Source organism: Chelonia mydas, chromosome 24 (genome assembly GCF_015237465.2).
Source record: "Chelonia mydas isolate rCheMyd1 chromosome 24, rCheMyd1.pri.v2, whole genome shotgun sequence".
NCBI lineage: Eukaryota > Metazoa > Chordata > Testudines > Cheloniidae > Chelonia > Chelonia mydas.
The window spans coordinates 13,610,062-13,753,032 of record NC_051264.2 but is presented as its reverse complement, the minus strand read 5'-3'; the positions used below and the strand labels follow the sequence as shown (position 1 = coordinate 13,753,032).

At 49.2% G+C, this 142,971-nt stretch overlaps 4 protein-coding genes across 4 annotated transcripts; all 4 read right to left on the bottom strand.

Annotated features, from left to right (window-relative positions):
• Window positions 1–230: 230 nt before the first annotated feature.
• Window positions 231–35,981, bottom strand: LOC114018944 (IgGFc-binding protein). Its single transcript, XM_037883481.2, has 17 exons — window positions 35,390–35,981; window positions 34,961–35,154; window positions 33,618–33,759; window positions 31,462–31,790; window positions 30,449–31,022; window positions 28,524–28,852; window positions 27,383–27,968; window positions 25,782–26,110; window positions 16,347–16,920; window positions 14,615–15,213; window positions 11,980–12,544; window positions 10,301–10,896; window positions 9,603–10,173; window positions 9,211–9,410; window positions 7,090–7,464; window positions 4,692–4,978; window positions 231–1,017 (listed from the first exon to the last, which is right to left on the bottom strand). The coding sequence occupies exons 1-17, from the start codon at window positions 35,979–35,981 to the stop codon at window positions 1,008–1,010; spliced, it is 6,852 nt and encodes a 2,283-aa protein (XP_037739409.2). The 3' UTR covers window positions 231–1,007.
• Window positions 35,982–42,034: 6,053 nt separating this feature from the next.
• On the bottom strand, window positions 42,035–53,503 carry LOC122463787 (IgGFc-binding protein-like). The gene is made up of 6 exons (XM_043535584.1): window positions 53,485–53,503; window positions 52,330–52,670; window positions 50,065–50,638; window positions 44,468–45,045; window positions 43,405–43,975; window positions 42,035–42,678 (listed from the first exon to the last, which is right to left on the bottom strand). Exons 1-6 carry the CDS (start codon window positions 53,501–53,503, stop codon window positions 42,035–42,037), a joined length of 2,727 nt encoding a protein of 908 aa, XP_043391519.1.
• A 516-nt stretch (window positions 53,504–54,019) lies between these two features.
• On the bottom strand, window positions 54,020–106,077 carry LOC114020790 (IgGFc-binding protein-like). The gene is made up of 26 exons (XM_043535583.1): window positions 105,654–106,077; window positions 101,340–102,611; window positions 99,540–99,880; window positions 92,294–92,867; window positions 90,084–90,661; window positions 89,026–89,593; window positions 87,751–88,343; window positions 83,605–84,178; window positions 83,154–83,347; window positions 82,160–82,301; window positions 79,420–79,760; window positions 77,361–77,934; window positions 74,142–74,719; window positions 73,084–73,651; window positions 71,822–72,417; window positions 69,481–70,054; window positions 69,038–69,231; window positions 68,328–68,469; window positions 66,312–66,652; window positions 63,086–63,659; window positions 62,034–62,611; window positions 58,340–58,910; window positions 57,014–57,609; window positions 54,599–55,172; window positions 54,155–54,348; window positions 54,020–54,088 (listed from the first exon to the last, which is right to left on the bottom strand). The coding sequence occupies exons 1-26, from the start codon at window positions 105,946–105,948 to the stop codon at window positions 54,020–54,022; spliced, it is 12,195 nt and encodes a 4,064-aa protein (XP_043391518.1). The 5' UTR covers window positions 105,949–106,077.
• Window positions 106,078–106,159: 82 nt separating this feature from the next.
• LOC122463786 (IgGFc-binding protein-like) lies at window positions 106,160–117,857 on the bottom strand. The gene is made up of 3 exons (XM_043535582.1): window positions 117,803–117,857; window positions 106,236–106,919; window positions 106,160–106,170 (listed from the first exon to the last, which is right to left on the bottom strand). Exons 1-3 carry the CDS (start codon window positions 117,855–117,857, stop codon window positions 106,160–106,162), a joined length of 750 nt encoding a protein of 249 aa, XP_043391517.1.
• Window positions 117,858–142,971: the final 25,114 nt, after the last annotated feature.

Genomic DNA, 142,971 nt, shown 5'->3' with positions numbered 1-142,971 from the left:
GTGTAACACTGTTGCAAAAAAAGAAATCATTCCAGGATGTATTAGCAGGAATGTTATAAGCAAGGCACGAGATGTAATTCTTCCGCACTACTCCACGTTGATTAGGCTTCAACTGAAGTATTGTGTTCAGTTCTGGGTGCCACATTTCAGGAAAGATGAGGACAAATTGGAGAAAGTCCAGAGAAGAGCAACAAAAATGATTAAAGGTCTAGAAAACAAGACCTATGAGGGAAGATTGGAAAAAATTGAGTTTGTTTAGTCTGGAAAATGGGTCTGATTCTTCTCCTCCTCACCGCTGTGTAAATCAGGAGTGACCCTGGAATTATGCCAGTGTAATGGAGCACCCAGTTGGCCTCCTGGTCAGCGATCAGAAGGCATGAGCTGACCTTTCTGTGACGGTGCTGTTAATTCCCTGGTGAGGAAAGCCAGAGGTGATGGAGATGATTTGTGGGCATGACCCACATGTGGATCTCGGGGGAAGAGCAGATTAGGAAAGGCATCGCCTATCACACAGTGCTGACGTAGAGGGAGATTACGGTTAGGCACCTTTGCCCATAGTCCCTGCAGTGTATCAGCACTAGGCCTAGGCCTGAATTCCCAATTACCCAGCCCTCTTTATACCACTCTAGTGCTGAGAAGAGAGACAAACAGCCTAAGTCGCATTATGCTGCGGCTCCTTTATTCCACTTTGGCAGCATAAAGAGGCCTTAAAGGGTGTTGTGAAGGGACCTTAGCAGTCAGATCCAAGTGGAATGCGAAAGCCATTTCCCGAGGCATGCCAGAGCCTGCTGCTTCAGACACTCCTTTGAAAACTTCTCTATTGACAAGTCCAGAGGAGATTTTCCATCACGCACCCAGCACCACTGAACTCATCCATGCTGCAGGGAGCGCCCTACGTGAAGGAACACACGTTTGTATGCTAAGCTATGACCTGTTACTGAGTAACCAGCCCAGTCCAATGCAGGGAAGGGAAAGGGGGCAGGGGTCCATTGCAGCTCAGGTGGCTTTTAAACATCGCTAGGAGAGAAAGAGAAAGACAAAAATTAGTCCCTCCTGCTGGGTCACAGAGCAGATCAAGATTGACAGTACTTTTCATCCAACCACCTCAAAATATTTTATGAGGCTCCCTCCAGCAAACTGGAATGAAATCCAGTGAACTCCATGTGACGTTGCACCCCATAATGCTTCATGGAAATATGCTTATGAATGTAAATATGACATAACTGGAATATGTTTTATGCTACATATGCCATGTAACATATCTCTGCAAAGGGTATAATCTACTGAATATATTCATCCTATTTGTATGCACGTATCATTTTTGTATTCGAAGTTATGAATATTGGCTGTGTACTTGTTTGAGTTTAAGTAGCCTTAGTAAAGCATTTAGTCAGCTTCCTGAGAAAGGAATGTGCAAATTAAGTGCCCAGTCAAAAAACACTTAAGTGACAATGGATCTTGGAAGACTCCAATCCACATAAGAAGTCTTCTTGGAGAAATTCAAATAGCGTGTGGGCAATGGCCGCTTCCTGTAAAAACTGTGTCATGCATGGACATGTGACTTGCCCATGTGACTCCAAAACTCCATCTTGGAGCTGGATTCTGCATAGGAGAGAGGAGGGGGTCTCCACCCACAACAGGAAGTCTATTTAAGCCCTTGGAAACCCTTCCATTTTGTCTTTAGCTGGCTCAAGAGAGAGCCTCTCCACCCTCAAAGGATACCTGAAAGAAACTGGAACAAAGGACAGTAACCACGGTGGTGTGAGTGATTGCTGGACCCAGACTAGAAGGAGCCTAGTCTGTAAATGAAGCTTACTGGAACATCTCTGAGGGTGAGATTTCATCTGTAATCACTTTCTTACTGTATTAGGTTTAGACTTCTGTCATAAATATAAAGGGAAGGGTAAACCCCTTTAAAATCCCTCCTGGCCAGAGGAAAAATCCTCTCACCTGTAAAGGGTTAAGAAGCTAAAGGTAACCTCGCTGGCACCTGACCAAAATGACCAATGAGGAGACAAGATACTTTCAAAAGCTGGGAGGAGGGAGAAAAACAAAGGGTCTATGTCCGTCTGTGTGATGCTTTTGCCGGAGACAGAACAGGAATGGAGTCTTAGAACTTAGTAAGTAATCTAGCTAGGTATGTGTTAGATTATGATTTCTTTAAATGGCTGAGAAAATAGCTGTGCTGAATAGAATGAATATTCCTGTCTGTGTGTCTTTTTTGTAACTTAAGGTTTTGCCTAGAGGGATTCTCTATGTTTTGAATCTAATTACCCTGTAAGGTATTCACCATCCTGATTTTACAGAGATGATTCTTTTTTTTACTTCTGTTAAAAGTCTTCTTGTAAGGAAGCTGAATGCTTTTTCATTGTTCTAAGATCCAAGGGTTTGGGTCTGTGGTCACCTAAGCAAATTGGTGAGGATTTTTACCAAACCTTCCCCAGGAAGTGGGGTGCAAGGGGTGGGAGGATTTTGGGGGGAAAGACGTGTCCAAACTCCGTTTTTTCAGGAACCCAGATAAAGTTTGGTGGTGGCAATGGAAATCCAAGGGCAAAGGGTAAAATAATTTGTACCTTGGGGAAGTTTTAACCTAAGCTGGTAAAAGTAAGCTTAGGAGGTTTTCATGCAGGTCCCCACATCTGTACCCAAGAGTTCAGAGTGGGGAAGGAACCTTGACAGCTTCCATGTTTTATTTTATTTTGTTTGGTAATTTACTTTCGTCTGTCTGTTATTACTTGGAACCACTTAAATTCTACTTTTGTAGTCAATAAAATCACTTTTTACTAATTAATTAACCCAGAGTATGTATTAATACCTGGGGCGGGGGCGGCAAACAGCGGTGCATATCTGTCTATCAGTGTTATAGAGGGCGAACAATCCGTAAAACAGATTTATTTGGGGTTTGGACCCCATTGGAAGCTGAGCATCTGAGTGTTAGAGACAGGAACACTTCTTCACCTATTTTCAGTTAAGCCTGCAGCTGTTGGGGGACATGGTTCGGACCTGGGTCTGGGTTTGTAACAGGCTAGCGTGTCTGGCTCAATCTGGCAAGGTTCTGGAAGTTCCAAGCTGGCAGGGAAAATGAGTTAGAAGTAGTTTCAGCACATCAGTTGGCAGTTCCCAAGGGGTTTTCTGTGATCCAGCCCATCACACTCCACTGACACTGGGGTCATCAAGAACCCCAGAGTCCTCACAATGACTGAGAGCGTCTGCCCCAGCCCCGCACCTCGCTCTGGGGCCATAAAAGTTACACAAGAAGAATCGCCCCAGGGAAGGAGCAGTGTAGGGCTGGCAGGGGCAGACCTGTGCTGGCAGAGGCAGACCTGTGCTGTCCACCTCATAAGCCCCAGTGTATGGGTCATGGAGCAAGAGGGGTAGTCTTCACAGTCTGCAGACCTGCAGCAATTCTGGGTGGATCTAGGCTGTGAAGCAGCCTTGTTATAAACTAAAGCAGCCCATGGCTTCTCTAATATATGCCAGGAGCTGAAGCAGAAGCAGAGCAAAGGTGGCAGAGAACAGAAGCAGAGCCATTGTCTTTACTCCAACAAATGTGGTACTGCAGGTAGCCATGGCCAGTGGTTTCCATATCACAAATTCTGGGTGGGGGCGGGGGGTTCCTAGCTGCCAGCCCTGAAAGTTCCTTCTGGGATCCAAGGGTACATCTACACTGCAATCGGGAGAGGTGACTCCAGCATGGCTAGGGCTATCTGAGCTAGCTTTGATCGGGGTGGTGGCACCGGCTAGCTGCCTGACCATTAGCCTGTCTCTGACCCTAGATAGGTGCTCGAGCAGATAGTCCAGGCTACTTTTACAGTCACTGCTCTTTTTAGCAAGCTAGGTCGATCCAAGCCAGCTCAGGTACACATAAACGAGCTGCAATCACGCCTGACTGCAGTGTAGACATACCCTGAGAGTCAAGCTGGGGTCTTTCCTTCTTGGGCACCAATGCCAGTGTAACACTGACAGACCCCTGTCATCACTGGGCAGTATTGAACCTAGGATCTCTGGAGCTTAGTGCATGAGCTTCTACTGCATGAGCTAAAAGCCATATGGCCCTTAGCTAAGGCTGTAGAGCAGACTCATTAATCTCTCCCTAAGTGGTCTCGGTGCCACTAGATGGGACAGAACACCACACCGAGGAAGTGTGTGGGTTACACCAGCAGTTCAGGTTCATCAAGGCTGGCTTCATCTTTGGGGAACCTGTTCAACCCTATTGGGTACAGGGGGGTTGCACAGGCATAAGTGGTTGGAACAAGAACAGGACCATCTCACTCTTCCACTGCCGCATTGGATCTACAGGACCAACAGAAGGAACTGCAATTTTGTAGGGCTGGTTGAAATATTGCCATCAAAGCTGTCGTGCCAACAGACAACCAACCGGGTTTTCACTTTAAATGACCATTTTCAAGGAGAGTATCAGCTTTCCTTGAACTTTTTTGATTTTTTTTCATCAGACAACCAAAAATCCAAAAACCAGTGGTGGATCCTCCAGCACTCAGCATTCTGTAATCAAACCTGATGCCTTTCTAACAGATCTGCTCTAACAGGAATTCTTTTGAGGCAGGTCGCAATGGCCCTTCTTGGCTTGGAACGTATGGAATCTATGAACCAGGCCAACCACAGGATCACACCTGTGGAGAGTGAATGGCCATGCTGTCTTAGAAAGAGCAGCCCTTTGAAGAGCCCCTTACCTTCTTGAGAGGTCTCGTGCCCTCCAAGCTTCAAACACGTCCGTGATGTTCCCCACGACCTGCCCGCTGGGCAGCCGCAGCTCATCGGAGATGTCGCCGTTGAAGTTCCCGCAAGGTGCACACAGATTGTTAGCCAGGCTCTCGCTGACTGTCACCGTCACCTCCCCACTCAGGCTGAACAGAATCTTTATTCTAGAGCCCTGGACAATCATGATGGTGCCCTGAGACTCACTTACAGACAAGGTTTTGGACACCTTCACTGGGAGCCGCCTTTGGTACCCTCTCACCTGGAAGGCACAGACAAGGAGGTCAGAGAAAAGCTGGGCACCTTGGGCGGGAGTGAGACAGAGCTAGTCTATGGACCCCAGTACAAGGCAATGGGGTCTGGAGTCGCTAGGTCAGATCTTGCTCTCAAACAAGTGTAAAACCCGAGTAAATCCATTGCAGTCAGGGGTGTAACTCTGGATTGAGACTGATGTAACTGAGAGCAGGATCTGCCCCTCCACTCTGGGAGATGAGCCTATCACTTTCCAGTTCTTCTTCTCCTCATTGCATGGGGTGACTAAGGGAGTCAGTTCTCCTTTTTTTCTGACGCTAACATGGTCTTCGTTAGCTCACGTTTCCGTAATTAGTGGCATTAGTTTGATTGCAACAGCCCCCAGGAATCCCAGGGGTGGTTCGGGACCTCTTTGTGCCAAGTGCTGTACAAACACAGACCAAGAGCACAGTCTTTGCCCCAACGAGCTTACAGCCTAATGCTTCATTTTCAGCCAGAAGAAATGTGGTCAGATCTAATCATATTGACTGTGAAGGGCAATAAATGGGGGTCACCAGTCAACTGAGGCAGGGAGATCCAGCCCAGAACAAGTATTCAACTGGTACTCAGGAAACCTGGGTTCTGTCCATGGCTCTGCTACTGACTTACTGTGTGACGTTGGTCCATGTATCTTCTATCTCCCTTTGTGTCTCTTTAATTGTATGTTCTGTGTGATAGAGACCCTGATCTCAGGTGGGCAGGGACTGTCTCTTGCTGTGTGTCTGCGCAGCGCCCAGAACAATAGGGCCCTGATCTCAGCTGGGGCAGGGACTGTTTCTCACTGTGTGTCTGTGCAAGGCCTGGCATAATGGGGCCCTGATCACAGTTGGGGCCCATTGTGCTGCCACACTTGGGTGTCCTGAGTCCTAGTTTCCCACCCCCGTACTTTAATAGAAATAATAATAATAACTGTTACCGAGAATATAAAGCTCCCCCGGAACATATTTCTTCAGTCATTAGAACCAAACTCAAACCATGTTTGTTTTAAGGTCTGTAAATACACAGATTAGAGCTGGAGGGGGGTGGAATGGTTTTCCAGTATTGCCACAAGTTTTTGAGAGTTTGAAATTTTTTCTCATCCTGAATCAGTACGGAAAGTCTTCAAAAGCTTCGCAAACCAAAAATCTGAATTTTTGTTTGTTTGTTTTGGGTCAATTGAAATGTTTGGTTTCAGTACAGTTGGGTCATTTCTATTTTGACCTTTTTCCTTTTAACTTCATTTTTAGACTAATTCATTTAAAATTTGAAACACAAAGTTATTCTGAAATGGAAAACCAGAATTTTTCATTTTGAAAATATGGAAATGTTTCATTTTGAACATTTTGGAACTCCTTTTTCAGAGTTTTTTTCCACTTGGGAGCTTCGTCAAACCCAAGCCTGTATCACAAAAAGTTTTGGGTTCAACGAACAGGCATTTTTTGTCCAAAAAACAATTTGTCAAAAATCCTGCCCATAGCACAGATATGCATTTTTCATCCTTGTTTCTGGCTGGGATCAGGACTAGATCTACTCAAATCACCATCGTCCTGATCCACAGATCTCACACATTTTACGAAGGTGAGTGGTCTCCTCTGTCAACATTCTTCCCAGTGGTCGTGTGGTTAAATACCCTGGTGAAGGCCTTTTGCTCACCACAGCTTCCTACAGCTACTGCAGGTGAGACTGCTGGCATGTCAGGAACAGCCTTGCTATTGGTAGCAGCGTAAGCTCACCATTAGAGGAGGAGGTTAGGGACTCCCAGCTCCATGTGGTGCTTAATTCACTGGTTAGATGAGTGGGCTAAGATTCAGAACTCATGGGTTCTAGTCCCACCCCTGGGAGGGGAGTGCGGTCTAGTGGGATTAGAGCAGGAGTGAGATGGGAGCCAGGACTCCTGGGTTCTATCCCTGGGTCTAGTGATTAGAGCAGCGTCCTCACAGGAGTCCTGCACTCTATTCCTAACTCAGACACTAACTCGCCATATGACTTTGGGCAGATCACTTCCCTTCAATAAAGCGGGGATCTTAATAGTGACTCACCCCCTCCCCCAGATTTTTGCCCCTCACCCTTGGTTTAGGGTGTGCTAACCCAGCCTCCTCTTACCCAAATCTCCTTTTTCTTATTGACATGGATAAGACCCTCGTCAAAGAAAACGGAGATGCCTTCAGGAACGGCCAAGCCACCTTCTCTGAACACAATGACCACCATCCGGAACCAGGGGAGGTTGACCCCTTCGCAGAGGGAAGTCACCTCGTAGGCCCCATCAAGGAGGACTTCCCTCGTGACACCATCAAAGGAGGTGAACCATATTCCAGGGGCCAGCGTGCACCGGCCCATCTGCTCCACGCAGCTGCGCACTCCATTCCTGAGCATGCATTTCTCCTCTTCGGTACAGTTTGTTTCCTCACAGATGACCTCGCCTGAAGCGTGGCAGGTGCATTTCTCAGAGCAGTTGCTGGAGACAAAGCTCTCCCTGGCCTGCAGGGAAATACCCAGACAAAGAACTTTGTTAAGTGAATGCAAAGGGACTCACCCCTTGGCAGGAGGGACTGGGAGCAGCAATATATAGAGCTATGGGAAAGCCCCGCCATGAGAGGATCAATAGAGAGAAGGCGTCAAGGACCTTTCAGAAGCAATAGCTTAGCAAGGCTGATGACAGAGAGAAAGAGCAGGTGGATACAGCAGAGAGAAAGAAAGCAAGGTGCGGGATTGACCGGTCTCCACACTGAGGTCTAATAACATCAAGACCCAACACGTACCAACATCCCCTGCCCAAGGTCTGACAACAAGGGGGGCAGCTGCAGTGTTGATTTTCATGTGAAAGGCAGATTTGCCAACCAGAAATTAGGCCGAGTCCCACCAACACTCTTCTTTACACACAATCAATGCTCTTGTTTCCCAGGAGCCAGACTGGAGGGGAAGAGCCTCATATTCCACTCACTGCCCCCCTGAACTAAGGCTGGATCGGAGCTGGTCCCCTGGAGGGGAAAGGCCCCATCTCGCATTGCCCAGCCACCTAAGCCAACCAATCCCCCCACCCTGGGCTGGATCAGAGTCAGAGGCCCCTAGAGGAGAAAGGCCCTGTGTCCCATTTCCCCAACCCACTAAGCCAGGCAGTCCCTCTGACCTGGGGCTGGCTCAGAGCTGGCACCCCTAGAAGAGCGAGGCCCTGTGTCCCATCCCCTGTCCCCCTAAGCCAGCCAGTCCCCCTAGCCTGAGTCTGGAATAGAGTTAGAGCCCCTGGAGGGGAAAGGCCCGTTTTCCATTCCCTAGACACTTCCCTACTTTACACTTGCTCAGTCTCCAACATGCTGGACAGTTTCATTCCCCCATGGTATTTCCTTCCAGCTCTGTTTTACAATCTCCTGCAAACAAGCTTTATCTCAATACCGGGCTATCTGGATACCTGTCTGATTTGAGCCCATGCTCAGAACCTTCTGGGAGTCACATTACATCCCAGGTACTGGTCAGTTCCTTAGATTGAGCCACCGAGGCTGCTTAGTGAGGTCCATAACCTGTGAGCATCATTGATCAAGTCTGCTCTGCATGGGCAATTACGAAGAACCAATGAAACTCCCAAAGACCTGACACCTCCATGGGATGCTCTGAGCTCAGTGTAAAACTGGGAAAGGATCTTCTGGGAGCAGCCTTTGCTTTGGTTATTCCAAAGGCCTGTTCTGGAATATAGAAGACCATCCCTGTTCTCAGTGGTGGCAGATGACAGAATAAGGAGCAATGGTCTCAAATTGCAGTGGGGGAGGTTTAGGTTGGATATTAGGAAAAACTATTTCACTAGGAGGGTGGTGAAGCCCTGGAATGGGTTACCTAGGGAGGTGGTGGAATCTCCATCCTCAGAGGTTTTTAAGGCCTGGCTTGACAAAGCCCTGACTGGGATGATTTAGTTGGGGTTGGTACTGCTTTGAACAGGGGGTTGGACTAGATGACCTCCTGAGGTCTCTTCCAACCCTGATCATCTATGATTCTATGATCCTTGTAATAGAAATGATGGGCCCCACGTTTTGTATGCACAGCTGCCATTGACTGCAGTGGAAGCTGCATGGTTGACTCTGAGGGCAGGATTTGACTCTAGGTTTTAGGTATAGCCACATAGTAGGATACAGAACATGCCACTCTACAGTCACTCTAACCCGCATTTGGAATCCCATTGCCAGAGGAGAATGGCAGAATCGGGGAGAACGGAGGGACCAATAATCCAGCACCCACCTTGATGTAGCGTCCGTTGTGCACACACCCACACCTGTCCATGGAGATGCAGGTCTCTCCTTCAGACACGTATTCTGGATCACACCAGCAGCCTTCAAAGCACTTCCCGGTGCATTGGGCAGGGGCAAACAAGCTGGCACAGGTGAAATCGCAGGATCTGGTACACAGCTCGTAGTGGCTGTTTGCCGGGCAGGCGAGTGCTGGAGGGACAGAAGAAAAATTAGGACCATCACAGACAGAAAGCCACGATAAGCTGAGGTCTCCCACCTAAATAAACAGAGGCTCCTACTTAGCCTAGAAGTCTGAGAGGTATTGTGGAGGTTGGAGAGCACAAAAACTACAGCAGCTATGGGTTAATGAAGTACAGATTGTAGATTGTCCTGTAGACTTACGGCAGAAGGAGGCCGTTCTCCAGGTCTCCATCTTGGCCCCAGCTGCTTGGCATGCAGCCACATAGGCCTGCAGGCTCTGGCAGAGGGTCTCTCCCCTTCCGTTGGTGGCACACAAGTCATAGAGACAGTGGTTGAAGTACTCAGCAGGACTGATTATTGAGTGACAGTGTCTGAAGGGACCCGAGGTTGCTGTGATCAACCCACAGGAGCTCTCAGTCTGGTACGGCGCTGTCTGGGCTGCATCACAGACGGGGCACTTCTCACCACAGCCATCAGAGCATGTGGCAGCATCAACAGGCACCTTCCAGGAGGTGACAAACTCATCCACATCCTGGGTACTCTTCATACCGGGCAGCAGGAGATCATCGTTCTTGTCATCGTTAAAGTTGCCACACAAGCCGCACACATGTCCCTTATAAGTGCTGGGGACGGACACTAGGAGGTAAGAGGCAGTGTCGTAAAAGATTTTGAGGCCAGAGGCTGATTGGACAATGATGCTGTTCCCCTCTTGGTTGATCCAAAGCTTTCCATCGTCCGTAGCCAGTGGGAGGGTGTAGAGCTCACCACCCACCTGTGCCAATGAGAGAGAAATTCACGCGTCACTGGTGGAGACTCAGCAGTGTCCTGGTGTGTTTTTTATACACACACACACACACACACACCATTAGTGCTATGTAAGACTAATCGCAGAGACTTACCGCAATCTTCCACTTCCTCCCCCGCTCCATGGCGATGGTGTAACCATGCAGCGACACCACCACTGTCCTCGTCACAGCCATGTGGCCACCACCAGGGCTCTCATTCTCCACCACCACAGAGAAGTTCCCCAGTCCAGAGTCTCTGCTGCAGACCTTGGCTAAGGTGTAAGTGCAGGAGCCCTGGAAGTCAAAGGCCCGTCCGTCAAAGGAGATGTAGTGAGGTCCACCAGATGCGACGCATGTTCCATATCCCGTGGCGTGGCAGCCCAGGACTCCGTTCTCCACCCTGCACTCCACGTTGGCTCCACAGGAGGCCTCCTGGCACTCGACGACCCCATTGTCTTTGCACAGGCAGCGCTCCTGGCAGGAGGCGCTGGGGTAAAACTCCTCTCCCTTGCTGTAATACACGGCCTTGTGCACACAGCCGCACTGTGCGACAGGGATGCACTTCTCACCACTCAGGGTGAATCCAGCATCACAGAAACACCCTTCAGCACAGGGCTTCTCACACTGATCTAGAGCCCACAGGTCGTTGCAGTTGGAAGGGCAGCTGATTCCACAGAGTTCATAGTGAGAGTTAAGGGGGCAGGTGGGTCCTGAAGAAAAAAGATCAGAGAGAATTTGAATTTGTGTGTGAGGAGAAATGTGGTTGAACTAACAGATCATCTTGGTCAATGTTCTTTTCACATCCGTTCGGATATGGTTATAGCAGGGGACTGGGAATCAGGACTCCTGGTCCTAGCTTCATCTCTGGGAAAAGTATAGTCTAGCGATTAAATTAGGGGAGTGGCCATCAGGACTCTTGGATTCTATTCCCATCTGTGGGATGAAGGGTCACCTCTTGACTAGAATAGCGGGAGTCGGCATTCCTGCATTATGTTGCAAGCAGGGGGGCTCAGAACTCCTGGGTTCTTTTCCTAGCTCTGCTACTTATTTATGGAGGACACCTTTGGCCAAATAATTTGACAGCTCTTTTCCTAATTTTCCCAACCAATCAAATGGGGATAACAATACTTACCTACCATGAAGTGACTTACAAGACTTAATGAATGTTATAAAATGTTTCTACTTCTCTAAATGCCAAAGTATTAATTCAATTTACTCTGGAAAGGCAAAGCGTACGGCTTGGTCTACACTACAGACTTATGTCAGTGTAAGTACATCGCTCAGGGTTGTGGAAAATCCACACCCACACAGTTATACTGATGGAACTCCTGGTGTAGACAGTGCTATGGCGACAGGAGGGCTTCTCCCGTTGCCATAGCTACCATCTATTAAAGAGGTGGACGAACTGCGCCAATGGTAGAAGCTCTCCTATCGGAATAGGTAGCGTCTTCACTAAGTGCTACAGCGGCACAGCTGCATCTGTGAAGCTGCAGCTCTGTAAGTGTAGACAAGCCATGAAAACACCAGGAACAGAAAAGATGAGCTCTGAGAGAAAGTTTACAGGACATCTAGACATTAAGTAACGTGACACAGAATGAAAAAAATATTTCAGGGACCGCAATTTTAATTGCATGGTGGAAATGTCTAGGTCTAGAATCTGTAACAAAGATGTCGCACTGTAAATTAAAACTCAGAACTGGGTGGGTGAACAATTCTGACCCCACCCTGCAGAGGGCGTTGGTGCACATGGGCAGTCGCCAGTCCCTAAAGCAGAGTCCCGCGGCAACACTCACGGCAGAATGAGGCCGATCTCCACTGCCCTATCCGGATGCCCCTGGCCTGGCAGGATGTGACGTAGGCGCTGATGGCGCTGCACAGAGTGTCCTGGTGACCCTTGTACTGGCACGTGTCATAGAGACAATCATCGAAGAAGGGAGCTGGGTCGATGGTCCCGTGGCACTGCCTGAATGGCCCGTCCCCTCGGGTGAGGATCCCGCAGTACTGGTCTCCCTTGTAGGGTTGTTTCTGAGCCTCACTGCAGACTGAGCAGTCCCCGGTGCAGCTAGACGAGCACCCTGGGACCTCCCCCACCTTCCAGCTCTCTGCAAACTGAATCTCATCAGATGTCTGAGTTCCATCCTTCATGGTCAGATCATCGCTGGGGTCCTGGTTGGCATTGCCACAGAGGCCGCAGACGGCGTTGGCGTACGTATTAGGTAGGATGACCCTGGCGTAGCTGTACCAGTCAAAGCTCACTCTCAGGTCGAAGTCAGTCTGGATAAAGCCGTGGACTCCACTGATGTAGGCCTTGAACTTGTGCTGGTGGGAAAAGGGCAGGTCCACAAAGACACCATTGACCTGGAAAACATACAGTAGAGATTGTCAAGGATTTCACGCAGTGCACTCAACATGAAATAATTCCATTTCCACAGAGCTGCCATGGATGGTCTGGCTCCAGAATTTCTATTTCTGAATTGGGTGGAGGGTAACCCAGTGCATTAATATGTCATCCCGTTGCCCCTTACTATTGCCCTTTCCTTTTCTAAAGCTCCTTCTAGCCAAGGAGTGCGATGCAGTTGAAGCATTAAAGACTAGAACTGGGTGAAAAATCTCACACAAATAATGTACTTGCTCATAAATGCAGATTTCGTTGACCAGAAACTATTTCCATATTTAATAAAAATTGGAGGGATAGCTGTGGTGGAAAAACAATTTCAGGCTGGATGCACAAGGCACTGTATGTGCACGAGCAGTTTCCTTTATAACCGTTAGCCCAGTCTTTAGGGCACTCACCCAGGATGTGGTAGACCAGGGTTCAATTCCCCCACTGCCTGATACAGAGCAGGATTGAATTTTGGTCTCACATTTAGCCTACTAGGCCACTCTAGGGAAATGGTATTCTCAGTCTCTCCTGCTGAAGCTGTTCTACTTTGTATAACTAACTAGTCAATGGAGCAGGAATTTGAATGAGAGTCTCCCCCTGCCCCAGCCGAGTGCTTAACAGCCAGGTTTAGAATCATTCTTATTCTTGCTCTCTGGGCCAGGGACTAGTCAAGTATTTTGTACAAAGTGGAACAGCTTCAAGAGGAGAGACTGAGGGCATATCTACACTACGGATGCTATGTGCTGCTGTCGTGTGAAGGTCCAAACACGTCCTATGTTGATGGAAGGGATTTTTCCATTGGAGGTAGGTAATCCACCTCCCTGGGCAGCGGTAGCTACGTTGATGGAAGAATTCTTCTGTCAACCTAGCTGTGTCTACACCAGGGGTTAGGCTGGCTTAACTACAGTGCTCGGGGCGGGGGGCGGGGGGGGTGGTGGTGGATTTTTCACATCCCTGAAAGATATAGCTTAGATTGATCTAAATTTTAAGGGTAGCCCTCCCCCAGAATATCCCATAGTCCAGTAGCTAGGGGACTCTCCAGCAAATTCGAATTCCTTCTCCCCATCAGGCAGAAGGAGGAATGGAATCCAGGTCTTCCACATCCCAGATGAGTGCTCACCCACTGGCCTAAAGGGAGTCATTAGCACTGCTGGCGACTGCATGAACCTAGCCCGTCATTTCCTTGTCTTTTTATTGCCTAGAAACAAAACAAAAAGTTACCTTTCAGGTTAAACAGAATTTTTGTCAATATTTTCGGAACTGGAAGTGCATCAAAGAACCAGTTATTTGCCTAGCTCTACTCACAACAGCCCTGTGAAGTGAAAAGGTCTTATTACCCCTTTAGAGCTGGGAAAATAGGCCAGGTCTACCCTATAATCTTACATCGGTATAACTACGTCGCTCCAGTTGTGAAAAATCCACCCCCTGAGCAACGCAGTTACACTGACCTAACCCCCGGTGTAGACATTGCTCTGGCAATGGGAGGACTTCTCCTGTCAACATAGCCACTGCCTCTTGCGGAGGTAGATTAACTACGCCAACAGGAGAAGCCCTCCCATCAACGTAGTAGCGTCTTCACGAAGCGCTACAGTGGTGCAGCTGCATCGGTGCAGTGTTTTAAGTGTTTTAAGTGTAGACCTGCTCACAGAGGTACAAAGATAGGAAGCGACTTGCCCTAGGTTATTAAGCCAGTCAGGGGCAGAGAGAGGAATAAAATCCTAAATGTCTGAATCCCAGCTCAAACCACTTCCCCTACTTCCCAGGAGCAGAATGCTGGAGCTCTAGTTCTTAGCACCGTCTGCTCTAACCTTCTAGTCCCCACAGCTGTGATAGAACCTCGGAGTCCTGGCTCCCAGCCCCCCGCACCAACCACTGGACCCCACTTCCCTCACAGAGCCAGGGATGGAATCCAGGAGTCCTGGTTCCCACCCCCTACTCCAACCACTAGACCCCACTCCCACCTAGAGCTAAGAAGACAACAAAGAGCCCAGACAAGAGATCATTGAAATGACTTCCTGTGTTCCCCAGTGATCCTGCATCCCTACCTGGATCTTGCGTGGATGCTCCTGGCTCAAGCTGATGGTCACGTTGTAGACCTCTAAGGTCACCCTTTTGGTGAAGGACACGGCCTTACTGCCTCGGTTGTTGTTCTCCACTTTGACATTGAACGGGGTGAGTGTGGGGTCCTCGGAGCAGAGAGCTGCAAACTGGTAGATGCAGGTACCCATGAAATCATACTTTTTCCCATCAAAGGTGGTGTAGTGAGGGTCTCCAGTACCTATGCAGGTGGAGTAGCTGATCGTATGGCAGCCACGGACCCCATTGACCACGGAGCATCTTTCTTTGGCCTTGCAACTGGTCTTTCTGCAAACCACTGTGCCCAGGCTGGAGTCACAACTGCACCGAGAGTGGCAGTTCTCATCGTCCCAGAACTCCTCACTGGGTTTGTAGTAGTGGCCGTTGTAGTCACAGCCGCAGCTCCCCAGGGGGACGCACTTGTCAGCACTGAGGACGTAACCGTCATTACACTGGCAGGTCTCCACGCAGGGCTCCCGGCAGGAGGAGGGGGCAGTTCGGTCAGAGCAGCTGGAGGGACAGGCGTTCCCACAGGCCTCATAGTGGCTGTTCTCAGGGCAGGGCAGGGCTGGGACAAGTTTGGAAAGGGGAGATTTAAAAATACAGGAAATGAATGAAACAACCTGCCTAAACGCAGTGAGAGCTACAGACAAATTCTTACACGCAGTGCATTATCCACCCAGCATGAAACAGCCATAAGGAAAAGGACGGTGGAATTAACTTCTGCATTCAGAAACCAAAAGGCCATATATGTCTGCAGCCAAATCTCACAGGCCATGAGTGAATCATCAGGGTCAGCTCTCGGGTATAAAGAACACTTAGGGTCTGCAGGGCGTGCTCAGTAAGAGTACTCTCCCTTGAGGTAGTGCTGACCTTAATGGCACAGTGTGGAGCGAGGGGGCACTGTTCTGCAAACAAAGGAGCCGGGTCTGATTAGGAGGTGCTCTCCACTTGAGTCCATGCTGACTCCAATGCTCCAGTGTTGCACTAGGGGGCACTGTGCTTCAGGGAGTGGGGTGGAAGGCTCAGTAGGGGGTGCTCACTCCTTGGAATCAGTGCTGACCCCAGTTCCCAAGGGTGACACTAGGGGGTGTTGTACTGCAAGGAGCAGAGTAGGGAGCTCAATAGATGGTGCTCAGAGTCAGTGTTGATCCCTATGCCCAAGAAACCCAGTCATTCACAACTCTGTGCTCAGGTCATTCACCATCCCCTCCACCGACAGAGTGATCAGATGGGCTACTGGAACAGAGCTGAAACCAGATTTGCCATTTCATGGGAAATACCAAGAGTTTGGATTTTCTTCTGTTCCAAAAGGGAACGGAAATGAAATTCCTGTCCCAGACATTATTGGAGGTCGATCAAAGTGTTTTATTTTGATAAAATCAAAACACTAACGTCTGGTTTCAACCTTATAAAACTTTTAAAAAATGTTTTATATATCTAAAAATAATTAATTTTGTTGTCAAAAGTCATTTCAAAATGAATAATCAAAATGCTCCATCCTGAAATGTTGTTGACACGCTTTGTCTCACTTTTTGAAATTACATTTTTTCAAAATATGAACTTTTTTCTAAACATTCGGAATTTGACAAGAATGGCATTTTTCCTCAAAACTCTGGTGGAATGAAAAACATCCAGGCTTCTCTACTGACTAGCCTGATCATGCCCGTGTCAGTAAGGACACTCAGCTGTCAGACTCACCACAGCCAGATGGCATCCTCCAGTCATAAACGGTGACCCCGTGGTCTCTGCAGGTTGCTGCGTAGGCCTCCAGCGCCTGGCACAAGATTTTTGTAGCGCCCCTGTTCAGACACACGTCATAGATGCAGTTATCAAAGAACTCAGTGGAGTTCACTCTGGAGTGACACTCTCTGAAGGGCCCTCCCGGTGCTTTGCTGATCAACCCACAGTGACTGTCGCCCCCGTACAGCTCCCTTGTACTCTCGTCACATGTCAGGCAGTTCTCTTGGCAGGAATCCCAGCAAAAGGGATCCCGGTCTTGGACTTTCCAACTGGCAGCCCAGCCCACGATGGAGGAGACTCTGGTACCGCTGGCTGACGTCATGTCATCTTCAGGGTTCTGGTTGAAGTTCCCACATAGGCCACACGTGGCCCCATAATAACTGCTGGGGAGGGTGATCACCAGATGCCAGTCCCAGTTGTATGCCACCCGGAGACCAAAGTCCGTCTGCAGGACGGCGCGGAAGCCGCTCTGGTACACTCTGATTTTACCATCTGACAGTGTCACTGGGAGATTGGTGATCACGCCGTTTAGCTACAGACAAGGACAGGATGGGGTGTTATTGCTCTTTCATCCTAACTTGTTCCTATTGCATATGTCACCTCACCACTCATTTCGACTGTACCTCATTGTCACTCTAACCAGTGGCATGTACAATACGGGGGGCCACATCCTTCATCATAAGAACATAAGAATGGCCATACTGGGTCAGACCAAAGCTCCATATAGCCCAGTATCCAGTCTTCTGACAGTGGCCAATGCCAGGTGCCCCAGCGGGAATGAACAGAACAGGGAATCATCAAGTGCTTCATCCCCAGTCACTCATTCCCAGCTTCTGGCAAACAGAGGCAAGGACACCTTCCCTGTTCATCCTGACTGATAGCCATACTTTTTACCCATTCCTTACTCAGAAAGAACCAGTGAAATCAATGCGAGTTGGCCTGAATATATAAAGAACAGGTTCGACAAACACCTGTCAAGGATGGTCTCGCTATACTTAATATTGCCTCAGCCCAGGGAGATGGACTTAGATGACCTCTGGAGGTGCCTTCTGGCCCTCCATTTTTAGAATTCTGTATAGAGCACTTATCTATCTACAATATCTACCTACAGTATCTGTCTGTCTGCAGAATTCTCTATGTCTATCTACCCATCCACACTACCTAGCTATATGACTAGTCACCTAAAGAATCTAACCATCCATCCATCCATCCATCAATCAATCGACCCACCCACCGATCTCTCTGTCCACATTATCTAGCTCTATTATTTACCCACCCACAGGATCTACCTACAATATCTGATTATCTAGAGGTGTCTAATATACAACCCATCTAATATATTTGTATGACACATTGGGAATCTCCAGAATCTAAGCTTTCAATTTCATTTTATTTATTTATTTATTTATTGAATTGTTTGTTTGTTTGTTTGTTTGTTTGTTTAAAATAATTTTTTGGCCTTTATGGCTGCAAGGAAAACCTTCCAAATGTGCCCCAAGTGTGACTAGTTCGGCAATATCTGCCTGAGTCTGCAGAGAGCCTGAAACGATGACCCCCAATGGTGTAAACTCCACTGCCCATACTAAGCGGATCAGAGCATGAGCTGTAAACCCCATGGATAACACTTCAGAGACAACACTAGCTATTTAAGTCCTGTGTGGCAAAAGTGCTTCCCCCACATAGAATTATACAATCATAGGACTAGAAGGGACCTCGAAGGTCATCTAATGCGATCCCCTGCACTCATGGCAGGACTAAGTATTATCTAGATCATCCCTGAGAGGTGTTTGTCTAACCTGCTCTTAAAAATCTCTCATGACGAGATTCCACAACCTCCCTAGGCAATTTATTCCGGTTCTTAACCACCCTGACAGTTAGGAAGTTTTTCCTAATGTCCAACCTAAACCGCCCTTGTTTAATATGGATGGGGGGTGTTCAGCTGTTGTGACCTGCACTGGATGTGCTATGTTTGTCTTCCACAGGACAGAAGCGAGTTTGTCTCTACAAAGTGCAAGCTGGTCTCCATATTGGAAGAGAAGGTTCAAGGTCTGGAGCAACAGGTATCGACCCTGCGTTGCATAAGAGAAACTGAAGATTTCCTGGACAGACGTCAGGATATGCTTCTACGGGCACAAGGTTCTGAAGATTCAGAGCAGGCTGCACATGAGGGACAGGAGGATGGTGAAGAAATTTGGTATCATGTGACCTCCGGAAGAAAAAAGAGGAACGTCCATGTACCAGCAACGCGGATACAGGTAAGTAACCGTTTCCATGTTCTCTCCACAGGTACTAATGCGGAGAGTGGACCAGATGATACGTCTGAGGGAAGGAAGCAGAAGGAGACTCCACCAATTGGAAGGCATGAGATGCACTGTCCTAGGGTTGGGGGATCCACGACCACCGCTCCCAAGAGAAGGAGGCGGGTGGTGGTGGTCGGGGACTCTCTCCTCAGGGTCTCTCTCCTCCTCCTCCTCCTCCTCCTCTCCTCCTGAGTCATCTATCTGCCGCCCCAACCAGGAAAACCGAGAAGTCTGCTGCTTGCCAGGAGCTAAGATTCGCGATGTGACGGAGACACTGCTGAGACTCATCAAGCCCTCGGATCGATATCCCTTCCTGCTTCTCCACATGGGCACCAATGATACTGCCAAAAACGACCTTGAGCGGGTCACGGCAGACTATGTGGCTCTGGGAAGAAGGATAAAGGAGTTTGAGGTGCAAGTGGTGTTCTCGTCCATCCTCCCCGTGGAAGGAAAAGGCCTGGGTAGAGACCGTCGAATCGTGGAAGTCAACGAATGGCTATGCAGGTGGTGTCGGAGAGAAGGCTTCGGATTCTTTGACCATGGGATGGTGTTACAAGAAGGAGGAGTGCTAGGCAGAGACGTGCTCCACCTAACGAAGAGAGGGAAGAGCATCTTCGCAAGCAGGCTGGCTAACCTAGTGAGGAGGGCTTTCAACTAGGTTCACCGGGGGAAGGAGACCAAAGCCCTGAGGTAAGTGGGGAAGTGGGATACCGGGAGGAAGCACGAGCAGGAGCGCGTGAGAGGGCAGGGCTCCTGCCTCATACTGAGAAAGAGGGGCGATCAGCGGGTTATCTCAAGTGCCTATACACAAATGCATGAAGCCTGGGAAACAAGCAGGGAGAACTGGAAGTCCTGGCAAAGTCAAGGAATTATGATATTATTGGAATAACAGAGACTTGGTGGGATAACTCACATGACTGGAGTACTCTCATGGATGGATATAAACTGTTCAGGAAGGACAGGCAGGGCAGAAAAGGTGGGGGAGTTGCACTGTATGTAAGAGAGCAGAATGACTGCTCAGAGCTCAAGTATGAAACTGCAGAAAAACCTGAGTCTCTGGATTAAGTTTAGAAGTGTGAGCAACAAGGGTGATGTCGTGGTGGGAGTCTACTATAGACTACCGGACCAGGGGGATGAGGTGGACCAGGCTTTCTTCCGGCAACTCACGGAAGTTACTAGATCGCAGGCCCTGGTTCTCATGGGAGACTTCAATCACCCTGATATCTGCTGGGAGAGCAATACAGCGGTGCACAGACAATCCAGGAAGTTTTTGGAAAGTGTAGGGGACAATTTCCTGGTGCAAGTGCTGGAAGAACCAACTAGGGGCAGAGCTCTTCTTGACCTGCTGCTCACAAACCGGGAAGAATTAGTAGGGGAAGCAAAAGTGGATGGGAACCTGGGAGGCAGTGACCATGAGATGGTCGAGTTCAGGATCCTGACACAAGGAAGAAAGCAAAGCAGCAGAATATGGACCCTGGACTTCAGAAAAGCAGACTTTGACTCCCTCAGGGAACTGATGGGCAAGATCCCCTGGGAGAATAACATTAGGGGGAAAGGAGTCCAAGAGAGGTGGCTGTATTTTAAAGAATCCTTATTGAGGTTACAGGGACAAACCATCCCGATGTGTAGAAAGAATAGTAAATATGGCAGGCGACCAGCTTGGCTTAACAGTGAAATCCTTGCTGATCTTAAATACAAAAAAGAAGCTTACAAGAAGTGGAAGATTGGATAAATGACCAGGGATGAGTATAAAAATATCGCTCGGGCTTGCAGGAGTGAAATCAGGAAGGCCAAATCACACCTGGAGTTGCAGCTAGCAAGAGATGTTAAGAGTAACAAGAAGGGTTTCTTCAGGTATGTTAGCAACAAGAAGAAAGTCAAGGAAAGTGTGGGCCCCTTACTGAATGAGGGAGGCAACCTAGTGACAGAGGATGTGGAAAAAGCTAATGTACTCAATGCTTTTTTTGCCTCTGTCTTCACAAACAAGGTCAGCTCTCAGACTGCTGCACTGGGTAGCACAGCATGGGGAGGAGGGGACCAGTCCTCTGTGGAGAAAGAAGTGGTTCGGCTCTATTTAGAAAAGCTGGACATGCACAAGTCCATGGGGCCGGATGCATTGCATCCGAGAGTGCTAAAGGAGCTGGCGGATGTGATTGCAGAGCCATTGGCCATTATCTTTGAAAACTCATGGCGATCGGGGGAAGTCCCGGACGACTGAAAAAAGGCTAATGTAGTGCCCATCTTTAAAAAAGGGAAGAAGGAGGATCCTGGGAACTACAGGCCAGTCAGCCTCACCTCAGTCCCTGGAAAAATCATGCAGTATGTCCTCAAGGAATCAATTCTGAAGCACTTAGAGGAGAGGAAAGTGATCAGGAACAGTCAGCATGGATTCACCAAGGGCAAGTCATGCTTGACTAATCCAATTGCCTTCTATGACGAGATAACTGGCTCTGTGGATGAAGGGAAAGCAGTGGACGTGTTGTTCCTTGACTTTAGCAAAGCTTTTGACACGGTCTCCCACAGTATTCTTGTCAGCAAGTTAATGAAGTATGGGCTGGATGAATGGACTATAAGGTGGATAGAAAACTGGCTAGATTGTTGGGCTCAATGGGTAGTGATCAATGGCTTGTCTAGTTGGCAGCCGGTATCAAGTGGAGTGCCCCAAGGGTCGGTCCTGGGGCCGGTTTTGTTCAATATCTTCCTAAATGATCTGGAGGATGGTGTGGATTGCACCCTCAGCAAGTTTGCAGATGACACTAAACTGGGAGGAGAGGTAGATACGCTGGAGGGTAGGGATAGCATACAGAGGGACCTAGACAAATTGGAGGACTGGGCCAAAAGAAATCTGAGGAGGTTCAACAAGGACAAGTGCAGAGTCCTGCACTTAGGACGGAAGAATCCGATGCACCACTACAGACTAGGGACCGAATGACTCGGCAGCAGTTCTGCAGAAAAGGACCTAGGGGTTACAGTGGACGAGAAGCTGGATATGAGTCAACAGTGTGCCCTTGTTGCCAAGAAGGCCAATGGCATTTTGGGATGTATAAGTAGGGGCATTGCCAGCAGATCGAGGGACGTGATCGTTCCCCTCTATTCGACACTGGTGAGGCCTCATCTGGAGTACTGTGTCCAGTTTTGGGCCCCACACTACAAGAAGGATGTGGAAAAATTGGAAAGAGTCCAGCGGAGGGCAACAAAAATGATTAGGGGACTGGAACACATGACTTATGAGGAGAGGCTGAGGGAACTGGGGATGTTTATTCTGTGGAAGAGAGGAATGAGGGGGGATTTGATAGCTGCTTTCAACTACCTGAAAGGGGGTTCCAAAGAGGATGGCTCTAGACTGTTCTCAGTGGTAGCAGATGACAGAACAAGGAGTAATGGTCTCAAGTTGCAGTGGGGGAGATTTAGGTTGGATATTAGGAAAACTTTTTCACTAGGAGGGTGGTGAAGCACGGGAATGCGTTACCTAGGGAGGTGGTGGAATCTCCTTCCTTAGAAGTTTTTAAGGTCAGGCTTGACAAAGCCCTGGCTGGGATGATTTAATTGGGGATCAGTCCTGCTTTGAGCAGGGGGTTGGACTAGATGACCTCCTGAGGTCCCTTCCAACCCTGATATTCTCTGATTCTATGATTCTATGAAACCCATTGTTTCTTGTCCTGTCTTCAGATGTTAACGAGAACAATTTATCTGCCTCCTCCTTCTAACAACCGTTTATTATCCTTGAAAACTGTTATGTCCCCTCTCAGTCTTCTCTTCTCCAGACTAAACAGATCCAATTTTTTAAATCTTCCCTCATAGGTAATGTTTTCTAGACCTTTAATCACGTTTGTTGCTCTTCTCTGGGCTTTCTCCAATTTGTCCACATCTTTCCTGAAATTTGGTGCCCAGAACTGGACACAATACTCCAGTTGAGGCCTAATCAGTGTGGAGTAGAGTGTAAGGGAATGTCCACACTGGCAAGTTTCTACGCAACAAGTTATACCACTTTTATTAAAGTGCTGGAATTAAACCGCTGTTGCGTGTCCACACTGTGCTCCTCAGGACAGTGGAGCGCATCCACATTAGCAGCTCTTGCAATGGCAAAGAGAGCAGTGCATTGTGGTAGCTATCCCACTGTGCAACTGGCCAGAGGGTGCTTTGGGAAGGGTTTGCAATGCCTCATGCAGCTGGCACAGCGTCACATGATGCAGGTTTCCCAATCCCATTGTTTCATGGGCATCCTACTACGTTGCCAGCAGCTTTTCAACTGAACTGGGGAAGACGCAGTGTGTGTGTGTGTGTGGAGGGGGGACAGTGTGTTTTGGGGGACAGAGAGTGTGTCAGCATGCTGTCTTGTAAGTTCAGACAGTAGCAGGAAGCAACCAGTCCTGAGGCAGGGGGAGGGGGAAATCCCTGACATCAGCCCCTGCCTCCCTCCCCAGCTCTTTGCATACAATCTGTCTGTCTCTCTCTCTCTCACACACACACACATACATACACCTCTGTCTTCAACAGCAGGAGCATTCCACATTAATGGTTTGCTCAGCACAGCACGCAAGGGCTGTCAGAAATGGAGCTTTGTAAGGGGAGGGGTGCATGTCTCCAGGGCAGCCGAGTTCAAATCAATGAGGAGAGCGGCCCCTTGAGGGATTATGGGACACTTCCAGAGGCCAATCGATTGTTTTCTGTGCTGTAATGTGTTTACACTGCCAATACAGCGCTGGAGCTGCTGTGCTTTAAGGCTTACGACTCTCATCGAGGCGGTTTTTTTGCAATGCTGCAGCTGAGGAGTTTCTGCGCACTAAGTGGCTTGGCCGTGTGTACAGCTTGGGAGTTACATCGCAGAAAGCTGCTTTACTGCGCAGTAACTTGCCACTGTAGACAAGGCCAAATAATTACTTCTTGTGTCTTGCTTATAATGCTTCTGCTAATACATCCTAGAATGTTTGCTTTTTTTGCAACAGTGAATCGTGGCATGTACAAATGCAATTTTGGGTTGCATTAACAGAGGCATAGCATGCAAGTCACAGGCGGGGATAGTATCGCTCTACTTGGCACTGGTTAGGCCTTTAGCTGGAGTACTGCATCCAATTTTGGTCACTGCTGTATAGGAAGGATGTAGAGAAACTGGAAAGGATCCAGAGGCGAGTGACAAAGATAATCAAAGGGATGGAATGCAAGTCATATGAGTAAGGCTACGTTTTGAAGTTTTGAAACAAAACGTCATTTCAAATTAAAAGGAGTACTTGTGGCACCTTAGAGACCAACCAATTTATTTGAGCATGAGCTTTTGTGAGCTACAGCTCACTTCATCGGATGCATACTGTGGAAAATGCAGAAGACATTATATACACAGAAACCATGAAACAATACCTCCTCCCACCCCACTCTCCTGCTGGTAATAGCTTATCTAAAGTGATCATCAAGTTGGGCCATTTCCAGCACAAATCCAGGTTTTCTCACCCTCCGCCCCCCCCCCACACAAACTCACTCTACCAGCAGGAGAGTGAGTTTGTGGGGGGGGAGGGGCGGCGGAAGATGAGAAAACCTGGATTTGTGCTGGAAATGGCCCAACTTGATGATCACTTTAGATAAGCTATTACCAGCAGGAGAGTAGGGTGGGAGGAGGTATTGTTTCATGGTCTCTGTGTATATAATGTCTTCTGCAGTTTCCACAGTATGCATCCGATGAAGTGAGCTGTAGCTCACGAAAGCTCATGCTCAAATAAATTGGTTAGTCTCTAAGGTGCCACAAGTACTCCTTTTCTTTTTGCGAATACAGACTAACAGGGCTGTTACTCTGAAACATTTCAAATTAAAAAACTGAAACGTTTTATTTCAAAAATGTTGAAACAAAACCTTTCAGTTTTTTTAGATTTTTTTTCCTCAGCCAAAATAAGTTGTTGAAACAGATGCAAATTCATGAAAGGTTTCAGTGCACAGAATCTGCATTTTTCGCCAAACAAATATTTTGGATGAAAAGTATTGCCCAGCTCTGGTTAAGAACAGAAGAACGGACATACTGAGTCAATCCAATGGTCCATCTAGCCAGATATCCTCTCTTTCCACAGTGGCCAATGCCACGTGCTTCAGAGTGAATGAAAAGAAAAGGGCAATCACTGAGTGAACCATCCCATCGTTCACTCCCAACTTCTGGTAGTCAGAGACTAGGGATACCCAGAGCATGCGGTTGCATTCCTGATCATCTTGGCTAATAGTCATTGATGGACCTATACACCAGGAACTTTTCTATCTCTTTTTTGAACCCCATTACAGTTTTGGCCATCATCCTCTGGCAATGAGTTCCACAGGTTGACTGTGTGCTGTGTGAAGAAGTATTTCCTTTTGTTTGTTTTAAACCTGCTGCCTATTAATTTCATTGGGTGACCTCTGGTACTTGTGTTATGTGAAGGAATAAATAACACTTCCTTATTCACTTTCTCCACACCAGTCATAATTTTATAGACCTCCATCATATCCCCCCTTAGTCGTCTCTTTTCCACGCTGAAAAGTCCCAGTCTTTTTAATCACTCCTCATTTGGAAGCTGTTCCATATTTCTAATAATTTTTGTTGCCCTTCTCTGTAACTTTTCCAATTCTAATATAACTCTTTGAGATGGGGCATTCAGAACAGCACACAGTATTCCAGGTGTGGACACTATATTCTCCCTTTGATCTCTGTGCAAACTTCTGACAGGCCATTCTGCTGTGCATATTGTGGAGTATATAGTCCTGAATTTACACTGTGACACATGCACCATAACTAAATGTAGAATTCAGTCCTCTACTGAGACGTGTGATCTATGCCACCTACTCCCATTGATTTCAATGGAGTCATGATTTCACCTCCAGTATCTACCTATCGAACACTCCTTTATTTCTCTGTCCCTTATATAAGAGGGAGAGCCTTCTCCCATGCATCTTCTAACACCTGAAACAACAGCCCCACCTTGTCAAGGTTAGAAACGTCACCCGAAAACATTCCCATTTGCCTGTGTCTTTCTCTCTCACATCTCCTGATTCTAGGATACCATTTCTGTGGGATAGACATTATGCCAAATCACTGTGTGTTATAAGTCCAAAAGGTGCAGTCCTGAAACTGGAGACTTACCCGGATTTTGCCAACTTCCCTCTTGTAGACGGAGATGTTGTACCCATAGACATAGATGTTAGTCACTCGCAGAAAGGAGATGGCCTGGCTGCCCCTGTTATCATTCTTCTCATCGATGGTAAAGGGTTCCAGGGAGTGGTCGTGGCCACAGTACTTGGCGATGGTGTAGGTGCAGGTGCCCTGGAAGTCAAACTTCAGGCCATCAAAGGTGTGATAATGTGGGTCCCCCCAGCCCCAGCAAGTTCCCACGTAGTCGGGAACACATGTCACATGGCCATCCTCTGTCTTGCACGTCTCCTTGGTCCGGCATTTCAGGGATTTGCAGGTTTCTGAAAGGAGAAAGCCCAGTCACATCAACAGAGTGGGGGACTCAAGTCAAATGTCTAGGCCGGGGAGCAAGATCTGCCATGAGCACAGCATTCATGCAGAACCAACTGAACCAACCAAGGCATTCTGAAGATACTCAACATCACATAGATAATCACATGGCTAGTTAGCTCACCTGGTTAGAGCGTGGTGCTAATAACGCCAAGGTCATGGGTTCAAGCCCCGTTTGGGCCACAGTTGTTTCGGCGGGAGGGATAGCTCAGTGGTTTGAGCATTCGCCTGCTAAACCCAGGGTTGTGAGTTCAGTCCTTGAGGGGACCATTTAGGGTTCTGGGGCAATATTGGGGATTGGTCCTGCTTTGAGCAGGGGGTTGAAACATAGAATATCAGGGTTGAAAGGGACCTCAGGAGGTCATCTAGTCCAACTCCCTGCTCAAAGCAGGACCTATCCCCAACTAAATCATCCCAGCAAGGGCTTTGTCAAACCTGACCTTAAAAACTTCTAAGGAAGGAGATTCCACCACCTCCCTAGGTAACACATTCCAGTGCTTCACCACCTTCCTAGTGAAAAAGTTTCTCCTAATATCCAACCTAAACCTCCCCCACTGCAACTTAAGACCATTACTCCTCATTCTGTCATCTGCTACCACTGAGAACAGTCTAGAGCCATCCTCTTTGGAACCCCCTTTCAGGTAGTTGAAAGCAGTTATCAAATCCCCCCTCATTCTTCTCTTCTTGCAGACTAAACAATCCCAATTCCCTCAGCCTCTCCTCATAACTCATGTGTTCTAGTCCCCTAACCATTTTTGTTGCTCTCCGCTGGATGTTTTCCAATTTTTTTCACATCTTTCTTGTAGTGTGGGGCCCAAAACTGGACACAGTACTCTAGATGAGGCCTCACCAATGTCAAATAGAGGGGAATGATCACGTCCCTCGATCTGCTGGCAATGCCCCTACTTATACATCCCAAAATGCCATTGGCCTTCTTGGCAAGAAGGGCACACTGTTGACTCATATCCAACTTCTCATCCACTGTTTTCTGCATTCTTTCAGGCTTGTGAGCTCTTCAAGAGGAGACTACTAGGGTACACTTAACCAAACAGAGGAAACCCTGCAGAATAGGGGGAGCTCTACCCTAAGAATCAGTGCAGACCCCAATGCCCCACGAACCTGGATATTCCCATCCCCATGCCCAGGTCATTCACCATCCCCTCCATCAACAGGGTAAAGTGTCGAATTAGTCCCATTGTCACCTGTTTCGACAGAATACCAACCTCCAGATTCATCACAACTGGACGGTGTTCTCCAGTCATAAACAGTGACTCCATGGTGCCTGCAGGTGTCTGCGTAGGCCTCCAGCGCCTCACACAGAATGGTCTTGTTCCCCTCATTCAGACACACGTCATAAATACAGTTGTCAAATGCGTCGTCGGGGCTCACCCTGGAGTGACACTCTCTGAAGGGCCCTCCCGGTGCTTTACTGATCACCCCACAGTGACTGTCATCCCCATACAGATCTCTCTTGTTCTCATCACACATTGGGCAAGTGTCTTGGCAATAATCCCAGCAAAAGGGGTCCCGGTCTTGGACTTTCCAACTGGCAGCCCAGCCCATGATGGAGGAGATTTTGATGCCGTTGGAGGACATCATGTCGTCTTCTGGGTTCTGGTTGAAGTTCCCACAAAGACCGCACATGGCACCATAATAGCTGCTGAGGAGGGTGATTTCCAGATGCCAGTTCTTGTTGTACCCCACTTGGAGACCAACGTCCGTCTGCATAACGGTGCTGAGGCCTTTCTGGTACAGTCTGATTTTACCGTCTTTCAGCATCACCGGGAGACTGGTGATCACACCGTTTAGCTAGTGATAAGACAGGAGGGGAGGAACACGATGGGCATTATTCTTCTTTCATCCTCACTTGCTCTTACTCCAAATGTAGCCTCACCATTCATTTTGGCTTTTATTCATTGTCACTCTAACCAGCAGCAAGTAAAATATTGGTCAAATCCTAAATCACTGTTTACCCATTCCTAACAACTGAAATCAATCCAAAGTCCTGGAATAAACACAGTATTTACCTAGCTTCACTATCTACCTAAGGTATCTGTTTCCAGAAATCCCTATATATCTATATAGATTCTACCTATCTGAAATATCTTTCGATCTAGCCACAAAGTCTTGTTTTTGCTATCTATCTATCTATCTATCTATCTATCTATCTATCTATCTATCTATCTATCTAAGTTTTTCAAACATACAGATCATACAGATCAGATTTATTTATGTACTTGTATTGCCCACATGACATATTCAGCTGACGGCATCTGTCTGGGATTCTGTTTGTGTGAGACACTACACAAAAGTACTGTGCCTTGTAAGTCAAAAAGTGCCAGAGCCCTGAGCTGGGAGACTCACCCGGACTTTGCCAACTTCCCTCTTGTAGATGGAGATGTTGTACCCATAGATGTAGATGTTGGTCACCCGCAGAAAGGAGATATCCTGGCTCCCCCTATTGTCATTCTTCTCATCAATGGTGAAAGGCTCCAGGGTGGCGTCGCTCCCACAGTATTTGGCCAGGGTGTAGGTGCAGGTGCCCTGGAAGTCAAACTTCAGACCATCAAAAGTTTGGTAGTGCATGTCCCCTGAGCCCAAGCAGGTTCCCTTGTAGTCAGGAATACACGCTGTGTGGCCATCCTCAGTCCGGCATGTCTCTTTGGTCCGGCATTTCAGAGCTTCGCAGACATCTGAAAGAAAAACTCTTGGTCATATCAACATGGCAGGGAACTCAAGTCCAGTATCTAAGCTCCTAAGTGCTACAGTAGTATAAATAAAATAATAATAATAATTTATATATAATAAAGCAGTAAGGCATGTAGCTATGCCATGCCAAGACTCCTAGACCATTGTGAGTTAGAGGTATCTCAACCAATCACCACCCTTACGCTATGCCTAGTTTGTATTCAACAATTTCATTGGTTGAAATGAGTCAGCAATATAAGGGAACTGCCCCACAGTTCTTTAAAGATTGATTCACCACCTGTACAACTTAACACAAACTCTCCACCGCAGTCCACATGCCCAAACAAATCAACACAAAATCCCCAAACATGATCCCCCAGACACATACCCCTCATTTGTCACCCACATAATTCAACACAAAATTCTTCAGCCCAGTCCCCCGATACAAATTAACACAACCACCAACACAACAACACAGTCAGAACATGATAACCCCAAACACATAGCTCCTCATCACAGCACACGCTCCTCTTTCACCACCTTCCAAAATTTCTCAACACAACACAAACACTTGCCCACCTATATTTAGACTTGCCTTCAAACAATAAACGTCAGTGGCAAAGCTGTGGGTTATCGATTAATAACAATAATAATAGCATGGGAGAGCCAGACTGGTCATGAGCACAACCTTCACGCAGAACCAGCTTAGACACCCATTGCATGCTGAGTGGGTGGCAAGTCCATGATAGTCAACAGAACCTGGCTTGCTGCAAGTCCCAATCCAGCAAAGAACTTAACCATGTGAGTAGTTCCATTGAAATCAATGAGGCTACTCACACGCTTAAAGTTATTCATGTGCCTAAGTGCATATGTCTCTGATCCAGCAACACATTGAGCACCCTCAATTAGCTGTTTCTGTGGCACTGAATTCATTGGCGAATCCCCATTGACTCCAGTAGGAATAGGATTTCAGTCCATAAGTCAGCAAGGGCTGCAGGTGCTAAGAGTCAAATTCTGAGAGGTTTAAGCACCTACAGATCCCATGCCTTTCACTGGGAGAAGAACATCTCATGGAGCTGCCTCCCTTCTTAACTCCACAGTTGTCTGTAGCTGCTTCACTCTGAAGACCACCAAAAGGTTCCACAGCCCCCTATGCTCCATGGACACTGAGAAACACTGAACTCCACCATTGGCAGCTTGCTAGATACATCACACTGATAGGGTATATATACACAGGAGACTTGGGCAGCTAGCCTACACTGTCACCTGTGACTTTGCATCCACACTGATATTTTTAGATATCTATCTCAAGCCGAGTGAGTTTGTGAATGTCCACCTGAGCTGAGAATTATGCCTCCCAGCTGCTGTGTACATGTACCCTAGCCACCTGAATCAGTGATTGTTTTAGATCTCATTAACTAAGAGGGCCAGGCGGGTGAGCTCTTGGCCCAATGACTGCTAGAGGGAGCTCTACCTTAAGAGTCAGTGCTGACCCCAGTACCCCAGGGATCCTGGATATTTCCATCCCCATGCTCATCAACAAGATAAACAGATTGACTACTGCTACCACGGTCAATAAGAAACCAAGATGCCAGACTCACCACAACTGGATGGCGTCCTCCAGTCATCAACAATGACCCCATGCTTCCTGCAGGCATTTGCATAGGCCTCCAGCTCCTCACACAGAATGCTCTTGTCCCCCTCATTCAGACACATGTCATAGATGCAGCTGTCAAAGAAGTCATCGGCGCTCACCCAGGACTGACACTCTCTGAAGGGCCCTCCCGGTGCTTTACTGATCAACCCACAGTGACTGTCATCCCCATACAGATCTCTCTTGCTCTCATCACACATTGGACAAGAGTCTTGGCAATAATCCCAGCAAAAGGGGTCCCGGTCTTGGACTTTCCAACTGGCAGCCCAGCCCACGATGGAGGAGACTCTGGTGCCATTGGATGATGTCATGTCATCTTCTGGATTCTGGTTGAAGTTCCCACATAGGCCGCACGTGGCCCCATAATAGCTGCTGGGGAGGGTGATCACTACATGCCAATTTTTGTCATATGTGATCTGGAGGCCGAAGTCCGTCTGCAGGACGGTGCTGAGGTCTTTCTGGTACAGTCTGATTTTACCGTCTTTCAGCATCACTGGGAGACTGGTGATCACACTGTTCAGCTAGAGACAGAGAGGACGGGGGAGGTATGATAGGTGTTATTGCTCTTTCATCATCACTTGTTCTTATTCCAGCTGTCACCTTGCCACTCATTTCAGCTGTAAATCATTGTCACTTTAACCAGTGGCATGTAAAAGAATCACTGAAATCAATGTGACTTTCCCTGAATAAACACAGTATCTATCTAGTTATGATATCTACCAGTTTCTATTTGTCTGCATAATTATCTATCTATCTATCTATCTATCTATCTATCTATCTATCTATCACAACCATGTTAAACACACAAGACGAGTTCCATTTATGTACTTGTATTGCCCATATGATACATTCAGCTCATGTCGCCTGTATCTAGGATTCCATTTGTGTGAGAGATACTACACAAAAAATACTGTTTGTTATAAGTAGAAAAGGCACAGAGCCCTGAGCTGGGAAACTCACCCGGACTTTGCCAACTTCCCTCTTGTAGATGGAGATGCTGTACCCATAGACGTAGATATTGGTCACCTGCCAAAAGGAGATATCCTGGTTCCCCCTTTTGTCATTCTTCTCATAAACGGTGAAGGACTCCAGGGTAGGGTCACTGCCACAGTATTTAGTGATGGTGTGCTTACAGGTGCCCTGCAAGTCAAACTTCAGGCCATCAAAAGTTTGATACTGTGCATCCCCTGAGCCCAGGCAGATTCCAGTGTAGGCAGGAACACATGCCTCTTGGCTATCTTCAATTTTGCATCTCTCCTTGATCCGGCATTTCAGGGTTTTGCAGGGATCTGAAAGGAGAAAACCCAGTTCTATCAACAGGGTAGGCAACTCAAGTCCAGTGTCTAGGTTGGGAGATCCAGCCTCGTCATGGGCACAGCATTCACACAGAACCAGCTGAGCTAGCCAGAGGACACTGAGAAGTTGGGAAGTCCGGGATACTCAACAACACTTGGTTTGCTGGAAGCTCTGGTTCCACTCTATCGAAACACTTAATCAAGTGAGTTCAGTTGAAATCAGTGAGGCTACACACATGCTTAAAGTTATGCATATGCACAAATGCCTATGGCTCTGATCCAGCAAAGTGCGGCACACCCTCAATAACGCATTGCTATGGCACGGAAGTCATTAGCCATAGGTGCTGGAACTAGGAGTGCTGGGGGTGCTGCTGCACCTCCTGGCTTGAAGTGGATTCCAGTGTATGTAACGTTTACAGTTTGGTTCAATGGCTCTCAGCATCCCCACTGTAAAAACTGTTCCAGCACCCCTGTCATCGGCTAACTCCCAGTGATTCCATTGGCAGAGGGAATTCAGTCCATAAATCAGTGAGAGATGCAGGTGCTAATGGTCAAATGCTAAGAGGTGCTAAGCGCCTGTGACTCCCGTGGGAGGAAAAGTTCATCTCAGAGATATCCCTCCCCTCCTAACTCCCCACAATTCAGTTCTTGTGCTGCTTCACTCTGAAGTCCACCAGCTCAGTTTATAAAGGCTAGTGTGTGTCCTCTCCACATCAAAGGAGGGACAGACTGGGAAATGAACTTACACTGGTCAGGCTTCTGACCAAGGCAAGATGGTACTGTTCTGGGGCAAAAGTAGGGTAACCAGACAGCAAGTGTGAAAAATCGGAATGGGGGTGGGGAGTAATAGGAGTCTATATAAGAAAAAGCCCCAAATATTGGGACTGTCCCTATAAAATCAGGACATCTGGTCATCCTAGGTGCAAGGCTGGGGAGCTGGGGGGAATTGGCTGAAGCCTCCCTATTGTTGGTTCATGAAAGGCTAGGAGAAGCATTCATGTAACTCAGTTGGGCGTGTCCCTGCCTGTAGATGTCTGTGTAAGTGTAGTACCTGCCAGAGGTTGTAGCTTCCCAACAGCATCACAGTGAGAGGGATACCTCAGGTCATAGGCACCGACTTCCCCACTTTCCCCTGAGTGCTCAATTTTCACCCCCAGCCCCAGCCCCGCCCCCACTCCACCCATTCCATGAGGCCCTGCCCCTGTCCTGCCCCTTTCCACCCCTGCCCGCCCCCATTCCAACCCCTTCCCCAAATTCCCGCCCTGGCCCTGCCTCTTCCCCACCTCCTCCCCTGAGCGTGCCACGTTCCTCCTCCTCCCCCTCCCTCCCGGAGCTTGCTACACAGCCGAACAGCTGTTTGGCGGCAGCTGGGCAGGAAGTGCTGGGAGTTAGGCGGAGGAGCAGGGAGGCGGCGCGCTCAGGGGAGGAGGAGGCTGAGGTGGGGTGGGGAGTGAGGGGAGCTTGGCTGCCAGTGGGTGCAGAGCACCCACTAATTTTTCCCCGTGGGTGCTCCAGCCCCAGAACACCCATGGAGTCAGCGCTTATGCCCCAGGTTGGACAGAGGGCTCAGCAGTCCCACAGTCCAGGTTGCACCCTGGGAACCTCTGTAACAATGAAACTTCTTGCTGAATTGCAAACTGGCTATCTCTGTCTATGATTAGCTAAGCAGGATCAGGCTGGTTAGTTAGCAGAAGGGTATTTCTTGAGGAAAAATAAGCTTAATAAATAATCTGTGGTAAACTGGTTTCTCCCATCCCTACCTCAGTTATTCCTCCCACAGTAACCCCTCGGGGCATATTTCAATCAGTGACTCTCCTTCACCTTTGCTGATGCAGCCCATGATACCGGCTCTCATCTGGCAGGTTTCTTCTCTGGTGCAGTTGTGGGCTTTGCAGGTCACCCCTCGGGCAGGAACGCAGGTGCAGCTCTGCTGGCATTTGTTCGTCAGGATGATCTCTCTGGGCTGAGGGGACGTTTGGAAAAGGGGAAATAACACAATGTAATGAAGAAAAGATTATTTATAATAATTCCTGGCAGTGCTTGTGATGAAGTGGGGTTTTATTCATCTTCTTATGTTGCATGTGATTCTTAGCGTCCTATACTAATACTGTGTGTACCTTAGTTTCCCTGTGTACTGCATGAATACTTAGGTGGTGGGAATTGGGTGTGTGATTTTGCTGAGGCCCTCAGGGCAGGTGAGACTGCCCAGCTATTTGCACCTGTGTTACCTGAGACCCAGGAGTGGGGATGCGATCAGCTGACACCTTTTGCCCAGGGAGCAAGACAAAGAGAAGGAGGAGGAGCATCAAGGGGGGCATAGGAGGTCGGGTAACTGGAGATTGGCAGTCTGCGTGGGGGGACTGGAAGAGGGGGAACCCACGGCGTCTGGCCCAGGATTTCCAAGATGCACTTGGCTGAAAGTCACTGATGTCCGTAATAGCAAGTTCTGTTCTATACTGTATTCCTGTCTACTACTAAACCTTCTGTTTTACCGCCTGGCTGAGAGTCACGTCTGACTGTGGAGTTGGGGTGCAGGGCTCTCTGGCTTCCCCAGGAGCCCTGCCTTGGCAGACTCGCTGCAGGAAGCACACAGTGTGGAAGGGGATGCTGAATGCTCCCAGGTCAGACCCAGGAAGGTCAAAGCTGTGCAAGCTTCTTGCCCTGGAGACAGTGTAGCTCAGAGAGAGGAGTCTCCCCCAGAGTCCTGACTGGCTTTGTATAGAGTAGTTCCAGAGCATCGCCCAATGACTCCGTGACAGTGCTAAACCCAGAAATGTGTGGTGATGTGTGTGAAAATGTCTGTTCTGTTGTCATATTATTTGCTCTTAATGTTAAAGAGAAAGGCTGTCTCATGGGCTCAGCACTGAGCCAAGGGCCAGAAATAGTGCCTAGGTTTCAACCACCCATCTGTTCGTGACTCACTATGTGGCCGTGAGCAAGTCACTGCCTCTCTCTGTGCCTCAGTTTCCCTACAACAGACAAAGGGAATTAAATAATCTTGCCTTTCTTGGTGCTTTGGGCATTGGGTACTAGCAGAGTGGGGTGCCAGGCCGGATAGGCCAAAGCTCTGATCCACTCTAGCTAACCCTATTCCTGGCTAGTGTAGGGATTAAGATGTGGATAGAGCAAAAATTAGATCAGACCCAGACTGCTTGGGGAGGTACCTTGTAGTATCTCCCATGCTCGAAGCACCCACAGCTCTCCAGAGTCACACAGCCCTGGCCATCGAAGAAGAAGCCCTTGTCACACTGGCAGCCTTCAGCACAGGTCTCCGGGCAGTCCATGATGTCTCCACTGCAGGTGGTGGTGCAGAGGTCGGCACAGACCTCATAGTGGCTGTTGGCTGGGCAGGTCAGAGCTTAAATAGAGAGAGAATTAATTTAGGGCAGGAAAGATCTCACACCATGAACCAGAGGTACAGAGACATGAAGGGGAAGAGAGCTGGGCTGGGAGGAGAGGACGAGGACACTTATTTAAGTTTAGTTTCCATCCAGAGGAGTTTCTGAAGAAACCCAGAGGTTTGGAATGAGATGCCTTGAAATTATGACCCTCCCCAGTGTGTCCCAGAGCTCCATCAGCATCACAGCACTTACGGCAGAAGGAGGCGCTCCTCCAGGGCTGGATGGTGACCTTGGCCTCTTGGCAGGCCGTCACGTAGCTGTGGATGCTCTGGCACAGGACCTGGGAGTCCCCGTTTCCCAGGCACACATCATACAGACAGTTGTTCTGATACACGCTGGGGCTGACTGCGCCGTGGCAGGCCGCGAAGGGGCCCTCAGGGTCTGTGAGCAGCCCACAGTAGTTGCGCCCTTTGAAGACGTCCTTCTTCTTCTCTTCGCAAACTGGACAGCTGTTTCCAGCACATCTGTCTGTACAGGATGCTCCTGGGATCTCGACTTCCCAAGCAGAGCCAAATGCTGCCACATCAGGGGCTGTCCTGCCATTGGGGAGCAGGAACTCCTCATCTTCCCGTCCATTGTAGTTCCCGCACAGGCCACAAGTCTGGCCCTGGTAGGTCCCTGGGATGGTGACTCTGGCCTGGTAAACCAGGTCGTAGCTCACAGTGAGGCCAAAGTCAGTCTGCACCAGTACGTTCCCGCCGTGCTGATATGCCCGGAGCCGCCCATTGGCCACGATCACAGGCAGGTTGTGGGACACCCCGTCCACCTGGGAGAGACAGAGCATCCTGTGTGAGCTGTGGGGAGTGGATACTGTAGGGTTTGGGTTATGGGCAGTGAGTTTTGAGATTCTGTTCTCACTGACACTGTAGCGTAAATCCAGTATGACTCCAGATCTCACTTTAGAATAACTCCAGATTTACACCAGTGCCAGATCAGAATCTGGTTCCAGGCCTGCAATAAATTAGGCAGTAAAAGCCCTGATCACTGTATCGCATGATCACGCTGGCCCACATCTCCCTCTGCCCCTCACCTCACTCCTGATCTTTCTCTTTCCCACTCCCTCCATCTCCTTACCCTGCTCTTCGCATGCACCTGTTTGGGAGCTGACTTCACCGCATCTCAGCTGTTCCCCTTGTGCAAGTGTAATGTGATTTTTGTTAGGTCCTCAGAGATCATCAGCACCGCTATTCCCACTCGAATCACTCCCCACTGATATGTTCCCATCCTCCTGCACTGATGAGACCCACAGAGTCAAGGGGAGAGGAGATGGAGGCCTGAGGGAGTGTTTCAGCACAGGCTGAGTACAAACAGTGGCAGAGAAGGATAATGATGCCATTGCCGACAGGCAGATTTGCAGCAAGAGGAGGTTTAGGAGGAGAAGGAGAGTTCAGGTTCAAAGTCAATACCCAGGTTAGAAAAAATGGAGACAAATCTTCAAGGGGAAACTTCTTGTCCATATGTTCCAAGCTCATCACCCTGGCCTACCTCTCTGCTCCCCTTTTGCTAACCACCCACCTCCTCCCTGATCCTCTCTCTTTACCATCCCCATCTCCTCCACCCACATTTGGCCTGCAGCTCTGCTTCATGCCCACACCTACACTCAGAACTATCTCCTACTTCTTGTCCAGGTCCTCCCTCCCCCAAAAACCCATGAGTTATGAACCAGGAATGCAAGCAGAAAAGATGGAGCTGAGCTGGAGGATGCTCCCTGTGCCCACAAGAAGCTCTCACATAGCAGCATCCATGAGTAATGCTCTCCATCATCTCCTGTTGGCTATGAGACTCAGTCCCATCCACCTGGATGATGACCTGTCCTTAGTTACTCATGCTTTTGTCAGCTCTTGACATGATTACAGCAGTAGGCTATAACCAGACATGAAGCCCTTAGCACTTAGAAAACTTCTGCTGGTACACAATTCTGCAACACATCTCCTCAGCAACACCAGCTGCTGTGAAGATATCAAAACTGTCCCTATGCTGGCTTTCCAGAGAGCACTGAAGTTCTCTGTGCTTATCTTCAAGGTACTCAATGGCCTGAGCCCAGGGTATCTAAAAGATCAGCTACACTTTGGGGATGAAAATCATGTGTAAGCAGGGTCTGAATGAGCTTGGGGAAAGGACTCCAGGAACACATGGTATTTGCATAAACATACCTACTCTGCCTACGTATTCAGTAGAGGGCGCTGCTTTGCCAAAGTGCTCAATTTTGGCTGGTGTTGGGTTACAAATCACTTGTACAGACACTCTTTTCTTAAGCTGTGTATTATATAATTTTTTTAACATCTGCTTTAATAATATTTTTAAATTTGAGTGGAGGGGTAATGAAATGTTATCCTGATTGTATGAGCAGAACGGTACTTACCCAGGCTTGACTGATTGAGGAGTTTCCCCTAAACTGAAGCTCACTTGCTAAGCAGGGGGTAGAGAGGTCAGATCCCAGTGAAAGAACGGTGAGAGTCCTAGACAGCATTTGACTCTCCGCTGTACTGTTCAATCATCGCTAGAGCTGAAATCACTGGTAACCAGACACTGAGCCTTAGATCTGGTGTGGGACCATAGGTGCCGACTCCGTGGGTGCTCCGAGGCTGGAGTGCCCATGGGGAAAAAATGGTGGGTGCTTAGCACCCACTGGCAGCCAAATTCCCTCCCTCCCCCACTGCCTCCCTTCCATTGGTAGGCACCGCAGATCAGTGCCTCCCCCTCTCTCCCCGCGCCACCCGCCCGCCGCGAACAGCTGTTTCACAGTGTGCAGGAGGCTGGCAGGAAGTGGGGAGGCGCAAGGACAGGGCTGGCCTTACCATGAGGCGAACTGAGGCGGCCGCCTCAGGTGCCAGACTGGCGGCGGCAGGGGGGGAGGCCACTAGGACCCAGAGTGTAGAAAATTGTGTCTGCTGCTGGTGAATTCTCTCTGCTCGAGATGCACAGAGATGGTGGAGTGCTGTGCTGGAGGAAGGAGGGCACAAGAGACATAACAGGGAGGCAGGAGAAAAAGGGAGCGGGAATAACAGAAAGCAGCAGGAGCTGCAGGGAAAAAGAGGAGGAGGAGCCTCTTATGTACCTCTCGAGCACCCCCAGGAGCCTGGACTGTTAACACCAGCTTCTCAGGGAGCTTCCGGTTTCCTGCTGCTTCCCTGAACCCACTTGAGGAGAACAGGCAGTCAACTGAAGTAGTAGGAGCCAGTTAGGCCCTTAAGACGCTGATATCTTCCCTCACTCAGGCCCTGCTACCAGCCTGCTTATTTGTCCCCTTCAACTGAGCGTTGAGAGCCACTATCGCTGGCACAGAACAGCAGTCAGGAGTGAAGGAAGAAAACGCCCCTCTGGGGCAGCATTCAGAAAAAGAAAGAAAGCAAAGGAAGTTTTTCTATCTAAGCAGAAAGGAGCTCTCCTGAGATACACAGACACAGATGTTCCGGGTGAGCCTTCTGGCCTCAGTGAGGATGTGAGTGGTGAGGAGATGCCTGATCTTCCAGTTAGTCAGAGGGCAGGTGACCTGGCAGCTACTGCAGCATCCATATCTCCATCTCAAATGGATGTAACCAGGCACAGTCCTGAAGAAAAGTGTAGATCAGAGAAGAGTGTGGTGGAGGTGCAAGAAACAGCTGCTGCTGAGTTTAGTTCCTTAAGTCTAGATGATCCAGGTCTGTGTACCCACTTGAGCAGTAGCCTGAGGGACTGCATGGGCCACAGCAAGTGAAAAACTTCACGTTCCCCAAAGACAATGGAAATAGAAGTTTCCATCCCACACATTACTGGTGTGAAATCCCCAATGGGGACAAAGTGGACAGGCCATAGCTTATGTACTCCAAAACCCAGAATACTGCATTTTTTTGTTGTTGTTGTTGCAAACTCTTCCAGTCTAATGTTCCAGCCACATTGGGTTCTACAGGAACAAAGGACTGGAAAAATCTGGCTAGAAATCTGGCATGCCATAAGAAGATAGCACCAGATAGCATTCCATAGGTGGAAATCACCAGATAGCATTCCATAGGTGGAAAGAGCTTGAGATGAGACTAAGGTTAAAGGCCATCATAGATGATCAGCATCAAGAGAAGATTGCATCAGAGTCTCTTTACTGTCAAAATGTTCTGAAAAGGCTCATTGCCATTGTGAGAATGCTTGCTACCCAAAACCTAGCACTGCGTGGCACTTCAGATCAGCTGTGTGTGCCAAAGAAAGGAAACTTCCTTAAAATTGTGGAGCTGATGCCTGAGTTTGATGCTGTACTCCAGGAGCATCTAAGAAGAGTCACCACCCAAGAAATGTACACACACCACTACCTTGGAAAAACAATTCAAAATGAGATCATCCAGTTACTGGCAACAAAAGTCAAATAGAAGATTGTGGCAGATCTGAAGTCAGCAAGATATTACTCTGTTATTCTGGACTGTACACCTGACATCAGCCATACAGAAAAATGACATTAATGGTGCGTTTTGTAACAACAACAGAACCGAGTGAAAATGTCCCTGCAATGGTGACTGTCAGAGAGCATTTTCTAGAATTTATTGACATTGATGTCACATTTGACAAATGTGCTTCTTAAAAAGCTGGAAGATATGGGAATTGCGATAGCTGACATGAGAGGTCAGGGCTACGACAATGGTGCCAACATGAGAGGAAAGAACAGAGGAGTGCAGACACGGATCCGAGAGTTAAACTCTCAAGCTTTTTTTGTCCCATGCAGTTCTCATTCACTGAACTTGGTGGTCAGTGAGGCAGCATCAGCTTCTAGGGAGGCTGCTGAATTTTTTAATGTAATTCAAAGCATCTATGTATTTTTCTCTGCATCAACTCATCAATGGCAAATTTTGAAGCAACATCTGGGAACATCCTCTCTGACACTGAAACCACTGAGTGTCACACGATGAGAAAGTCGAATGGAGGCAATAAAGCTTATCAAACACCAAATTGGGAAGATAGATGATGCCATAGTTGCCATTATGGAGGATAATGCTATGACAGGAACTGTTCATGGGAGAACAGTGGCAGGGGGAAATGGAATCACCAGAAACATACATAACTTCAAATTTCTGTGTGGCTTAGTGTTGTGGCATGACATACTGTTTGAAATAAATGTTGTAAGCAAGAAACTCCAAGGTGTTGACCTTGATATATCTGGAGCAATGGAACAACTGGACAAAGCAAAGTCATACCTACAGTCTTACCAGTCAGATGAGGGATTTCAAAACATTCTGAAGAATGCGCAGAACTTGGCAGAGGAACTTCACACTGAAGCTATTTTCCCACCCATTCAAGAACACAAGAGTCACCGAAGAAAAAGACATTTTGATTACGAGGCACAGGATAATCCCATAAGAGACCCCAAACAACAATTCAAAGTTGAATTCTTTAAACAGGTGCTAGATTGTTCAATACAGTCAGTTGAAGCTCATGGAACACAGCAGTATATTTGGGATATTGCATGATATTCCAAAACTCCTTACTATATCTGAAGAAGATCTACACCAGCAATGCAGGGCACTAGAGACAGCGTTGACACATGATGACATGCGTGATATAGATGCGAGTGATTTAGGTGATGAACTGAAAGCCCTTTCAAGATACATTTCAGCAGGATCAACTCCAAAGGCTGTTCTGGAATCTATGTGCACAAATAAGATGACCACCCTCTTTCCAAATGCTTTTGTTGCTCTGCGCATACTTCTAACACTTCCTGTAACAGTTGCCAGTGGAGAACGCAGCTTCTCCAAGCTAAAGTTCATAAAAACACATCTACGCTCCACAATGACACAGGAGAGGCTGGTCGGCCTTGCAACCATCTCAATAGAGCATGAGCTGGCCCAGACTGTGGACCTTCAGGAAGCAGTTCAAATCTTTGCAACCAAGAAGGCACGGAGAGCACCACTTTGATTATTCAAACAGATAAAAATGCCAGTGTTTACTATGCAGACAAGAAAAGTTACATTTGCTGTTCAGACGTTTGAAAGTTAAGTGTTACTTAACATTTTTGAACAAGGCATTTTAAGTTGTTAGTTCTCCTTTATTGGGATAGGTAGCAGAGCAGTACTATGAGAGGAGTAGAACAGGAAGAGGGCAGAATTGAGACCTTTCAAAGTTTTGGCCCAAGCAACGGGGTATGAGGGTGTCATTTGAGCTCCCCGCCTCAGGTGCCAAAATGTTGCAGGTCGGCCCTGAGCAAGGACGCAGAACGCTCGGGGGAGGGAGCGGAATATTAAGTAAAATCCACAACAAAACACCCCACTGAACATACAACTTCCCCTGGGGAGAGGAGGAGAGAACAAATAGGAGACAGAAGTGAGTCACATTGCTTAGTATATTACTGGAAGATGCTCAAATACTCCAGTGATGAGCATGGAATAAGAACCTTGTAACAGGGTGGCTTGCCCCTTAAGGGCTAGTGGCCTGAGGTCAGCCAACCCTTATTACTAAGTAGGCACACCTGAGCACCAATCACACGATTCCCCTATAAGAGCAGATGGTGGGAGCCAGGCTGATGGCCCAGCACAAAGAGTTCTCAGGGAAAAGAGAAGAGAGTGCAGAGGCTGCTGCAGACCAGTACGCTCCAGCAGGGAAACCTGCAACTTGGGAAGTGAGAAGACAGGCAGGAAAAGCCTGGGAGTGACCAGATAAAGAGGTAAATGGGTGGATGTGAAAACTTTATTCATAATGTGTGTTAATTTAACAAACCAGACCCCTAGGAGGGCTGCTATTATTAAAAGTTGTAAAAGTTATTCAGAGGTCCAAGAGGGTAAACTGAGGAAGGCCACCTATAGAGTGACCTCTGGCCACGAGAGAACAAACCAGTATAGAAGAGAAGAGAATCTCTCCTGTCCAAAAGGAATCAAGAACGATCTAGGACTTACCATGATGAGCCAGAGTAAGCGAAGAAGGACTTACCATGATGAGCCCCTGTTTGCTCTGCAGCAGGGTGAGTGTGCTGCCATACACCTGGATGGATACCAGCTTGGCCATGGACACATTCCTGGTGCCCCAATCTTCTTTCTCTACACTGATAGTGAATGGTGTAAGGTGACTGGCATCGGTGCAGGTCTTGGCCAGGATGTAGGTGCAGGTGCCTTGGAAGTCAAAGGGGACCCCGTCGAAAGAGAGGTAGTGGGGATGGCCAGAGGCAGAACAGGTCGCAGATCCAAATGGGTGACATTTCTGGACGCTGTCCACCACCCCGCATTCCTCACCAGTGCCGCAGGAGAATGCCTTACACACAACCTCCCCACCAGCCAGACACACGCACTGCTCCTCGCATGAACCGCTCGGGTGGAAGGTCTCCCCGGCATGGTAGTAAAGTCCCCAGTGGAGGCATCCGCACTGGGAAATGGGGACGCAGTGGTCACCACTGAGAACAAAGCCCTCGTCACACACGCAGCCTTCCTTACACTGGGTCGTGCATTGCACCGGGGCATAGAGGTTGCTGCATGTCAGATCGCAGCTGCTGCTGCTGCAGAATTCGTAGTGACTGTTCGGGGGACAGGACGGAGCTGTAATTAGAACAAAGAGTTAGCTCACATCGTGCCTAAGCAATGTGTGCAATGAACCATCACAGAACATGCAATTTCATTCAAGCTCCTAATTTTCTATTTCCTTAGTTTGGTTAATTAATAAAAGGGCAACCTCTCTAATTCGGTCCCAGGTCTGGGGACTGGGTGCCCCAGAGACACCAGGTAATGGGATATAGACAATCTCTCTCCAAGGGTTAGGCTTCTAATCTGGTCCAAGATGAGGGTGTAGGGAATGGAGGGATCATGGGCCTGGAATTGTTCTGTAGAGCTTTTCACCACGAGCTTTTTGTTTAGAATACAGGTCAGTAGTGCGTAAAACTCACTCCCAGGTGATGGCTTATGGCAGATGAGTTGGTGGCTTACCACACCAGTTCCTAATGGACCGACATCTCAATTACTAGCACTCCACTGACTCCCAGCTCTGCTTATGTCCAGTCTCAGCAGGGAAGTCAAGGACTGGATGGACCATGGAGGGAACTACTACATTCCAAGACAGTGCCTCTCTGGCCGGGGGTGCAGCACATTGATAGGGCATGGTGAGGGGCAGCTCCTATGACTGTACCCATCGTTTGGAGAGAGGGCTTCTTTGTCACTTAAGAAACATTCTGCAGAACAGGATAAGCTGAGCATTTAGATCAACAACTACCAGCCAACAAAAACTAACAAGCCCCATGGGGCAATCAGTAGTGGACAGAGGCGACTCACAGCAGAACTTCGTAGTCCTCCAGGGATGCACCATAGCTCCAGCTTCCTGACATGCCTCGGAATAGCCAGCAACGGCCTGGCAGACATTACTCTCCTGCCCACTGAGGATGCAATAGCCGTACACACAGTCTATGAAGTATCCATGGGGGTCCACTTCTCTGTGACATCCTCTGAATGGGCCATTCTTGTCTAGGATGATCCCACACTGTCCTCTGCTACCTCGTTGTTGTTTTTCAATAGCCTCTACACTTGCGCATGGGGGTATCGTTACTGCAGAGCATCCCCGGAGGTCGCCCACCTTCCAGCTCTGGCCAAAGCTGACTGGGCTTGGTGCCAGCGTGCCATCCCTCATGAGCAAGTCGTCCTCCCTGTCCATGTTGAAGTTGCCACACAGACCACACACGGCTCCCGTGTAGGTGACTGGCAGAGTGACCGTGATGCGTCCTGACCACCCGGCAAAGGTAACAGTGAGTCCAAAGTCTGCCTGGATCACTGTGGACCAGCCCTTTCTATACACAGTGATTTTCTTATCACTGAGGTTGAAGGGAAGGTTAATCAGGAAACCATTCATCTGTAAGAGCAAATCATTCAGTATATGAAACATAGCTCGCTCATGGTGGAGCCTCTCACTCCGGAACAGAGCTCCTTTCCATAATTATAATAAAAATCCACCTCTGTTTAACTTTTGTCCAGTCTGCCTTGCTCCCTTCCCTACAACCTGCCTCAATCTCAGCTCTCCAGACTGGGCAGGATCCTCCAACCAAACTTTCATTACTTGTGGCTTTGGCTATTGCAGTTCCCTCCTCTCTGTGCTACCTGAGCCCCAGCTCCCCAGGTTCCCACAAACGCTGGATGCTACTGACACTTTCTGACCCATCTCAAGTGAAATAGCAGCACCCCGATCCTTAAATATCTCCATCAGCTCCCTGTTCATAGAAGAATCCAGTTCCCATTCATTCTATATTTCACAGTCCTTCCATGCACTGTCTGTAACCTGTGTTGATGACACAGGTGACTTTCTAGAAATGTTTTAGAGAGACCAGAGATAATTTGAGAAACTCACCAGGACTTTCCCAGGGAATTGATTGCTGATCCTGAGTTTGGTCTGATAAACCTTGATCTGTAGAGGAGCGGTATTGTTCTCCTGGAAGTAGACCTCAAAGTCCACTAGTCCCTCCGCCTTCTTGCACAGGGCCGTGAGCTGGTAGCGGCAGGTGCCTTGGAAGTCGAATCTCTGTCCATCAAAGGTGGTGTAGTGCACATTCCTTGTCACAGAGCAGGTGGCGTAGCTGGAGGGGTAACAGCCCCATACGCCGTTCACTAGCCCACACTTCTCCGAGTGTTTGCACGTAGCAGCCACGCATTCGACCTGTCTAGTGGCTGCGTTGCACATGCACTGTGTCCCACATACCTCATTGACCCAGAAGCTCTCATTGGGGGCATAGGGGCGCCCTTCAAACTGGCACCCACAGCCACTCTTGGGGATGCATTTGCCCTGGCTCAGCACAAAACCGTCCTTGCACTGGCAGCTTTCCACACAGGGGTCTTGGCAGCTGCTGGGGGCTGACTGGTCCACACACGTGGCTGGGCAGGCTGTTCCACAGAGCTGGTACTGGCTGTTCTCACGGGGGCACTCCATGGCTGGAGAGTGAAGGACCCACAGATTTAGCAGCAAGTTCTCTCCAAGCAAAAACAGTATTTAAAATAGACAGAGGGGGATGTATCTTGTGGGGCTATAATGAATAAATACTGTTCGGAATTGTGTGATTATGGGAAATTTTAACTTCCCAGATATAGATTGGAGGAAAAGTACTACCAATAATAGTAGGGCCCAGATTTTCCTGGATGGGATAGCTGACAGATTTCTTCACCAAACACTCACTGAACCAACAAGATGTGATGCCATTTTAGGTTTGGTATTGGTGAGTAGTGAGGACCTCCTAGAACTACTGGTTGTAGGGGACAACCTGGGTTCAAGTGATCATGAACTAATTCAGTTTAAAGGGAAGGATAAACAAAAATAGATCTGCAACTAGGATCCTTGATTTCAAAAGGTCAAACTTAAAAAAAATAAGGGAATTAGTTAGGGTCCAGGAAGTAGACTGGACTGAAGAACTCAAAGATTGAATGTGGAGGAGGCTTGGAGTTTCAGAAACAATCTGAAGTGGGCATTCCAAGCAAGGGGAAAAAATTTATAGGGAAGGATTGCAGACCAAGCTGGATGAGCAAAAGTCTCAAACAGGTGATTAAGAGAAAGCGGAAAGCCTACAAGGAATGGAAGAAGGGATGGATCAGGAAGGAAAGCTACTTGTTGAGGGTCAGAAAGTGTAGGGATAAAGTGAGAATTGCCAAAAGCCAAGCAAAGTTGGACCTCGCAAACGAAATTAAAACCAAGAGTAAAATTTTCTATAGGCATATAAATAAAAAGGAAAGAAGAAGTGGGACCACTAAGCACTGAGGATGGGGTGGAGATTAAAGATAATCCAGGTATGGCCCAACACCTAAACGAATATTTTGCCTCAGTTTTTAATAAGGGTAATGAAGAGTTTTGGGGTAGTGGCAGGACAGCTAATGGGAACAAGTATATGGAAGTAGAAATTATGGTATCTGAGGTCGAAGTCAAACTCAAAGAGCTTAATGGGACTAAATCGGGGGGCCTGGATAGTCTCCACTGAAGAATATTAAGGCAACTCGCACATGAAATTGCAAGCCCAATAGCAAGGATTTTTAATGAATCTGTAAATTTGGGGAAGAATTTCTAATATTGGTCCTATTTTTAAGAAAGGGAGAAAAGTGATCCAGGAAACTACAGGCCCGTTTGTTTGATCTCAGTTGTATGAGGGTCTTTGAAAAAGAAAGCAGTAAGGAAACAGAGGTAAATGGTAATTGTGATAAAATATAACATGGTTTTATAAAATGTAGATCATGCCCGACCAACCTGATCTCCTTCTCTGAGAAGATAACTGATTTTTTAGCCAAAGGAAATGCAGTAGATCTTATGTACCTGAATTTCAGTAAGGCATTTGATACTGTTCCATATGGGAAATTATTAGTTAAATTGGAGAAGATGGGGATTAATATGAGAATTGTAAGGTGGATAAGCAACTGGTTAAAGGGGGTACTACAACAGGACATATTGAAAGGTGAATTGTCAGGTTGGAGGAAGGTTAATAGTGGAGTTCCTCAGGGACTGGTCTTGGGATCAATCTTATTTTACATTTTGGCCACATTTTGGCACAAAAAGTAGGAGTGCAGTAACAAAATTTGCAGATGACACAAGATTGGGGGGGTATTACCAATACGGAGGAGGACCGGAATATCATACGAGAAGATCTGGATGACCTTGAAAACTGGAGTAATAGAAATGGGATGAAATTTAATAGTGCAAAGTGCAAGGTCATGCATTTAGGAACTAACAACAAGAATTTTTATTATAAGCTGGGGATGTATCAGTTGGAAGTGACAGAGAAGGAGAAAGACCTGGGTGTATTAGTTGAGCACAGGATGGCTAAGAGCCACCAATGTCATGCGGCTGTGAAAAAAGGCTAATGCAGTCAGGAGAGGTATTGCCAGTAGCGACAGGGAAGTGTTAGTACCATTATACATGGCACCAGTGAGACCTCATCTGGAATACTGTGTGCCATTCGGGTCTCCCATGTTTAAGAAAGATTCATTCAAACTAGAACAGGTGCAGAGAAGGGCGACTAGGATGATCCAAGGAATGGAAAACCTACCTTATGAGACAAGACTCAAAGAGCGTGGCTTGTTTAGCCTAACCAAAGAAGGCTGAAGGGAGATATGATTGCTCTCTATAAATACATAAGAGGGATAAACACCAGGGAGGGAGAGGAGTTACTTAAATTAAGTGCCAATGTTGACACAAAAACAAATGGACATCAACTGGTCATCAACAAGTTTAGCCTTGAAATTAGATGATACCCATCACAGGAGTGAAGTTCTGGAACAGCATTCCAAGGGGAGCAATAAGGGCAAAACACCTTACTGGCTTCCAGACTGAGCTTGATAAGTTTATGGAGCGATGGTGTGATGAGACTGCCCACAATGGCATGTAGCTGATCTGCAAGTTGTAGCAGCAATGTCTCCAACAGCCAGTGATGGGACACTCGATGAGGAGGGTTCTGAGTTACAACAGAGAATTCTTTCCCAGGTGTCTGGCTGATGGGTCTCACCCACATTACCAGGGTCCAGCTGATTGCCATATTTGGGGTCAGGAAGGAATTTTCCCCACAGGTCAGATTGGCAGACCCTAGAGATTATTTGCCTTCCGCTGAATCTTGAGCGACAGGTCACTTGCTGGTTTAAACAAGTGTAAATGGCGGATTCTCTGTAATTTGAAGTCTTTAAATCAAGATTTGAGGATGTCAGTAACTCAGCCAGAGGTTAGGAGTCAGTTACACGAGTGGGTGGGAGAGGTTCTGTGGGCTGCAACTTGCAAGAGGTCAGACTAGATTAACAGAGGATGTGGAAAAAGCTAATGTACTCAATGCTTTTTTTACCTCTGTCTTCACGAACAACGTCAGCTCCCAGACTGCTGCGCTGGGCAACACAGCATGGGGAGGAGGTGACCAGCCCTCTGTGGAGAAAGAAGTGGTTAGGGACTATTTAGAAAAGCTGGACGTGCACAAGTCCATGGGGCCGGATGCGTTGCATCCGAGAGTGCTAAAGGAGTTGGCGGCTGTGATTGCAGAGCCATTGGCCATTATCTTTGAAAACTCATGGCGATCGGGGGAAGTCCCGGATGACTGGAAAAAGGCTAATGTAGTGCCCATCTTTAAAAAAGGGAAGAAGGAGGATCCTGGGAACTACAGGCCAGTCAGCCTCACCTCAGTCCTTGGAAAAATCATGGAGCAGGTCCTCAAGGAATCAATCCTGAAGCACTTACACGAGAGGAAAGTGATCAGGAACAGTCAGCATGGATTCACCAAGGGAAGGTCATGCCTGACTAATCTAATTGCCTTCTATGATGAGATTACTGGTTCTGTGGATGAAGGGAAAGCAGTGGATGTATTGTTTCTTGACTTTAGCAAAGCTTTTGACACGGTCTCCCACAGTATTCTTGTCAGCAAGTTAAAGAAGTATGGGCTGGATGAATGCACTATAAGGTGGGTAGAAAGTTGGCTAGATTGTCGGGCTCAACGGGTAGTGATCAATGGCTCCATGTCTAGTTGGCAGCCAGTATCAAGTGGAGTGCCCCAAGGGTCGGTCCTGGGGCCGGTTTTGTTCAATATCTTCATAAATGATCTGGAGGATGGTGTGGATTGCACTCTCAGCAAATTTGCGGATGATACTAAACTAGGAGGAGTGGTAGATACGGTGGCAGGTAGGGTTAGGATACAGAGGGACCTAGACAAATTGGAGGATTGGGCCAAAAGAAATCTGAGGAGGTTCAACAAGGATAAGTGCAGGGTCCTGCACTTAGGACGGAAGAATCCAATGCACCACTACAGACTAGGGACCTAATGGCTCAGTAGCAGTTCTGCGGAAAAGGACCTAGGGGTGACAGTGGACGAGAAGCTGGATATGAGTCAACAGTGTGCCCTTGTTGCCAAGAAGGCCAATGGCATTTTGGGATGTATAAGTAGGGGCATAGCCAGCAGATTGAGGGACGTGATCGTTCCCCTCTATTCGACATTGGTGAGGCCTCATCTGGAGTACTGTGTACAGTTTTGGGCCCCACACTTCAAGAAGGATGTGGAAAAATTGGAGAGAGTCCAGCGAAGGGCAATAAAAATGATTAGGGGTCTAGAACACATGACTTATGAGGAGAGGCTGAGGGAACTGGGATTGTTTAATCTGCAGAAGAGAAGAATGAGGGGGGATTTGATAGCTGCTTTCAACTACCTGAGAGGTGATTCCCAAGAGGATGGTTCTAGACTATTCTCAGTGGTAGAAGATGACAGGACAAGGAGTAATGGTCTCAAGTTGCAGTGGGGGAGGTTTAGGTTGGATATTAGGAAAAACTTTTTCACTAGGAGGGTGGTGAAACACTGGAATGCATTACCTAGGGAGGTGGTAGAATCTCCTTCCTTCGAAGTTTTTAAGGTCAGGCTTGACAAAGCCCTGGCTGGGATGATTTAGTCGGGGATCGGTCCTGCTTTGAGCAGGGGGTTGGACTAGATGACCTCCTGAGGTCCCTTCCAACCCTGATATTCTATGATTCTATGAACATCATGGTCCCTTCGGACCTTAGAGCAGTGGTTCTCAACTCAAGGTCCACAGGTCGCTGTGGCCCATGTGACATCCTCTAGGCCATACAGGTAGTATATATTTTGTGTGGATGCAGCTCATATAACACCTAGAGAGCTGCATATGCGGTCCACAATGGCAAATAGGTTGAGAACCACTGGCTTAGAATCTATGATTCTATGAGTGTCTTAAACTGTCACCATCTTACCTCAGCTCCCATGTGTTATCAGTGGACGTTAGACACTCCAAGTGACAGGCACCTTAGCAATTCCAGACAGACAAGTACTGTGGGTACAATAGAACCCAGAGTCCTGATTTCCCAATCATTACTCAATCCCAAACCACTCGATCACACCCCCTCCCAACTCCAGGCTAGAACTCAAGAGTGCTGAGCCCCAGGCTCCCCGGTCTAACCAGCAGACCATAGACCTTGGCATTCAAATCTGTACTCACGGCATCTGGCCAGCTGCCTCCATTCCCCAATCCTGACCCCCTCCAGCTGGCAGGCGTCCGCGTAGGCCTTCAGGGCCTCACACAGGGCCTTCCTGTAGCCGTCGCTGTGGCACAGATCGTACACGCAGTTGTCCAAGTAGACTGTAGGATCCACCTTGGTGTGGCACTGGCTGAAGGGCCCATCTGAGACCTTGGTTATCAGGCCGCACAGGGCCTCTTCCTTGTACTTTCTGGCTATGCTGGCGGCACAGGGCCTGCAACCTCCAATGCAATCGTGCCAGCAAAACTGATCCTCATCTTCCACTGCCCAGCTTTTCCCCAGGGCGGCGACACTGGGAGCCAGGTCCCCGTCTGGGGTCTGGAAGTCATCGGAGGGGTCCCCATTATAGTTGCCACACAGGCCGCACAGGCTGTTGGAGAAGTCATTGGGGACGGTGACCCTCAGGTGGTTGTTCCAGTCATAGGACATGCTGAGGTTGAAGTCGGTGCGGAGGATGAGGGAGGTGCCGCTCTGATAGAGCCGAAGGGCCCCACTGTTCAGGGAGATGGGTAAGTGGGCCCTGGTGTTATTCACCTTCCCAGTGACAAAGAAAGGGCAAAGGTCACAACTGAGTGCATAGGTCTGTCATTTACATACTGAGCTCTGCTCTGATATAGTTTTTCACTAGTATTTGCCTATTCATCAAAATCAAAAGGGGTTTGAGAAGATTGTTCCTTTTCCAAGGAGTTCTGATGGAAACAAGGCCAATTTCAAAACCTGTCTGTTTTTTCCTGCCACCAGCTCCTCAGCAGCCTGCCGGGCGGACTGACCTGGAGCTGGGGCTCCATTCGTCTTCACAGAAAATGTAGTAATTTATGAGTTTCATTCCGTATTGGAATGAAGCTAATTTTCAAAATACTGAAATCTTTCTGCCAATGGAATTAGCTTTCTCAGGCCAGCTCTATCTAATGTGATGTTTTAATTCAAATTTGGTTCCAGTTTGTGTCCAGATTCACTGGAAATTGTGATTTGGCCCCATTGCTATTCATAGGATTTTTCTAACCAGGTCCTATATTATATCCATGATTGTGTTGTAGCTTGTTGTAGACAAAAGGAGTGAGGGGACGAATGAGTGGGAGGTATGCTAGGGGATGGGGGCTGCATTGGTTAGAACCATTCGGGAGCGGCTCTTGTGGGGACAGTGCTGCATGGATGAGAGCCCTTAGGAGGAGCACTTGAGGGGCAAGAGGTCTCAAGGAGCTGTCTGCAATGTTCCAGGGCCCCTGAGGTACCTCAGGTTGGAGCAGGCACTGTAGGGCAGAGCCCTGAGCTGCCTAGATGTGCCTCAGTTTCCCCATATCTTAGAGTTCAGGCAATGTCCTCCCGGATCCAGGAGTGGGGATTCTCCACAGGTGGGGTCTCAGAGGGATCCCTCTTACATTAGAAACTGCTGGGGAATTTGTGGTAGGATGGACTCAGCGGAGCTGGGATTTGCCCACAATAGTTGAAATACTGGCCCTGCTCTTGAATGATGCACTGGGGATAGGTTATGACCAAATGCTCAGGTCTACACTTTATCTGGCATGCAGATCCCATGTGCTTGAGACAGAGCTGACAGCTCCCCACACTGAGTCAGGCACCCCACACCTTTCAGTACAGCACCCTGTAGCGCCATGCTGTGACCCTGAGGGAGGACGCCCTCGACTGACCCCCCACATCACTCCCTGCCACACAGCACCTGCTAGATAGGCATTGGGGTCAGCAATGACTTACCAGGACAATGTTCCCTTTTAGTTGGCCCACCCCGCTCCCTGCAGTTCAACACAGTGGCTGCTGGCCATTGGTGTCGGCACTGACTCCGAGCATAGGGTGCCCCCTATTAGGAAGCCTACCCATCCACTAGCACAGTGTTGGGACTTAAGGAACAGCACTGACTCAGCAGCAGAGCTCACCCTACTACTTCAACAAGACGCCTCACTGCAATGCCTTGGATTACTTCATTGAAAAGGCAGCCTATCTAACTACTGACCACACTGGGCCTTGTCTACGTTGGGCACAGCCTGGGGGCTGCTTTAAATGGAGCCCACTGGCTGTGGACCCATAGGGGGCATTGGCCAGCTGGGCACTGTCAGGGCCCATCACCTTCCAGCCACTCTCCTTTGCCTGCTCTGTCCTACCCACAACATGCCACATCAGTGGTTGGAGCTGCAGTTTCCTGCCCTCTATTTAGCAAAGCCTACAGGGTGGATATAGGAGTAGGGTGGACGTGCGCGCCCAGCACTCACCCACACAAAGCCGGCTTCAGCCCTGGCAGCTGTGACAGTGACTCCATCCACCTGGACAGTCACCGACCCAACGTAGAAAACCTGTGTGTTCCCACTGTTCTCACTCTTGGCCATGACATGGAAGGAGGGCAGGCCGGAAGCATCCCTGCAGGTCTTGGCCACGGTGTAGGTGCAGTTGCCATGGAAATCATACGCCCGTCCATCGAAGGTGTGGTAATGAAAGTAACCCCCAGCCCTGCACGTGCCCCAAGAGACTGGCACACACTTTGGCTGCTCATTTATCATCTTACAAATAGTTCCTTCCCTACAGCGGACCACACTGCAGGATGGCTTTGGAATAACTAGTGGGGAAAGACAATAGAAAGACAAGAAACAGCAGACTAATCAGTAACATCTATCTATCTTTCTATCTCTCCCCCCACACCATCGTTATATCTATCACCATGCACTCCTCTGTCTCTCTTCCTCTATGTATGCATCCGATGAAGTGAGCTGTAGCTCACGAAAGCTTATGCTCAAATAAATTTGTTAGTCTGTAAGGTGCCACAAGTACTTCTTTTCTTTTTGCGAATACAGACTAACACGGCTGCTACTCTGAAACCTATCCCCATACACACTTCCTTTGCATCATTCACAAACCTCCCGTGAGTCCCATGCTGAGGAAATCTCTGCATGTGTGTGACAACAGCAAAACCGGATCCTATGTCTCCTTCCCCGCAATGTGCGGCAGAAGTGGTTCAACACCTATGGGCATGTTGCCAGCATCGATTAGGCAAAGGATTGTGGCTGGGATGTGATGAGCACTGACAGTGCCCAGCTGACTGATGGCCCCCACAGCCAGTGGGCTCCAATTTAGAGCAGCTCCTAGGCTACAGCCAGGGAGAAGACCTACGAGTGTGATCAGCTCCCTGACAGCTGCCCACTTGGCTCTGCTGTGCACATCAGAAAATGGATGTAGCAGAGACGAGTGTTTCCAACAAGTGTTTCCATCTTTCAAGTCAAAATTCTGTAATATTATGGATCAGGGTTCCAGGCTAAATAAAAGGGGAGAGAGAGAGTGAGTGAGAAGGGTGAGGAGACATAATTGAAATGACTTTACTCACTGCTTATGGAATAACCCCTCCAGACATGTTTCAATCAGTGACTCTCCTTTACCTTGGCTGATGCAGTCCATGACGCCGTCTCTGATCTGGCATTTTTCTCCACTGGTGCAGCTGTGAGCTTTGCAAGTCACCCCTCGGGCAGGAATGCAGGTGCAGCTTTGATGGCACTCATTTCTCAGGACCGTCTCACTCGGCTGATGGGATGTTTGGGAAGGAGGAAATAACGCAACGTAAGTGGAAATGGTGATTTATAATAATTCCTGGCAGTGCTAAACTCAGAGCTGTGTGGTGAGGCGTGTGAAAAACTATTGTGTCATTGGACTAGATGACCTCCTGAGGTTCCTTCCAGCCCTGATATTCTATGATTCTATGATTCTAATATTATTTCTGTTAACATTAAAGAGAGAGGCTTTCTAAAGAACTAAGAATTTGGCTGAGGGACAGGACAATGCCTAGGTTTTAACCTCCCATCTCCTACTGACTCACTGGGTGGGTCTTGAGCAAGTCACTGCCCCGCTCTGTGCCTCAGTTTCCACACAACGGATAAAGGGAATTAAATCTTCTTGCCTTTCTTGGTGCTTTGGGCATTAACAGAGCCGGAATGCCAGGCTGGATAGGCCAATGCTCTGATCCACTATAGCAAACCCTATTCCTGACTAGTGTAGGGATTAAGATACATGAGAAAAAAATTTAGATCAGACCCAGACTGCTTGAGGCTGTACCTTGTAGTATCTCCCCTGTTCAAAGCACCTGCAGTTCTCTGGAGTCACACAGCCCTGGCCATCGAAGAGGAAGCCCTCATCACACTGGCAGCCTTCAGCACAGGTCTCTGGGCAGTCCATGATGTCTTGAGTGCAGGTGGTGGTACAGAGGTCAGCGCAGACCTCGTAGTGGCTGTTAACCGGGCAGCTCACAGCTTAAATAGAGAGAGAAATAAAGGATGGATGGAAAGATCTCACACCACAGCCTAGAGGGACAGACATGGAGAGGAGAGCAGGTCAGGGAGGAGAGGAACAGGGCACCTTTGTAAGAGAACATGAGATTGTTGGCTCCCACCCAGAAGAGTTCCAGAAGAAGCCCAGAGGCCTGAAACAAGATGCCCAGTAACACTGACCCCCTCCCTTCCCCAGTGCGCCCCAGAGCTCCTACACTGTCAGTGCATTTACCGCAGAAGGAGGCGCTCCTCCAGGGCTGGATGGTGACCTTAGCCTCTTGGCAGGCCGTCACGTAGCTGTGGATGCTCTGGCACAGGACCTGGGAGTCCCCGTTTCCCAGGCACACATCGTACAGGCAGTTGCTCTGATACACGCTGGGGCTGACCGCGCTGTGGCAGGCCATGAAGGGGCCCTCAGGGTCTGTGAGCAGCCCACAGTAGTTGCGCCCTTTGAAGACGTCCTTCTTCTTCTCTTCGCAAACTGGACAGCTGTTTCCAGCACATCTGTCTGTACAGGATGCTCCTGGGATCTCGACTTCCCAAGCAGAGCCAAATGCTGCCACATCAGGGGCTGTCCTGCCACTGGGGAGCAGGAACTCCTTGTCCCGCTGTCCATTGTAGTTCCCGCACAGGCCACACGTCTGGCCCTGGTAGGTCCCTGGGATGGTGACTCTGGCCTGGTAAACCAGGTCGTAGCTCACAGTGAGGCCAAAGTCAGTTTGCACCAGCACATTAGTGCCGTGTTGATATGCTCGGAGCTGCCCATTGACCATTATCACAGGGAGATTGTGGGATACCCCGTCCACCTGGAAAAGACAGCACATTCCCCTGTGAGCAGGTAGGATGGACACTGCTTCGTGGGTAGGGACTATGGACAAGTTTTGAGATTCAGTTCTCACTGACACCATGGGTTAAATCCAGAATGACTCATGACTCCCGATTTCACTTTGCAATGGTTTGTCCTCACCTTCCAAGCTCTTGACATTGTCACCCTGACCTACATTTCTGATCTCATCTCCCAGGCACCTCCCTCCCTCCTGATCCTCTCTCTCTATCTTCCCCAACTCCTCAACCCATATTTGGCCTGCTCCTTCTCATGCCAACTCCTGGACTCAGAACAGTTTCCTACTTCTTCTCCATCTCCCCCGCTCCTAAAAACCCACTTCCTTGGTGAAGCCTCCTTCCTTCCCCTCCCTCTCCTATCTCAAACAATTTCCTATGCATTGTGTTCAATTTGCCCCAAATTAGACTGCAGGCTTCACAGGGCACTATGCCATGGGACAGATTCTTCAACACAGAGGCCAATGGAGATACAATGGGGAGGAATTTTACCCCATGTTTGCAAAATGTGAGGTATGTGGAGGGGGTTCACCAAACAATTAATACTCATAAATAGGGGTATAACCAACAAGGGAGGCATGCTGGAGGATGCTCATCTCACCCAAGAGAAGCTTTGACATAGCAGCATCCATGAGTAGCACTTTCTACCATTTCTACCCATTCTGACAGAAGATGACCTGGCTTCAACCATTCACGGCTTTGTCACTTCCCTGCTGGACTATATTGCAAGGTGGTATACCCGGGCATGAAGCATTCAGCACTTAGGAATATTCAAGTGCTGCACAACTCTGCAGCATGCCTCCTCAGCAACACTGGCTGCTGTACACATCAAACCTGTCCTCCACTCCCTACCCTGGCTTTCCATAGAACAAGGAATCCAGTTCAAGTCCTCAGTCCTTATCCCAAGGTGCACAATGGCCTGGGCCCAGGCTATCTAAAAGATCAATTCAATTTTCCGGTAGAAGACTGTGGTTGACAACTTCTTTCCATTGGCACGATGGAAATCACATCAATAAGGATAAACTTTGTCTCTGCCAGAGATGAAGCTTTATTAGGAGTTGGTCTAAGTCTAGGGAATGAACCGTCTCAGGAAGTAAGGACCCTCACAAACCTGACCACCCTCCTTTCCAAGTGCAAGGTGTGTTCTTCGACCACCTTTCTCCAACATACAGATGGCAACATGCGTATACATTTATCATTATAAAAAAATCCACAACAAAACACCCCACTGCACACACATCTTTCCTGGGGAGAGGAGGAGAGAACAAACGTGGCAGATGTTAGTCACGTTGCTTAATGTATTTCTGGGAGGGGCTCAAATACCATGTGGATGAGCTTGGTATATGTACCTTCTGGCACGGTAGCCTGCCTCTCAGTGACTCGCCACCTGGGGCCAGCCAACCCTTATTGCTAAGTAGGCACGTCTGAGCAGGAATCGTATGTGTCCCCTGAAAGAAAAGGAGGAAGAAGCCAAGTTCCTGGTCCAGCAGAGAGAGTTCTCAGGGAGAAAGAGGGGAATAGAGAGGCTGCTGGCAGTGAGTAGGCTCCTGCACAGAAACCTGAAAGTAGGGGAGTGAGACGGCAGTCAGACAATGCCTGCGAATGACCAGATAAGGAAGTGACTGGCTGTATGTGAAAACTCCTATTTGAATGAGACCCTTAGGAGGGCTCTTGCTACTGGACCTGTAAAAACCTTTTGTGAATTGTTGAGTCCAAGAGGGGAAGCTGAGGCAGGCCACATGCAGAAACCTCGGGCCACAAAGGGACACTCAGAATGATCTAAATGAGGATCTGGAGAAGGACTTACCATGATGAGCCCCTGTTTGCTCTGCAGCAGGGTGAGTGTGATCCCATACACCTGGATGGACACCAGCTTGGCCATGGACACATTCCCACTGCCCAAGGATTCTTTCTCTACGCTGATAGTAAATGGTGTAAGGTGGCTGGAATCAGTGCAGGTCTTGGCCAGGATGTAGGTGCAGGTGCCTTGGAAGTCAAAGGGCACCCCGTCGAAAGAGAGGTAGTGGGGATGGCCAGAGGCAGAACAGGTCGCAAATCCAAATGGGTGGCATTTCTGGATGCCGTCCACCACCCCGCATTCCTCACCAGCGCCGCAGGAGAAAGCCTTACATACAACTTCCCCACCAGCCTGACATACACACTGCTCCTTGCATGAACCGCTTGGGTGGAAGGTCTCCCCGGCCTGGTAGTAAAATCCCCTGTGGAGGCAACCGCACTGGGAAATGGGGATGCAGAGCTCGCCACTGAGAACAAAGCCCTCATCACACACGCAGCCTTCCTTACACTGGGTCGTGCATTGCACCGGGGCATAGAGGTTGCTGCATGTCAGATCGCAGCTGCTGCTGCAGAATTCGTAGTGACTGTTCGGGGGACAGGACGGAGCTGTAATTAGAACAAAGAGTTAGCTCACATCGTGCATTGGCAATGTGCACAACGAACCATCACAGAACATGCAATTTCATTTAAGCTCCTAATTTTCTATTTCCTTGGTTTGGTTAATTAATAAAAGGCAGCATGTGTAATCCAGTTCCAGGTCTGGTTAACTGGTTGCTCCAAAGAAACCAGGCAGTGGGATACAGATAATCTCTTTCCTAAAGCTAGCCTTCAAATTTGGACCAAGGTCAAGGTGTAGGAAGTGGAGGGCCCATGGACCTGGGAGTGTTCTGCAGAGCTTTTCACCACAAGCTTTTTGTTTAGAATACAGGTCAGTCGTGCCTAAAACTCCCTCCCAGATGATGGTTTATGGGAGATGAGTCGGTGGGTTCCCAGACCTGTTCCTAGTGGACAGACATCTCAATTAGTGAGTCACCACCATGTCCCAGCTCTAATTATGTCCCAGTCTCAGCAGATAAGCCAAGAACTAGATGGGCTATGAAGGGCACCACTACATCCCCGGACAGCGCCTCTCTGGCCTGGGGTGCAGCATGTGGATAGGGGCACGGTGAGGGGGCAGCTCCTAGGGCCACTGCCTGTGCTGTGCCCATACTTTGGGCTCCTGTGACCATGAAGAAATGTTCTACGTCACTTGATGAGTTCAGCATTTAAACCAACATCTACCAGCCAACTTGGAACAGGGATCCCCAAGGGGCAGCGATGAACACAGAGGACTCACAGCAGAATTTCGTCGTCCTCCAGGGATGCACCACAGCTCCAGCTTCCTGACATGCCTCAGAATAGCCAGCAACGGCCTGGCAGACGTTACTCTCCTGCCCACTGAGGACGCAATAGCCGTACACGCAGTCTACGAAGTATCCACGGGGGTCCACTTTGCTGTGACATCCTCTGAAAGGGCCACTCTTGTGGAGGATGAGCCCACACTGCCCTCTGCTACCTCGTTGTTGTTTTTCAATAGCCTCTACACTTGCGCATGGGGGTATCGTTACTGCAGAGCATCCTGGGAGGTCGCCCACCTTCCAGCTCTGGCCAAAGCTGATGGGGTTTGGTGCCCTCATGCCATCCCTCATGAGCATGTCGTCCTTCCTGTCCATGTTAAAATTGCCACACAGACCACACACAGCTCCCGCGTAGGTAACTGGCAGAGTCACCGTGGTACGTCCTGACCACCCGGCATAGGTAATGCTGAGGCCAAAGTCTGTCTGGATCACTGTGGCCCAGCCCTTTCTATACACAGTGATTTTCTTATCAATGAGGTTGAAGGGAAGATTAATCAGGAAACCATTCACCTGTAAAAGCAAGACACATGAGATTTGAAACATCGCTCGCCTGTGGTGGAACCTCTCACCCCAGCACAGAGCTCTGGCCCATGATTACAATAATAATCCACCTCTGTTCAAATCTTCATCCAGTCCGGCCTGCTTCCTTCCCTACAGCTTGCCTGAATCCAAGCTCTAACCAGACTTGTATTCCCCCTGGCATTAGCTATTGCAGTTCCCTCCTCTCTGTCCCCCAGTGCCCCAGGTTCACACCTCTGCTGGATGCTATTGACACTGTGAAGGAGTGCTCACCCCACACCTGCCCTTGAAACGGTTAAGGTGGCTAGACAGGCCAATTAAGCATCTAAGATGCATCTGGAGAAGGAGCCAGGGAGCAATAAGAACTAATTAACGGCTGAAGCTCACCTGAATAGGAACAGGTGGACTGGTATAAAGCAAGGTAGCTGAGGGCAGAAGGGGGCTGCAGAGAGGAGGTCTGCAGTCACTCTCTCAGGCTAGGGAGAGCGGGGGCTTGGCCAGGTGGGAAGGGTAGAGAAGGAGACTGATAGAGGCAACATAGGAAGCAATCCAAGGAAACAGAAACAAGGCATGGGACAGGGTAGACCTTAGCTGCTGGTTTTAGGGTCCCTGGGCTGGAACCCAAAGATGAGGGTGAGCCCACGTTCCCCTACCAGCCAGTGGGGATGTGGCACCATTGAGGGGCAGTGAATTGGAAGACTGCCTGGGACAGTTGGTGACACTTGGTACACAAACCTCCCAGAAAGGAGAAACTACAGTGACCCAGCCGGAGGGCCAAGCCACAAGGAGGGAGCCATCGAGTCCAGGTAGAGAGAGAGTATCATAGAGTGAGCATGCGCAGGTGGGGCTTCAGAAAGGCAGAGCTAATTCCAGGCTGCGGCCACAAGGAGGTGCCCCATTGGGGATGAGAGCACACTGTGAAAGTGTGGACACTTGCGGATGGGAGGGAAGAGGTAGATGTGGTATATCTTGACTTTAGTAAGTCTTTTGATACTGTCTCACATGACCTTCTCAAACAAACTAGGAAAATACTACCTAGATGGAGCTACTATAAGGTGGGTGCATAACTGGTTGGAAAACCATTCCCAGAGAATAGATATCAGTGGATCACTGTCGAGCTGGAAGGGCATATCAAGAGGGATCCTTCAAGGATCAGTTTTTGGTCTGGTTCTATTCAATATCTTCATCAGTGATTTAGATAATGGCATAGGGAATACAGGTATAAAGTTTCTGATGATACCAAGTTGGGAGGGATTGAAAGTGCTAAAAAAGGATTCTGGTAAATTATTTTTTGACAAATAGATTCCTTACTAGGCATATTCATACAGAACTCTGTGTAATTCACTTAAATTACAATACAGAACTGTATTTTCTGCACCTGTCAGAAGCAATGCAAAGACTTGGGGGAGTCAGGGGTAACAGAGGACCTCAGGGAGAGAGAAGGAGCCTAGGAGTGACCCTGGAGGGTGTTGGGTGTGGGTGGGAGGTTTTTCTTTGTGGGGGGTGAGATTGTTAGGGTGTTGGGAAGCCTCCCCCATGAAGACCCTGGATGACCCCAAGCCTCTCTCATTCAGTCAGGCATGTCTGCCCCTGTCCCCACACTCCTCATCCCCATGGGTCTCTGCAGCCCTCCTCCCACAACCCCAGGCTCAACACTGTCACTCAACTAGCTCCTGAGCCCACGCTCCAGTCTGTCTCCCCCACAAGTCATTCTGAACCCCAGTCTGTGACGCGCCCCAGCAGCCCTGTGTGCCCCACTCTGTCCTAAATTGGCTCCACGGGCAAGGTGCTGCTCATGGGGCAGTTCTGAAGCACTGGGGCTTAGAATTTAGTATTTTCCCGCATAAAATACATTGATAAAATACATTGAGAAAATACGATGAAGTAAGCTGTAGCTCACGAAAGCTTATGCTCAAATAAATTGGTTAGTCTCTAAGGTGCCACAAGTCCTCCTTTTCTTTTTGCGAATACAGACTAACATGGCTGCTATACTCTGAAACCTGTCAATTATTTTGATAATTTTTTTAACAATATTCCACTGAATGCATCCGATGAAGTGAGCTGTAGCTCACGAAAGCTTATGCTCAAATAAATTTGTTAGTCTCTAAGGTGCCACAAATCCTCCTTTTCTAATTATGCAAGAATTTCCCCAGGAGTAACAAATGCAAAGTGCTCCATTTAGGAAAGAACAATCAGTTGCACACATAGAAAACGGGAAATGACTGCCTAGGAAGGAGTACTGTACAAAGGGATGTGGGGGTCATAATGGATCACAAGCTAAATATGACTGAACAGTGTAACACTGTTGCAAAAAAAGCAAACATCACTCTGGGATGTATTATCAGGAGTGTTGTAAGCAAGGCACAAGAAGTAATTCTTCTGCTCTTCTCTGTGCTGATTTGGACTCGGTTGGAGTATTTTGTCCCGTTCTGGGTGCCACATTTCAGGAAAGATGTGGTCAAATTGGAGAAAGTCCAGAGAAGAGCAACAAACATGATTAAAGGTCTAGAAAACATGACTTATGAGGAAAGATTGAAAAAGTGGGGTTTTTTAGTCTGGAGAAGAGAAGACTGAGAGGGACATGATGACAGTTTTCAAGTATATAAAAGGTTGTTACAAGGAGGAGGGTGAAAAAAATTTCTCCTTAACCTCTGAGGATAGGACAAAAAGCCGTGGGCTTAAATTGCAGCAAGGGAGGTTGAGGTTGGACGTTAGGAAAAACTTCCTAATTGTCAGGGTAGTTAATCACTGGAATAAATTGCCTAGGGAGGTTGTGGAATATCCATCATTGGAGATTTTTAAGAGCAGGTTAGACAAACACCTGTCAGGGATGGTCTAGGTAGTACTTAATCTTGCCATGAGTGCAGGGGACTTGACTAGATGACCTCTCAAGGTACTTTCCAGCCCTACGATTCTATGATTCAGACACTTTCTCACACATCCAAAGTGTAACCATATCACCCCAATCCTTAAATATCTCCATTGGCTCCCTGTTGGTTACAATTCACCCTATATTTCAAAATCCTTCCATGCACTGTCTGTAACTTTTCTGGATCACGCAGGTGACTTTCCCCAAATGTTTTAGAGAGATTAGAGACAATTTGAGAAACTCACCAGGACTTTCCCAGGGAATTGATTGCTGATCCTGAGGTTGGTCTGATACACCTTGATCTGTAGAGGAGCGGTATTGTTTGCCTGGAAGTTGACTTCAAAGTCCACCAGTCCCTCTGCCTTCTTGCACAGGGCCGTGAGCTGGTAGCGGCAGGTGCCTTTGAAGTTGTATCTCCGTCCATCAAAGGTGGAATAGTGCAGATTCCTTGTCACAGAGCAGGTGGCGTAGCTGGAGGGGTAACAGCCCCGTACGCCGTTCACTAGCCCGCACCTCTCTGAGTGTTTGCACATAGCAGCCACGCATTCAACCTGTCTAGTGGCTGCATTGCACATGCACTGTGTCCCACATGCCTCGTCAACCCAGAAACTCTCACTGGGGGCATAGGGACGCCCCTCAAACTGGCACCCACAGCTGCCCTTGGGGATGCATTTGCCCTGGCTCAGCACAAAACCATCCGTGCACTGACAACTTTCCACGCAGGGGTCTTTGCAACTGCTGGGGGCTGACTGGTCCACACACGTGGCTGGGCAGGCTGTTCCACAGAGCTGGTACTGGCTGTTCTCCAGGGGGCACTCCATGGCTGGGGAGTGAAGGACCCACAGATTTAGCAGCAAGTTTCTCTCCATGCAAAAACCGTATTTAAAATAGACAGAGGGGAATGTAGCTTGTGGGGTCTGAGAGCCCTCAAATCCCAGTGACCTGAACAGGAGGTTAGGGTGCTCAGCACACTGCTGGAGGTGATTAGCACCTTACAGGATCAGGTTCATGGTAGGAAGAGTGACTCAAAAACAGGCATCATTTTACCCCAACCATCCATGTGTTATCAGTGGACGTTAGATACTCCAAGTGACAGGTGCCTTAGCAATTCCAGGGACAAACAAGTACTGTGGCTACAACAGAACCCAGGAGTCCTGATTTCCCAATCACTGCTCAATCCCAAACCACTCGATCACGCCCCCTCCCAACACCAGGGCTAAAGCTCAAGAGTGCTGAGCCCCAGGCTCCCCGGTCTAACCAGCAGACCATAGACCTTGGCATACAAATCTGTACTCACGGCATCTGGCCAGCTGCCTCCATTCCCCAATCCTGACCCCCTCCAGCTGGCAGGCATCCGCGTAGGCCTTCAAGGCCTCACACAGGACCTTCCTGTAGCCGCTGTTGTGGCACAGATCGTACACGCAGTTGTCCAAGTAGACTGTAGGATCCACCTTGGTGTGGCACTGGCTGAAGGGCCCATCTGAGACCTTGGTTATCAGGCCGCACGAGGCCTCTTCCTTGTACTTTCTGGCTATGCTGGCGGCACAGGGCCTGCAACCTCCAATGCAATCGTGCCAGCAAAACTGATCCTCATCTTCCACTGCCCAGCTTTTCCCCAGGGCGGCGACACTGGGAGCCAGGTCCCCATCCGGGGTCCTGAAGTCATCGGAGGGGTCCCCATTATAGTTGCCGCACAGGCCGCACAGGCTGTTCAAAAAGACCCTGGGAACAGTGATCCTCAGGTGGTTGTTCCAGTCATAGGACACTCTGAGGTTGAAGTCGGTGCGGAGGATGAGGGAGGTGCCGCTCTGATAGAGCCGAAGGGCCCCGTTGTTCAGGGAGATGGGTAAGTGGGCCCTGGTGTTATTCAGCTTCATGGTGAGAAAGAAAGGGCAAAGGTCACAATTGAGTGCACTAGTCTGCCATTTGCAAAGTGGCCCCTACTCAGATTAGCAAGCAATGCAACCTGGACCCAAATCTGAACCAGAATTACTTTAAAACATCAGATTAAATAGAGCTGGGTGGAGAAATGTAATTCTTTTTGGAGGATTTCAATGTTTTGAAAGTTGTTTAATAATGGAACCACACTTTCAAAAGTCGAGACTGGGATCCTAAATTCTTAACTTTGCTGCACAGTAAAAATCATGGTTTTAATAAAGACACTGGAGTTATAGATTATTACAGCAATCTGTAACTCAATAACCCACCCTTTTTGTCCTATGATGTCAGTGGGTTTAACCACTTATGCTAAACAATCTCTTCCACCTTGTATTTAGCGATGACACTCTGGGCTCGTCTACATTTGGAACGCTGCAGCTGTGGAAAATCCACACCCCTGAGCAACACAGTTATACTGACCTACCCCCTGGTGCAGGGAGCGCTGTGTTGACAGGCGGGCATCACCTGTTGACATAGGCACCACCCGTCAGGGCATGGCCACACTACAAAATTAAGTTGACCTGATTTACGTCAGCATAAAGCCACCTCAGTGATTGCATCGCTTGTGCATGTCTACTCTTTGCTCCTGCGTCTGTGCAATACGCAGCCTCACCAGGAGCACTTGTACCGATGGTACTGTCAGTGTGGGGCATTGTGGGATGGCTTCTGAAAGCCAGGAACAGTCCATGTAATCCACGCAGTATCTACATTGACATGGCGTCGACCTAACTGCATCGACATTGACTCTACACCTCTCGTGGAGGTGGAGTTATTAAGTCGATGTAGCAGGGACCGTTATGTTCAAGAGCGAAATTTTACTGGAGACACTTATTGGTCGAGGTGAACTGCTTTGCACTGACCTCGCACTGTCGTGCAGACTGCGTGGAGTACCTACGCCAACAAGAGAAGCTGTCCTGTCGGCCTAGGTAACATCTTCACTCGCTGCTACAGCTGTGCAGCCGCACTGGTGCAGCTCTGTAAGTGTAGACAAGCCCTTACGATGACTTAATTACATTGCTTGGAGTATGGATTTTTCCCGCCCCCGAATAGGGCTGGAGCACATACAAAAAACAAGTAGTGGGGGCTGAGCACCCTCTGGAAGCCCTGTGGATCAGCTTCTCCACCTCCCTCCCAGTGCCTCCTGCCCAGTGCCATCCGATTGCAGGGGATTGGGGTGTAGGAGGAGGTACGGGCTCTGGTCTGGGGTGTAGGCTTTGGGGTGGGGTCAGAAATGAGGGGTTCAGGGTGCAGGACGGGGCTCCAGGCTGGGGCAGGGGATTGGGGTGTGGGAGGGGGTGCAGGGTGTGGGCACCAGGAGAGACTTTGGTGCAGGAGGGGGCTCATGGATGGGGCAGGGGGTTGGGATGCAGGAGGGGTTGCGGGGTACGGGTACCAGGAGGGAGTTTGGGTGCGGGATGGGGCTCAGGGCTGGGGCAGGGGGTTGGAGTGTGGGAGGGAGTTCGGGGTGTGGGCTCCGGGCGGCACTGACCTCAGGCGGCCCTGTCATTTCCCAGGGATGGAGGAAGTCCGCGTGACTCCCGGGAAATGGCGGCATGTCACGGGGCTCTGTGTGCTACCCCCGCCTGCAGGCGCTTCCCCCGCAGCTCCCATTGGCCACGGTTCTCTATCAAAGGGAGCTGCAGAGCCGGTGCTCGGGGCGGCGCCTGCAGGCGGGGGCAGTGCGCGGAGCCCCCCTTGCTGCCCTTCCGCATAGGAGCCGGAGGGACATGCTGGCTGCTTCCCAGGAGCTGAGCTGAGCTGGGCACGGTGCCTGCCTGCCCCTCTGCAGCCAACCAGACTTTTAGCAGTCCAGTCAGCTGTGCTGACCGGAGCCGCCAGGGTCCCTTTTCAACCGGGTGTTCAGACTGAAAACCGGACGCCTGGCAACCCTAGCGCGTCAGTTAGAGCCGTCAGAGAGCGGCTCCCGTGGGGGAGGGGGCCGCGTGGGACAGAGCCGTCGGGGAGTGACAGAAGGTTGTTTTGACTAGGGTGAACAGATGTCCCGATAAAATCAGGACTGTCCCTATTTTTAGTTCTTTGTCCTGCATCCCGACCGATGCGCGGTCAGGACACCATTTGTCCCGATATTGCGGCTTTGGCCGCTCCGGCCGCTTTTTTTTTTTTTCCCCATGTTTCCCGATATTTTGTCCGTTTCATCTGGTCACCCTAGTTTTGACCCTTGTCTCTGACTCCTGGTTCCTGACTCCAGATCTGGCTACTAGCTCCAGCCAGGAGGTCTGACCGCCCACGTCCCAGTTGCTGACGGTAGCCCCAAGCACAGAGCTTTGGAATTGGGTCAGTGCCCCCTGCTGGCCACCTGCCCCATTCTATGACACACAGCACCTGGTATTGCCATGATGGGAACTGGGGTCGGCACTGACTCCAAGGGGAGAGTGCACCCTACTGGGATACCTGTACATCTGAACGTAGTACAGCACCCCCTAGTACAGTGCCATGGCTTCAGGGACAGCACCAATTCAGGAGGAGAGCACCATCTACTACTTAAACAATTCTACCCCCTGCAACAGCTTGGGTAAATATTTTCAAGGTATCCTATCAAAGTACTGACCATGCCCAGCACTTACCCCCACAAAGCCGACCTCAGTCCTGGCTGCTGTGACGGTGACTCCATCCACCTGGACAGTCACCGACCCAATGTAGAAGACCTGTGTGTTTCCACTGTTCTCGCTCTCGGCTATGACGTGGAAGGAGGGCAGGACGGAGTCATCCCTGCAGGTCTTGGCCACCGTGTAGTTGCAGGTGCCGTGGAAATCATACACCCGTCCATCGAAGGTGTGGTAATGCAAGTAACCCCCAGCCCAGCACGTGGCCTGAGAGACTGGCACACACTCTGGCTGCCCATTTATCATCTTGCAAATAGTTCCTTCTCTGCAGCGGACCACACTGCACGATGGCTTTGGAATATCTAGTGGGGAAAGACAATAGAAAGACAAGAAACACCAGACTAATCAGTTATATATGAGAGCAGAGAGGGGACTGAGGGTGGTGTGAAAATTGGGATGATATTTAGTGTCATTGGAATCCTACTTCTTAATCTAACCTGTTTGTGAAATGGAGCGAATGATCGATTGATCTATCTATCCCCATACGTCCCCTCTATCTATCTATCTAGCCATTCATCCCCATACATATTTCCCATGGACAGTTCCCAAACCTCCCACAAGTCCTCTGCTGGGAAATCTCTCTGCAGGGGTGAGACCACAGCAGTCTTTGAGCCAGCAGAGCCACTTCTTATATCACCCTCCCCACAGCCTCTCATGCAGCTACTGAACACAGAGAGCCACGTGACAGGCAATATGGAGCAGAGCCCTGCAATGCAACCCAAACCTGATGGGAGCCGACAGCAAGTGTCAAGTCTGGGTCAGGCTGAGTAGGAAATCAACGGGACCCTCTTGGGCTTGGGTCAAGTCAGCTGTTCTCCTTCTGCCTGTGGGTAGGGTTGCCAGGTCTCCATTTTTTGCCTGGAAAGTCTGGTCGAAAAGGGAACCTGGCAGTGTCCAGTCATCACTGCAGACCGGTCACTAAAAGTCCAGATACCTACAGTAACCAGCCTCCGCCACCCAGGGAATGGGGAGAGCAGAAGCTACTGCTGGAGCCTGGAGAAGCACTCAGCAACAGCTCAGGTGGAGAAAGGTACCGGCGTACAAGCGGCTCCCCATCCTGCCTTGAGCATGGCTCTCCCTCCCCAACCCTGCCCCAGTCACCCCATCAACCTCAGAGCCCTGCTCTCTCTCCAACGTCCTGCTCCAGTCACCCTTCCACCCCTGGAGCCCTGCTCAGCTGTCAGGGGCAGGGTGGTGGAGAGAGCAATGAGCAACAGTGGGTGGGGAAAGAGGAACAGGGAACAGGGCCTTGGGAGAAGAGGTGGAGCAGGAAGCAGGGGAGGTTCCGATGCTCAGTGTCCAGTTTTCACAAACGAGACAGTTGGCCACTCTACCTGTGGGGTGAGCGCGGAGGTAGGTGCATGCCCAGCTCCTACTAGCACTGCCACCTGGCTGCCTTATGCATACTGTGGAGTGAGGGAGCTGCCCCAGAGCGCACACACTGCAGCCAGGGATGGCGGATGGCAGGAACAGGTACATAGTCACCGCCATGCCAACCCCATGGGCGGGAGGTGGCCCTGGCACTCATTCACTTTCATTGGAAGAGTCAGGCTGGGTCGGAAAATGACATGACCTTCTTGAGATTGGGCTCCTCAGAAATTAGGCCCAAGCAGACCTCTAGCGTGGAGCAGACAAGGAGACTGCCTGAGAGGTGATGGGCTCTGAGACTGCCCAGATGACTGATGGTCCCTATGGGTCTGTAGCCAGGATGTTCTGTTTATAGCAGCCCCCAGCCTGCTCCTGGAGAGAGAATCATGGAATGTGCACAGATCCCTGACAGCTGCCCACCTAGCTCTGCTGGAGAGACCCAACAAGTCTTCCCATCCTTCCAGTCGAAATTCTGCAATATTATGGGTCAAAGTTCCAGGCTAAATGAAGGGGGAGAGTGAGAAGGGTACGGAGACACAACCACAGCTACTTACTCGCTCCTGTACAATAACCCTTCCGGGTACGTTTCAAACAGTGACTGTCCTGTACCTATGCTGATGCAGGCCCTGACGCCATCTCTAATCTGGCAGATTTCTTCTCGGGAGCAGCCATGGGCTTTACAGGTCACCCCTCGGGCAGGAACACACGTGCAGCTTTGCTGGCACTCGTTCATCAGGACCGTCTCATTGGGCTGATGGAACGTTTGGAAAACAGAAAATAGCAGAATGTAACTGGAAATGATTATTTAAAATAATTTTTGACAGCACCAAACCCAGAGCTGTGGATGTGTTTTTCTAACAGATGTCCTCTCGGAATGATATCGGGGAGCTCTCTGGCCTGTGTTATACAGGAGGGCAGACTAGATGATCACAATGGACCCTTCTGGCCTTAGAATCTATGTATCTATAAAAATGTCCATTGTGTCATAATATTATTTCCTCTTGCCTTTAGAGAGAAAGGCTGTCTAATGGGCTAAGGACTGGGCTTAAGGCCAGGAACAATTCCTAGGATTTAACCTCCCATCTGCTACTCATTCACTAGGTGGCCTTGAGCAAGTCACTGCGCTCATCTGGGCATTAAATCTTCTGGCCCTTTTTGGCACTTTGAGCATTAGATACTAGCAGAGGGGGAAGCCAGCCTGGATGGACCAATGTTCTGATCCAGTATAGCAAACCCTGTATTCTTGACCAGTGTAGGGATTAAGATGTGGACAGAGCAAAAATTAGATCAGACCCAGACACTCCAGCAGGGGGCGGTACCTTGTAATATCTCCCACGCTCGAAGCACCCACAGCTCTGCAGAGTCACACAGCCCTGGCCATCGAAGAAGAAGCCGTCATCACATTGGCAGCCTTCAGCACAGGTCTCCGGGCAGTCCATGATGTCTCCAGAGCAGGTGGTGGTACAGAGGTCAGCGCAGACCTCGTAGTGGCTGTTAACCGGGCAGCTCACAGCTTAAATAGAGAGAGAAATAAATGTGCCTGGAAAGATCTCACACCACAGCGTAGAGGGACAGACACAAAAGGAGAGAACAGCAGGACATGGAGGAGAGGAACAGGGCACCTTTAGAAGGGAACATGAGATTGTTGGTTCCCACCGAGAAGAGTTCCAGAAGAAGCCCAGAGGCCTGAAACAAGATGCTCAGCAATATTGACCCCCCCCCACAGTGCGTCCCAGAGCTCCTACACTGTCCGCGCACTTACGGCAGAAAGAGGCGCTCCTCCAGGGCTGGATGGGGGCCCCGGCCTCTTGGCAGGCCGTCACGTAGCTGTGGATACTCTGGCACAGGACCTGGGAGTCCCCGTTTCCCAGGCACACATCATACAGGCAGTTGCTCTGATAGACGCTGGGGCTGACTGCGCCGTGGCAGGCTGCGAAGGGGCCGTCGGAGTCTGTGAGCAGCCCACAGTAGTTGCGCCCTTTGAAGACGTCCTTCTTCTTCTCTTCGCAAACTGGACAGCTGTTTCCAGCACATCTGTCTGTACAGGATGCTCCTGGGATCTCGACTTCCCAAGCAGAGCCAAATGCTGCCTCATCAGGGGCTGTCCTGCCATTGGGGAGCAGGAACTCCTCGTTCAGCTGTCCATTGTAGTTCCCGCACAGGCCGCACGTCTGTCCCTCGTAGCTTCCTGGGATGGTGACCCTGGCCTGGTAAACCAGGTCGTAGCTCACAGTGAGGCCGAAGTTGGTTTGCACCAGAATGTTTGTGCCATGTTGATATGCTCTAAGTTGCCCATCAGCCACGATCACTGGGAGGTTGTGGGACACCCTGTTCACCTGGAAGAGAGGGAACATTCCCTGTGAGCACAGGGAAGCAAGGACACAGACAAGATTCTGCTCTCACTGACACATGGCATAAATCAGAATGACTCCAGATTTCACTTTGGGATGACTTGTCCTCACCTTCCAAGGTCTTCACATTGCCGCCCTCGTCTACATCTCTTCTCTCCTCTCTGCATCACCTCAGCTCCCTCCCAGTTCTCTCTCTTTACCATTGCTATTTTCTCCAACCATGTTTGGCTTGCACCTCCTTTTCATGCAAGCTCCTGCACACAGAATACTCTCCTACTTCTTGTCTATCTCCCCTTCTCCCCTAAAGACGCTCATTCCTTCACCCCTTGCCTTCTTCTCCTATCTCCACCAATTTACCACATGTTGTATTTGTCCCAAGTTAGACTGCAGGCTTCTCAGGGGAATGCATCATGGGAGAAATTCTTTAACACAGAGCCAAAGGAGTTAAAATGGAGAGGAAGTTTATTCCATGTTTGCAAAAATGTGAATTATGTGTAGAGAGTTCAAAGAAACATGGTGTATAAACCAAGAAGGGAGGCAAAGAAGATTGAGCTGAGCTAAGAGGATGCTCAGCTTGCTCAAATGAAACTCTGACATAGCAGCATCCATGAGTAATACTTCCTACCATCTCCAGTTGGCCAGGAGACTCTGTCCCATCCTGATGGATGATGATCTGGCATCAATTATTTCATGCCTTCATCACCTCTCTTCTGGACTACAGTAATGTGATATACCATGAACCCTTCAGCTCTCCAGAAGCGTCTCCTCACCAGCACTGGCTACTGAGATTACATCAAAACTGTCCTCTGCTCCCTCTTCTGCCTTCCAAAGAGAACACTGAATTCAGTTCAAGCTTTCACCCCTGGGTATCTAAAAGATCAATTAAACCTTCTGGGAAAATAAGGGTAAAGTTTGCCTGTGCAGGAGATGGAGCTTTACTGGTGAGCAGTTCGAGACTGAGGAATGAACTCCCTCAGAAACAAAGGACCCTGACAAACCTCACCACTTCTGCCCCAAGTGCAAGGTGCATTTCTCTGACCTGCTGTCTCAAACACACCCACACACATATATATAGAAGGCAATATGCGTGCACACTTATATCTTTTAAAAGTAAATCGAATGCAAAACACTCCCCTGTACGCACATCTCCTCCTGGGGATAGGATGAGAGTGTTGGTTAAGTTACTTAGTGTGTTGCTGGAAAGTGCTGAAATGCGCTCCATGGATGCGCATGTTAAAAGAATTTGTAAGAGGGTGGCTTGTCCTTTAAGGCCAGTGGGCCAGCCAACCCTGATTACTAAGGAGGCACACCTGAGGAGCACGAATCACCTGATTCCCCTATAAGAGCAGCAGGAGGAAGATGGGAGGCTGGCCCTGCAGAGAGAGTTCTCAGGGAGAAAAGAAGAGAATCAAGAGGCTGATGGGAGTGAATAGACTCCAGCAGGGAAACTTGAAATTTGGGGAGCATGACTACAGACAGGAAAGAACTCGGAGTGACCTGGTATGGAGAAAAATGGATGGACTTGAAAACTTTATTTTTCGTGTTTGATAATTTAATAATCCAGACCTTAAGGAGAGCGGTTGTTATTCGACTTGTCTTCTGAGCTATTGAGGAGCCCAAGAGGGAAAGCTGAGGCAGACTACCTGCAGTGCAACCTTTGCCATGAGGGGGCCTTAGAGAGATGGCCAAACTGCAAACAAACCTGTGTAGAATAGAATAAAATCTCTGCCCATGAGACTATGGAGGACTTACCATGATGAGCCCTTGTTTGTTTTGCAGTAGGGTGAGTGTGATCCCATACACCTTAATGGACACCAGCTTGGCCATGGACATGTTCCTGGTGCCCCAATCTTCTTTCTCTATGCTGATAGAGAATGGTGTAAGGTCACTGGCATCAGTGCAGGTCTTGGCCAGGATGTAGGTGCAGGTGCCTTGGAAGTCAAAGGGGACCCCATCGAAAGAGAGGTAGTGGGGATGGCCAGAGGCAGAACAGGTCGCAGATCCAAATGGGTGACATTTCTGGATGCCGTCCACAACCCCGCATTCCTCACCAGTGCCGCAGGAGAATGCCTTACACACAACCTCCCCACCAGCCAGACACACGCACTGCTCCTCGCATGAACCGCTCGGGTGGAAGGTCTCCCTGGCATGGTAGTAAAGTCCCCAGTGGAGGCATCCGCACTGGGAAATGGGGACACAGCTGTCGCCACTGAGAACAAAGCCCTCGTCACACACGCAGCCTTCCTTACACTGGGTCGTGCATTGCACCGGGGCATAGAGGTTGCTGCATGTCAGATCGCAGCTGCTGCTGCAGAATTCGTAGTGACTGTTCGGGGGACAGGACGGAGCTGTAATTAGAACAAAGAGTTAGCTCACATCGTGCATTAGCAATGTGTAAAAAGGAACTGTTGCTAAAAGATGCAATTTCATTTTAGCTCCTAATTTTCTATTTCCTTGGTTTGGTTAATTAACAAAAGGCACCATCTGTAATGGGGTCCCAGGTCTTATGAACTGGTTGCCTCACAGAGGCCAGGAGATGGGATACAGACAATCTCTCTCCTATGATGAGGCTTCTAATTCGGTTTTTATTGTTTCATGGTCTCGCTACTAGCTTTTTGTTTTGAATCAGGGTCAGTAGCGGTTAAAATTCATTCCCAACTGATGGCTTGTGTGGGATGAGTTGGTGGGTTCCCAGCCCAGTTTCTAATGGACAAACATCCCAATTAGTAGCCACTCTGAGTCCCAGCTCTGATTATGTCCCAGTCTCAGAAGGGAAGGCAAGGATTGGACTGGCCATGGAGAGCGCACTACATTCCTAGCAGTGTTTCCCTAGTGCTGTGGGTTCAGCACTCGTAGTGGCCTTGGCAGCTGCACCCTGGGCTAGGGTGCAGCTGCCTGCTGAGAGAGACCATTGTCTGTTAAAAATGTTCTGCAGTGTTTAGATCCACATCTACCAGCCAACAAGAATTAACGATCCCCCAAGGGGCAGGCAGCGGTGAACACAGGGGACTCACAGCAGAATTTCGTCGTCCTCCAGGGACGCACCATAGCTCCAGCTTCCTGACATGCCTCGGAATAGCCAGCAACGGCCTGGCAGACATTACTCTCCCGCCCACTGAGGACACAATAGCCGTACACGCAGTCTACAAAGTATCCATGGGGGTCCACTTTGCTGTGACATCCTCTGAAAGGGCCACTCTTGTGGAGGATGAGCCCACACTGCCCTCTGCTACCTCGTTGTTGTTTTTCAATAGCCTCTACACTTGCGCATGGGGGTATCGTTACTGCAGAGCATCCCCAGAGGTCGCCCACCTTCCAGCTCTGGCCAAAGCTGATGGGGTTTGGTGCCAATGTGCCATCCCTCATAAGCATGTCGTCCTTCCTGTCCATGTTAAAATTGCCACACAGACCACACACGGCTCCCGCGTAGGTAACTGGCAGAATCACTGTGGTGCGTCCTGACCACCTGGCATAGGTAACGGTGAGACCAAAGTCTGTCTGGATCACTGTGGCCCAGCCCTTTCTATACATAGTGATTTTCTTATCAGGGTTGAAGGGAAGATTAATCAGGAAACCATTCACCTGTAAAAGCAAGACACATGGGATATGAAAAATCGCTCGCCTGTGGTGGAACCTCTCGCCCCAGCACAGAGCTCTGGCCCATGGCTATAATAATAATCTACCTCTTGAAATCTTTGTCCCATCTGGCCTGCTCTCTCCTCTATGGCCTGCCTGAATCCCTGCTTTCCAGACTAGGAAGGATCCTCCAACCAGACTTTCATTTCCTCTGGCATTGGCTACTGCAGTTCCCTCCTCCGTGTGCTACCTGAGCCCCAGCTCCCGAGGTTCCCACATATGTTGGATGCTATTGACACTTTCTCACACAGACGAAGTGTAACCACGTCACCCCAACCCTCTAGCTTCTCCACTGGCTCCCCATTCACAACAGAATCCAGTTAATATTTGACCTGTTTTTTAAGATCCTTCTATGCTTTTTCTGCAACCGACTTCTGATCACAAAGGCGACTTTCCAGAAATGTTTTAGAGACTAGATGTGATTTCTGAAACTCACCATGATTTTCCCAGGGAATTGATTGCTGACCCTGATGTCGGTCTCATAGACCTTGATCTGCACAGGAGCAGTATTGCTTTCCTGGAAGTAGACTTCAAAGTCCACCAGTCCTTCCGCCTTCTTGCATAGGATAGTGACCTGGTAGTGGCAGGTACCTTGGAAGTCGTATCTCTGTCCATCAAAGGTGGTGTAGTGCAGATTCCTTGTCACAGAGCAGGTGGCGTAGCTGGAGGGGTAACAGCCCCGTACGCCGTTCACTAGCCCGCACCTCTCTGAGTGTTTGCATGTAGCGGCCGCGCAATCGACTTGTCTAGTGGCTGCGTTGCACATGCACCGTGTCCCACATGCCTCATCAACCCAGAAACTCTCATTGGGGGCATAGGGGCGCCCCTCAAACTGGCACCCACAGCCGCCCTTGGGGATGCATTTGCCCTGGCTCAGCACAAAACCATCCTTGCACTGGCAACTTTCCACACAGGGGTCTTGGCAGCTGCTTGGGGCTGACTGGTCCACACACGTGGCTGGGCAGGCTGTTCCACAGAGCTGGTATTGGCTGTTCTCCAGGGGGCACTCCATGGCTGGGGAGTGAAGGACCCACAGATTTAGCAGCAAACCCTCTCCACGCAAAAGCAATATTCAAAATAGACAGAAAGGGACGTATCTTGTGGGGCTCTGAGAGCCCTCAAATCCCAGTGACCTCAACACTGACTGAGGGTGCTCAGTATGTTGTAGAAGGTGCTTAGCCCCTTACAGGATCAGGCCCATAGTAGGAAGAGTCACTTAAAAACTGGCATCATTTCACCTCAACCATCCATGTGTTATCAGTCGACGTTAGATACTCAAAGTGACAGGCTGTGATGAAGGGGGGATTGTGTGTACTATTTTTATAACCTCTGTGTGTGCCTCAGTTTTCCCATATGCCTTCTGTGTTACCCAGTGTGTCCAAAATGACTGTTTGCTCCCAGGGCACGCTAAGGCCATGTCTACACGAGCACTTATGTCAGCAAAACTTTTGTCACTCAGGGGTGTGAAAAACAACACCCCCCCCGAGCAACACAAGTTTTGCTGGCATAAGCACTTGTGTGCAGAGCGCTATGTTGGCGGGTGATGCTCTCCTGCCAACGAAGCTACCGCCGCTCATTGAGCTGGTTTTATTCCGTTGGTGGGAGAGCTCTCCCATCAGCACAACGCAGCTCCACGAGCGATCTTACAGCGGCACAGGTGCATCGGTGCAGCTGTGCTGCTCGAAGCTTGCTAGCGTAGACATGTAAGAAACATCGGTACGAATGTCGCCGAGCTGTCTCAGCTGGATGGGTCATTAAAAAGGACTGGCTGAGAGGGACCCCATATCAGTGGAGAATCCAGAAGACAATGGCAAATGCAGTCACAAGGACATTGACACCTAGCAATAAACGACTCCGAGGTGGATGGATTTCTCTGCCTCTCAGCAGGGAGGTGCAGCAAAAATCCCCCAGCTCGAGAAGAAAGGACTGGGAAATGTGATGTGGGGAAATAAGGGTTGGCTGCTGGCAGGAGTTGGGGCTCTCACCTGGAGTCTGACCAAAGAGCTCAGATGGAGACCTGGTCTACGCTACCGAGTTAGATGGATGTAGGGCAGCTTATGTCAACCTAATTCTGTTGGAGTCTACACTAAAATGTGGCTCCCACCTCTGTAACTCGCCTACTACACTGACTTAATACCTCCATGGAAGTCATAGCACTTAGGTCGATGTAATTAGGTCGATGCAGTATCTGTGTAGACAGTGCAGTGATTACGTCGACTGTTGCTGCATTTCAGAAGCCATCCCACAATGCCCCACACTGACAGTTAAATTGCTGCAAGCGCTCCTGATGAGGACGTGCTCCGCCGACACACGGAGCAGAGTGCGGACATGTAAAACCGATGCAGTTACTGCTGTGGCTGTACATCACATAACTTAGGGCAAATCTACACACAAAACTGCACAGGCACCTTAGCAATACCATGGACAGACAAGTACTGTAGATACAACAGAATCCAGGAGCTCTGATTTCCCAATCACTGCTCAATCCCAAATCACTTGATCACACTCCCTCCCAAATAGGGTTTCCGAGTGCCTGGTTTTCAACCAGAACACCCAGTCGAAAAGGGACCCTGGCAACTCTGGTCAGCACCGCTGACCGACCCGTTAAAACTCCGGTTGGTGGTGCAGTGGGGCAGGCAGGCTCTCTACCTGGCTCCATGCAGCTCCTGGGAAGCAGCGACATGTCCCTCCATCTCAGGGGCAGCCACGGGGGCTCCTTGCTTGGCCCCCACCCCAAGTGCCAGCTCCACGGCTCCCACTGGCTGGGAACGGCCAATGGGAGCTGCGGGGGCGATGCCTGGGGGCGGGAGCAGCACACAGAGCCCCATGGCTACCTCCAGGCAGGAGGGACATATCTCTGCTTTCCAGGAGCTGCCTGAGGTAAGCACCATCCAGAGCCCGCACCCCGCATCCCCTCCCCAACCCCCTGCCCTAGCCCTGAGCCCCCTCCGGCAACCCAACTCCCTGCCCCAGCCCTGAGCCCCCTCCCACACCCAAACTCCCTCCCAGATCCCGCACCCTGCACCCCATCCTGCACTCACACTCCCTTCTCCAGTCCAGAGCCCCCTCCCGCACTCTGAACCCCTTGGTCCCAGCCCAGAGCACCCTCCTGCACTCCAAACCCCTCATCCCAGGCCCCACCCCAGAGCCCACACACCTAGACAGAGCCCTCACCCTCACCCTCTCCCGCACCCCAACCCCCTGCCCCAGCCCAGACCCCCCTCCTGCACCCTGAAAGCTTCATTTATGGCCCCACCCCAGAGCCTGCACCCCCAGTCCAGAGCCCCTCCCCACTCCCTCCTCCCCCTCTTGCACTCCAAACCCCACCCCAGGCTGGTGAAAATAGGCACGTGAACAAGGGTTGGGGAGAGCGAGCGACGTTAGGAGGGGAGATGGCGTGAGCAGGGGGGTGGGGCCTTGGAGAAGGGGCAGGGCAGGGGGCGGGACAAGGGTGTTCAGTTTTCTGTGATTAAAAGTTGGCAACGTTACTCCCAACACCAGGGCTAGAACTCCTGATTTCTCAATCATTACTCAATCCCAAACCACTCGATCACGCCCCCTCCCAACACCAGGGCTAGAACTCAAGAGTGCTGAGCCCCAGGCTCCCCGGTCTAACCAGCAGACCATAGACCTTGGCATTCAAATCTGTACTCACGGCATCTGGCCAGCTGCCTCCATTCCCCAATCCTGATCCCCTCCAGCTGGCAAGCGTCCACATAGGCCTTCAGGGCCTCACACAGGGCCTTCCTGTAGCCGTCGCTGTGGCACAGATCGTACACGCAGTTGTCCAAGTAGACTGTAGGATCCACCTTGGTGTGGCACTGGCTGAAGGGCCCATCTGAGACCTTGGTTATCAGGCCGCACGAGGCCTCTTCCTTGTACTTTCTGGCTATGCTGGCGGCACAGGGCCTGCAACCTCCAATGCAATCGTGCCAGCAAAACTGATCCTCATCTTCCACTGCCCAGCTTTTCCCCAGGGCGGCGACACTGCGAGCCCGGTCCCCTTCTGAGGTCCGGAAGTCATCGGAGGGGTCCCCATTATAGTTGCCACACAGGCCGCACAGGCTGTCGGAGAAGTCATTAGGCACGGTGACCCTCAGGTCGTTGTTCCAGTCATAGGACACGCTGAGGTTGAAGTCGTTGCAGAGGACAAGGGAGGTGCCGCTCTGATAGAGCCGAAGGGCCCCGTTGTTCAGGGAGATGGGTAAGTGGGCCCTGGTGTTATTCAGCTTCGTGGTGAGAAAGAAAGGGCAAAGGTCAGAATCGAGTGCATAGGTCGTTCATTTAGAAAGGGACCTCTTCTCAGATACAATTTTTCACTGGTATTTGCCTATTCTTCAAAATCAAAAGTTTTGATGGAAACTAAGTAGATTCCAAAGACTGACCTGGAGCCTGGGACTTCCCAGAAAATTTAGTAATTTTGGGTTTTCATTCCATATTGGAATGAAGCTCATTTTCAAATAATTGAAATCCTCTCCCAAATGGAATTAACTTTCTCCAGCCACCTCTATCTACTATGATGCTATAATGTACTATTGGTTCAGATTTGGGTCCAGATTCAGTGAAAATTATGAGGTGGTTCCATTACTATTGATTGGAATTTTTCCGAACAATTCCTATATTGGACCCGTGATTTCAGTATAGCCCATTGTAGATGAAAGGGCTGGCAATAAGAATTGCTGGCAGCTGCTGTAAATGACAGGGACTGCATTGGTTAGAGCTGTTAAGGAGCGGCTCCACTGAAAGAGGGGGCTGCGTTGGTGACAGCTGTTAGCAGCATCACCTGAGGGACGAGAGGTCTCTAGGAGCTGACTACAATGTACCGGGGCTCCTGAGGTACCTCAGGTTGGAGATGGCTCTGTAGTTCAAAGGCCCTGAGCTGCCGAGATGTGCCTCAGAGTTTCCCCATAGCTTAGAGCTCAGGCATGTCCTCCTGGATCCAATAGTGGGGATTCTCCTCAGGTGGGCTCTCAGAGGAATCCCTGTTACGTTAGAAACTGCTGGGGAATTTGCGGAAGGATGGACACAGTGGAGCTGGGATTTGCCCTGCTCCTGCATGACATGCTGTGGGATATGTAATGACCAAATGTTCACATCTACACTTTATCTGGTGTGTAGATCCTATGTGCTTGTGACAGAGCTGACAGCTCCTTATACTAAGCCACCCAACCTGCTCCCCTCAGCACAGCACCCTCTAGCGCCAGATTGGGATCAGTGCGACTCTGACGGGACAGCACCCCCGACTGACCCCCCCACACCACTCCCTGCCACACAGCACCTGCTAGCGCCATGATGGACATTGGGGTCAGCACTAACTGCAAGGGGAGAGTGCTCTGTACTTGGTACCCAGACCGCTCCCTACCACAGAACTCTCACCAGTGCCCTGCTGGGCATTGGGCTTAATATTAACTCGGGAGAAAGGTCTGCTACTGAGACACCTACACATCTAAATAGTACAGCGCCCCCTATCAAAGTGCTGGTATGTGGGTGACAGCACAGATACAGTGGCAGAGCTCCTACTAAATCAATAATAATACCCACTGCAACACCTTGGGGTATTTTTTTCAAGGTAGCCTATCTATGTACTGACCACACCAGATTTTGTCTAGCTTGCAATTCTACATGGAGGTCGGGAGTGCAGTTTCCTGCCCTCTATTTAGTAAAGCCTACAGGGTGAGCATAGGAGCAAGGTGATGTGTGTGCCAAGCACTCACCCACACAGAGCCGACCTCAGTCCTGGCTGCTGTGACGGTGACTCCATCCACCTGGACAGTCACCGACCCAATGTAGAAAACCTGTGTGTTTCCACTGTTCTCGCTCTCGGCTATGACGTGGAAGGAGGGCAGGACGGAGTCATCCCTGCAGGTCTTGGCCACCGTGTAGTTGCAGGTGCCGTGGAAATCATACACCCGTCCATCGAAGGTGTGGTAATGCAAGTAACCCCCAGCCCAGCACGTGGCCTGAGAGACTGGCACACACTCTGGCTGCCCATTTATCATCTTGCAAATAGTTCCTTCTCTGCAGCGGACCACACTGCAGGATGGCTTTGGAATATCTAGAGGGGAAAGACAATAGAAAGACAAGAAACACCAGACTAATCAGTTATATATGAGAGCAGAGAGGCGGCTGAGGGTGGTGTGAAAACCAGGATGAAATTTAGTGTCCTTGGATCCTATTTCTTAATCTAGCCTGTTTGTGAAATGGACCGAATGATCTATCTATCTATCTATCTATCTATCTATCTATCTGTATATCCCCATATACCCAATCTACCTATCTATCTATCCCCATACACCCCCTCAATCTATCTACCTATCTGTCCCCATACACTCTATCTATCTATTCCCATGCACTAGTAAATTTCTCACTAGTCCCCTGTTGAGGAAATCCGTGCCTGGGTGACACCTTTCCTGGCATAGAGCCAGCAAAGGGATCTCCTGTGTCTCCCTCCCACCAGTGCCCAGCAGAGGCGGTGCAACCCAGAGGGGCATGTTGGGGGAAGCATTAAACAGGCAAAGGAGAGCGGCTGGGATGTGATGGGCTCTGACACTGCCCAGCTGACTGATGGCCCCTACGGGGTTACAGCCAGTAGGCTCCATTTTGAGCAGCCCCCAGGTTTTAATAAGATCCCTGACAACTGCGCATCCTACTCCGCTGTGTATGCCAGAAGCAGGACACAGCAGACACCCTGATACAACAAGGATTTGCATCTTTCAAGTTGAAATTCTGTAATATGGCTTGGGGTTCATGGCTAAATAAAGGGGAAGAGAAAGTCAAAAGGGTGAGGAGACATAATCACAACTAGAAAAGGAGTACTTATGGCACCTTAGAGACTAACAAATTTATTTGAGCATAAGCTTTCGTGAGCTACAGCTCACTTCATCGGATGCATTCAGTGGAAAATACAGTGGGGAGATTTATATACATAGAGAACATGAAACAAGGGGTGTTACCATACACACTGTAACCAGAGTGATCACTTAAGGTGAGCTATTACCAGCAGGAGAGCAGGGTGAGGGGGGAAACCTTTTGTAGTAATAATCAAGGTGGGCCATTTCTAGCAGTTGACAAGAACGTCTGAGGAACAGTGGAGGGTGGGGAAATGGGGGAATAAATATGAGGAAATAGTTTTACTTTGTGTAATGACCCATCCACTCCCAGTCTCTATTCAAGCCTAAGTTAATTGTATCCAATTTGCAAATTAATTCCAATTTAGCAGTCTCTCGCTGGAGTCTGTTTTTGAAGTTTTTTTGTTGAAGAATTGCAACTTTTAGGTCTGTAAACGAGTGACCAAAGAGATTGAAGTGTTCTGCGACTGGTTTTTGAATGTTATAATTCTTGACGTCTGATTTGTGTCCATTTATTCTTTTACGTAGAGACTGTCCAGTTTGACCAATGTACATGGCAGAGGGGCATTGCTGGCACACGATGGCATATATCACATTGGTAGATGTGCAGGTGAACGAGCCTCTGATAGTGTGGCTGATGTTATTAGGCCCTATGATGATGTTCCCTGAATAGATATGTGGACACAGTTGGCAGCGGTCTTTGTTGCAAGGATAGGTTCCTGGGTTAGTGGTTCTGTTGTGTGGTGTGTGGTTGCTGGTCAGTATTTGCTTCAGGTTGGGGGGCTGTCTGTAGGCAAGGACTGGCCTGTCTCCCAAGATCTGTGAGAGTGATGGGTCATCCTTCAGGATAGGTTGTAGATCCTTGATGATGTGTTGGAGAGGTTTTAGTTGGGGGCTAAAGGTGATGGCTAGTGGCGTTCTGTTATTTTCAGTAGGTGACTTCTGGGTACTCTTCTGGCTCTCTCAGTCTGTTTCTTCACTTCAGCAGGTGGGTATTGTAGTTGTAAGAACGGTTGATAGAGATCTTGTAGGTATTTGACTCTGAGGGGTTGGAGCAAATGCGGTTTTATCGTAGAGCTTGGCTGGAGACAATGGATCGTGTGGTGTGGTCTGGATGAAAGCTGGAGGCATGTAGGTAAGTATAGCAGTCAGTAGGTTTCCGGTATAGGGTGGTGTTTTTGTGACCATCGCTTATTAGCACCACAGTGTCCAGGAAGTGGATCTCTTATGTGGACTGGTCCAGGCTGAGGTTGATGGTGGGATGGAAATTGTTGAAATCATGGTGGAATTCCTCAAGGGCTTCTTTTCCATGGGTCCAAATGATGAAGATGTCATCAATGTAGCGCAAGTAGAGTAGGGGCATTAGGGGACGAGAGCTGTATTTCCCCACTGTATTTTCCACTGAATGCATCCGATGAAGTGAGCTGTAGCTCACGAAAGCTCATGCTCAAATAAATTTCTTAGTCTCTAAGGTGCCACAAGTACTCCTTTTCTTTTTGTGAATACAGACTAACACGGCTGCTACTCTGAAACCAATCACAACTACTTTACTCACTGCTTGTGCAATAACCCCTCAGGCATGTTGCAATCAGTGACTGTCCTTTACCTTGGCTGATGCAGCCCATGACGCCGTCTCTGATCTGGCAGGTTTCTCCTCTGGAGCAGCTATGGGCTTCGCAGGTCACGCCTTGGGTGGGAACACAGGTGCAGCTTTGCTGGCAGTCGTTCATCAGGACCGTCTGACTGGGCTAAGGGGATGTTTGGAAAAGGGGAAATATTGCAATGGAACTGGAAACAATTATTTATAATATTTCTGGCAGTGCTAAACCCAGAACTCTGTGATGAGGTGTGTGAATGTGCATATTGTGTCATAACATTATTTCTCTGTCTAAAGGCTGTCTGATCGCTTTCTTTGACAGAGTAACAAGCCTTGTGGATAGAATCATAGAATCTCAGGGCTGGAAGGGACCTCAGGAGGTCATATAGTCCAACCCCCTGCTCAAAGCAGGACCAACACCAACTAAATCATCCCAGCCAGAGCTTTGTCAAGCTGGGCCTTAAAAACCTCTAAGGATGGAGATTCCATCAGCTCCCTAGGTAACCCATTCCAGTTCTTCACCACCCTCCTAGTGAATTAATGTTTCCTAATATCCAACCTAGATCTCCCCCACTGCAACTTGAGACCATTGCTTCTTGTTCTGTCAATGAGTCCTGCCATGAGTGCAAGGGACTGGACTAGATGACTTCTCGTGGTTCCTTTCACCCTGTGATTCTATTATTCCAATGGGTTAAGTGCTGGTCTGAGGGCTAGGAACAACACCTAGGTTCTATCCTGCCATCTGCTCCTGGCTCATTGTGTGGCCATGAGCAAGTCACTGCCCCTCTCTGTGACTCCGTTTCTCCATAACAAGCAAAGTGCGTTTCATCGTCTTGCCTTTTTTGGAACTTTGGGCATTGAGTACTAGCAGAGCTGGGATGCGAGGTTGGATGGGCCAGTGGGGCTCTGATCCATTATAGAAAACCCTATCCCTGACGAATGTAGGATTTAAGATGTGTATAAAGCAAAAATTAAATCAGACCCAGACCACTTGAGATGCTACCTCATAGTATCTCCCCTGTTCAAAGCATCCACAGCGCTCCTGAGTCACACAGCCCTGGCCGTCAAAGAAGAAGCCATCGTCACATTGGCAGCCTTCAGCACAGGTCTCCGGGCAGTCTATGATGTTTCCAGCGCAGGTGACAGTGCAGAGGTCAGCACAGACCTCATAGTGGCTGTTGGCAGGGCAGCTCACAGCTTAAATGGAGAGAGGAATAATTATTGGCTGGACAGATCTCATACCACGGGCTAGAGGGAGGAGACATAAAGGAGAGGAGAACAGCACAGGAAGGAGAGGACAAGGACACCTGAGGTTGTTGGTTCACACTGAAAGAGTCTATGAAGAATCCCAGAAGTCTGGAATTTTGTTCCCATAAATGCTGTCTCCCTCTCCCCTTTTGTCCCGCACCCAGAGCACCTTGGCTACCTGAGCTCCATCAGTATCATGGACTTACGGCAGAAGGAGGGGCTCCTCCAGGGCGGGATGGTGACCTTAGCCTCTTGGCAGGCTGTCACGTAGCTGTGGATGTTCTGGCACAGGACCTGGGAGTCCCCGTTTCCCAGGCACACATCATACAGGCAGTTGCTCAGATACACACTGGGGCTGACCGTGCCGTGGCAGGCAGTGAAGGGGCCATCGGGGTCTGTGAGCAACCCGCAGTAGTGGTGCTGTTTGAAGACATCCTTCTTCCTCTCCTCACAAACTGGACAGCTGTTCCCACGGCATCTGTCCGCACATGATGCTCCTGGGACCTGGACTTCCCAAGCAGAGCCAAATGCTGCCACATCAGAGGCTGTCCTGCCATTGGGGAGCAGGAACTTGCTGTCCTGCCTTCCACTGTAGTTCCCGCACAGGCCACACATGTGGCCCTGGTATCGCTGTGGAACGGTGACTCTGGCCTGGTAAACCAGGTCGTAACTCACAATGAGGCCAAAGTCAGTTTGCACCAGGATGTTTGTACCATGCTGATATGCTTGGAGCCGCCTGTTGGCCGTGATCACCGGTAGGTTGTGGAACACCCCATCCACCTGTCCAAGACAGAGCATTCCCCTGTGAGAAGGGGCTGGGCTCTTGGGGAGAGGAGGGGGCAGAGAAACATGATACTGGATTGTCGTAGGGGTTTCTTTAACTCTCTACTCCTGGTGGAATTTTTGTGTGTGTGTATTGTTACAGACATACTTGCTGACAGGTATTTTGAAATAAATTCCCAAAATAATTGAAATTGGCATGAGTATATAATGTTATTTTGACAAATAAATATGCAGAATTTTGCATGATTATAAAATATTGTGTTCAGAATTTTTAATTTTTTGGCACAGAATTTGCCTGCAGTACCAGTTGGCTGTGAGATTCCATCCCATCCAGGCAGAGGATGACTTGGCTTCAGTTATTTACGCCTTTGTCACCTCTTGGCTGGACTGCAACAAGTGATATAGCTGTGGAAAGAGCCTTCAGCTCTTACTCCAGCTGGTGAAGAATGCTGGAGTTTGTCTCCTCAGAAGCACTGTCCACTGTGAACACATCACACCTCTCCTCCACTCCCTACCTTGGCCCCCCACAGAACATCAAATCCCATTCAAGGTCTCAGTCCTTATCTTCAATATATTCAACTGCCTTCCAACAAGGGGAGATACTACATAATTAATTGGATCAATTTCCATGATGAAGACCCTTGTTCCAAAGCTCCTCAAGGCTTGAGCATAACCTTTGCCACCATCACCATAGCCTGCCTGTGATGGGGTGCTCTTGCCACACCAGCCCCAAAAGGGCGAAGGAAGCTGAGTAAGGAACCAGTTAGTGTGATAAGCCACACGTGAGAGGATTAAGCTGGAGGAGCAACCTCTGGAGGATGAAATTCAGCTGAGTGGGTGTGACCTGGGCTAGTATAAAGCCAGGAAGCTGGCAACAGAAAGGGTGGCAGTGAGAAAGTTTGTGTATTAGAGCGGGAAGGAGGGAGCCCAGGGAAGGAGTTGGACCCCAGGAGCCTGGCCCTGAGGGAAGTGCATACCCAGAAGAGAGAAGGACGGAGAAGAAAGATTGTGGGAGGCAGAGGAGGAAGCAGCCCAGGGAGACAGCAGCAAGGCTGGGGACTGATTAGACTATGGCTGCATGTTGTAGAGTCCCTGAGCCAGAACCCAGAGTAGTGGGAAGGCCCAGGTTCTCCTACCAGCCACTGACAGTGCCTGGACAGCGGGTCCAGGGAGACCCTATACCCCGGAAGGAGAAACCACATAGTGACCTGGCCAGAGGATGAGTCACAAAGAGGAAGCTGCAGCTTCTGGAGCAAGAGCGGGGCCCCAGAGTGAAAGAGAGGGAGAGACCACAAGGGGAGACATTAGACATGGAAGAGAGCTAATTCCCAGAACAGTCAGAAGGAGGCGCCACCTGCAGTGAGTAGAGCACGCCGTGACACTGCCACAATGGCCACTTCTCCAGCGATTATGACATCCGTGACAAGGTTAATGCCATCAATAGAAACTCTCAGCAGCCATAAAGGTTATCAAATTTATTTTTGGTGACAGAGTCATTTATGTTGATAGTTAGCACTTTCAGGGTCCAGTTGGCCTTTATCTTATACAACTAGTCATTTCCTCTGAGATGCCTTTAATTCGAGGAGATGTGGCTATTTGGTACAAGCCAGAGTGGTCAAGTCCCCACCATCATCTAAAATCATACTCAAGTGTTGCTGATCCTTGAAGTAGAGGGTATATTAAAGATTGATAAAAGCTTCAGGATGAAGTCTGTGATCAACAGCTTTGCTCCTCTGGCACAACTGGACTTTCACTTTCTACAAATGGGAAATGACTGCCTAGGAAGGAGTACTGTGGAAAGGGATCTGAGGGCTATGGTGGATCACAAGCTAAACATGAGTCAACAGTGTAACACTGTTGCAAAAAAAGCGAACATCATTCTGGGATGTATTAGTAGGAGTGTTGTAAGCAAGAGATGAGAAGTAATTCTTACGCTCTATTCCATGCTGATAAGGCCTCAAGTGGCATATTGTGTCCAGTTCTGGGGGGCCACATTTCGAGAAAAATGTGAAGAACTGGAAAAAGCCCAGAGGAGAGCAACAACAATGAATATAGGTCTAGAAAACATGACCTATCAGGAAAGATTGAAAAAATTGGGTTTGTTTAGTCTGGAGAAGAGAAGACTGAGAGGGGACATGATAACAGTTTTCAAGTACATAAAAGGTTGTTACAAGGAGGAGGGTGAAAATTGTTCTCTTTAATCTCTGAAGATAAGACAAGAAGTAATGGGCTTAAATTGCAGTAAGGGAGGTTTAGGTTGGACATTAAGAAAAACTTCCTAACTCTCAGGGTGGTTAAACACTAGAATAAATTGCCTAGGGAGGGAATGAAATCTCCAGCACTGGAGGTTTTTACGAACAGGTTAGACATACACTTGTCAGGAATGGTCTAGTTATTACATAGTCTGGCTTGAGTGCAGGGGACTGGACCAGATGACCTATTGAAATCTCTTCCAGTCCCACACTTCTATGATTCTATGATTAAGGGTAAGGCTTATCTGTGCAGGAAACAGAGCTCTCTTGGAGGCCAGCCCAAGCCTGGAGAATGAACACCCACAGGAATTAAGGACCATCACAGACACCACAACCTTCTGCTCAAAGTGCAAAGCACAAAGTGCATTTCTATGACCTTGTGTGATGGGGTGCACTCACCCCGCACTGGACGGAGAAGGGTTAACTCCTCATTGTGGGCTAAAGAAACCAGGATCCCACATCCCTACTGGGCATGCTCCAAGTGCAGCACTAGTATAAAAGGGAGCAGCTCAGTCGGGGCTGATTGCTGACGGGGAAGGACACACCTCTCAGGTTCCAGTCTGGGAGCAGCTGGAGCCCCTGACCGTGGAAACCAGAGGCGCCAAGACCCAGACAGATGCCTGGATACCTACTAACGCCCAAGAGGGATCGGAGTCACTGGGAACTGCATGCGTCGAGAAGCCCAGAAACCCGGACGACACCCTGACTACTGCTCCGAGAGACACTGAAGGAAGTGGCCCAGGGGGGACGAGCTGTAGTCCTGTGGGAAGTCAGCATGTTTCAGTTGGAGCCCCACTGACTCAGGGAACCTGGGCCGGGACCTGGTGGAGGCCGTCCTACCCTGGTACTCCCTCCCCCGCCCCGTCAGATGGTTGCCCATTGGCTCTGGCTGCTAGGCCTCACTGCCCTGTGGATAAGGGCAACCCCACTGGTTCTGGCCACTTGTCCTTACTGCCCTGTGGATAAGGGCAACCCCATTGGCTCTGGCCACAAGGCCTTACCATCCTATGGGTAAGAACAACCCTACCGACTCTGGCCACAAGGTCTTATTGCCCCACAAGTGAGGGCACCTCTCTGAGTCTGGGCATTGGGTGGCACAGCTCTGAGAGGCATGGCAGTCCTATTGACTCTGGCCATTGAGAGAGAGGGCATCCGTATCAACCCTTCCATCAGGTCTTCTAGCCCTGAAGAGAAGGGCAGCCAAATTCACTCTGACCACTAGGCCACACTGTCCCAGAGGCAAAGACAATTATGTCGACACTAGCCATTTGGCCTTACCCCCATGAGGTAGAAGGCAGGATCTGGAGAAGGCCTTACCATGATGAGCCCCTGTTTGTTCTGCAGCAGGGTGAGTGTGATCCCGTACACCTGAATGGACACCAACGTGGCCATGGAGACATTCCCACTGCCCCAGGATTCTTTCTCTACGCTGATTGTGAATGGTGTCAAGTGGCTGGCATCGGTGCAGGTCTTGGCCAGGATGTAGGTGCAGGTGCCTTGGAAGTCAAAGGAGACCCCATCGAAAGAGAGGTAGTGGGGATGGCCAGAGGCAGAACAGGTCGCAGATCCAAATGGGTGGCATTTCTGGATGCCGTCCACCACCCCGCATTCCTCACCAGCGCCGCAGGAGAATGCCTTACACACAACCTCCCCACCAGCCAGACACACGCACTGCTCCTCGCATGAACCGCTCCGGTGGAAGGTCTCCCCGGCCTGGTAGTAAAATCCTCTGTGGAGGCATCCGCACTGGGAAATGGGGACGCAGCTGTCGCCACTGAGAACAAAGCCCTCATCACACACGCAGCCTTCCTTACACTGGGTCGTGCATTGCACTGGGGCATAGAGGTTGCTGCATTGCAGATGGCAGCTGCTGCATAATTCGTAGTGACTGTTCAGGGGACAGGACAGATCTGTAATTAGAACAAAGAATTAGCTCACATAGCACATTAGCAATGTGCACAATGAACCATCATGAGAAGATGCAACTTCATTCCAGCTCCTAATATTCTATTTCCTTGGTTTAGTTAAATAATAGAACGCACCAACTGCAGTCCAGCCCCAGGTCTGAAGGACTGGCTGCCTCCAAGAGATCAGATGATGGGATACAGACAATCTCTCTCCAAGGCCTAAGGTTCCAGTTTGGGTCTTGGATTCATGGTTTCACTACTAGCTTTTTGTTTTGAATCCAGGTCAGTAGTGGTTAAAATTCATTCTCAACAGATGGCTTGTATGGGATGAGTTGGTGGGTTCCCAGCCCAGTTCCTAATAGAAAAATATCACAATTCCAAGCCACCCAGTCCAGGCTCTTATGATGTCCCAGTCTCAGCAGGGAGGCCCGGGACTAGACGGGCCATGAAGTACACTACATCGCTAGACAGTATTTCTCTGGCCCAAGGTACACCACACTGATGGCGCATGTAGTGGGGACAGCTCCAATGGCCACTACCTGTGTTGTACCCATCCTTTGCAGAGAGGACAACTTTAAAAAATGTTCTGCAGAACAGGATAAGCGAGTGTTTTGATCAACATTTACCAGCCAACAAGAATTAACAATCCCCATGGGGCAATCAGTAGTGAACACAGAGGACTCACAGCAGAATTTCGTAGTCCTCCAGGGATGCACTATAGCTCCAGCTTCCTGACATGCCTCAGCATACTCAGCGACAGCATGACAAACGTTACTCTCCCACCCACTGAGGACGCAATAGCCGTACACGCAGTCTATGAAGTATCCATGGGGCTGCACTTTGCTGTGACATCCTCTGAAAGGGCTACTCTTGTCTAGGATGATCCCACACTGTCCTCTGCTACCTCGTTGTTTTTCAATAGCCTCTACACTTGCGCATGGGGGTATCTTTACTGCAGAGCATCCCCGGAGGTCGCCCACCTTCCAGCTTTGGCCAAAGCTGATGGGGCTTGGTGCCAGCGTGCCATCCCTCATGAGCATGTCGTCCTTCCTGTCCATGTTAAAATTGCCACACAGACCACACACGGCTCCCGCGTAGGTAACTGGCAGAGTCACCGTGGTGCGTCCTGACCACCTGGCATAGGTAACGCTGAGGCCAAAGTCTGCCTGGATCACTGTGGCCCAGCCCTTTCTATACATAGTGATTTTCTTATCAATGAGGTTGAAGGGAAGATTAATCAGGAAACCATTCATCTGTAAAAGCAAGACACATGGGATATGAAAAATCGCTCGCCTGTGGTGGAACCTCTCGCCCCAGCACAGAGCTCTGGCCCATGGCTATAATAATAACCTACCTCTTGAAATCTTTGTCCCATCTGGCCTGCTCTCTCCTCTATGGCCTGCCTGAATCTCTGCTTTCCAGACTAGGAAGGATCCTCCAACCAGACTTTCATTTCCTCTGGCATTGGCTATTGCAGTTCCCTTCTCTGTGTGCTACCTGAGCCCCAGCTCCCGAGTTTCCCACATATGTTGGGTGCTATTGACACTTTCTCACACAGACGAAGTGTAACCACGTCACCCCAACCCTCTAGCTACTCCACTAGCTGTCCATTCAAGTCAGAATCCAGTTAATATTTGACCTGTTTTTTAAGATCCTTCTATGCTTTTTCTGCAACTGACTTCTGATCACAAAGGCGACTTTCCAGAAATGTTTTAGAAACTAGATGTGATTTCTGAAACTCACCATGATTTTCCCAGGGAATTGATTACTGACCCTGATGTCGGTCTCATAAACCTTGATCTGCACAGGAGTAGTACTGTTCTCCTGGAAATAGACTTCAAAGTCCACCAGTCCCTCTGCCTTCTTGCACAAGGCAGTTAGCTGGTAATGGCAAGTGCCTTGGAAGTTGTATCTCTGTCTATCAAAGGTGGTGTAGTGCAGATTCCGTGTCACAGAGCAGGTGGTGTAGCTGGAGGGGTAACAGCCCCTTATGCCATTCACTAGCCCACACCTCTCTGAACGTTTGCATTTAGCAGCCACGCATTCAAGTTGTCTAGTGGCTGCGTTGCACTTGCACCATGTCCCACATGCCTCGTCAACCCAGAAGCTCTCGTTGGGGGCATAGGGACGCCCCTCGAACAGGCACCCACAGCTGCTCTTGGGGATGCATTTGCCCTGGCTCAGCACAAAACCATCCTTGCACTGGCAGCTTTCCACACAGGGGTCTTGGCAGCTGCTTGGGGCTGACTGGTCCACACACGTGGCTGGGCAGGCTGTTCCACAGAGCTGGTACTGGCTGTTCTCCAGGGGGCACTCCATGGCTGGGGAGTGAAGGACCCACAGATTTAGCAGCAAACCCTCTCCATGAAAAAGCAGTAATTAAAATATAGAGAAAGGGGCATATCTAATGGGGCACAGAGAGCTCTTCAATCCCACTCACCTCAAGAAGAGTAAATGATGCTTATCACATTGCAGGAGGTGCCTGGCACCTTAAAGGATCAGGCCCATAAAGGGATCATTGACTTAAAATTTGGCATCACCTTATCTCAGACTCCCATGTGTCATCGGTAGATGTTATATATTCATAGTGAGAGCCATCTTAGAAATACCATAGACAGATACAAGGAGTACTAGTGGCACCTTAGAGACTAACAAATTTATTTGAGCGTAAGCTTTTGTGAGCTACAGCTCACTTCATTGGATGCATTCAGTGGAAAATACAGTGGGGAGATTTATATACATAGAGAACATAAAACAATGGGTGTTACCATACACTTAAGGTGAGCTATTACCAGCCATCACCTTCAGCCCCCAACTAAAACCTCTCCAACGCATCATCAAGGATCTACAGCCTATCCTGAAGGACGACCCATCACTCTCACAGATCTTGGGAGACAGGCCAGCCCTTGCTTACAGACAGCCCCCCAACATGAAGCAAATACTCACCAGCAACCACACACCACACAACAGAACCACTAACCCAGGAACCTATCCTTGCAACAAAGCCCGCTGCCAACTCTGTCCACATATCTATTCAGGGGACACCATCATAGGACCTAGTCACATCAGCCACACTATCAGAGGCTCGTTCACCTGCACATCTACCAATGTGATATATGCCATCGTATGCCAGCAATGCCCCTCTGCCATGTACATTGGTCAGACTGGACAGTCTCTATGTAAAAGAATAAATGGACACAAATCAGACGTCAAGAATTATAACATTCGAAAACCAGTCGCAGAACACTTCAATCTCTCTGGTCACTCGATTACAGACCTAAAAGTTGCAATTCTTCAACAAAAAAACTTCAAAAACAGACTCCAACAAGAGACTGCTGAATTGGAATTAATTTGCAAACTGGATACAATTAACTTAGGCTTGAATAATGACTGGGAGTGGACAGGTCATTACACGAAGTAAAACTATTTCCCCATATTTATTCCCCCCGTCCCCCACCCTCCACTGTTCCTCAGACATTCTTGTCAACTGCTAGAAATGGTCCACCTTGATTATCACTACAAAAGGTTCCCCCCCACCCCGCTCTCCTGCTGGTAATAGCTCACCTTAAGTGATCACTCTGTTTACAGTGTGTATGGTAACACCCATTGTTTCATGTTCTCTATGTATATAAATCTCCCCACTGTATTTTCCACTGAATGCATCCAATGAAGTGAGCTGTAGCGCACGAAAGCTTATGGTCAAATAAATTTGTTAGTCTCTAAGTTGCCACTAGTACTCCTTTTCTTTTTGCGAATTCAGACTAACACGGCTGCTACTCTGAAACATAGACAGATAGGCAGAGACACTGTAGGTACAGTACAACCAAGAGTCCTCATATCCCAACCGCTGCTCAAAGCACTAGGTCACACTCCCGCTAAGGAGAAGAATAGAATGCAGGACTGCTGACCCTCAGACCCGTTTATATAATGTTGGCATTCAAATCTGTACTCACGACATCTGGCCAGCTGCCTCCATTCCCCAATCCTGACCCCCTCCAGCTGGCAGGCATCCGCATAGGCCTTCAGGGCCTCACACAGGGCCTTCCTGTAGCCGTCGCTGTGGCACAGATCATACATGCAGTTGTCCAAGTAGACTGTAGGATCCACCTTGGTGTGGCACTGGCTGAAGGGCCCATCTGAGACCTTGGCTATCAGGCCACACGAGGCCTCCTCCTTGTACTTTCTAGCTATGCTGATGGCACAGGGCCTGCAACCTCCAATGCAATCGTGCCAGCAAAACTGATCCTCATCTTCCACTGCCCAGCTTTGCTCCTGGAGAATGTCACTGGGATCCGGATCCTCGCCTGGGGTCCAGAAGTCATCGGAGGGGTCCCCATTATAGTTGCCACATAGGCCGCACAGGCTGTTGGAGAAGTCATTAGGGACGGTGACCCTCAGGTGGTTGTTCCAGTCATAGGACACCCTGAGGTTGAAGTCGGTGTGGAGGATGAGGGAGGTGCCACTCTGATAGAGCCGAAGGGCCCCACTGTTCAGGGAGATGGGTAAGTGGGCCCTGGTGTTATTCACCTTCATGGTGAGAAAGAAAGGGCAAAGGTCACAATCGATGGCATTAGTCTGTCATTTACATTTCATTCTGACCTCTGCTCAGATTAGCAATCGGCCCCATCCAAAATTTTCAGTGAATCTGGTCCCAAATCGGAGCCAGAAATAGTTTATAGCATCATGTTGGATAGAACTGGCTGGAGAAAAGTAACTCTTTATGGCGGAGGATTTCAGTATTTCAAAAATTGGTTCCGTGCCAATTTAGAATAAATCTAATCAATTGCAAAATTTTCTCTGAAGGGAAACGGAGACCCAGCTCTGAGGCAGTCCTCCTGGCAAGATGCCAAAGAGCCAGGTCAGCAATCTGGGAGAAGGCCAGGTGGGTTTTGGAATTTGCATGGTTTCCATCAGAACATCATTGAAATTGGACCATCTCTTCAAAGCCTTTTGATTGTGACAAATTGGCAACTACTGAATAAAAACGATTTCATTGGGATTTCGAAAGGACTAAGCCTAGGAATTGGTGAGGCCAACCATGGGGGAGGGGGATGGCGCGGGTTAGAGCTGTTAGGGAGCCGCCCCTGTCGGGGAGGGGTCTACCGTATTGCCAATCTCAAGAGATCAAAAATCATGAGTCAGACCCTAAAACTCATGAGATCGGTCCCAAGACATAAAGAGCTTTTTGAAAAAGGACTACACTGTGATTTTCAGACTGTCTTTTGATGTTAGAACTCTCAGTGAGTGTCTGAGACAATTTGTGTTGCCCACTCTCCTAAATTTACAGGGGAAGGGAATTTTGGTCCCTGTTGCAGGAGCTGTCACCCCCACATTTTCCTGTCCCCTGTGCAATAATTAATCCTGTACCCCAGTCCCCCCTTCTGTTCTCTCTGCACCCATTCCCCACCCACCCCATCAGTTCAGCCACCTCAGTAACCCCCGCATTGCCCACCCTCCATTGGTCCAGCCCCCAGCCCACTCCCCCAGTTCAGCTCCCCATTCTCCCATCAGTACAGCTCCCCTCAGTTCAGCACCCCAGCCCCCACCTCCATCAATCAATCCCCCCTCAGTTCAGTCCCAGCCCCTGCCCCCACCCCATCAGTCCCAGACTCCCACCTGCTCAATTCAGCCCCCCACAGCCTCTCCTCTGCTCCTCCTGGGATTCTTCACACACACACCCCAAATCCCAGAGAGGCCTGCAACGGGATGGGGGCAGCTCCTGGGGCTCTTCACCCCCATTTGCCCCTTCCCAGGGTGGATGCTGCAGGGCGGAAAGGCATAGGAGCTGTCCCATCCCGTTGCTCATGGGACAGGGGAAGGGAAGGAGCAGAGCCACCCTGGGCAGCTCGGATCTTTGCTCCCCGTACCCCCCGAATCATAGTGGTGGGTGGAGAAGAGCGCCTTTGCTGGCTACCAGTGGGGCTGGACTTCACCATGGGGCTGGAGCTTCTCGTGCCATCACCAGACGAACCCCAGCCCCCGGCAAAACCCTGGCACTTGTGAAGAAGCCACAAGACTGGCAATGCTGGGCCTGTGTCAGCTAGAGCCATTAGGGACCAGCTCCTGTGGGGGAGGGGGCCGCATCCGTTAGAGCCGTTGGGGAACGGCCCCTGTCAGGGAGGGGGCTGTGTTGGACAGAGCCATTAGGGAGCAGCTCCTGCAGGGGAAGGAGCCATGTCAGTTAGAGCCATTAGGGTGCAGCTCCTGTGGGGGAGGGGGCTGCGCTTGTTAAAGGCATTGGGGAGCAGCTCCCGTGAGGAGGGGGCCATGGCATCTGCCTGAGAGGAGGTACACTAAGGGCTGCATTAAGGAGGCTGTGTTGGTGAGTATCTGAGTGTCTGTTGTGGGGACATTTGACAGTTTGACCGTGTGCTTGATTGGTGGTTTGAAAAGTGTGAATTGGGAGTGCTTTGAGCCTTGAGTGGGCCTGACTGTTATAAAAAGCCAGTCAGCTGCGAACCAGTGGAGCAGCGAACAGCAGAGAGGCTAACAGAGGGAGTTTGCCTGGGAGTTCGCCTGGGGAGAGCCCACCGAGGCTTGCGTCTCGCTGGCTTCTCTGAGTAGTTACTACAACTCCTGAGGAAGCTCGTAGAAGGAAGGTAATATGGATGGGGAGTGTTCAGCTGTTGTGACCTGCACTGGATGTGCCATATTTGTCTTTCTTCCACAGGACAGAAGCGACTTTGTCTGTAAAAAGTGCAAGCTGGTCTCCATATTGGAAGAAAAGGTTCAGGGTCTGGAGCAACAGGTATCGACCCTGCGTTGCATAAGAGAAACTGAAGATTTCCTGGACAGACATGAGGATATGCTTCTACGGGCACAATGTTCTGAAGATTCAGAGCAGGCTGCGCAGCGGGGACAGGAGGACGGTGAAGCAATTTGGCATCATGTGACCTCCAGAAGAAGAAAGGGGAGCGTCCATGTACCAGCAGCGCAGATACAGGTAAGTAACTGTTTTCATGTTCTCTCCACAGGTACTAAGGCGGAGAGTGGACTAGATGATACATCTGAGGGAAGGGAAGAGAAGGAGACTCTGCCGATTGGAAGGCATGAAATGCACTGTCCTAGGGATGGGGATTCCACGACTACCGCTCCCAAGAGAAGAAGGTGGGTGGTGGTGGTCGGGGACTCTCTCCTCAGGGGGACTGAGTCATCTATCTGCCGCCCTGACTGGGAAAACCGAGAAGTCTGCTGCTTGCCAGGAGCTAGAATTAACGATGTGACGGAGAGACTGCCAAGACTCATCAAGCCCTCGGATTGCTACCCCTTCCTGCTTCTCCATGTGGGTACCAATGATACTGCCAAGAATGACCTTGAGCAGATCACTGCAGACTATGTGGCTCTGGGAAGAAGGATAAAGGAGTTTGAGGCGCAAGTGGTGTTCTCGTCCATCCTCCCCGTGGAAGGAAAAGGCCTGGGTAGGGACCGTCGAATCGTGGAAGTCAACGGAATGGCTACGCAGGTGGTGTTGGAGAGAAGGCTTTGGATTCTTTGACCACGGGATGGTGTTCCAAGAAGGAGGAGTGCTAGGCAGAGACGGGCTCCACCTAACGAAGAGAGGGAAGAGCATCTTCGCAAGCAGGCTGGCTAATCTAGTGAGGAGGGCTTTAAACTAGGTTCACCGGGGGAAGGAGACCAAAGCCCTGAGGTAAGTCGGGAAGTGGGATACCAGGAGGAAGCATGAGCAGGAGCGTGCGAGAGGGCAGGGCTCCTGCCTCATACTGAGAAAGAGGGACGATCAGCGAGTTATCTCAAGTGCCTATATACAAATGCAAGAAGCCTGGGAAACAAGCAGGGAGAACTGGAAGTCCTGGCACAGTCAAGGAATTATGATGTGATTGGAATAACAGAGACTTGGTGGGATAACTCACATGACTGGAGTACTATCATGGATGGATATAAACTGTTCAGGAAGGACAGGCAGGGCAGAAAAGGTTGGGGAGTTGCATTGTATGTAAGGGAGCAGTATGACTGCTCAGAGATCCAGTGTGAAACTGCAGAAAAACCTGAGAGTCTCTGGATTAAATTTAGAAGTGTGAGCAACAAGGGTGATGTGGTGGGAGTCTGCTATAGACCACTGGACCAGGGGGATGAGGTGGACCAGGCTTTCTTCCGGCAACTCACGGAAGTTACTAGATCGCAGGTCCTGGTTCTCATGGGAGATTTCAATCACCCTGATATCTGCTAGGAGAGCAATACAGCGGTGCACAGACAATCCAGGAAGTTTTTGGAAAGTGTAGGGGACAATTTCCTGGTGCAAGTGCTGCAGGAACCAACTAGGCGCAGAGCTCTTCTTGACCTGCTGCTCACAAACCGGGAAGAATTAGTAGGGGAAGCAAAAGTGGATGGGAACCTGGGAGGCAGTGACCATGAGATGGTCGAGTTCAGGATCCTGACACAGGGAAGAAAGGAGAGCAGCAGAATACAGACCCTGGACTTCAGAAAAGAAGACTTTGACTCCCTCCGGGAACTGATGGGCAGGATCCCCTGGGAGAATAACATGAGGGGGAAAGGAGTCCAGGAGAGGTGGCTGTATTTTAAAGAATCCTTGTTGAGGTTACAGGGACAAACCATCCCGATGTGTAGAAAGAATAGTAAATATGGCAGGCGACCAGCTTGGCTTAACAGTGAAATCCTTGCTGAGCTTAAATACAAAAAAGAAGCTCACAAGAAGTGGAAGATTGGACAAATGACCAGGGAAGAGTATAAAAATATTGCTCGGGCATGCAGGAGTGAAATCAGAAGGCCAAATCACACCTGGAGGTGCAGCTAGCAAGAGATGTTAAGAGTAACAAGAAGGGTTTCTTCAGGTATGTTAGCAACAAGAAGAAAGTCAAGGAAAGTGTGGGCCCCTTACTGAATGAGGGAGGCAACCTAGTGACAGAGGGTGTGGAAAAAGCTAATGTACTCAGTGCTTTTTTTGCCTCTGTCTTCACGAACAAGGTCAGCTCCCAGACTACTGCACTGGGCAGCACAGCATGGGGAGGAGGTGACCAGCCCTCTGTGGAGAAAGAAGTGGTTCGGGACTATTTAGAAAAGTTGGACGAGCACAAGTCCATGGGGCCGGATGCGCTGCATCTGAGAGTGCTAAAGGAGTTGGCGGATGTGATTGCAGAGCCATTCGCCATTATCTCTGAAAACTTATGGCGAGCGGGGGAAGTCCCGGATGACTGGAAAAAGGCTAATGTAGTGCCCATCTTTAAAAAAGGGAAGAAGGAGGATCCTGGGAACTACAGGCCAGTCAGCCTCACCTCAGTACTTGGAAAAATCATGGAGCAGGTCCTCAAGGAATCAATTCTGAAGCACTTAGAGAAGAGGAAAGTGATCAGGAACAGTCAGCATGGATTCACCAAGGGCAAGTCATGCCTGACTAATCTAATTGCCTTCTATGATGAGATAACTGGCTCTGTGGATGAGGGGAAAGCAGTGGACATGATGTTCCTTGACTTTAGCAAAGCTTTTGACACGGTCTCCCACAGTATTCTTACCAGCAAGTTAAAGAAAATATGGGCTAGATGAATGCACTATAAGGTGGATAGAAAGTTGGCTAGATTGTTGGGCTCAATGGGTAGTGATCAATGGCTCCATGTCTAGTTGGCAGCAGGTATCAAATGGAGTGCCCCAAGGGTCGGTCCTCGGGCCGGTTTTGTTCAATATCTTCATAAATGATCTGGAGGATGGTGTGGCTTGCACCCTCAGCAAGTTTGCAGATGACACTAAACTGGGAGGAGAGGTAGATACGCTGGAGGGTAGGGATAGGATACCCTAGACAAATTAGAGGATTGGGCCAAAAGAAATCTGATGAGGTTCAACAAGGACAAGTGCAGAGTCCTGCACTTAGGACGGAAGAATCTCATGCACCGCCACAGACGAGGGACCAAATGGCTCGGCAGCAGTTCTGCAGAAAAGGACCTCAGGGTTACAGTGGATGAGAAGCTGGATATGAGTCAACAGTGTGCCCTTGTTGCCCAAGAAGGCCGATGGCATTTTGGGATGTATATGTAGGGGCATTGCCAGCAGATCGAGGGACATGATTGTTCCCCTCTATTCGACATTGGTGAGGCCTCATCTGGAGTACTGTGTCCAGTTTTGGGCCCCACACTACAAGAAGGATGTGGAAAAATTGGAAAGAGTCCAGCGGAGGGCAACAAAAATGATTAGGGGACTGGAACACATGACTTATGAGGAGAGGCTGCGAGAACTGGGATTGTTTAGTCTGCGGAAGAGAAGAATGAGGGGGGATTTGATAGCTGCTTTCAACTACCTGAAAGGGGGTTCCAAAGAGGATGGCTCTAGAATGTTCTCAGTGGTAGCAGATGACAGAACAAGGAATAATGGTCTCAAGTTGCAGTGGGGAAGGTTTAGGTTGGATATTAGGAAAAACTTTTTCACTTGGAGGGTGGTGAAGCACTAGAATGCGTTACCTAGGGAGGTGGTGGATTCTCCTTCCTTAGAAGTTTTTAAGGTCAGGATTGACAAGGCCTGGCTGGGATGATTTAGTTGGGGATTGGTCCTGCTTTGAGCAGGGGGTTGGACTAGATGACCTCCTGAGGTCCCTTCCAATCCTGATATTCTCTGATTCTATGTCAGTTAGAGCCGTTAGGAGCAGCACTTGAGGGGCAAGAGGTCTCAAGGAGATGTCTAGAATGTTCCAGGGCCCCTGAGGCACCTCAGTTAGAGCAGGCTCTGTAAAGCAGAGTCCCTGACCTGTCTAGATGTACCTCAGTTTCCCCATATCTTAGAGATGAGTCAACATCCTTCTGGATCCAGGAGTGGGAATTCTCCTCAGGTGGGGTCTCAGAGGGATCCCTGTTACATTAGAAATTACCAGAAGGATGGACTCAGCAGAGCTGGGATTTGCACACAATAGCTGGGGTACTGGCCCTGCTCCTGCATGATGCGCCAAGGGAGACGTAATGCCCAAAGTCCTCAGGTCTACAATTTATCTGGAGTAGTACAGCAGGTCCCGTGTGCTTCTGACAGAGCAGACAGCTCCCCACACCGAGTCACCCACTCCTCTCCCCTCAGTACGGCACCTTGAGGTGCCATACTGAGGAATTGGGCTCAGTGCAACTCTGAGGGGACAGCGCCCCATACTGACCCTCCGCCACACGCCACTCCCTGCCACACAGCACCCACTAGCACCACACTGGGAAATTGTGTGTAGCAGCGGGGTGGAGATGTGCGCCCAGCACTCACCCTCACAAAGCCGACTTCTGCCCTGGCCACTGTGATGGTAATTCCATCCACCTGGATGGTCACCAACCCAATGTATGAGACCTGCACGAACCCCCTGTTCCCACTCTCAGCCGTGATGTCAAAGGAGTGCGGGCCGCAGTCACACCCACAGGTCTTGGCCACGGTGTAGGTGCAGGTGCCATGGATGTCATACGGTCGGCCGTCGAAGGTGTGGTAATGCAAGTAACCCCCAGCCCAGCACGTGGCCGCAGAAACTGGCAAACACTCTGGCTGCCCATCTATCATCTTACAAACTGTTCCTTGCTCGCAGAGGCCCACACTGCAGGATGGCGTCGGAATATCTAGCCGGAAAGACAATTGAAAGACAAGAAACACCAGACTAATCAGTTACATTTACAAGCAGAAAAGGGCTGAGGGATGGTGGAAAAAATCTGAATTAAATTTAGTCTCAAAAGAATCCAACAGCCTGTCTGTGAAAAGGACGAGATGATCAATCATTCTTTCCTTTCCTTTTTTTTAATTAATCGTGGTTATTAGGGTAGTGCCTAAGGCCCCACTGAGAATGGGACCCCACTGTGCTAGGTGCTGCGCAAACCCAGAGCAGCAGATGGTCCCTGCCCCAAAGGGCTTACAATTGAAATAGACAAGACAGACACTGGGTGGGGAATGAGGGATAATGTACAAGCAGAGTGAATAACAGCATGTCAGTGCCATGATTTTTATTATTGATATTAATTATTATTTTATTTGAGTGGGTTTATGTAGGAGGGATCAGCAGTATGAAAAGTGAAGAGAAAGCGATGAGGGGGAGAGGGCTGGGATGAAGAGGGTAAGAGGGGTAGTTGTGGAGTGAAGATGCAATCTATCTGTCCCTCCCAATCCCCTCTATACTGCCTATCTATCCCCACATCCTCCCTCTAAATCTGTTTATCTATTCCCCACCACACATCTATCTATTCCCCCACACCTATCTATCTGAATATCTAGTGTCCCCTCTATAGCTATCTGTCCATCTGTCCCCCCACATCACTTACTATATCTTTCTGTCACCCTCTCTGTATCTGTCCATCTATATCTATCTGCCAACTGCCTTTATATCTGTCTATCCATCTATCACCTACCACACCCTCTATACTGATCTATCAACACACAAACATCTATCTAGTCCCATACATATGCCCTTTGCACCATTCATAGAATCATAGAATTGTAGGACTGGAAGGGACCTTGAGAGGTCTTCTAGTCCAGCCCCCGGCACTCAAGACAGGACTACGTATTAACTAGACCATCCCTCACGGGTGGCACAAAGGAAACAGAAACCTCTGACTAGTCCCCTGCTGGGAAATCACTGGCATGGGTGGGACAATAGCAGGCATACATCCAGCAGAACAAGTTCCTACATCTCTGTCCCCGCAACACCCAATGCAGATGGTGGAGCAGAGAGGAGCATGTCATGGGCAGCACAGAGCAGGCAAGGAGAGTGGCTGGGATGTGATGGGCTCTGACAGTGCTCAGCTGACTTATGACACGTAGGGGACCACAGTCAGTGGGCTCAATTTAGAGCAGCCCCCAGGCTACACCCAAGGAGAAGATCTCGGAGTGTGATCAGCTCCCTGTCAGCTGCCCATCCTGTTCTGCTGGGCACACCTGAAGCTCAACAGCGCCGAGACTCTGACCCAACAAGTCTTTCCATCTTTCAAGCTGAGATTCTGTAATATTATGGGTTGGGGTTTAAGGCTAAATAAAGGTGGCAAGAGAGTGAGAAGTGGGAAAAGACATAACAAAAACTACTTTACTTACTGCTTGCACCAATAGCTGGTGAGCCATACCCAGATTTGGATGCAATCCCAATGCTCAGAAGCCCAAAAGGAGATATGGGGTGCTCCATGGTTTCTCTCTTAAACCCTTTGCCAAGGTTGTATTCAGCCCAAGAGAACCCTGTGCCTGGAATTGGCCTCCATGCAATGTTTTCCAAGGGTTCCTTATCAATGGTGATGCCACCAGATTCTGATGTTTTGGCTGTTATCATTGCGTAGTTCTCAAACCGGTCCTGTCCATGGATGTTATAGGTCTGGCAATAGCCAGAGACATCTGGGATCATCAGGAAGAAGGGATCGTACACGATTTTCCCTTTGCTTCCACCAGCACAGAAGAAGGCGACTTGGACCCCAGCACTAGCAGAGATGTACAAGGGACTAGGGAATTTGACTTCAAATGTCACAACCTGCCCAGCAACCAGGTCCTTAGAGGCTCTCGCCCTCCCAGACTGATAATCAATGTGAGTGTATTGGGAAGCAGCCACATACACCAGGTCAAATTTGGGCTGGAAGGATAAGGGCGGTACAATGAATGTGGTGCCCCAGCCAGACACCGGCAGGAGCTGCTCACTCACGTAGTCACATTTGGTGTGCTTTGCAACACATACGTGTCCGCTATAGACGGCCACGGGATTCTGGGACACGATCCTGGTGCCAGATAAGTCATCACGGCTTTGCAGCTGGACGGCCTGGTAAGCTCCAAGTGGGATGACCAGTTTTGTCCCTGCTCTGTAGTTTTCTTCTTGGAAAGTGACAGCCCCTTTGAGGTAAACTTCAACAATGGTGGGATCCTTCCAGGCTACTACAGCAAATTGCTTATCGAGACCATCTGGCTTCCCCAGTGGAGTCACCACATAGTACTCTGTCCCGAGCCTCTGCACAGGGTACACTACAGTGGTATCAGCTGTATAGGTCTTATAGTTCAGAGCGAGGATGGAGATCTCATGATCAGCCCGGATGATGACCGTGTGGTCAAATTTGTTGCTTCCAGCCAGCTCCACAAACACTGGGATCATCACAGATACTGTCTGTTCGGGATTTGCAGTGATAGTGACCAAAAACTCTGCTTTATTTACTGAGATGGTGACAAACGTCCCAGGGATGTAGCCAGTGATGAATAACTTGAAGTCTTTACTGCCATAACGTGGTAAGTGATTCTGCATGAAGACTGTGATAAATTCTGTCCCTTGGGGGCCTGAGCAAGAGGTACGGGGAAGATCTGGAGGTTGAATAGTAGGGGCAGCACTAGAAATGCCTACGTAGAGGAGACAAATACAAAAGAGCATCACAAACCAGGACAGCAACATTTTATGAGACCTGCTCTTCTCGTTTGGTGCCAGCCTTCTAGGACTGATAACAAGGAGCACAGACACAGGAATGGGAGTCGGGGCTCCTGGCTTCTAACACTGGCTCTGGGAGTGAATGTCATTGGTACATTTTACAAGGCCAACTGTACCTCCATCTCTTCCTCTCGTCTCTCATATTCACCCCCCCCCCCCCGATGAATATGAGACCTAGTGCTGTCTGCACGGGGACTTAGGTCAGCTTACCTATGAGACTCAGAGTGAGGATTTTTCACATCCCTGACTCACGTAGTTAAACTGGCCTGACTCTCTAGCATAGACCAGGCCTGGGAGTGTCTTACCTTTTGTCTCAGGGTCCATCCACATTTCTCCTGAGAAGTGCATTTCCCCCAACCTCAACTGATTTTCCAGGGCAGCCAAACTTCTGCCGAGTCTACACCCAGTGGTTGTCCCAGTATAATTATTTTGGTTACGGAGGTGACTTTATACAAATAGAGTTATATGCATATAATCCCTGTTTGGAGCCAATTATACTTATATAAAGATGCCTAAGGTCCTGTCTACATGAGAAAGTTTTACCAATTGTACAAGTATTATTTTACTGGTGTAACCCGCCAGTGTGGACACCTGTATTCCAAAATAAGTGTCTTCTTTCAGTTTCATTTACACTCCTTCCCAAGCGACATTAGATAATCCAAAAAAGGACACTCTATAAGGCCATGTCTACACTACAGATTTCAGCCTGCATAGCTGTGTTAGTCAGGAGTAGGAAGAGGTGTCATACTTGACGAATATAGCTAAGCCAGAAAAAGCCTCTCGTGTAAATACAGTTTATGCCAACAAAACTGCACTTTTGCTGGTACAGGCTATTTCACGTGGGCCAGATTTACACTACTATGGTTGGTCTACACTAGAAAATTAGATTGACCCAGCTATGTCTCTCAGGGGTATGAAAAATCCACACCCCTGAGCAACATACTTAAGCCAACCTAAGTCCCTGTGTTGACAGCGCTAGGTTGATAACAGTGGGAGAACCCCTCCCATTGCTGTCGATCTACACTGTGCCACTGTTGTGTTTTAAGTGTAGACATAGCTGAGTGTAGTGTGGAGATCAGAGTTTAAAGTGTAGAGTTTTGCTGGCATAAGTGTATCAGCTTGAAGTGTACAAAAATCACAACCCTAATTGATCTAGCGATGCCAGCAAAAACCCCGATGTAGACACACCTTGTACTGGCAAGACTCCTTTTGCCTGAATAGCTTATGTTGCTCAGGAAGGTGGTTTAACTAAACCAACAAAAGAACTCCTTTTGCCAATATAAGCAGCATCACCACTAGGGGGTTTGCCAGTCTGGCTGTACTGGCAAAACTGCACCGGAAAAGCTTTTGTTGTCCAGTAGCCCGAAGGCTAGTCTGCAACAAGCTATGCTGGCAAAAGCACTGTTTTGTTGGTATAATCCGGGTCCATCCTCGGAGTTCTTCACTAGTATAGCACATTGGTACAGCTATACCAGCAAAGTGCCCCTAGTGTAGACATTGCCTAAGAGTGTCCATTCAGGGGATTATATTGGCATAACTTTATTGGTTTATATTCAAACCTCAGGTTATACCAAAAAATCCTGTGTAGACAAATCCTGATGCTAGTAAAGCTTATTTTTTGCCCAGATACTTACACTAGTACAGCCCTTTGTGTGCGTCCCTGTTATAGCTGTAAAAAGTTGCTTCAGACCCGTATAGCGTATTCCCTTTCCTGTATAGAAATAGCGGAATACCACAGGCCAGAAATATCCACCCAATAATTTCTGCATCATGTGGCATCTTGTGGACGCCCTTAACTCTGCCCCCTTCGTAGATTGGTCATTGAATCTTTTGATGATGAATGTACACTCCAGAATACCACTTTTCATCCAAGCCCTGGTCTACACACAGATTTTGTACTGATATAACAATGTTGGTTAGGGCTCTTATGCCAATTTGTCATACCAACCCCTAACGTGGTCACAGTTCTTTCAACGTGAAGGTGTCTTACTCCTCGTCTACACTACAAAGTTTTGCCAGCATAGCTGTCAGTTAGAAGTGTGCAAAAAAAATCGTACCACTTAGCCGACCTATGCTAACAAAACGCCTGGTGTAGATTTACAACTATGCCAATAGAGTGGTGCTTCTGTTTGCATAGCTAATGTTATTCAGAAAAGTGGTAAAGCAGATCTCTTTCTGCTGCGTTACCACTAGGGGGCTCTTCCAACACAGCTTTACTCGTCAAGGCGCTGTAATGTAGACAAGTTTATACACTTATTCCCTGTCCCTGACAAGACACTAGGATAAGCACCTTTACGCAGGGAGGGATAGCTCAGTGGTTTGAGCATTTGTTCTGCTAAACCCAGGGTTGTGAGTTCAATCCTTGAGGGGGCCATTTAGGGATCTGGGGCAAAAATTGGGGATTGGTCCTGCTTTGAGTAGGGGGTTGGACTAGATGACCTCCTGAGGTCCCTTCCAACCCTGATATTCTATGATACTGTATCTGCACTAGGGAGGTTGTGTTTCTTTAGGTATAGCAGTATAAAGTGGTACAACCAGTTTGGGCAATCTAGGTGAATGGTTGGGGCTACTGTCTGGGTGGTTCGGTCCATTTCCTTTTAATGATTCTTATTTGTGATCCTTATTGATGTATCTCCATGGCAGAGAAGAGGGACCAGTTCCCTCCTGCTTCACAGGGAATTTGTTTACCAGACACCCCCTGCAGGTTCAAAATACACTTGGAGCGGAGGACAGAGAAATCATATTTCAGTTACGTATCAAAATATACATTTGGTATCTATTTTTTAGCGATCTCGTGCTCAGAGCATGAGGACTGAGAGGCAGGTCACCTGGGTTCTGTCCTTTGACTCTGAGTGGGAGTGTTGTCCAATGGAGGGGTTGGGAAGGAAGGGAACAGGGAAAGATGGTGGAAGGGAGGCTGGGAGGGTGAGAAAGACTATCAAATATATTGTACTTACCACCAATAGCTGCTGAGCCATATCCAGCCTTGTCTGTAATCCCAACACTCAGGACACCAAATGGGGAGCTGGGGTTCTCTATGGTGTGGTTGCTAAACCCACTTCTCAAGTTGTATGTAGTCCAAGAATATGCTGTGCCTGGAATAGGCCTCCACAGAGTAACACGTAGTGGTTCCACATCAATAGTAACAGCAGCAGTCTCGGCCGTCTTGGCTACAATCACGGCATAGTTCTCAAACAGGTCCTGTCCATGGATGTTGTAGGTCTGGCAATAGCCAGAGACATCTGGGATCATCAGGAAGAAGGGATCGTACACGATTTTCCCTTTGCTCCCACCAGTGCAGAAGAAGGCGACTTGGATCCCAGCACTAGCAGAGATGTACAAGGGGTTAGAGATTTTAATTTCAAATGTCACAACTTGCCCAGCAACCAGGTTCCTTCTGGATTTCTCCCTCCCAGACTGATAATCAATGCGAGTGTGTTGGGAAGCAGCCACATACACCAGGTCAAATTTGGGCTGGAAGGATAAGGGCAGTACAATGAACGAGGTGCCCCAGACAGACACCGGCAGGAGCTGCTCACTCACGTAATCACATTTGGTGTGCTTTGCAACACATACGTGTCCGCTATAGACAGCAACAGGATTCTGGGACATGATCCTGGTGCCGGATAAGTCATCACGGCTTTGCAGCTGGACGGCCTGGTAAGCTCCAAGTGGGATGACCAGTTTTGTCCCTGCTCTGTAGTTTTCTCCTTGGAAAGTGACAGCCCCTTTGAGGTAAACTTCAACAATGGTGGGATCCTTCCAGGCTACTACAGCAAATTGCTTGTCGAGACCATCTCGGTTCCCCACTGGAGTCACCACGTAGTACTCTGTCCCAAGCCTCTGCACAGGGTACACTACAGTGGTATCAGCAGTATAGGTCTTATAGTTCAGAGAGAGGATGGCGATCTGATGGTCAGCCCGGACGATGACTGTGTGGTCAAATATGTTGCTTCCTGCCAGCTCCACAAATTCTGGGATTTGTATCCATTTTGTCTCTCCCAGATTTGCCCGGATATTGAACCTAACACCTGCTTTGTTCACGGAAATGGTGACCAATGTCCCAGGAGTGTAGCCAGTGATGAACAACCGGAAGTCTTTACCGCCATAACGTGGTAAGTGGTTCTGCATGAAGACTGTGATAAATTCTGTCCCTTGGGGGCCTGAGCAAGAGGGATCTGGAATTTCTACAGATGAAAGTGCGATGGAGATATTAGCAACACCTGTAGAGACAGAAAGACGGAGGAGATAGGCATAAAACCCTTTCCCAATTCTGTCCCAGCTTATGAGACACCGTGTTTTTATTCAGTATCAATTTTATGATGGAGACTTTATTACGGCAGTATTCCAACCCTAAACATGCAAAAATCCTGAGACATCTGCCAAAAAATCATGAGATTTGGCTTCAAATCCTTAGTTGGTTTATTTTTAAATAATTTTATGTGCTCTGTTTCTCTGCCTCCTGTTTTCTGAACCTGAGGTCTCACTTTTTCCACTGTTTTATTCACAACCACTTTTTTTAAATGGAACCTGAGATTCTCCTATAATTCATTGATTTCAGTACATAAAAACATAAGAACGGCCATACTGGATCAGACCAAAGGTCCATCCAGCCCAGTATCCTGTCTACTGACAGTGGCCAGTGGCAGGTGCCCCAGAGGGAGTGAACCTAAGAGGTAATGATCAAGTGATCTCTCTCCTGCCATCCATCTCCACCCTCTGACAGACAGAGGCTAGGGACACCATTCCTTAACCATCCTGGTAAATAGCCATTAATGGACAGTAGCTGGGTCTTAAGAAACCTGTCAAATACCCTTCTGCATGGGTGTGTCAATAGGGGCTAGAGCGGGTTGAAAATGAAACAATCTGACTCTTGGATATTTCCATGACTAAAAGTATCACATTCTCTCTGCCCTATTCAGTCCGTTAACATTGTTCTTTTTCCTGAGTATTCAGATGACTGCCTCGCATTCATGAGTATGTTCACAAATTTCCAGTGTCTCACAAAGTTGAGTAGAATAAGAGTGGCCTTGGTACCCAGTAAGACTGGGTACATGTCACCTCAGGAAGGGATGCTGAGGTAAAGTTTCTTGACACCTTAAATGACTGCTTCTTGGAGCAGCTAGTCCTGGAACCCACAAGAGGAGAGGCAATTCTTGATTTACTCCTAAATGGAGCACAGGATCAGGTTCAAGGGGTGAATATAGCTGGACCGCTTGGTAATAGTGACCATAATATAATTAAATTTAACATCTCTGTGGTGGAGAAAACTCCACAGCAGCCCAACACTGTAGCATTTAATTTCAGAAAGGGAAACTACACAAAAATGAGGAGGTTAGTGAAACAGAAATTAAAGGGTACAGCGCCAAAAATGAAATCCCTGCAAGCTGTGTGGAAACTTTTTAAAGACATCATAATAGAGGCTCAACTTAAATGCACCTCAGAGACTAACCAATTTATTTGAGCATAAGCTTTCGTGAGCCACAAGTCCTCCTTTTCTTTTCGCGAATACAGACTAACACGGCTGCTACTCTGAAACCTGTCAACTTAAATGTTTACCCCAATTTAAAAAACATAGAGAACCAAAAAAGAGCCACCATGGTTAAACAACAAAGTAAAAGAAGCCGTGAGAGGCAAAAAGGCATCCTTTAAAAAGTGGAAGATGAATCCTAATGAGGAAAATAGAAAAGAGCATAAACTCTGGCAAATGAAGTGTAAAAATATAACTAGAAAGACCAAAAAAGAATTTGAAGAACAGCTAGCCAAAGACTCAAAAAGTAATAGTAACATTTTTCAAATACATCAGAAGCAGAAAGCCGGCTAAACCACCAGTGGGGCCACTGGACGATCGAGATGCTAAAGGAGCATTCAAAGACGATAAGGCCATTGCAGAGAAACTAAATGAATTCTTTGCATCGCTCTTCACTGTTGAGGATGTGAGGGAGATTCCCAAACCTGAGCCATTCTTTTTGGGTGACAGATCTGAGGAACTGTCCCAAATTGAGGTGTCATTAGAGGAGGAGGTTTTGGAACAAATTGATAAACTAAACAGTAATAAGTCTCCGGGATGGTATTCACCCAAGAGTTCTGAAGGAACTCAGATGTGAAATCGCAGTACTTCTAACTGTCATCTGTAACCTATCATTTAAATCAGCTTCTGTACCAAATGACTGGAGGTTAGCTAATGTGAGGCCAATTTTTAAAAAGGGCTCCAGAGGTGACCCTGGCAACTACAGGCCAGTAAGCCTCACTTCAGTACCGGTCAAACTCGTTGAAACTATTGTAAAGAACAAAATTGTCAGACACATAGATGAACATAATTTGCTGGGAAATAGTCAACATGGTTTTTGTAAAGGGAAATCATGCCTCACCAATCTGCTAGAATTCTTTGAGAGGGTCAACAAGCACGCGGACAAAGGAGATCCAGTGGATATAGTGTATTTTAGATTTTCAGAAAGCCTTTGACAAGGTCCCTCACCAAAGGCTCTTAAGCAAAATGAACATTCATGGGATAAGAGGGAAGGTCCTCTCATGGACTGGTAACTGGTTAAAAGATGGGAAGCAAAGGGTAGGAATAAATGGTCAGTTTTCAGAATGGAGAGAGGTAAATAGTGGTGTCCCCCAGGGATCTGTACTGGCCTCAGTCCTATTTAACATATTCATAAACGATCTGGAAAAAGGGATAAACAGTGAGATGGCAAAATTTGCAGATGATACAAAACTACTCAAGAGAGTTAAGTCCCAGGCAGACTGTGAAAAGCTACAAAAGGATCTCACAAAACTGGGTGACTGGGCAACAAAATGGCAGATGAAATTTAATGTTGATAAATGCAAAGTAATGCACATTGGAAAACATGATCCTAACTCTGCATATATAACGATGGGGTCTAAATTAGCTGTTACCACTCAGGAAAGAGATCTTGGAGTCATTGTGGACAGTTCTCTGAAATCATCCACTCAATGTGCAGCGGCAGTCAAAAAAGTGAACAGAATATTGGGAATCATCAAGAAAGGGATAGATAATAAGACAGAAAATAACATATTGCCTCTATATAAATCCATGGTATGCCCACACCTTGAATACTGTGTGCAGATGTGGTTCCCCCATCTCAAAAAAGATATATTGTAATTGGAAAAGGTTCAGAAAAGGGCAACAAAAATGATTAGGGGTATAGAATGGCTTCCTTATGAGGAGAGATTACTAAGACTGGGACTTTTCAGCTTGGAAAAGAGACGACTAAGGGGGGGATATGATAGAGGTCTATAAAATCATGAGTGGTATAGACAAAGTAAATAAGGAAGTGTTATTTACTCCTTCTCATAATACAAGAACAAGGGGCCATCAAATGAAATTAATAGGTAGCAGGTTTAAAACAAACACAAGAAAGTATTTTTTCACGTCAACCTCTGGAACTCCTTGCCAGAAAGTGTTGTGAAAGCCAATACTATAACGGGGTTCAAACGGGAGCTAGACAGATTCCTGGAAGATAGGTCCATCAATGGCTATTAGCCAGGATGGGCAGGAATGGTGTCCCTAGCCTCTGTTTGCTAGAAGCTGGGATTGGGTGACAGGGCATGGATCACTTGATGATAACCTGTCTGTTCATTCCCTTTGGGGCACCTGCCATTGGCCACTGTCAGAGGACAGGATACTGGCTTGATGGACTGCTAGTGTAACCCACACATCTCCTGGGTGTGGTGTTCTGTCCCATATAGTGGCACTGAGACCAATAAAATGAGTCTGCTCTACAACCTTAGCTAACAGCTAGGTGGCTTTTAGCTCATCCTGTAGAGGCTCATGCACTAACCTCTAGAGCTCCCTAGTTCAATCCCGCCCAGTGACGACCAGGGTCTGTTGGCTTTACAAGTGGGGGCTCATCTGGGATTTCAGCTGGGAAATCTCTGAAGTCTGGGATATGCTTCCTCAGCTAGGGGAAGTATGTAACCCACACACCTCCTGGGTGTAGTGTTCTGTCCCATCTAGTGGCACCGAGACCACTTAGAGAGAAAGAGATAAAATGAGTCTGCTCTAAAGCCTTAGCTAACAGCCAGGTGGCTTTTAGCTCATGCTGAAGAGGCTCATGCACTAAGCTCCAGAGATCCCCGGTTCGATCCTACCTGCTGACCACCGGGGTCTGTCAGCGTTACACTAACAGCAAATATCTCCAATGGCTGAAGATGGGACAGTAGATGGGAAGGGCTCTGAGTTACTACAAAGAATTCTTTCCCAGGTGTCTGGCTGGTGGGTCTCGCCCACATGCTCAGGGTCCAACTGATTGCCATATCTGGGTTTGGGAAGGAATTTCCCCCCAGGTCAGATTGGCAGAGACCTGGCTGGGTTTCACCTTCCTTTGCAGCATGTTGCAAAGGTCACTTGCTGCTTTAAACTAGAGTAAATGGTGGTTTCTCTTTGACTTGAAATCTTTAAATGATGGTTTAAGGACTCTAGTAACTGTCAGAGGTTCTGGGACTATTACAGGAGTGGGTGGGTGAGGTTTTGTGGCCTGCGATATGCAGGAAGTCATAGGCACTGACTCTGTGGGTGCTCTGGGGCTGAAGCACCCACAGAAAAAAAATAGTGGGTTCTCAGCACCCACCAGCCACAGCAGGTTGGCGGCACTGCCACCAATCAGCTGTTCAGCCACGCCACTGAACAACTGTTTGGCATCTCATGGAGGGGCTTGGGCAAGGGCGGAGAGTGGTGGGTGGGCAGGGGCCTTGAGGAGGGGGTGGAGTGGGGTGGGAAGAGGAAGGGCAAGGGTGGAGCCTCAGGAGAAGGGGAGGAATGGGGGTGAGAAGAGGTGGGTGAGGGTAGGGCTTTGGGGAAGAGGCAGAGTGGGGCGGGCCTCAGGTGGAGCAGAGGTGGGGCATTCCTGGGACAATCTAGAAGTCAGCACCTATGGGTCAGACTAGATGATCATGATGGTCCCTTCTGGCCTTAAAGTCTGTGAGTTTAGAGAGGGAGCGTGACCGCCAGAAACACTTAACAAACATTATCTAAACTTAGACCAATAAATGCCTCCTCCCCCACCAACAAAACACAAAACAACAAACAAATAAATAAAAACCCTGCAAGAGTGCAGACTGAAGTCCTTGTGGACTGGTGGCGTACGTGTGCATTTGGTGCAAGCAACTCGTGGCCCTCAGGGACCAGAGTGGCTGAAGTGGAGGAGCTAAGGGAGTCAGGGAGGTACAGAGACAAGACTTTCCAGGACACAGTAGAGTGGTCCCAGCCCAAGTCTGACAGCCTCTGTGGTGCTGAGGAGATTGAATGTCTCAGGGGAGAAGAACATCAAAGTGGAGCAGAGGGAAATAATCCCATAGTTGGGACCCTCCTTCCAGATGATGTCATGGAATCCTCTCGCACTGAGGACACCACTCTGCGGGAGGGAACCCCTGTTATTAGGAAGAGACAGATAATAGTATTGGGGGATTAAATTCTTTGAAATGTAGATAGCTGAGATTGTGATGATCGGGAGAGCCACATGGTGAATTGCCTGCTGGGTGTGAAGTTGCAAACATCTGAAGACATCTAGCTAGACTTATGTGCGGTGCTGGGAGGGATCCAATGGTCACGGTGCATGTAGGTACCAGTGACATAGAGAAAGGTAGGCGAGAGACATCCTAGAGGCCAAATTTAGGCTACTAGGAAAGAGATTTAAACTCAGGACTTCCATGATAGAATTCTCTGATATGTTTCCAGTTCCACATGCAGGATGAGACAGTGTAGGGAGGACGGATTTAGGTTTATTAGGAACTGGGGAACCTAATCAGGAAGGATGGGCATTATTTAAACCAAAATGGAGCCACATTGCTGGCATGCAAAATTGAAAAGGTCATAAAGGAGTTTTTAAACTAAGGGGTGGGGGAAAGCCAACAGGTACTGAGGAGCACACGGTTTGGAGAGAGACATCCCTTAGGAGAGGAACTATTAACAGGGATTCTTTATATCCTAGTAAAGAGGAGAGAATAGAAGTTGATAAAGGACAGGTAGGAACTGAAGAGAAAGAGTCAAACGAAAAAGAGTTCCAATCAATTACATCACATGAAGCCAGGCAACTAAACATTGACAAATTCTATAAGTGCTTATATACAAATGAAAGAAGTCGAAATAATAAGATGAGTGAATTTGAGTGTGTGGTATTAAATGAGAATGTTGATATAATAAGCATCACAGAAATATGGTGGAATGGTGATAATCAATAGGACACAGTTTTACTAGGGTACAAAATATACAGGAATGGCAGAGTAGGTCAAGCTGATGGCGGAGCGGCACTATATGTGAAAGAAAGCACAGAGTCAAATAGAGTAAAAATCTTAAATAAATCGAACAGTATCATAGAATCTCTATGGAGAGAAATTCCATGCTTGAATAATAGGAGTAGGAATACTCTACCAACCAGCTGGTAACAGTGATTGTGAAATGCTCAGGGAGATTAGAGAAGCTACAAAAACAGAAAAACAAATAAAAATGGAGGATTTCAACTCTCCCCATATTGACTGGGTACATGTCACTTCAGGACGGGAAGCAGAGATAAAATGTCTAGACACCATTAATGACAGCTCCTTACTTAGAGTAGAGTAATCCACAAGAGGAGAGGCAATTCTTGATTTAGTCCTAAGTGGTGCATAGGATCTGATCCAAAAGGTGACTGCAGCTGAACTGCTTGACAACAGCAACAGTAACTAAATTAAATTTAACATCCTTCTGGGGGGTAAAATAGCAAGGAAACCCACCACAGTAGCATTTAACTTCAAAAAGAGAAACAACATAAAAATGAGGACATTAGTTAAAATGAAATTCAAAGGAACCATCATAGGAGTGAAATGCCTGCAAGCAAACTTTTTAAAAACACCATGATAGAGGCAAAAACTATAAGTATACCCAGTGATGAGCTGCCAAAATCTTAACAACCGGTTCCCTCTTCACCTCAGAAGGGGGTCGTACCCCCCCCGGGACCCCTGCCCCATCCACCCCCCTCCCCTGTCCCCTGACTGCCCCCGGAACGAGGCAGGAGGGTCTCGTGGGCAACCGTAGTGGGTGCCCACTCCGCCCCGCCCCTAAGAGCCAGAGGGACCTGCCAGGGGGCGAGGTGGGAAGTCCCAGTGGTGCTTATCTGGGGCGGCTCCCTCTGGCTCCTGGGGCGGGGTAACGTAGCTGGGGGGGAGCAGGGGGAGCGGCCGCTCCCCCCACTGATCACATCAAAAGTGGCGCCTTAAGCACCGACAACATAGGTGCTCCGAGGCTGGAGCACCCATGGGGAAAATTTGGTGGGTGCAGAGCCCCCACCAGCAGCTCCCCACCCCATGCCCAGCCCCAGCTCACCTCCGCTCCGCCTCCTCCCCTTAACGTGCCACCCCACCCTGCTTCTCCGCCCCCACCCCCACCCCGGCTTCCCACGAATCAGCTGTTTGCACGGAAAGCCGGGGAGGGCTGAGAAGCAGCCGGCAGCTTTGCGCTCAGGCCCAGGGAGGCGGAGGTGAGCTGGGGTGGGGAGCGGTTCCCCTGCGCGCCCCTGCCCCCTCGGGTTACCTGCTGCGGTGTGAGCGGCCCTCCTCACGCTCCCGCGCCCTAGTTCACCTCCGCTCCGCCTCCTTGGGCCTGAGTGCGAAGCCGCCGCTTGCTTCTCAGCCCTCCCAGGCTTCCTGTGTGAACAGCTGATTTGCAGGAAGCCGGGGGGGGGCGGGGTGGAGAAGCAGAGTGGGGCAGAGCGTAACTCAGGGGTGGAGGCAGAGCGGAGGTGAGCTGGGGATGGGGACGGGGACGAGGGGAGCTGCCGGTGGGTGCTCTGCACCCACCAAATTTTCCCTGTGGGTGCTCCAGCCCCAGATTACCCACGGAGTCAGCACCTAAGGCGCCACTTTTGGCCGGTTGTTAAATTCAGAAGCCTTTTTAGAACCGGTTGTCCCAAAAAGGCTTCTAAATTTAACAATCAGTTCCAGCGAATCGGTGCGAACCGGCTCCAGCTCACCACTGAGTATACCCCTAATAAAAAAAACAGTAAGAGAACCAAAAATGCCACCATGGCTATAAAGCAGAGAGAAAGAGGCAGTTAGAGACAAAAAGAATCATAGAATCATAGACTTTAAGGTCAGAAGGGACCATTATGATAGTCTAGTCTGACCTCCTGCACAACGCAGGCCACAGAATCTCACCCACCCACTCCTGGAACAAACCTCTAACCTATGTCTGAGCTATTGAAGTCCTCAAATCATGGTTTAAGGACTTCAGGGTGCAGAGAATCCTCCAGCAAGTGATCCGTGCCCCACGCTGCAGAGGAAGGCAAAAACCCCCAGGGCCTCTGCCAATCTGCCCTGGAGGAAAATTCCTTCCTGACCCCAAATATGGCGATCAGCTAAACCCTGAGCATGTGGGCAAAACTCACCAGCCAGCCAGCCAGCCAGGAAAGAATCCTCTGTGGTAACTCAGATCCCACCCCATCTAACATCCCATCACAGGCCATTGGGCATATTTACCGCTAATAGTCAAAGATCAATTAATTGCCAAAATTAGGCTATCCCATCATACCATCCCTTCCATAAACTTATTAAGCTTAGTCTTGAAGCCAGATATGTCTTTTGCCCCCACTGCTTCCCTTGGAATGTTGTTCCAAAACTTCACTCCTTTAAAAATTGCAAGTTGAATCCCACTGAGGAAAAAGAAAAGAGCACAGACTCTGGCAAGTCAAGTGTAAAAGTATAATTAGACAGGCCAAAACAGAATTTGAAGAACAGCTAGCACAAGACAAAAGCTAGCAGCAAGAAAATGTTTAAGTACATCAGAAGCATGAAGTCTGCCAAACAATCAGTGGATGATCAAGGTGCTAAAGGAGCACTCAGGGAGGACCAAACTATTGTAGAGAAGCTAAATGAATTATTTACATCAGTCTTCACTGCTGAGGGTATGGGGCAGATTCCCACACCTGAGCCATTCTTTTTAGGTGATAAATCTGAGGAACTCTCCCAGATTGAGGTGTCACTAGAGAAGGTGTAACGCCCACAGACCCCAGTTGGTGGCAGGTGGGACTGAACCATGGACCTCTGGAGCTAAAGACATGAGCCTCTACTGCATGAGCTAAAAGCCACCTGCCTCTTAGCCCAGGCTGTAGAGCAGACTCATTAATCTCTAAATAGCCAGGGTGCCACTGGCTGGGACATAACACCACACCCAGGAGGTTACAGAGGTTTTGGAACAAATTGATAAATCAAACAATAATAAGTCACCAGACCAGATGGTATTCACCCCAGAGTTCTGAAGGAACTTGAATATGAAACTGCAGAACTACTAACCTATAGCTTAAATTAGCCTCTGTACAAGATTACTGGCAGATAGCCAATGTGATGCCAATTTTTTAAAAAGGCTCCAGAGGCAACCCTGGCAATTACAGCCTGGTGAGACTAACTTCAGTACTGGGAAAATTGGTTGAAACTATAGTAAAGAACAGAATTATCAGATACATAGATGAACATTATATGTTGGGGAAGAGTGACACAGCTTTTTACAAAGGAAATCATGCCTCATCAATCTATTCAATTTTTTTGAGAGGGTCAACAAACATGTGGACAAGGGTGATCAAGTGGATATAGCGTACTTGGACATTCAGAAAGCCTTTGACAAGGTCTCTCACCAAAAGCTCTTAAGCAAAGTAAGCAGTCATGGGATAAAAGGGGAGGTCCTCTCATGGATCAGTAAATGGTTAAAAGATAGGAAACAAAGGATAGGAATAAACAGTTTTCATAGTGGAGAGTGGTGAATAGCGGGGTTCCCCAAGGATCTGTATTGTGCTGTTCAACATGTTCATAAATGATCTGGAAAAAGGAGTAAACAGCGAGGTAGCAACGTTTGAAGATTACTCAAAATAGTTAAGTTCAAAGCTGACCGCAAAGAGTTACAAAGGGATCTCACAAAACTGGGTGACTGGACAAGAAAATGCAGATGAAATTCAATGTTGAAAAATGGAAAGTAATGTGCAAATGTAAAACATAGTCCCAGTTAAATATATAAAATGATGGGGTCTAAGTCAGCTGTTACCACTCAAGAAATCAAGAAAGAGATGTTGGAGTCATTGTGAATCATTCTCTGAAAATGTCTAGTCCATGTGCAGCAGCAGTCAAAAAAGCTAACAGAATGTTAGAAGCCATTAGGAGAGGAATAGATAGCAAGACAGAAAATAACATAATGCCACTATATAAAGCCATGGTATGCCCACACCTTGAATACTGTGTGCAGTTCTGTTCATCCCATTCCAAAAATGGTATATGAGAATTGCTAAAAGTACAGAGAAAAGCAACAAAAATGATGAGGCGTATGGAACAACTTCCAGATGAGGAGAGAGTAATAAGCTGGGACTTTTCAGCTTGGAAAAGAGACGACTAAGGGGGGGGGTATGATAGAGGTCTATAAAATCATGAGTGGTGTGGAGAAAGCGAAGGAGGAAGTGTTATTGATCCCTTCATAAAATACACAAACCAGAAGCAACCCAATGACATTAATAGGCAGTGGGTTTAAGACAGACATAAGGAAATACTTTTTCAGACAATGCACAGTCAACCTGTGGAAATTGTTGCCAGGGAATGTTGTGAAGGCCAAAAGTATAACAGGGTTCAATAAAGAGCTAGATAAGTTCATGGAGAATAGGTCCATCAATGCCTCCTGGCCAAGATGATCAGGGACACAACCCTGTCCTCTGGGTGTCCCTAAACCTCTGACTGCCAGAAGCTGGGATTGAATGACAGGGGATGGATCACTCAGTAAATTGCCCTGTTCTGCTTACTCCCTCTGAAGCATCTGGCACCGGCTACTGTCAGAAGAGAGGATACTGGGCTAGAGGGACCACTGATCTAACCCAGTATGGCTGTTCTTATGTCTAGTCCTATCTGATGAATATCTATGAGTTTTAGCCAATTTGTGATATCATGTGGAAAGTGGCAAGGCAAAATCTATGGCTCTGGGTGAGCTTTGCTTTAAGATTTGGGTTCGTTGCTAGTTCCAGTTGCTTCATCGCAAAACTCAGGAGGGATAAATGACATGAAAAGGCTGAGCTTCATGCAGAGATAATTTGTATGGAAAGACGTACAAATATCTGTGATATTGTTGAATACTCACTCCATAGCATGAATATCCAGGCCCAGAGGTGCAGGATGATATTTGCGAACCCCATGGCTAAAAACAGAATGAAAATACATCAGAAATTAATTAAGAACACAGCTACGTTTTGTGTACCATTGTGAAATGTGAACAGACGCTTCCAGGCCTGTGCATTATATACAAAGAGTGCAGCCTAGTGACTCTCTGAGTGAGTAAATCTTTCACCGGCTCGTTCATAACTATAACATTCTAATCACAGAAGTTGGTTGGAAAAAATCATCAAATACGTAAACATTTGGAATTTAAAAATAATTTTAACCACCTCCACCAATAATGTTAGTTAAATGTATTTGTTACCTATCTGTAACCACTGAAGTAGTTTAACAAAAATTTTGGTGGGAATTACCTTAGGTTTTTTTAAAAGCAATTAATTTAGAACACAAACACATTTTGTGTCACATTTGAAATGTTGACAGAAGTGTTCTGACAAGTATATCACACAGCAATAGTGTAGGTTAGTGGTGTAGGGGAGAGACCTCAACATGGAGGTACAAACAGAAAAGGAGTACTTGTGGCACCTTAGAGACTAACCAATTTATTTGAGCATAAGCTTTTGTGAGCTACAGTAGCTCACGAAAGCTTATGCTCAAATAAATTGGTTAGTCTCTAAGGTGCCACAAGTACTCCTTTTCTTTTTGCGAATACAGACTAACACGGCTGTTACTCTGAAAAGAGGTACAAACAGATATTCATAAAATTCTTATAACTGTTTTCTTAGGTTGTTTGCACCTTTACTGAATATTAAGATACATCTACAAGTACTTTAGAGTCAAGGTACTTATAACAATACCATACTATGTTTAGGGGGCTCCACCCCCTGCTCTTCCTTTCCTCCGGGACCCTGCTGCCCTGATCTTCCTCTTCCCCTCTTCCACCCCTTGGCCAGTCTGAAAGCCGGAGCCCAGTGACTATATTCCCCCACTGTCCCGCTGCATAGAGCTGGCCAAGCCACTGGCCCAAGCCCCTCTTCCCCCCCTCTCTCCATGGAGCTGGCCTGAGCCCCTCTTCCCACCGCCCCCACCATGGAGCTGGCCCAAGCCCCTCTTCCCCCCAGTGGAGCTGGCCAGAGCCCCTCTTTCCCGCACCATGGAGCTGGTCTGAGCCCCTCTTCCCCCGCACCCTGCATGGACCTGTCCCAAGCCCTTCTTCCCCCCACCATGAAGCTGGCCCTAGCCCCTCTCCCCCACCACATGGAGCTGGCCTGAGCTCCTCTTCCCTCCCCAATGCAGAGCTGGCCCAAGCCCCGCTCTGCTCCCACCCGTCCGGGGAAGGGCTTAAAAAGGGGACTGTTCCAGCCAAAACCAGATGCATAGTCACTCTAGGCTGTAGTGAGAGCCACCCAGGGAGCCCGGCAGCTGTGGGGAGCCCTGGACCCACCATCTGCCCTGGGTGGGGGGCGGGGGTGCCCAAGAGCTGCCCCTGGCCCATGTCCCTGCTCTCCAGAGTGTGCCACCCAGGGCAAGTGGAGGGTCCCAGACCCCTCACAGTGGCCCGGCTTCCGGCCAGGCCAGGGGGCGGGGCTTTGGGGGGTAAGGGAGGGACAAGGGCCGGGGCCTCATGGTGTGGGGGCCCAAATGTTCTTTGCGCCCAGGGCCCCAATAAATCTTAATCCACCTCTGGGTACACCACCACCACCTCTGGGTACACCCACAGCAACAAGCCATCTCACAAGGGCTAGTGAGGGGGAGGAGGAGGGAGAGGAGGGAAGGGAGCAAGTGGGGGGCGGGGTCTTGCAGGGAAGAGGCAGCATGAGGGTAGGTAGGGATTGGAGGTAAGGGGCAGTGCGGGGTCAAGGTCCCGAGGAGAAGGGGCAGTGCGGAGGGGGAATTAGGGTGAAGAAGTGTACTGCGCCCCCCAGGCTGCCCGAGCTGGATGCCGCGGGCCAGGCAGTGCTGGTGAGTATAGCCCTGCATGGTGGTGTATGCATCCGATCCACTCTCCACAAAAATGGTCCATGGCTATCCCCATCCACGGACGCAGATATCCGTGGATATGAAGCAGATATCCGTGGATTTTCAGGGCTCTATTGATCATTGTAGTAGTGGAGATACGTCTGCAGGTTTTGCAACTGTTATTCTGGCAGGGGCTGGTGCCACGTTGAGTTGGAGTGTCCAGCTCCGTGGGGAGTTTGCTTCTGATGATGAGCTGGACAAGGCTGGGGAGTTGGTTGAAGGCCAGAAGAGGCCATTCACAAAAGATTTCTCCCAACTGAGCTCTCAGCAAACCCGCACAACGTCTTCAAAAAGTGAGCCTGGGGATTTAAATCCATACCTGTGCTCGACACTCAGCAGAGACACTGGTTGTATGGCTCATTACAACAATTTGTAACTTACTAACCCTCCTTTGTCCCATGCCTGCCAGGTGGTAATTGTCTACTTGATTTCAGGTGGTTTCTTGCAACACATGTTAACTCCTTACGGTGGGCGCTGGAACAGGCTAGCTGCCAGAGTACTGACCCGGGGGGGTTGGGCAGGATTGGACATGGGCAGCTTGACCACCACCACACCGCTGCTTTTGCCACATCGGGTCAAGCAGAGTGAGGGCAGGTGTGCCAACCCAAACTGGGAATCACACCGCCCAGCTGCTTAATCTCTCTGGATTGCAGTTTGGCATCTGTAAAATGGGGCTAATACCAGTTTCCCACCTCCCAGGTGTGTCGTGAGGATAAATACATTATGAGGTGCTCCAGTACTGTAGTAAGGGGGGCCACATATGTACCTAAGACAGAGAGATCAGTAAGGGGAAGTATTGAATAGTACTGGATATCAATAAAACCTTCCACAGTCAAACTAGTTGGGATCATAATTATATAAAGTATACCAGCGCCTTATTGGGGGAGCTACTCTCTAACCGGGGCTAGGATGAAATTTCCCCCAATGCCCAGTTATGACATATTTGTCCATCATGCAGGGCCGGCCCACAACATTTTGGTACCTGAGGTGGGGAGCTCAAATGGTGCCCCCCATACCCCCTCGTTTGGACCAAAACTTTGAAACTCTGGGTCCTAGTGGCACCCCCCACAGTCTAGCACCTGAGGTGGCCACCTCAGTTTGCCTCATGGTAAGGCCACCCCTGCCATCATAGCCATCATCGCAGCAATTCCTACATTCCTCTGGCCTTTAAATAAGCAGCAGCTATTGAAATACTAGAGAACAGCCCAAAATCTCTTACCTTCAGCCCCTCTCAGTGCTGCTGATTTATCTCTGAGAAGCAGCAAGAGAGAGATCTGTCCATTGCATCTCCCCCTCTCTGTCTTTCACTGTCTCTGCCTCTCCTCTTTATACAGAGAGCAATTGGCAAGCCCCAGTTCCACAGAACTCACTGGCAAAACTCCCACTGACCAAAGTTTGAGCTCCTAACATCCAAGATCCAAACAATGTGACAGGTGGAATCAGTCTCAAAACTCTGCACTGTCATCGCTGGTATCAACTCTTATCTCAAAGGTTGTGGGGAAGGTCCTATTGGGCAACATCCATTCGTCAGTGTGGGGGTGGAGGACAATGCTGGGACTGCAAATTCTCACTTTCCTGATACTACTTGCAGGGTATGGGGCTCTGAAGTGCCTGGGAGCAGCAATCAGTCTCCAGACAGATAGCTTATACAAAGGTGTGGGGAGCTGAGCCTCTCTGCTTTAGGGGGCAGCCTGCTTTTTCTCTCTCTGATGTTGATTTCTTGTCTGCTATCATTCTGAATTCTAAGAGAGAAAGTTGTGTTACATTGCAACCTTCCACCAAGAGCATTTGTGCTGTTCTCTAATGTCTGTGTGTGTGGGCCATGAGCACAGCAATCAGGAGGCTGGTGGTAATTAACTAAACCAGGGGTTGTGGCAGTCCCATGCCAACTCCTGAGCAAAGATTACAGGGATCTGCAGCGTTACCCCTGCCAGGGGAGCGTGAATCAATATGCAAAGTGCTCTGTGGCCATACACCAGGGAGCTGGCTACGCCCTGTCGCAGGTTATCTTTGTGTTAGCCTGGCCAGAGAGGGGTGGAACACTGCTTCATAGGGGCAGCAAGCTATCCCTTTGGGTGCAGACCCACCCCCCTGTGCATATGCCTTGCTGTAGCTGAGAGTAGTAAACAGCCAGACGCCCAACAGGAGTGGGAGGTGCAAATCTGTGGCGCGACAGGACGCCGAACTGCACGCCCTCGACCAAGCCATGCATCCACATAGGGGCTGGCAGGAAACACACATGGGGGAAGGCTGCCGATGTCAAGCCCTGCTGCGCAGCTAAGGGCCCGAGTCATTAGGGACACCACAGAAGGCTCGGGGATGCTGATCACGGGAGTATTGGAGGGTATTCGTTTTGATCGATTATTGGGAAATGATATAACAGGGTTAAACCCAAAGATTTGGGGGTGACAAGGGGGGCAGAGGCACACGAAAAACTCCCCATGTGTGCCCTGATAGGGTGCATCTACATTGCATGGTTCTTTCGGCGGCGTGTAGTTTACATACAGCTCTTCCCCACCCCACCCCAGCCTGGGTATAAATCACAGCGTAGGCAGTGAGGCAAGGAGTAAGCCTGTGGAGTAAAGACACGCCTGAAGGGTGTGGGGGTGCACCCCCAGAGTACAGACCCTACATGTTGGCTACTGGGCCAGGTCGTGCCATCCCGTCTGCACTGCTGTTTTTGGCAGTGTGGCGTTCTGCCGCCGGAGCCGTTCCCCGCTGCAGGGGAAGAGCCCAGCGGCGCTGGCAGGCAGAGGGAAAGCGGCTCGACCTTTCCCTGCTGCCTCCCCTCTGCCAGGGTCTTTCCCTGACACATGTAGTGACACGCAGCCTGCTTTTCACTGTGGTGTTTAGCTACACGTGTGCAACATGCTGCCGAAAGTGGCATGTAGTGGAGACGTAGCCACAGTATGCTCCAGAGGGAAAGGTACAGCTGATGGGTTTTTAAACTGTTCTGTCACATATTTTGAACATTGATTTGACTCCTGGTCCGGCCTCAGCACAGTGGGAAGAACTAGATGACCTCTCAAGGTCCCTTCCAATCCTCCATCAGATATGAGAAGTGGGGAAGCTGGGTGATGAGAAGGCTTCTCGTGTGAATGGGCGAGGTTTGAAATCAAAGGGGTAATAGCGGAAGTTTGGGTTGTGCCTCTCTCACTTAGGGAGCAGTCTGCTTTCGGTCTCCCTGTAATTGGTTGGTTGAGTCTAAGAAATAAAGCAAAATAAAGTAATGTCGCATTCTTTTGGGAAGAGTATACATGTTTTCCCCCTGAACACAGTCCTTTTTCAAAGGGAGGAGAGATGTGATGGACTGAGAAAACATCACTATGTTTTTTCTGATCATTATGTGTGACTTGGTTTCCCTTGTTTGGTTTTGTATGGCTGCTTGCTGGAATGCATAGAGTTAAATCAAAGGAGGTGGCATAAGTGTGAAAGGGGATCAATTCTATGAATTTGCCAACATGCCGGTTAGATTTTAAAGCTGAAATCTAACAAACCAGATTTACCAATGGATGAGTGTTATAGCCATTTTATCTAATAGGATAAAACCTGTTTATAGAGTCTGTGCAAGCCTCCCTAGCGGTCGGTACCTCTCTGAAGGTTTTACAAGCTGTGTAGTTCACCTTCATAGAATCATAGAATATCAGGGTTGGAAGGGACCTCAGGAGGTCATCTAGTCCAACCCCCTGCTCAAAGCAGGACCAATGCCCAATTTTTGCCCCAGATCCCAAATGGCCCCCTCAAGGATTGAACTCACAACCCTGGGTTTAGCAGGCCAATGCTCAAACCACTGAGCTATCCCTCCACTGTTTTGGTTCCGGGGGAGCTGTGGTAACCCTCCCCTCCTGGAGTGGCATGCAGTCCCCAGCCCACAGTCATTTATGAGCTAGTCATACACTTACTACTGTCATTCAGAAGCTGCATGGGACTGCAATATCCGTCACCTCTCCCCCATAAAGGAGGGGTGAACCTAGGGTGCCCAGCCAGCCTCCTAGAGGACCCCACCTCTTATTCCATGGATGGCGTTTCAGCCGTGCCCATTCATAACTTCACATTTCAGCTCGTCAGATAACAGCCATTCTGCTGACAAGCTGGCACACCACATTCATCAAGCCGTGCAGCACCCCAGTGTAGTTTCTCTCTTTAGAGCCTAGGGGGCAGATCTGGAGGGAGAGCTCTCGCAAGCCCCCTCTTACCCCTGTCGCCCAAAACCTTCGGGCCTGATCTTAAGACCCGACCTCTGTTGGAATTATTAATATGGGAAACCACCACACACTAATTGAACCATAAATTCCTTTGTTAAATCCAAAGGCCAAATGGTACATATACAATTGTTCTAAACAGGCCTACAAAGCCTAACTAAGAAGCAATTTACTGCACCCAAAGAGTAGCAAAACATTTATGAGTGTAACCCTTCTGCCAGGTGGAACCAGCAGCAACAAGGGCTGGGTTCAGTATCTAGTATCAGTGTCTTTTCAACAACACAACACAAAACCAGCTCAAGCCCCCACCCAGTGACCTGGGACAATTACACACCACCCCCGGGTGCCTCTGAGAGGCAATACTTCCCACTCGCAAGCACAGAGTCTGAGTGTAGCAAAAACTTTTAATGAAAGGAGGGAATTAACTCAGCATTAATTTGGGAAAACACCACAACTAGGGCTCATAAACACAAACCATGAGCAAAAGACCCACCCCCAAGTAAGATGGGCAGTGTCCTTTTCCCCTCACGGTCTTAAGTCCAGCAACCCAAAAGTCCTTTAACGTGCTTGTCCCTTCTCTGTACCCCACTCTCAGTTGCTGTCCTTGGCCAGTACAGCCCCAGGGTTCAGTGGTTCATCCACAGAGTTCACCTCCCAGGGTGAAGGCAGGGAGGGGTAAGGCGGGGGGGGTGAGGAGGCACCTCACATCTGCACTGCTTGGGCACTCACTCGTTGCCACAGCAGCCAATTGCTAAACCTCTGCAGGGCTCTACTCTGGCTCTCTCCACCAGCCTCTCTGCCAGCCACCTGCAACACCCCTCCACCAGCCACGCTACTAGCCACTTGCCATGCCTCTCCACCAGCTGCCCACACACACAGAGTTCTCAGTGATTTCAGCTGTTAGTGAGGCAGCCTCTTTCAACAGAGATACTATCCCAAAGGAGGTCTAATACTTGGACCAAAGTATCAGTGATTTCAGCTCTGCAGCAAGTCCAAGTTAGCTCTTTTATTATTCCATAGAAAGGGTAGTCAAATAGTGTCTATGACCCTTAAACAAGTTCACACATATATACCCCCACCCTCTCTTCACTCACTGGGCTTTGGAACCCATATCCCCTGCCTAGAGAGAGCTGTTCCACTGAGGGTGAGTCCCTCCATTGGGGTTTGCCAGGTATAGTTCTGCTGCCCTTGGTTCACACAACAAGGATAGCAACGCTTTATTACTCCTGCCCCAATAACAAGGAGACTGGGGATCCAACACCAGCCACAAGTGATCATTCAGGCAAGCAGTCCCATCATGCTGAACACCCAAGCAGGGTGGGTTGTCCATGCAAACGAGATCAGCTTTTGAAGTCCTTTTCCACAGCTCACCACTAGATGTCAGGAGAGAGCTCATCCAGATTCTGCTTACATAAGCATTTGATCAAGAGGCTTCCAAACAGGCTAAACCCAGGGGCACTTAGATCCATACTGGTCGGCTCCGGCATGGTCGGGCAAGTATTGCTTTGAACAGGGGGTTGGACTAGACGTCCTCCTGAGGTCTCTTCCAACCGTAATCTTCTATGATTCTATTATTCTATTAGCTGTGGACCCTTTAGGTGTTTATTTTTTACACCCTTTAACAAACAAGTGATGTGTTGCCAATTGTTGACTTCAGCTAAAATCCAGTTGGAGACAGTTCACTCCTATTTCCAGTCTGAATCCAGATAAGATTTACAAGGTCCTTTCTCCCCAGGGCTTTTCATCCCTGCCTTCTTGCTGTTCAACAGTTTTCCCATTGCACCTGGGTTCACACAGGCTTGAACACTGGTGTATGGGTTGGGGAAGGGTGGTGTCGGCTCATTTTAAGACAGAGTCTCTTTGTTTTATTTAAAACCATCTGCAGTCACCCCATTGGCCAAAGTCTTTTTAGACACTTCCCCAGATCTCATCACAAGCACCGGAACCTGTGTAGAAGTGGGGCAGGCCACCGGTGCCAGAACTGTGGTCCCACCCCCTGCTCCTCCTCCTCTTGCCCCCCTAACCCGGAGCTGGACCATGGTAAGAGCCACCCAATGAGCTCGGGCCATTGTGGGGAGCCCTGGACCCTCCACCTGCCCTTGGCAAGGGGCCGCAGTGCCTGAGAGCCTGAGAGCAGCCCCTGGCCCATGTCTCCACCCCGCAGGGTGCATCACCCAGGGCAGGTGGAGGGTCCAGGGCTCCCCACAGTGGCCTGGGGCTCCCTGAGTGGCTCTTATCACAGCTTGGCTCCAGCTTCCGGTCTAGCCAGGGAGAGGGGCCTTTGGAGGGAGAGAAAGAGCAGGGAATGGGGCGCCATGGCAAGGGGGAGACTAAAGCCCATCTCAGTCCCCCACCGGGAAGAATCTGGTGCTGCTGGCAGGGGCTGTGCTTCATGGTGGGAGAAGCTGATGATCACCTTTATCAGCTTCTGCCACTGCCACTCCATGCCTGCCTGAGGCTACTATGCCCATGTGAAAAAGCGGGAGGGCCATGGCCCCCTGACCTCTCCAGTTCCGGTGCCTCTGGGTCTCATTCGTTATTCTTTGAACCAGACATCCTCCATACCTCATTCCTTCTGGACTTACCACTTGCTATTTTCAAGGCCTTCCTGATACTCGCCAGTCTTTACAATACACAAATATTTCCTTAACCAAGATTAGTTCACTTTAATTCTTTACTATTATACTTATCCCCCCATTCCCACCCTTTCTCCCATCTGGTTCCTTGGAGGGATGGGGTCCCAGGAAGCAGTGCTTTGGACCAAAGGGAGAAATAAGGCAGGGCTGGCTCCCTGCAAAACATTTCTCAGCCATGCCCAGCTTTTAACAGCAGAGGGGTTGGGCCAGGAAGATTCTTCCAACCGCCCCATTGTCCAGTTACTTTCTCTGCCCCACCTCCTTGGAGGTTAGGGCTGGGGACCCCTTTGGCTTTCCCACACCTAGGGGGAGGAAGAAGAATGGTGATGTCCCACCCCATTGGTGTGGCCTTTGGAGTCCCCCAGGTTGGGTCAAGACAAGCAGCATTTCTTCCCCCACCCGGCTCAGGGTCCTTCACATTTTCACAGACCAACAGGCAGGCTTCGACTGTGGGGAGAAATCCCCCTTCTTTCCTGGCTGTAGTTACCTCTGCCAAGCAGCCATCCTGCTCTTTGACTGGGCATTTCCCACCCTTGGCTGGGTGCCGGGGATTGGGCAGGGCCCCACAGCTGCCTCATGTCCCCACACTGCCATCACCACAGACCCACAAGAATGCAGGCCTGGAAGGGACTTTGACAGATCTACACCAGTCCTCAGCCTTGAGGCAAGGCTAAGTGTTATCCTGACCAGCCGTGCCCAGTGCGTGTCTAACCCACCTCTCCTGCTTCTGGTCCCAGGTATGGGAGGGCAGAGAGACCATTTCTCTGGCATCAGTATCAGGGCTCAGAGAAGCTTCCCCTTCCAGTCAGGAAGACTTCTTGCTCCCACAGAGGTTGCTGTCTCTCCCCCCGCCCCCCACCTTCCCTCAGTCTCAGGGGTTTGGTTTCATAAGCTGAGGAGGTACCTGTCAGGGGCGGCTCTACCAATTTTGCCTTCCCAAGCAGTCGCCGCCGAATTGCCGCTGCAGCAACAGTGACGACACTACCGCCGAATTGCCGCCGCCCCCGGAAAAGCGGGCGAGCTGCCACCGAATTGCCGCTGCGGGACACGGACAGCTGCCCCATTCTCATTGCCGCCCCAAGCACCTGCTTGGAAAGCTGGTGCCTGGAGCCGGCCCTGGATCTCCTCTCTGATACTGATATAGGGCATAAAAGCCCCCCTGTGACGGGTTGGGTCACAGAAACTTCCTTTGGGACTGCCACTGATGTGCCTAGACTACTTCTGAGCCTGTTTTCCCTGCCAGCTTGGGACTTCAGTACCTTGCCTTGTTTGAGCCAGACACACTTGCCTGCTGCAAACAGATCCAAGTCTGAAGCACGTCCCCCACATGCTGCAGGCTTAACTGAAAACAGCTTAAGTGTTCCTGTCTCCAGCACTCAGATACCCAGCTCCCAATGGGGTCCAACCCCCAAATAAATCCTTTTTACCCTGTATAAAGCTTATACAAGATAAACTCATAAATTGTTCACCCTCTATAACACTGATAGAGAGATATGCACAGCTGTTTGCCCCTCCCCCCCAGGTATTAATACTTATTCTGGGTTAATTAATAAGTAAACAGTCATTCTATTAAATACAAAAAGTAGGATTTAAGTGGTTCCAAGTAATAACAGACAGAACAAAGTAAATTACGAAACAAAATAAAAATAAAACACGCAAGTCTATGCCTAATACAGTAGGAAATTAAATGCAGGTAAATCTCACCCTCAGAGATGTTCCAATAAGCTTCTTTGACAGACTAGCCTCCTTCTAGTCTGGGTCCAGCAATCACTCACACCCCTGTAGTTACTGTCCTTTGTTCCAGTTTCTTTCAGGCAGCTCCTTGGGGTGGAGAGGCTATCTCTTGAGCCAGCTGAAGACAAAATGGAGGGGTTTCTCAAGGGGTTATATAGCCTCTCTCTTGTGGGTAGAAACCCCTCTCTCCCCCTGTGTAGAATCACAGCTACAAAATGGAGTTTTGGAGTCCCATGGGCAAGTCACATGTCCATGCATGACTCAGTTCTTTACAGACTGACGCCAAGTTAGCCCGAACGTTTCCAGGAAAGCTCAGATGTGTACTGACGTCTATCAAGGTCCATTGTTGGCCAAGTACTTCCAATTACTTGAATAACCCCTTCACACTAAGTTGACCAAATCTGCCTTAGATGCTTTCTACAGCAAACACTTTAAATACAAGCATAGAACCAACGCTCATAACTTCAGATATAAAAAATGATTCATGCATACAAATAGGATGAATACATTCAGTAGAACATAACCTTTGCAGAGATATGTTACATGGCATATGTAGCATAAAACGTATTCCAGTTATGTCATATTTACATTCATAAGCATATTTCTATAAAGCATTATGGGGTGCAACCCCCCCAAACTCTGTGAGCTATTCCATTTGCATGTTGGCTAATGGAGTGGGGTCTGATTGCCCTCTTCGGCTCTTAAAGTCATAATCCCATTGCCAAACAGCACATATCAGGACTACCTGGCAATGCACCTACAGCCGGACCCTGACCCCTCCTGGGGCTACATTGACTGCTGTGCTGTAGGCGGAGGGACTGTAACCCACATTTCACACCTGGAAGCATTTGATGGGGTTTCACGGCATGGGGCTTAACTACATCGTAGCTGTCCCAGTGTCTCTCCATCGAGTGAATATCTTCCCAGTAACTACCCCTGTCCGCTCCGCTCGAATGGGTCTGCTCTCAAGGGTGCGCACTGCAGCATGTGGGTGGTGGTTTGGGGCGTGCACGGCTCAGCACAACCATGACAACCCATTGGCGGACCGGCTGTGGGGCTCCCTCCCTCCGGAGGTTCATTGAGTTCGGGGCACAGCTGGCCTTTCCAGCACTGCGCTGGGCATCAGTCGGCAGGTGGGCCCCACTGACCACAGACAGAACGACGCTTTCCCCCACCCATCCAAGGAACAATAAGGTCCCCAGAGATGTTGCATTGGGCTGCAATATCTGTCCCAGCGCCCGCAGAGCAGGACACTGCAGTGGGAAAGGGAGCAACATGGTCCTGTCCCCAGTGGCCAACTCGCTCTGCATGGGCAGGCTCCAAGGGAAGTGAAGGGCTGGAAGTTTCTACCCATGTTTTCACTGTGAAAGCAGCCTCCTCGCCAATGCACAGGGAGTGGCTATCTCTGAGCAGCTATTTCATGGGTCTCAGGATCCCCTGGCAGTGCACCGGGCCTGCCAAATTCTGCCCTTCCTGCCTGCAGCCCCCACTGACAATTGAGAGGTCTGGATATCTCTGCCCCTAAACTCGGGGTCATGGCCTCCGCTGGCAGCTCCTGAGACCTGTGTCTCCACCGTAGGCAGCTTCCCTCCTGGTTTAACTGGTAGGAAGACAAAAATGACTGACTTGTAACCCAGGGACACCTGGAGCATGGGGCAAACTTTGCAGAGCCTGAATTTTTGGCAGCCCAGTTGCCCCCCTGCCCAAAGCTGTCCAGGCCACCCCCAGCTCTAACCACCACACCCCACTTTCCTCCCAGAGCTGGGAATAGAACCCAGGAGTCCTGGCTCCCAGCCCCCCGCTCTAACCATTCGAAAGAACTTCTGGACCAAGATACTACAATTCCCACAAGGCACTACTCATATTCTTATTTCCTAGGAAAGGAAACTAAGGCACAGAACTGCTAAGGGGCCTGTTCCTACCCTCACACTGTGATTCAGCTCTCCATCGGAAGCAGAACCTAGGAGTCTTTTTTCTTAAGCTCCTTCTGTAACCCGCTAGACCAGTCTCTCCTACGCCACTCTCCTGGGGCTGGGAACAGAACCAGCATCGCTGCCTAGTACACGGCACTGCCTCTTTGACCAGATGCTCCTGTTGTCTGTCAACTCTACCACTGGCTTACACTCCTGGGTCCCTCTTGCAATAGCCTGGTATTTGGTTCAGAGGGGGTCAGCGACCTCAGGTGGGTCATACCATTGTGTCCATTGTTCTTTACCCAACAACAGCAGCATTCACTGTGGTGTATCGGAAGAGGGTGGCAGCCCTTGCAATAGTTCCAGCAGCGCCCTGTTGTATCAACCAGACAAGGTACTAACAAGCTTCAACCGGATTTTATTTTCAAAGTGGAAACCTCTTTACCAAGCTGCTGCTGCACTCTCTGTAGCTTTCTCCCAGCCTCTCAACTCCTCCCCACTCCTTTCTGTTTCCTGTCCTTTCAGACTCCCAACAGCCAGTGCTCCCAAGTCTAATAATTACAAGTGTTGGGGACAATGGGGCATGGCCACAAGGTAACTCGAGGGGATGGAAGACCACGAGTGTCGATGAAGCCCCCTCGCACTAGGCCCAGGTGTCCTTGCCCCCACCCCCTCGCCTGGAAGCACTCGCAGCAGCTCTGCGTACTAGGCCCAAGTGTCCTTGGCCCCCCCGCCTGGAGGCACTCACAGCAGTTATGCTGAGAATCTGCAACAATATGCTGCAGAGTCAGACTGCCTGAAACTAAGCAAGGCCAAACAGGACAGATATGGAAGAACAATGCTGAATAAAGCAGCTTTATGTATAGTTTAAGAAATGATCCAGAGAACCAGGGAACTAGCTGGGAACTGGATTGGCTGGCTATATGGATACTTGGATATGGATATGGATACTATATGGATATGGGGCAGCTTGCTATTGGATAAGTACGCTGGGAAAAAGGATGTATAAAAGCCTGTGTAACTTCCTGCTCTGGGTACAGGATTTGAGATTCAAATCTCCCTGTACCTATTTGAAGCTTCAAATAAACTTTTCTGCTTCTCCACCCCGTTGTGATTATTGGGTGTAGCACACCGGGTAACGAACCACTCAAGCTGTTGTTCAGCCTCTCGGCACTGGGTGCCGGCACCAGCTTTTGGCGTCCCTGGGTGGGTCAGAGGCTGCAATTTAGCCTTGCCCGGATCCCTCCTGGAGGTCAAGGATTGCGGCGAGAACCGACGCCCAGTGCGCACCGGTGAGTTCAGCGGGGCCTCGGAGGAGACGCGATTTGATCGACCCCGGAGGGCACAACGGTGCAACGCACTCATAGTGGAGAAGCAGTTGTGGTAGACGACGGTGAAGAACTGGTCCCTTGCAGTTGTGTACGACGGTGAAGAACCGGTCCCTTGGATAAGGTAGGAACCTTTTGAAATCCGGATTGTCTGCTCTGTTGGAACCTGGGGACGCCCAGAGTTACCCTGTAGGTATGGGACAGGGACAGAGCTCAGGGGTTAGGGCACGGTGTATGCCCCTAGAGTGCATTCTAGCAAACTGGAAGGTATTTGGTGCGGATCCGATGACTAAGAACCAATTAAAACGATTCTGTACAGTTGACTGGCCTCAATATCAACTAGAGGACCAGGAGTGGTGGCCACCAGGAGGGTCAATTAATTACAGCACGATCCTTCAGTTACTCCTGTTCTGTCAGAGAACAAGGAAATGGAATGAACATATGTATGCGCATTTGTTTCTGACTTTATGTACTCGACCAGATATTTTACAGCACTGTAATCTGACTCCGACTGGTTCGGTAGCAGCTAATGTTAGTCCCCAGACCCCACCCCCACTGTAACGGCAGAGCCAGTGTCCCCTTCAGCCCCTACACCCGCATCTTGTAAGTCCCCAATGGTTGGCCTATACCCCTTAATCACCGAAACTAAAGTCTCCCGGTCTGGATCGGACAGGCGTCCGGCCACGACTATGCAGGTTTATACTCATGTGCCCTTTAATTCTGTGGATTTGGCTGCTTTCAAAGCACAGGCAGGAGAGTTTTCCACCAACCCAAGCAGGTTTATATCAGTCTTTGAGGGGTGCCTCAGTAGTCACAAGCCGGACTGGGATGATTGTAACATCCTCCTGCGAACCCTATTGTCTGAGGTTGAAAGACAACAGGTTGTGTCCAAGGCAAGGGAGGAGGCGCAGAGATGGTACGACCGGGATCGTATTAATGTCCCTGACCCGGATGCACAAGTCCCCCGAGCAGACCCCAGGTGGGATCCAAATGATCATGGGGATATGACCCGCCTTACCTCCTATACGGAGTTGCTTTTGCATGGACTCCATCACTCAGCTGTCCAACATAATAATTGGGCAAAGCCATATGAAGTAATGCAGGATTTAAAAGAAAGCCCAGGGGCCTTTCTACAGCGTATTCGGGACACCATTCGACAGAACACTAATGCAGACCCCATGATCAGGAAACTGGGTCAATTATTAAGGGAATTTTTACAAGCAGAGCAGCCCCTGATATTAAGAGAAAGTTACAAAAAAAGGAGGATTTAATGGGCATGACCATGACACAAATCTTAGAGACTGCAAACCGAGCTTATAGTCTGAGAGAGACAGAGAAGGAGAGAAAGCAAGTGAGATTGATGGTAACAGCGGTACAGGCCACCACTAAGAGAAGTGGCCGGGGAGGAAGGGGCCATGGATGCGACCGTCCGGGCCCGCAGGAGAGACGACTGGGTTGCAACCAGTGTGCCCTGTGTCAACAGGAGGGACACTGGAAAAATGAGTACCCAAAGAGGAAAGAAAAGGGGGGTGCCCCTATGATGGCGATGGTGGAGCAGGAATAGGGGTGTCAGAGGAGACGGACCACCCTACCCCCGGAACCCCGAGTAAAGATGCGGGTGGGAAGCTCAGAAATAGATTTTTTAGTGGACTCTGGAGCTGTCCGAATTGCCGTAAATCAGCCTCTTCAGTTGCCAGTAGCAGATTCCCTTACTGTGGTGGGAGCCACAGGCCGGGGCACCAAGTGCCCAGTGTATGCCCCAGCGGAATGCGCTTTGGGAAACAGGACTATATCCCACAAGCTGGTATACCTCCCTGAGTGTCCAGCACCTCTGCTGGGACGGGATCTGCTTTGTCGCCTCGGTGCCACCCTGCATTTTACTGAGGACGAAATAACTCTTACCTTACCCCTGAGAATGCATGGATCCTGACCCTTGCAGTTGAGCCCTCAGCCATGCAAGCCCCAGAATGGAGCCCGTGAGAAGAACAGGTGTACCCCCTCGTGTGGGCATCATGGATTCCAGGAAAGGCCACCCACCAGACCCCCATTACTATTCAGCTCATACCAGGGAAAGGCCCAGTGCAAGTAAAACAGTATCCAATCAAGAGGGAAGCCAGAGAAGGTTTACAGGAAACTATAGATCGATTCCTAATATATGGTATTTTCCAGGAATGTCAGTCAGCCTGGAACACTCCCATTCTACCCGTACAGAAGCCTGATGGCACGTATCGGCTGGTAAGGGCCTAAGGGCAGTCAATGAACGGGTTTAGACTCTGCACCCTCTTGTCCCTAACCTGTATACCTTATTGGCTTCTATAGGGGGACAGTATACCCATTTTTCAGTCCTTGATCTGAAAGATGCTTTCTTTACCATCCCAGTTGCCACCCCGTCACAGGAGCTCTTCTCCTTCGAGTGGGAGGACCGAAAAAGGGTTAAAAAGCAACTTTGCTGGACATTGTTGGCCCAGGAATTTAAAAACTCCCCCACCCTCTTTGGCCAGGGACCTAGAGGAGTGGGATAATGAGGAGGCCCTCCTTCTGCAGTATGTAGATGATTTGATAATTGCCACTGTGGGCCATACCCCCTGCCTTAAAGCCACCGTGAGCCTCCTGAATTTTATTGGACTCCGGGGATATCAGGTAGCATGGAGTAAGGCTCAAATTGCCCTTCCAGAGGTACGGTACCTCGGGTTTCACATAAGGCAAGGGGAGCGTCAGCTTTCAAGCGAAAGAAAGGAAGCTATCTGTCAAGTTCCTACCCCAAGTAACCGTAAGCGGCTCAGGGCATTTCTGGGTATGGCAGGCTTTTTCAGGATATGGATCCCAGAGTTTGGACTGTGGGCTAAACCCCTGTACGACTGTGTAAAAGGAGCAGATCATGACCCCTTCTATTGGACCCCAGAGGCTGACAGGGCATTTAAAATCCTGAAAAGAAAATTGATGGAAGCCCTGGCTCTGGGCCTGCTGGATCTCTCTAAGCCGTTTCAGTTGTATGTACATGAACGAAGGGGGGTGGCCCTAGGAGTGCTCACACAGCTGTTAGGAGCATGCAGACGTCCTGTGGCTTATTTTTCTAAGCAACTGGATCAGGTTGCAAAGGGTTGGCTGGCATGTTTATGGGCGGTTACAGCTACTGCCCTAGTGCTTGAGGAAGCCGAGAAGCTAACATTGGGAGGGGTTATGCAAATCTATACTCCCCATATGGTCCGAGCCTTATTGGATGCAAAGGGAGGGCTTTGGCTCACCCAGGCTCGGATTGCTCGGTACCAGGCTAAGCTGTTAGAGAACTCTGAAGTCACCTTACAGCCTTGCCCCTCCCTTAACCCAGCCACTCTCTTGCCAGAAACAGAGGAACAGAAACATGACTGCTTAGAGATCATAGATGCCCAGTACTCCAGCCGTCCGGATTTAAAGGATGTACCCCTCCCAAATGCAGATTATGAGTGGTACACTGATGGTAGCAGTACTGTAATAGATGGGCAAAGGAGGGCGGGTTATGCTGTTGTGACCCCCTCCATGACATTGTGGAAGCTGAAGGTTTGCCTGCTGGGACCCCTGCCCAGCTTGCCGAACTAGTAGCCCTGACCCGTGCATTTGAATTGTCAAAAGGAAAGCGGGTCAACATTTTTACTGATTCAAAGTATGCTTTTGGGGTGCTGCATGCTCATGCTGGCCTGTGGAAGCAAAGGGGAATGCTGACAGCCCAAGGCTCCCCAGTCAAGTACAGGCCCCAAATCCTCTGGCTCCTAGAAGCCGTACAACTTCCCTCGGAAGTGGTGGTGGTACACTGTAAAGCCCATCAAAGGGAGGATTAAGATGTGGCCAGAGGTAATGCCCGGGCAGATAGAGAGGCTAAGCATGCTGCCACCCTGCCATCCCCTCAGACTGAGAACGCCCATATGAGTGCCTTATCCCATCAGTAAGGGAGCTTCCAACCCCTCAGTACTCTGGGGAGGAGAGACAGCTAACTGACAAACTCGGTCTCCGGGAAAAGGAGGGATGGTTCCATTCCCCGGAAGGGAAGGTCCTCTTACCAAAGGGCCTGATCCGGCCAGTGCTGCAGAAACTACATCAAACCACTCATGCTGGCAGGGAAGCACTTATCCAACTAATGGGAAAATACTTTATCACTTCCGGACTCCGACCCCTGGCTGCCCAGGTACAAGCGGACTGCTTAGTCTGCCAAAAGAATAACCCCCGACCGGGACATCCTGTGCCACCAGCTGCCCTGGAACCCACTCCGGGCCCCGGACGAGTGTGGCAAATAGACTTTACTGAGTTTCCCCGGACCCAAGAGTTCAAATATCTCCTTGTTATAGTGGATCGGTTCAGCGGATGGCCAGAAGAACTCCCATGCCGTAACTGCACTGCCAGAACAGTGGCCCTCAAGTTTGTTAAGGAGATCATTCCTCGCTTTGGACTCCCCTGTGGATGGAATCTGACAAGGGGACACACTTCACGTCAAAAATCATTCAAAGCATCTCACATGCCTTACAGATCCCCTGGAAACTCCATACGCCCTGGAGACCGCAAGCCAGTGGTGTAGTGGAGCGTACCAATCAGACCCTTAAACGGCATCTCTCAAAAGTGTGCCAAAAAGCCTCACTGCGATGGCCTGATGCTTTGCCCCTCGTCCTACTCCGTATCCGCATTCTCCCAAAGGGTAGATTAGGGCTCAGTCCCTTTGAAATTATGTTTGGAAGGGCATGGCCTATGAATGGCACCCCGGTTCTGTCAGGGGAGTGGGAGTTGGGTAATGGTTTTTTGTCACAGTATATGTGTTCCCTGTCTGCTGTTCTCTTGTCTCTTCACAGGTATACCAAGGATTCCCGGCCTCTCCCCTTGGACACTCCCGTCCACTCCTTACAGCCCGGTGACTCCGTGCTTGTTCGTACCTGGAAAGACGAGCCTCTCCAGGAAAAGTGGAAAGGACCCTATACCGTCCTGCTGATCTCCCAAACAGCGGCAAAGATCGAGGGACACAAGAACTGGATCCATCACTCTCGTCTGAAGGCAGTACCCGCCCCCTCGTCAGCAGAACAGTGGACCGTCCAACCTGCTGACTCCTCATCTAGTGACGATCTCGGGCTAAAGCTACTGTTTAAAAGACACAAATAGCGGGCACCTTAATGCTAAAATGGGCCCATCCAGGTACTGGAGACCCTGGGTTGGGAAGACTCTGGTGATAATTAATTGGGTAACATTGTTATTCTCTGTATTGTTATTTCCAAACTGTGCATATCGGGAGCATAACTCCTTTGTTTCGCTTGCGCACCATGTTGCTACTTTAACAAACCAGACTGATTGCTGGGTATGTGCTCTGACTCCCCTGTCCCCCAAAACGGGAATGCCCCTTGACATGCTGCCCTTGACCCTAGCAGAATTAGCCGCCACCAAAGAGCAGGAAAGAACGGACTCGCCGTTCTGGAACAAGACCTCTTTACAGCAAGCCACTTGCCAGGACCAGGAGTATTCAGTTGCAGTACTCACTGAGGGAGTATTTTGTTTTACCCGAAACCAATCTGATCACTACGGGCGTCCTGTGGGAAAGAGCTCCTGTGTTATTACACAGTGGGCTGATGGGTATTAGATAAAGACCAAAAGGGGAGGCCAACAGTGTGGGTGTAATGGTTCCTCCCCTTTTAGGAAAACTATTACAAATAATCTTACCACAAAAGAGGGGTTTGGAAATGTAACTTGCCATCCAGTTAACATCTCCAATGTAGCAAGCCAATGGTGGGTTTGTAGTGGTCCCTATGGCGAGTGTAATTTGAACGGCACAATTAGAAATGCCCCCACTTGTACCCAATCAGGAGGATGGGATGCCCCCCAGGGGCATATGAACTGTTTGGAAAAGCAGCCTTAAATATCCCAGGATCCCTTTAAGAAACAGTCCTTACTGGGCCCTACAGGGTCACTATTTTGTATGTGGCTGAAAGGCTTACAAGGTGCTGCCAGCCAACTGGACAGGTAGCTGTTATATAGCTCATGGAGTTCCTCATCTGTCAATAACTGCCACACTGCCCAAAGGAAAGATTAGAAATGCCTGAGACACCTCTGTTGAGTCACGAGAAAAGATCCTGCAGCGACTGACTACGGCATTGGAGGGCAATATGAAGAATCCCCTCACAACCGAGAAGCTTGTAGGGTGCTCTGTACTGGGAATAGTGCCACTGTTTACTGGGCCAGCCATGGCATGCATAGGCCGCTATACTGTAAGGCTGCAAATGGTACTTGAGAAAGTTGCCTTAGAGTAGTTAGAGGACTCGGTTAGTGATTTAGGATCAGCAGTAAAATGATTAAATAAAGAGGTACAGCAGCTCAGGACGTTTTCCCTCCAAAACAGGCTGGCTTTGGACTATCTCTTGGCATCCCAATGGGGGTTTGTGCCCTCGTCGGGCCCCGATGTTGTGTATATGTAAATGATAGCAGTTATGAGATCTATGAAAAGGTGGTACAGGCTGAGGCCCATGCCCGAGCCGGAGCACAGGTTGCCTATACTGCCCCAGAGAGCGATTGGTTGCAAACCTAGTTTTCAGGCTGGGGTTTGTCGTCTTGGCTTGGTGGTTTATTTAGCCTGATATTGAAAATTCTCTTTCCTGTATTGCTTGTATTACTGGTATTATGCTGTGCAGTATCATGTGTCAGGGCCCTTTTGCAAAAGTTAATAAGTCATTCTCTTCAGGGCTATCACAAAGTGCTTAGGCAAAGTCCTATTGTAAAGAAATAAGTAGCCCAAGGGAGAAAACTCAGAGCCAAGGCTGTTGAGTGTTCTCAAAGGAGGGAGTTGTTGGGGACACTGGGGCATGGCCACTAGGTAACTCGAGGGGATGGAAGACCACGAGTGTCGATGAAGCCCCCTCGCACTAGGCCCAGGTGTCCTTGGCCCCCCCTCCCGCCTGGAGGCACTCGCAACAGCTCTGCGTACTAGGCCCAAGTGTCCTTGGCCCCCCCGCCTGGAGGCACACACAGCAGTTATGCTGAGAATCTGCAACAATATGCTGCAGAGTCAGACTGCCTGAAACTAAGCAAGGCCAAACAGGGCAGATATGGAAGAACAATGCTGAATAAAGCAGCTTTATGTATAGTTTAAGAAATGATCCAGAGAACCAGGGAACTAGCTGGGAACTGGATTGGCTGGCTCTATGGATACTTGGGGCAGCTTGCTATTGGATAAGTATGCTGGGAAAACGGATGTATAAAAGCCTGTGTAACTTCCTGCTCTGGGTACAGGATTTGAGATTCAAATCTCCCTGTACCTATTTGAAGCTTCAAATAAACTCTTCTGCTTCTCCACCCCGTTGTGATTATTGGGTGTAGCACACCGGGTAACGAACCACTCAAGCTGTTGTTCAGCCTCTCGGCACTGGTGCCGGCAACACAAGCAACATCTAAACACCACGCTCTCACCGCGTTCTAGAGGTTTGAAGCCGCCAGAAACCAGCCAGAGCGGCAATGTGCCTGTAGCTCGACCGTGCATTTAGCGAACGTCAGTACCTGAGCTCTAGCCATGCCTAAGTGGCTTCTCCATCGGGTTTTTGCTAGCTTCCAAATTATACAACACAGTGAGCACTGTTGTGGGGCTAGCCAGCCATTTAAAGGCACACTACCCTCTTCCCGTACTCTGCACAGACAACTGTAAATGTCTCCTCTCTGCCCCAAAACTAGATTAGCCAGAGCGAGTCCTCAGATGGGGCTCGGAAAGAATTAGCGCTGGTGATTGAACCTTGGCAGCATCACTATATTCTATGGACCATGTTTCTGATCCAATGAAACAATTACATTCCTCCAGCTATTAAACAACAGCAGGTACTGAAATACCAGAGAACAACCCCAAATCTCTTATCTTCCGCCCCTCAGTGCTTCCCAATTAACCTCTGAGAAGCAACGAGGGAGAGATTTTTCCAATCTCCCTCTCTCTGTCTCTGCTTCTTTCCTTTATATCAAGAGCAACTGCCAGGCCGTAGATGCTGGTGATTGCTTTTCTCACTGAGTTTTCAGAAAACATGTTTCCATTCAGACCCCATGCCATCCTGCCAAGCTATGAGTGTACTTGGCTCTCCGGTTAATTAGTGACAGAGCCAGGCCTTGGTTCTCTCAAAGGGCATGTCTATGTGACAATAAAAGACCTGCGGCTGGCCCGGGTCAGCTGACTTGGGTTTGGACTGCAGGGCTGTACAACTGCAGTGTAGACATTCCAGCATGGGCTGGAGCCTGGGCTCTGGGACCCTCCCCTCCACGGGGACCGAGACCCCAAATATCTACACTGCAATTTGGTAGCCCCATGAACCCGCGTTAGCTGAGATGGGCCAGCCATGGGTGTTCTGTTACAGTGTAGACATACCCAAAGAGACAAACAAGGGGATCCCAGACCTTCTTCTTTGCAGATATTTGCATGTTTGAACTCTAATCTGAACCATTAGCAAACCCAGCTAAATTGCTACGCTGTTTGAATTGAGGCCAATGACTTCTCAGATGCTGACTAATTTCTGGTAAATTTTGTAAATTCTGCCAAGTCCTGATTAGCCAACACACCCCTGCTTGGACCCCCGCTTGCCACACAACTACAAAAGACATTTCACCAGTTGAATCCCAGAGATACTGAGTTCTTGGGAACCCCAGAGAAGGAAATAATTTATTTTCACTGGCCTGGTAAATTACCACTGGCCTGCAGAGGACTAGACATTGTACAGTATCTAACGTGTGCACAACCTACAGGATCCCAGTTAACTCAAGGGGCGACAGCTCGGGGCACTCTTGGTTTCACTTCTCCCATTGTTCGGATCTAGGTTGGCTCTAGGAACCCTGGTCTCGCTTAGTGTCAACAGGAGTTTAGCTAGTGAGTCCTGCAGAACTGGAGCCTGGCAATTGCTCTTGGTGCAAAGGAAAGAAGCAGAGACAGAGAGAGGGAGGCAGGACAAATCTCTCTCTTGCTGCTTCCCAGAGGTAAATTGAAAGCATCGAGGGGCTGAAGATAAGAGATTTGGGGTTGACGTACCTGGAGGAACGTCATTGCTTCACTGGAGCAGAAGCGTGGTCCATACGTTAGAGAGGTGCAGCCCGTTGCATCACAAGTTCTGTTGAAAACTCAACATTTCTAAGTCCTCTTAAATCAACTAGCTGAATCAGATGCCGTTGAAATGTGGTGTGTCTCAGCAGAGTGCAGAGTAGGGTTAAGGATCCAAATTTGGGGTCCATTCACCTAGTGGCTGTGGAGATAAAAGCCCTGGAAAAAATCACCATTTTTCATAATGTTTCTAGGAGGGTGAATTTTTTTGCTCAGAGCTAGAGATCAAACTACTGATGCCATCCAGGTCAAAATGGTCTCAGTCTGCTGAGTTTTACCCAGGGTAGTGCATGACACCCACTAAATCTTTAGGGGATCCAAACTGAGAACGGTATTTAAGATAATGGACGTTTTTACAGTGTGCATGGGCGGGTTCTGAAAACCAGCGAGCATGTTTCCATTCCCTCCATTTTTATGCTTTAAATCTCAACTCTTGTAAGTGCTCTACAATCTGAATGTTGACTTGGATTGCTCTGAAATTTGGTGCACCTCATGGAGATGCAGGGCAGCATTAGTGATCCAAATTTGGGGTCATTTGACCAAGGGCTTCCTGAGTTACTGCTCCCCACATAAAACCAGTTTTCTTCTGCTGCCTTGTACTGTTAAACTGAGAGGTACTATGACTGGATCAGTGGTGCCCAAACTTTTCCTCTTGTGCCCCCCCCACACTTTTCCAGTAATGGAATGTGTCTGCAACCCCCACAGGCCGGGAGCAGAGCCATGGCTGGGGGCCAGGGGCTGAGCTGTGGATGGGTGCTGTGAATGGAAGCGGAGTTGGGGGCCAGGGACTGGGAGCAGAGCCGGGGCCACAGCTGCAGCCAGGAACTGGGGCTGGGTTCAGGGCTGGAGTGGAGCTGGGGGCAGATCAGGGCTGTGTGGTGCTCTCTCCTCACCCCCCACGGGGGCTGGACCGGGCCTACTCAGACACACACTCACTGGACGTTCTTCCACACCCCCTATAGGGGCACGCTCCACAGTTTGGGGACCACTGGACTGGCTGGACCACAGACCTCATTAAGATTGATGGGTGTGAACTCACCCTTCAATTAATATAATTATGATAAGTTAATCAAACCACCCTAGCTTAGCCAAAAGGAGTTTTGAACTGAGTGGCTAGAGGTTGCTACAATTTGTGAGTTACAGGTTGAGGGTCTCTTTTCAGATTTCAACGGGGGGACAATTTTCAGCAGCGCTCAAGGGGAAGAGCCCCCTATATTTGGAGATATGGAGGATGCAGCCCCATAGATAGGCATTGTATGAGGGAGAGGAAGCTGGGCCAAATCTGGGTCTTGCTGCGGCCCCATGCATCCGGTTGCAATGTCATTCAAAACCTCTGCCCTATCTAAATGGTGTCCCTCTCATGGGTGGGAATTTTATTTTGGGAGGACTGTAATCAAAGTATTTACGGTGGGGCAGGGTTGGGGGGGCAGGGAATTAGACATGAGACTGCTTCCTGTGAGTGGAGAGGTATTAGGGGGATTGCAGGAGAAGGGCCCCCAGCGAGTTGAGTTTTACGGAAGGTTGTGCATGGCACCCACCAAATCTTTGGGGGCCCCAAACTGTGAGCGGTATTTCAGAATTTGTTTGCACCTTCCCTTGCATGGATGTGCGGTCTAGAAGGATGACTGCATATGCGCCCATAAAGAAAAATAAAACCAGTGAGAAGATTTCTGGGCAGCCACTCAACAGTGGCCAGTGCCAGGTGCCCCAGAGGGAATGAACAAAACAGGTAATGATCAAGTGATCCATCCCCTTTCGCTCATTCCCAACTTCTAGCAAATAGAGGTTAGGGACACCATTCCTACCCACCCTGGCTCATAGCCATTGATGGACCTATCCTCCATGAATTTATCTAGTTCTTTTTTGAACCCTGTTATGGTCTTGGCCTTCACAACATCCTCTGGCAGTGAGTTCCACAGGTTGACTGTGTGTTGTGTGAAGAAATACTTCCTTTTGTTTGTTTTAAACCTGCTGCCTATTAATTTCATTTGGTGACCCCTAGTTCTTGTGTTATGAGAAGTAGTAAACAACACTTCCTTATCCATTTTCTCTACACCAGTCATAATTTTATATATGTTATAATATAATGTGGGTTTATTAGATAGGGAGGTTTACTGTCTAACCTAAATTTTTGCTATATCAGCTGGGGAGGAGACTGGGGCACAGGGAGAGGGGCTAAAAAGGCAGAGGGGGCCGGAAATGAGGAGGGCCATCCTCAGACTGGTTGTTTGAGAAAAATCTGTATTTTACTTGCTTCTGGGGGAGGGGTAAGTGGCTATTTCTGCCTCTCAGGAC

Bases quoted from the DNA above. Each gene is read 5' to 3' on its own strand.
- LOC114018944 (XM_037883481.2), bottom strand. From the start codon at position 35,981: ATGCTCTGTCTCTCCCAGGTGGACGGGGTGTCCCACAACCTGCCTGTG. The intron at 9,411-9,602 runs GTAAGTCTACAG...CTGTCCCTCCAG, and splicing joins GAGAACGGCCTCCTTCTGCC to CACTCGCCTGCCCGGCAAAC. The intron at 7,465-9,210 runs GTGGGTGCTGGA...ATTTCCCTGCAG, and splicing joins ACAACGGACGCTACATCAAG to GCCAGGGAGAGCTTTGTCTC.
- LOC122463787 (XM_043535584.1), bottom strand. The intron at 50,639-52,329 runs GTGAGTGCTGGG...GTCACTGGGAAG, and splicing joins CTGAAGCCGGCTTTGTGTGG to GTGAATAACACCAGGGCCCA. The intron at 45,046-50,064 runs GTGAGTACAGAT...TTCACTCTCCAG, and splicing joins GAGGCAGCTGGCCAGATGCC to CCATGGAGTGCCCCCGTGAG.
- LOC122463786 (XM_043535582.1), bottom strand. From the start codon at position 117,857: ATGGGGTTCGCAAATATCATCCTGCACCTCTGGGCCTGGATATTCATG. The intron at 106,920-117,802 runs GTGAGTATTCAA...CTGTCTCTACAG, and splicing joins CTGGATATTCATGCTATGGA to GTGTTGCTAATATCTCCATC.
- LOC114020790 (XM_043535583.1), bottom strand. From the start codon at position 105,948: ATGATCCCAGATGTCTCTGGCTATTGCCAGACCTACAACATCCATGGA. The intron at 73,652-74,141 runs GTGAGTTTCAGA...TTGCTTTTACAG, and splicing joins AATTCCCTGGGAAAATCATG to GTGAATGGTTTCCTGATTAA. The intron at 72,418-73,083 runs GTGAGTCCCCTG...TTCTAATTACAG, and splicing joins GAGGACGACGAAATTCTGCT to CTCCGTCCTGTCCCCCGAAC.